The 121,896-nt window shown below is 46.8% G+C and overlaps 1 protein-coding gene across 3 annotated transcripts; it reads left to right on the top strand.

Moving 5' to 3' along the window:
• The first annotated feature begins 1,429 nt into the window (after window positions 1-1,429).
• On the top strand, window positions 1,430-109,867 carry LOC119399327 (4-pyridoxate dehydrogenase). Of its 3 annotated transcripts, XM_049417661.1 has the most exons (13): window positions 1,445-1,502; window positions 2,954-3,067; window positions 18,740-18,914; window positions 24,854-25,056; window positions 29,439-29,634; window positions 36,836-36,973; window positions 48,942-49,069; window positions 53,901-54,071; window positions 71,115-71,259; window positions 94,065-94,219; window positions 100,191-100,368; window positions 101,059-101,275; window positions 109,612-109,865. In XM_049417661.1, the coding sequence occupies exons 3-13, from the start codon at window positions 18,770-18,772 to the stop codon at window positions 109,817-109,819; spliced, it is 1,884 nt and encodes a 627-aa protein (XP_049273618.1). In that variant the 5' UTR covers window positions 1,445-1,502; window positions 2,954-3,067; window positions 18,740-18,769; the 3' UTR covers window positions 109,820-109,865. The 3 variants fall into 3 exon arrangements, with proteins under 3 accessions (XP_037522068.1, XP_049273618.1, XP_049273619.1); XM_037666140.2 differs by lacking the exon at window positions 2,954-3,067 and having other exon boundaries at window positions 1,430-1,502; window positions 18,736-18,914; XM_049417662.1 differs by lacking the exon at window positions 53,901-54,071 and having other exon boundaries at window positions 109,612-109,867.
• Window positions 109,868-121,896: the final 12,029 nt, after the last annotated feature.

Below are 121,896 nucleotides of genomic sequence, written 5' to 3'. Positions count from 1 at the left end.
TTCTCTCTATTTCTCGCTTGCTTCCTTTTTTTTCAGTTTTTGTGTGTGGTTTTGCCTGCACCCACTCCTCATCATGCACTTCGTGGATATGCTGTGATTCTGAAATTTTCCTCATTGGCATCATCATCAAGGTGCTAGAAGAACAAGAGGAAGAAGACTTCTCTTTGGCGCGAGCGGAGCTACGCCCACTCGTCATCATTCACTTCGTGGATATGCTGTGATTCTGAAATTTTCCTGATTGGCATCATCATACAGGCGCTCGAAGAACAAGAGGAAGAAGGCTTCTCTTTGGCGCGAGCGCGAGAACGAGCGCTCCCAGTACTAGCGTGTCACAACGAGGGAGGGACATGGCTCGACCCTAAGGAGCTTCGCCCCTAAAACCTGCATGAATGGCATGTTGTCCGAAGAGAGTGAACGCATGAAATATTGCGTGGCAGAATCGTAGAATCGCACCAGGCGTCAAAAAATGTGAATTGCGCAACGACTGCGTGGTTTAAAGGCTCGCTCATTACAAAACACAGACATAATTAAGCACCATATCATCATCAACTGCATCAAGGATGTGTACAACTGCCCAGGTAGAGTGTACTAGAAAATATTCTAGTACACTCCAGCCCAGGTGCGCGTGCTGCCTTATGGACGCGTAATGGTTACTTCGCCAACTCGCAAAAGGAAGAAGTATGGCGTATATTGGACACTCCGCAATAGACATTCTAGGATAGCTTGAAACGGTCGGTGTTACGCGCACACACGTTGCTTTCTTTGCGGCATGACTGAGGTGTCCACCAAGGAGTGAAGCGAGGCTAGCGATTGAGAAGGCGATGCGAACGGGGCCCGATTACGCTACTTTTGAAGGCGAAGCTCAAGTGTATAATCCAAGTTTTTTTGTTGCGGTGGCGCTGTCCGCTTTCTCAGTGTAAATATTGTATTAAGCATATCTTCTAACATCTCCCCGTAACAGTATCACTCCCGGTACGCTAGCACTTGTGTGACATTTTGATAAATCGTTTATAGGATGACTCTATTACTGTGATTGCATCGAGGACGACACTTATTCAAGTTGGCGTGTTGTGTCATACATGCGGCCTGCTGTTGAAGTATTTGCGCATGCATTTAAGTTTTACGAAATGAAAATAATGCCTGCGTTCACATATATCATTTTGCAATATTCTTCTTATGGATCACAGGACAAAGACAGTTGACAAAATTTAAATAAATACGCACCGTTCCATATAGGAAATGGAACAGGAAAAATTGCGGCAAAGCACGAAACGAACCACTGGGTTTAATATAAACAGAGGTCGCCAAGAGGAACATAAAAAGAAAGCTATTTAAAAACAAGAACTTGAAGATGTAGCCACGCTCTCGGAAGATGGAGTATGCTATTGTCGTATTGTTTTCGGGCTGCACGCGTATGACAAAATCGCTCAGTCGTTGCGTCGTCACTGGACGACGCTGACCCGCAGCACTGCGAATGCGCTAGAGAGATATCACGCGTGCTGGTACGTATTTCTTCTATGCATTTCTCTACCATTTGTGTGTTGGTTTAGTGTTCTAAAACTCACTGCGATGCTCTAAGTGAAATGCTGCCGTTTTACCTGCTAAACTTCGGCGTTGCTGCACATTGCACTAAAAGAAACGCATAGTTATAAAATATCACGAATGTAGAAGCTTCGACTGTCAGTCGTATCAGTAGAAGCAGGGCCGCTTGAGAACGAAGAGGATAAAAAATGACAATGACGTCATTGGCACAAGAAACGCCGACAAAGGCACGATGATGACAGCGGCGATAAGGCAACGAATGACTACAGCGACACGTTGCAAAACGTAATGATGGTAGCGTCACGGCCGGTACGTCGTTGGTGCAACATTTTTATGGCTTCCATCTGACACTCACTGATCACCGCGAGTCTCCTGGACATTCTTTTACGACCTTCTCCCAATAAACCTGGCAGTGGGCTAGCTGGAATGTCCTTGCGTGGAACTACGGAAAGCGTGGGCAGAGTTGAACCGGACACTAGCGCATTTTCTCCTGGACGGCTACAATTACAAATGTGGGAAAATACGTCCGAGTCAAGCAAGGCCCCACGAGAGCCGCTGCTGTAAGAGGATAGTGTATTCCAAGTAACGCTGTGACTTGGTCCTGTACTTCAGGCAGTAACGCTTAACGGTGAGCCATTAGTGCAACAACTGCAAAGAAGAGGATGAAGATGCGATCACTGACCAATTCAAGGTGCAAAAGACATAGAAGTTTCGGGACCCGTACGGCTTTCTTGATCACACTAACCTTCTTCGTCCTCGTCATGATACCTGACCAGACGAACTTTCGTCAAACTCTTCACTACAATTACAAAGAATCTTCACCCCACATTGGCCGCCCAACTACCTTTGCTGGCAAAATAGTACTGTTGAATACTTATCCATTGACTCACTGATTGCACCCACATTGGCCCAACTATCTGTGCTGGCAAAATAGTACTGTTGAATACTTATCCATGGACTCACTGATTGCACTGAACTGCCTTTGCTACCACCGCTGCCCAGTCGTTTTAATGGTGAGACACTCTTGCATCGAGGGTCATTAGAGCTAGTTTGTAAGTGTGTTTGTTATCGTTCATTATTCTTCCTTTGATACTGCTACTTACTCACGACAGGCAAATGACTAAGAATAGGATGGAAAATTGTGAATGTCAGTTGAAAACAAATATTGCCGCAACGAGTAAAGGAAGAGCAAACATGACCACGGTGCGATAATGAAAGACGACTTCTGTATTCAGAGCCCAGAAGGGGAAACGCGTCGGATTTTTCTTCTGAGGAACTGCGGTTTCATTTTACTTCGTCTTGTCTCCTAGAGAAACTGGCTAATGCCTCCTGATTGGCCACACAGTTTATTCTAAAGGTAAACGAGTGAATCTCGTGTTGCTCACCCATTTGTCCTCTATTGTCTTGCTAGCTTTTAGTTGTGACATTATAATCAACACTCAAGAAAACTAAGCAATATGGAAGGCGCCGTTAAGCGCCAAATGGCCATGGCTTCTGGGAGAATAAGCATTGATTGAGAAGGTAAGTGATCAGAAAATAGGTCCAGACTTCACAAACAATAGGTTGCACTCACTAAGAAATTTTTGGAGTGCAGATACTGCCAGGGTACTTCGATATTTCTCTATTGCAGGACCACGGTACCGATAAGGAAGCAGGAACCGACGCCGATGCGTCTCAAGTAGGGTGTGAGGTTAGGAGATGTGGTGTTTCGTTGAGTAGAAGATGCCACGACTAGAATCTCGGACTCCGTTGAAAATGATAAAAGCTTTTTTTTTTCCTTTCTTCATCCTGCATGTCGACCGTCGGACGCCTTAGAGAGCGTCAGATGAAATATGCATATGCGTACAATAGAATGTAAAGCGGAACGAGGAAAAAATGGTGCCAGCATTTCAGTTGCCGAAAGATACTTTTGACAATGCCCCAAAACATTAGCCAGAGGTGCTCGCCGAGAAAGTATAGTTGTAATGCAGGCGCTATTTTTGTCGGCCACGGAACTTTAGTTCGCGTTCGCCGTCGCTTTACATCGTTCGGGCTATTGTATGCGTCTGAAAATAAACCTTGCAGATACAATAGGCTCCAAAAAATACCACACCGAGTTACGAAATATTCAAGTTCCGTGTAGGCTTTTTTTCGTAAAACATGCACGAGCGTTGGGCACTGCGGACCAAAAGTGCGCAGTACGGCAGCGAATTTCACAATGTATTTGACTGACTTGTTGAATGAAGGGAGATTGCCTTGAAACTACATGAAGGCATGGGCTAAGCAAGTGGGTGGAGGTGGGGTCGAGGCTACACGCCAGTATATAAGCCGATAACCAATGCAGTGAGCAACTATCAATTAGTTTTGACCGGTTGGGCGTTTCCTTAGTGCAATAAACCTTTGCTTGACGAACTTTCTTGCATTACACCTTCATCAAAAGACAACCGCAGAGGCCAGTAAGCGAACCTATGACATCACGCTAATCGAACGCGCACTACAACTATACTGAACTATCTTGACGGACGGAAAGCGCAAGACTGCTGGTCGCAGGATGCACGCTAAGATATGCGCGCGGACAGAACGAAGTGGGCAGGACATTGCAAGTTGGAAAAGCACGCCCTAACGTAGCTAAGCTAGCGTTCGTTGCAATGCCCTTTCTTAGTGCGCATGGTGTTTTTCCGTGCCAATAATATTCAACTCAACCGCTTGTGCAATCGCATTCTGTAGCGCGACCAGCTTTTTATAACATATGTATACATAAAATGAATTAACAATAAACAAACCGTTGAACAGGGGATGCCACTGGAGCCAACATTTCGACAGGGCAACTTGTATTCGAAAAAAATTGGAGAGGGGCGAAGCATGTAGGGAAGGGTGTTTCAGCTCCACTAAAGTGAAACCTGTGGAGAGGCGAAGCATGCACTCCCAGGTGAAAATGATTCCCATTCCCAGCTGGGTTATGAAACCTGGAAATCTTTCCAGGCTGGAAAATTTCCCAGCTGGAAATGGGAAAACTTCCAGCCTGGAAAAATTTCCAGGTTCCATAACCCAGCTGGGAATGGAAATATTTCCAGTTGGGAATGGAAATATTTCCAGAAAATATTTCCAGCAGGAAATGGCAAAATTTCTAGTTGGAATCCTTCATTCCCAGCTGGAAATGGAAGAGTTTCCAGATTTGACCTCGCGGCTATCGCATGCGTCTTAGCATGGTTCCTACAGGACCTGTTCGTCCAGTGAACTGCACGCAGTCAAAGAACATGGTGGTGAAATTTAACAGCATTTATTTGAACGCTTGTAACAAGTGTTAAAACATATCTCGAGATGTAGAATGAGTTTGCTCATATCCTCGTACATCACCTGAAAAAAAAAATATACATAATGAGCAAACATCAAAACCACAATGACCCATAAAACGCAATTCTAGCAAAAGTATAGTTTTACCAAATCACATGAACAGCATCAATACAGCTTTAAAAAGCAGTACCACAATACAAAGTCAATGCAGTGCAAAGCAAAGGTGAGCAAGATCTGATGAGCACTGCGGTTCATACTGTAGGTGCTATGTAACGATTATTTATATCGACCTTAAACTACTCCGAATAGGCGTCCAATGAGTTCACTCGAACATATGTAATTACTCGCGTTTGTTGCATAGACGCATGCGCACCAGTAGGCACAAGCATTGCACGGCACAGTGCTACTGGAGACAAAGGCTGCTTACACAAACCGGCCTGTAGTGTACTTCGCGCATATGTAAACATTACACGCAGCCAGGTAACATGACATCGTGATAACGAAGCCCACAAACATTTGAGACAAACGTTCACTTATATTTGAAATATGTAAGTGCAACTTACCTCCAAATGGAACAGTTAGAGCTGAGAAAATCGCTGTCCCTTGATCGGCGCTGGTGTATCCAAGACATCGCACACAGTACAGCAATAAAAACCGCTCGAACATGCTGGTCATCACTCGTAACACTTTCCAGAGATAAACCTGACCACAAAGAACTATTCCATGTAACTGTCGCACAGATATTCATCAAGGAAACTCCCTAGAGTAGCGAACACCGAGCACACACACGCACAGATATCACCAATATCACCACGACTAGCCGCCATGTGCTGTACGAAACTGTGGCTGACTGCGGCGACATAATAATTTATGCGGTCTATCGGACCACTGTCTTTAATGGTGTTAACCTTAAAAAAAGAAACATAAATTTTGTACGCTGTATTTATATTACAGAGTAGGTTATTATTTAGCATTAACGTCATAAGTCACCGAGAAATGATACGAGAATAGAGCTACTGAGACGCCAACAAACATCGCGGCAGTGCGGCGTTTTTCATGGCCGCGGCGTCGGAGGGAGCAAGTTAGCAAAGTTCACTGCTATTCGATCGTGGCAAAAATAATTCCCCTTTTCACAAGGAAGTAACTACTATTGTTTAAACACTAGCTATTGGCGCAACGGCTCAATGATGAACTGAGCAAGCAAACATATTTGTAATGCCGTGTCGACCGGGCGCACGACTACTGAAAAGGTCAAATAAAAGTGCGTGTTACCCCAGCCATACATATTTTTCAATTTTTTTGCAACACAGCCGTACGGGGCGCGGAAGATCACGGTTGTAAAATGTATCCTATGTGCCATGTGATGAATATTCAATGTGGTTCTCAGACATGGATGTTTCAGGGGGACCCCTTGCAGTCAGAGGAAGAGGGGGTCGGTGGGTTATACGCAATATGCAGCGTGTGAAATAGGTGCCTTTTATTTCTACGTGGCAAAGAATGGTCAGGCAAAAGTGCCACGTCAATTCGATCTGAACGACTTGTCAATAAGTTCTCTGGCCTGGAGCCACATTCAACCTCTTTATCGCGATGTTTGTTTTTCAAATATGCAAGCCTGGAAAAAGCATGCTCGCATATGTCGTAGAAAACTGCAACAGAAACTTTACAGCCACCTCATGAAGGAGAAACATAAGTCAGCTCCGTCGCACTGCACAAATTTAATGCAGTGAAGCATACCAAAAACCAGAAGGGGCCGCTGTCACGGGACATAGTGGGCCTTCAAAAAACTCTCTCTTTTTTTGCAAGCTTAATTGGGTGTTGCAGACCCCGAAGAATGACCTCGCGGACCCCCATTTGAGAACCACTGTTCTAAGTCATGTCTAAATGCACGGTCTGCATTATACACTTAATCTGCTATCACTTAATTGTATGCAGATCAATCTTTGGGCAGCTGGGATTCCTTTTGTCAACTACACCACTTCCTCGCTCAAACAAGAAAATTTCATGCTGAGCAAATTATTTCCCAACTGAAGCTAGAAAAATTTCCAGCTGGAAATATAACTTCCCAACTGGAACTGGAAACGTCAAGCTGGAAATGGCTTTCCAGTCGGGAATGATTTCCATATCCATGCTGGAAATACCATTTCCAGCCTGGAATGGGTTTCATTCCCAGCTGGAAATTGTATTTCCAGCTGGGAATGGAAAATTTCCAGCCTGAAGAGCCATTTCCAGCTGAAAACCAGGCTGGAAACCAGATTTCCAGCTGGGAATTCACATCCCATTTTCACGTGGGCTGCGCGTCGGTGTTTCCCACAGCAAAATCACTGCTAATGGGCAATGAGAGATAGAAGAAAGATTAGACACAGAGACCCGCAGTCCGCTTTTGTTAACGTGCACGCTGCGAATCTTCATTGTTCAACTACACACAAGAGAAATCTCCCACCGGCACTACATTGCAGGTCAAGATTCAGTGCCTATATATACGGGGTGGCTGGTGAACGGTTGTGCAGAGTAGTCAGTTTTTTCAATAAAGAAACTCGCTAGCAGACGCTGCCTGCGTCGGCGTTGTCTCTCGCAGGCGAGGGCGCGTTCTCGTTCCTTGCGAGCTGGTAGTTCACGCTTGCGGCCTGAATGTCCATCGAGACGGAATGTACAACGAGACTGAATGTCCAATAGTGGACATTCAGTCTCGTTGGACATTTCGTCTCGTTGGACATTCCGTCTCGGTTGGACATTCAGTCTCATTGGACATACAGTCTCGTTGGACATTCCGTCTCGGTTGGACATTCAGTCTCGTTGGACATACAGTCTCGTTGGACATTCAGTCTCGGTTGGACATTCCGTCTCGTTGGACATTCCGTCCCGGTCACAAATTTCACTTTTCCGTTTTCGTTCCACACATCCCAATATTTGCTGTGAAAATTTTCCGAATGTGCCCTAACATTTGCGACGTGCGTGAAAATTCGTTTCGTCGTGATAGCACGTGGCGCTGAGACTGCGTATTACGCACGGCGCGTAATACTGCTCGATACCCAGTCTTGTACAAATGGCAGGGATATATATATATATATATATATATATATATATATATATATATATATATATATATATATATATATATATATATATATATATAGAGAGAGAGAGAGAGAGAGAGAGAGAGAGAGAGAGAGAGCGAGCGCAAAGACACGAGGGAATAAAATAAGGGCACACGACGCAAAAAAGAAGTATTTAAAAATAAGAAAAAAACATTTGAAGAACTCCCTTTTGCACCCGTTTGCTCGTGTTCATATAACTTGATGCCTTTTCAACAAATCGAGTTGAAAGTTTGCGCTTTTCATGCTTTTGTTATGTGCGTCCTCCCTAAAAATATGTACCTGTAACTTTAGTACAGTTTAACAATTATGCAAAACCAAATAGCCCGGTACCTCACCTTGTTGAGTAATCGATTAGCTTTCAGTTTTTTCTCCGTAATCCGTTAGTCTTTTAAAAAGTAATTGTAATCGCTGACGCTCTTTCACTGTAATGCGTACAAGTCTGTTCCCGACCCAGTTTTTTTTTTTTTGTTTTCACTTGAGCTTCACAGTACTAATATCGACGTCATTGGAAGAGTAATAGAAAAGCTCGTGTTCAGGCCGGTTCTGAAAAGTCCTCAAATGATTTTAAGCATCATAAAAACGGTTTTATTGTCGCCAACGATTACCTGTATGCTATGTGTTGTAATGAAAAATTATTCACGCGAAGCACTTTGCAAAACGCGAGAAAGATTGGCTACTTCGGCAATAAGCTCAGAAAAAATGAGCAGTTCGCAGCGGATGACCTGATCCTCTCTTGACTGGCCCAGTGCAGCGGAGCTGTAGGTCACCGCTCATTGCACGTCACTCTAATGTCGTGTGACGTCACTAAAACTTTCGTTACGCTTCCTACACAGTGACTTCGGGGTCAGTCGCGCTAGCGATGGGTCTCGATCGCGAGAATGAGCATTTATACAGACTTTGGAAGTGAATTAAAATATATTCTAAACGTTTGCTGCGTGCAATACTTCGTGCTGAGCGTCCTTGCTTACAGAGAAAGCCAACAGCAGGCTTTTATAGCCTCAAAATTTGGTGACACCACCTCTTTAACTGCATGGTCTTTCCTAGAGCGGCCTGCAGTTCTCTTGTAGCCGAAATGCCATGACATGTTTCCATCAATGTAGTCAAAACTAAAACTGATATCCCACACTCAGCATGCTTCATAATCATTTCGTGGTTCTGGCGCGTAAAACCCAAGAATTTAATTTTAAAGGAAAGTTTCCTCCCTAGCTGCTTCGACCCGCATTCTTTAAGAGGAAAGAATTGTTCTAGGGGCTCGTAGAAAGCCAACAATGAAGCCAAGGAAAGCATAGGTACGTTATTTGTTGATGTTTTTTAACTGTAGTGTAACGAATATGACCTAAATTGAAAGGACTTAAAGGCACGAAAAAGCACACTTTCTTTCGGTGGGATTCGAACCCACAACTTTCGCATTACTCGTCTGATGCTCTAACAATTAAGCTACGACGGAGGGCGCTCCCTCGTCCACTTTGTTGGGTATTTCCGTGAGCTTGATCCCTGGGAGTGTTAGCAAGCGCAAATCGTCGCCGTAATTATAAGGTTGCGGGTTCGGATCCCACCGATGAAAAGGGTGTTTTTTCGTCTACTTGGAATCCTTTGACTATGGGTTATAATTATTACATCGCAGTTAAAAAAAGCAACAAACAATGTCCCCAATGTTTTATTTGGCTTAATTGGCTGTTGGCTCGAACTATTCTTCTTTCGCACTTTCATAGCAAGGGCTTCGTCCTGCCTCGTGACGCTTTCTGGCAAAAATAGTGCTTCACACTCGCCGCCTTAGCTACGAGTGGCGCTGGTAACACTCTCAGGGATTAAACGCAGATAGATACCGTACAGAGTGGACGAGGGAGCGCCCCCTCTTGTAATCTTTTAAGTGGCTGTGATGTCCGATTTATGACAAAGATAAACAGGAACAGCAAAGTATGCAAACAAACAAAATAAAGCAATAAAGTAACATATTCAACATACATATGAAAACTATATATACAAAATAGAAATAAAACTAACAAAACTTGAAATTATGATAAATGCAGTAAAGCGAATACGGAAACAAAAATACGACGCCCGACGCCACAGACAGTCAATATTTGCAAAACGCAGAAAAAAAAAATCGACCTTCCGTTAGGCTATCTTAACCCAATGATCTAGCGGTCGTCCTGTGTGCTTCTTTCTCTGTCCTTGTTTTGTTCCGCTATATTATGTATTTAAGTGAAGACCAACTAGCCCAAATTTCAGCTTTAACTGTAACCCAATGAATCAGTTGTCTGAGAAATTTCAAACGAGGGCATGTTTTTCTCTTCTAAATTGGACATTCCGTCTCGTTGGACATTCAGTCTCGTTGGACATTCCGTCTCGGTTGTACATTCCGTCTCGTTGGACATTCCGTCTCGTTGGACATTCCGTCTCGGTTGTACATTCCGTCTCGTTGGACATTCAGTCTCGGTGGACATTCCGTCTCTTTTGGACATTCCGTCTCGTTGGACATTCAGTCTCGCCGGTCACGTGACCCATTGGACATTCAGTCTCGTTGTACATTCCGTCTCGTTGGACATTCAGGCTCTGAATCGTAGTTCACCGTTCATCGCAGGAAGAGCGTTTCCATGGCCAACGCGCGCCGTTCGCTCTCTCTCGCCACACGGCGAGCGCTGAGGCGGTGGCGCCCTCTCTTGCGCTCAAGCAAATGGACCGTCACGACAGGAGACGACGATGCACGCCGACACGTCGAGACCCTAAGGTGCTTCGCCCTTATAAAAGAAAGTGCCACGCAGAAGCTCCTTTTGGAATTGTCTCAGTGATGCGTAAGCGTTTCTTATTGTAGGCAGCGGCTGTCTTTGCAACACTGTTTCGGCATCGCGTCTTTCATCTTCTCGACAGCAATCGTGGCCCCGTGGCACGCGCAACCCGCGACCACCGAAACGCGTGTTTAACGTCGAAATTTCGCGAGGTTTATTATTTCCTGACGTGTAGAGTGCTCCCTGCCGGCTTTGCGTCTTGTCCTGCAATGGGCTTTTATTCCACTTCCACGAAAATTCAGCAAAGCCTTTACAGAAAATATTATCCTTCTACATTTGCTTTGCACCGCGGATAGAACGCTTTCATGTAGGACTCACATATCCATATTTTGCAAGCATGAGTGATGACCTAGTCAAGAACGAAGAAAAGAATGGGTGAAGGCATAGCGGTTAAAGGGGTACTAGCACCGTTTTTCGAAGGCTAGTTTACTCTGCCATACAAATCTCCTGTATACAGAGACGGCTCCGAGCAAGTGTGAAGCTCAGCTAATGCTGATAAGATATTTTATTTTGATATCAAAGTCAACTTTCCCATGGCGCACCTACCGACATCGACACTAGCTTGACGTCAGGCTACAGTACTAATTCTGGTGACTTCACGCAGTCTGGTTGGTTTTGATGACGTCAAGTAGCAAAACTTCCAAAATGGCCGCTCTTGCGTCGCCAGCGGAGCCACGGTGGAAACGTCAGGATATCTTGCGCGAGCACGTAACGAGAAGCTCATACCGTGTTGTGACGTCAGGGTGCAGTAGGAACCAAAACAAGCGTTTAAAAACGTTATGTAAATACTTTTTCAGGGCGCACGCATGCTTAGCAGTGCATTGTCTAGGCTCTTGAGGGCTTAGCCTTTCATTTGACGCAAAAAGAAAAACTACGAAACATTTTCGTGTCAGTACCCCTTTAAGACACTCGCCTGCGGAGCGTGGGGGCCCGGCTTCAAACCTGACCACCGGAGTGAACATCTTTTTTCATTTATTTCTTTATAGCGGTGACCCTCGGGGCTGAAGTAACAGACGGTCGAGTGGACACTTTTCTCGGGGAGTGGACATAGAAAGGCTTACGCTTTTATAACATGTGGCATATATGGAATCCACTTTTTCGAAGACGCTGCAATCTGATATGATATTCTGTCGCTGCTTTTGTCCCACCTCCTTGAATCAACGCACTGCGCTGGTGACGCTCTTGCACACGATATTCAAGCCTGCAGAACATATGTATAAAACAAAGTGAAACAAGCTTGCGACACTGCCGCCTTGTCGGCTGTGCATTGTCTTTCGTAGAGAATGCTTTTGTCCCACCACTAGCACGCAGTGAGCTCGCGGATGTTTTCGAGTTTCCCGAAGGCTGCACTCGATCCTATATGCTGTGAGTCATGTCTCGTTGCTTCCGTGGCTTGTGAGCGTAACATTATTTTATAGCACTCTTTCGTCGTTGTGTTTTGATTGTGTTGAGTTTAGAACGAGAAAAAAAAGATGAGCTAGCGAGTGGGGAATCAATAAAAGGAAAAATAAGGCGTACAGAGGCGACAGTCCTGACTACCCGATGAGTAGTACTGAGTACCTTTCAAGATACACGTTAACTGTCCTTTGGAGAGTTTTACCTCTCTTTTTTATGAGGCACGACTGTCCAAAAAGTTTACCGACGATTACGATACTGACTAATGCGAATACTGAGCCCAGCTATCTATCTATCTATCTATCTATCTATCTATCTATCTATCTATCTATCTATCTATCTATCTATCTATCTATCTATCCGCCTACGTCTGGGCGCACTCTTGGTCGCCCCCATAACTTGTCATATACCAAAATTGGCATACCAGGGGATCAGTGTATGACGAACACGATTCAGTGGTCAGGACAAGAATAACGCAAAACACCTGTCGCGTACGTCATGAAACCCTTTCTCTCAGTCACGTGTGGCACATACCCGTATACCAGAGTTCATGTTATGCGGGAATGTGCCACAGGTGATGCAAAGTCTCAACACAGTAACCGCGAACACACACATTGACACGCAAGGAGAGTGATAATAACAATAATTGTTGAGGTTTTATGTCCCAAGACTACGATATGATTATGAGAGACGCCGTAGCGAAGGGCTCCGGAAATTTTGACCATCGGGTATTCTTTAACGTGTACCGAGATCGCACAGTACATGGGCATCTAGCATTTCGCCTCTATCGTAATGCGACCACCGCGGCCGGGATCGAACCCGCGACCTTCGGGTCAGCAGCCGAGCACCGTAACCTCTACACCACCGCGGCGGACGCAAGGAAAGTGAGGAAGTTGAAAACAGAACACCCCTGGATGACGCTCAACTACCATCCACTCATCCACGTGGTCCGAAACGTGGATGACGTGGATTGCGCAAAAATCGGTGTCAATGCTTCCTACAATAACTCTGCCCAGAGGACCATGTCCCTCATGATTAGCGGTGGCTTCAACATTGATTTATCAAGACCCAACAACGCTTGGTGCTCATACTGCGTGAAAGACGGCTTGGATGTGGACAGGGCATCAAAATACCTCGCTGCCATGTCCACGACACGAGGCAACTTACATCATTTCATCGTAAGAGGCATCCAAGATTTCCACCAGCTGCACTATACCTCGCACTTCACTACACTCGCACTTCACTCCTCATAGCCACGATCACGAACGGATCCTCTTAACAAGTCCACTCCAACTGCTTGTGCTCACTGACCACGGTGATGATGACCTGGTTCAAGAACTGTCAAGAACCCCTTCTACACATACACACGGGTTCGTGAAACGTGCGTGCGTTCTCCATCATAACGTACAAGCATAACAACTGTAACTGTGACTGTAACGTACGTGCAGTACGCATGCGCGTACCACTCGGCTGTGTATAAATCTAGGGAAACTTTCCTGAATGAAGCTTAGTTGCGAGTAACGCCTGTCCTGTGCATCTGTGTTCCTTCTTTGTCCTGTTCGGATACGCGCTATCCAGTATTGAAGAATACAAGCACTACATAATCAGGTTGCCGCGTATGGTGTTGGTAACACCCATGTTGTTGTTGGCATCGTTACGCAACTGTAAACGACTGGTTGTATAATAAATATGCGACTCTTCAACATATGAGTGTGCGCATACCACTTCCACATTTATCTAGCGTCATTCCGTAACGTTTCGCTCAATGTGAAAAATTACGCCACAGTCACCATCTCGCGCATGCTTCGCATAACATCGATTCCCACGGTACGTGGGATCTGCTGAATTTTTTTCTCATTTTGTTTTTTCATGTCTATCGGTTAGTTTTTCATGTGTATCGGTTGCGCCACCTACGGCGACGGCGACGCCGCTTAACGCAGGAACGGGCGCCTAAGAGCTTTGCTCTAAAAAAAAAAAAAAAAAAAAATCGGCAGATCCCACGCAGTGTGGGAATCGATGTAATGCGAAGCAGCCAGCATAGAGCTACATACATCGTCTTGTTTGTAACTGAGGCTAATTAAGTCATTCATGTCGTGACATCTAGTTCGCTATATATCGCGAGATTGTCATACATGCATGCGTGTAAAAACTGGTATATGCCACGCTAATGAAACATCTATTCTGCTACATATATACAATGCGTTACCTGCTATTTATGTTCGTCACGTACTCTTGTCATGCTATACCAATTTCAGCATATATCCATTTAACAAAATGCCCGCGAGTGCACCATGAGCGTGGCGTCTAAATCATACCCTACATGACGCGCATTTTATGATTTTCGAGTTGCCACCTGTTATTTATGTTCGTCACACAGTCACGTTGCGCAATACCAATTTCGATGTATACCAAGCTAGCGAAACGGACGCCAGACACCATGATCGTGGCACGTAAGTCATGCTGTACATGGCATGCGTGTCATGATTTTCATATTAACTCCTGTTATTTATGTTCGTCACACAGTCACGGCGCAAGATACAAATTTTGGTGTATATCAATCTAGCGAAACGGCCGCCAGCGTACCATGAGCATGGCACGTAAGTCATGCTGTGCATGACATGCGTGTCATGATTTTCATGTTACCACCTGTTATTTGTGTTCGTCACACAGTCACGTCGCGCAATACCAATTTTGGTGTATATCCAGCTAGCGAAACGGCCGCCAGCGCACCATGAGCGTGGCACGTAAGTCATGCTGTACATGACATGTGTGTCATAATTGTCATGTTACCATCTGTTATTTGTGTTCGTCACATAGTCACGACCCGCTATACCAATGTTGGTGTATATCAAGCTAGCGAAACGGCCGCCAGCGCACCATGAGCGTGGCACGTAAGTCATGCTGTACATGACATGCGTGTCATGATTTTTATGTTACCATCTGTTATTTGTGTTCGTCACATAGTCACGACCCGCTATACCAATTTTGGTGTATATCCAGCCAGCGAAACGGCCGCCAGCGCACCATGAGCGTGGCACGTAAGTCATACTGTACATGGCATGTGTGTCATAATTGTCATGTTACCATCTGTTATTTGTGTTCGTCACATAGTCACGACCCGCTATACCAATTTTGGTGTATATCCAGCTAGCGAAACGGCCGCCAGCGCACCATCAGCGTGGCACGTAAGTCATGCTGTACATGACATGCGTGTCATGATTTTCATGTTACCATCTGTTATTTGTGTTCGTCACATAGTCACGACCCGCTATACCAATTTTGGAGTATATCCAGCTAGCGAAACGGCCACCAGCGCACAATGAGCGTGGCACGTAAGTCATGCTGTACATGACATGCGTGTCATGATTTTCATGTTAACTCGTGTTTTTATGTTCGTCACACAGTCACGTCGCGAGGCACCAATTTTGGTGTATATCAAGCTAGCGAAACGGCCGCCAGCGCACCATGAGCGTGGCACGTAAGTCATGCTGTACATGACATGTGTGTCATGACTGTCATGTTACCATCTGTTATTTGTGTTCGTCACACAGTCACGACCCGCTATACCAATTTTGGAGTATATCCAGCTAGCGAAACGGCCACCAGCGCACAATGAGCGTGGCACGTAAGTCATGCTGTGCATGACATGCGTGTCATGATTTTCACATTAACTCCCGTTATTCATGTTCGTCACACAATCACGTCACGCGATACCAATTTTGGTGTATATCAAGCTAGCGAAACGGCCGCCAGCGCACCATGAGCGTGGCACGTAAGTCATGCTGTACATGACATGTGTGTCATGACTGTCATGTTACCATCTGTTATTTGTGTTCATCACATAATCACGACCCGCTATACCAATTTTGGTGTATATCCAGCTAGCGAAACGGCCGCCAGCGCACCATAAGCGTGGCACGTAAGTCATGCTGTACATGACATGCGTGTCATGATTTTCATGTTAACTCGTGTTTTTATGTTCGTCACACAGTCACGTCGCGAGGCACCAATTTTGGTGTATATCAAGCTAGCGCAACGACCGCCAGCTCACCATGAGCGTGGCACGTAAGTCATGCTGTACATGACATGCGGTCATGATTTGCACGTTAGGACCTGTCACTTATGTTCGTCATACACTTTTGTCACGCCATACAAATTTCGGTATATATCAAACTAATGAAACGGCCGCAAGAGCACCAAAACAGTGGCATGTAAATCATGTCGTTCATGACATGGATATCATGATTGTCATGTTATGACCTCTCATTAATGTGCGTCATAAGGTCATGTTACGCCAAACCAATTTTGGTGTACATCCTATTAACGAAACGGCCAGGAGAGCACAAAGTCGTAGGCGGCTAGATAGATAGCTCAAAGTCGCAGAAGTTGGCTAAGAAATGCTTCGCATTTAAAAGATTTATTGTGTATCTTTGAAGGGACACGAATGTGAAACAATGAATCGGTTTAGATTGATAAACTGTACTCTGAAAGCGCTAATACCGTTAATTTCACCATCATAGGTTTATTAATAGAGGAGAAAATCAAGAACGGAACAGAAAAACCTTTAATTGAAAACAAGTTACCTTAAAGGGAGGAGCGCTAGTTGAGGGCCCCACTGGCCCTAGAGCCGCCCGTTCAACCTGGTCGATCAGCGCTTGCTGGTCGGCCAGGTCAGAGGTGGACGGTCGCGCCTCCCACTGCTCCAACGTGTGCGTTGGTGTCATTTCTGTATGTTTCAGGTGTGGGGGATGCTTTAAACAGCCAAGTTTCGCATTTAAATTTCGCGTCGAAATCCACGCGCGTGACGTCATAGATCTTAAAGATTATTTTTCGTATTTTGGTGACATCGGCTCAACGAAATTTTCCGAAACTTGGTATATTAAGTCTTTGGCATTCTCCGAGGGCAATGTACTTCATATTTACCTATTAGGAACTACGTAGGACCTAGTAGACGCCGTCGAAATCTGTGACGTCATGGCGTTTGGTGCAGGAACATCAATGTGGAGTCGCCACCCGCATTTTCTTGTTGCAGGTTTTCTCGCTTTCCACGCGTCTTATCGCGCCAAGCGTTGTGACATTGAATCGTGAAAGAGAAATTTACTGATGTGAAAAAACTCATTTTCCTCTTTAGTGTCCCTTCAAAGATAATTATGTGCAAGTTAGGACTCACCAGAAAGTGAGAAAGACAATCATTTTTTTTTCCTGAAGCGCACAATATTCACAGGTTGAAACCGACATTATTTTTTTTTAGTATAACGACTAACTGCTCGAGATAACCGCGTCATGTCGCTGAAAATGTAAACGCTGAAAAGAGCCAACGCTGAAGATAACATTGGCTCTGATGTATGTCTTCTGGTCAAAGAGTTACGACGGTATGGCACATAGTGTAGATGCTGGAAATGAAACTAGGTTCATTAATTAGCCATTAATTTCACGTTTAAATCCATATGTGTTGTAAAACGCGACTATGACGTAAAATAAGGCAGGCACAAATTTATCTGCGCAAGCATATGCGGATAAGTTTGTGCGGAACTTTTGTATCTACCTTGCTTTTTGGCCAAAGTGCGTTTCTTCAACCGATATTGTTCGCTCGTGTTGTATGGTTCTCTTGTGTCCGTGTGTCTGCATGCTTTACCCGCTTTCATGATGTCCTATGAGTATATAGCAGGATACATCGATGCGTCGAATGGCACTTTATTTATTAATCGCAACTTGCAAGCTACGGGAGCTTATTTTTGAAACGCAAGGTACCATAACTAGTGCAATGCATATTCCGATGCGACGGTTATAAGAACGTACGAATGCTGATGAAGTAGTCTTCCACAGCTGTCGTTGCTGTTTCGAGAAAACGTTATTGTGTGGAAACTTACTAATTTTTAAAAACAATACCATACGCGGAATTGTGCTTTTCTTAAATTCTCTGTGGTAGCACAGATCTTCCAAGAAATGAAGTTGATTGCTTGGTTCCTAGAGGAATGGCTTAATACACCACGGGGGATCGGCCATGAATCGTGCGGCAGTAGAATTTGTAAAAATAAAATAAAAAAGAAAATGCAAAAAAACATAATTTGTAGGCAAGCGAGAATATTAGTGTTTTTTTGTTTTCTTTATTGAATGTTAATTAAAAAAAAGAGTTCAATTACCGTTGACCAATCTCTAGCAAATTATAAGGGCAATACGCAAGAGCAATCCACCAGGGGATAGCACCAATTCGCTTGCGCGTCGCTTGCGTTCACGGAGTGCAACGTCACTGTAACTTTTTAAAATAATGCTACAACAAAATAACCCATCAACAAGTTTTTTAGTTTGTCCGCCGCGGTGATACAGTGCTTACGGTGCTCGGCTGCTCACCCGAAAGTGGCGTGTTCGATCCCGGTATCGGTGGTATTATTTCGATGGAGGCGAAATGCTCTGCTAGAGGACAATGTACTGTGCGATGCCAGTGCTCGTTAAACACCAGACGGTCAACGTTTCCGGAGCCCTTCGCTACGGCGAGCCTCATAATCATATCGTGGTTTTGGCACGCCACCGAAATTATTATTAACAAGATTTTTGGTTCACTGCTGCTTGTTAGCACGTGCATTATATTATTTTCTTTTTGATGTAGTCTCGTGATTACCGCGTGCATTATTCGGTTTCAGATAGCTCGGAGTGCAGCGCCCTCTGGTATTTGCCATGGCGTTCCCAATGCTCGCAGTAGCAACCTTCGCTGTAGTGGGGCTGTCGCTATGTCACGCATCTGCCGACACCAAAGGAGGGGCCTCGGGATGCAAGGAGAGGAACGGCACAGCTCTACTCAGCTGTTACGATTACGTAATAGGTAATCGTCTTTCCCTCACCCAGCTGTGTGCGCTTACAATACAAATTATGTGGCATATATTTAAGAGATATATAGCATTTTCAAGACTAATAACTTATATTTCTGGCTCCAGACAGCCTTGCTCAAACGTCAGTGAAGAGGAGCAATGTGGCTCGATTTGTAAAATGCCTAAACTGCTTTAACAAAAGACAAAAAAAAGAGGAATTACAGTACGCTATTATGCTGCCATTTTTCAAAAATAGAAATGGCATTTGTCTGCGAAGTAGAAATTATTTGGGCTGGGGTTAAGCCCCAATATAAAAGGGCAAGCCCAGGTTAGCGCTAGCCGAAAGAATTTGTCTTATTAGACAGCAATGTCTAATAACAGAATCTATTATTAGACAATAAAATAAAGCGTATAATCCGATTTGTAGATTCTTATACACTCTGTAAATTGTAAATAAAGTGTGTCACGTTACGACTATACTTGAAAATTGGCATAACACCGTTCTATGTATAATACCGTTTTCACTGAACAGAATAAGTGAACTTTATTGATGGTGGGGGCTTAAGGGTGAATTTTTCTTTTTATTGTGTCATTCCATATCAAGTGGGCTCGGTTATTTTTCGACCATCTTCAATCATGCTGAAAAAAATCGTGTTAGTATATACGCGGGCGAGTAGTAGTTATCGAGGTGTCATTTTCCGGGAAAAAGATCTCTGAGGCTCTTTAAGCTTTTCGCACGCAAGTCAAACTTTGTCGCGCAAAGTAATTTTCACAAAATTACTCCTTTGAACCTTTACTACGAAACAATTTTCTTCTGAACCTGAAAGCTGTGGTCTTCCATGACCATGATAGTATATTATTCATGTATCAGTTGTGATTAATTTTGGCCATGACGAAACGTCGAAAAGTGCTGCGGGTTTAACCAGGGTGTCTACCGACCGGGAAAACCGGGAAAACCGGGAATTCTCAGGGATTTTGGGTAGTCTGGAAATTCTCAGGGAAAACTCAAGGAAATTGTGCTCCCATCAGGGAAAATCCACAGTAACTTTATTGAAAGGCGACGAAAGTCGGGATAGCGCTTGCTCGATATTTTGTGAACGCATTTTTCAAATCAAACGGCCTCTGCGGCTGCGGGGAAGTGGCGCACCTCGATGCTGTCATCGCCTTCGGAGCGGTGAAGTGGGAGAGAATCCGGCTAATGCGTGGCGTGCGGGAACCGCGAACCACGACACATCGTATCGCGCAATGTTGTCAGGGTGTTCTGTGAGTACGCGGTGTAGTTCTGTCATCTTTCTCGCGCGTGCTGTGCGTTAGCGCCGGATATGGTGTTTTTGTTATCGCCGCGTGTCAAGTAACAAGCATGATTAGTTGCAGAAGCGGTAGCAGTAGATGTAACGAGCTTGAGTTATCTTGCAAGCGATCGCGATCGTGCAGGAAGCGGATGTCTTCGACAAGGCTCGTATCTGGCAAGCCATCCCGATCGGCGAGAAAAAAGACGCTTGTTGGCTGTTATCGGACAGCTCACTCGCTCGGATCCCGAGCTTCAAAGATGCTATTTAGGACTCCGTGAAGAATATAATAAGTTTCCAGGCGAGAGCTAGCGTAACTAACGGGCCCATTCACAGCAAGTGAAAGCTTTTTTCTTTCTTTTTTTCCCCGATGAGGGCACTGCTGAAACAAGTTTTAGGCGGTCGACTGAAATTTCGTGGATGTTTGCTAAAAAGCCGAATTACAAAACTTTTCATAGCCATGGCATAGCAGCGACCGAAATTCGCGACACCGGCACGGGTCCCACATGCTCGATTCGGCGCGCGATGTCGGAAAATAGTAACGTTTCCACCATAATCGGATGTGCCGTAATTCAGGCTGTTGCCGTGCTCTCATGCGATCTTAGCCCGCAACTATATTGCTTTTTTTTTGCGATAGCAATTATATAGACACTCCAACGCGACTTTTTTGCCTTCGCCATGATCTTCCTTATCAAGTCCAAATCGCGATTACATCACCCTGCGCGTCGTATGCTCCATGTGCGAGTGAAAGTGCGCGAGCGCTGCCCACGAACGAGGCTTAAGCAGAGATGAAACGAGCCGACCGTCTCATTCGCGCGATGGGCACATGGAGATAGGAGCCGGCGCGTTGGGAAGGTGGGGGGGGGGGAGGCTGCCTGAGTCCGTCAGGAAGTGCGTACTTTGTACCAGCGGGCGTGGTCGCGTGCGCCGCGGTATCTTTAGTGGGGACCAGCAGACGGCTCATAACTTTGTAGGTGTTGTGCTCTAATTCCAAAACTTCCGTTGAAGCCATAGCAGTGGCAGATCCCAGGGGTGGGGTATCGGCGATCGACCCCCCCCCCCCCCCTAAGCCAGCCCCCGCCCCCTCCCTTCAGTGCCTGTCGTCCACCTCCTTTGTCAGGCTGCTTGTCGAGTTTGCCCCCTTTGTCAGGTTGCTTTGCCTGCCACTGTCCAAAAGGAGTAAATAGAATCTTGTCCCTGCTCTCTGCCTCTCATTGCTCTACCCTTTCCTGCTTCCCTATGCACATTTCCAACGAAGGCTTCTTAGGCACCGCCATAATCCCCTCTGGGCTGTTGTAAATATGCGTGACCCACTAAAATGCACTGCTGAGCGTTGGCTTCAGCCTTTGTAACTCCCCCCCCCCCCCCCCCAATATGTACCTGAATCCGCCCCTGAGCCATAGATAGGGCACTTGTGTTAGTGCAGCAGCTGCGTTTCTTGAAGGAGCAAGCTGCTAGCCTATATTCATATAAAATTCATTTGTTGCTAACGGATTTACTATTTTGCTCTCGCGGTGAAGCTGTGACTCTTTTTTTCTAACGTGGTATGGTTTTCAATGTTGTGCGTTTGTGGAGAGCAAATGGTTCGGTTGGGCAACATGAGGCATTGCATTGCTGTGGGCAACGCGCGAGGATTTGACAACAACCCGCAGCAGCAGAACAAGCGCAATGCCACAGTGCATTAAACCCGCATTTGTTTCGTCTTTACATGTGACAATCTGGCAAGGCATCTAACTGCGATTGCTGCATCTCAGGCTCAACAAAATTGATTTTTATTGCGATAGCAATTATATTGACAGTCTCGGCTGGATTTTGCCGTCGCCGTCATGCACCCTATATGTATATATATATATATATATAAAAAAGCCCCAAAGAAAAATAATTCGGAAAAATGCTTCCGAAGCGCGGAATCGAACCAGGGACCTCTTGCTCCGCAGCGAGTGGCGCTAACTACTACGCCACGAAACGCAGATCCTCCACGTAGCTTACGGCGACCGTTATATACACACCCTTTACCGCTGGACGGGCTCAGAGACGGCCGGCGCTTATAAGCGTTTCTTCATTACCGGCGAGATGGCGCAAAGAGCGCGACGGGCGCATTTAAAAGTCGTCGGCGAACTCGCTCGCTTCTTCTTCTATTTGCGCAGGGAGAACCTTGCCGTTCCGCTGTCTGCTCGCGCGGTTTTCTCGTGGTGAGGGGAAGAGGGATGTTTCGAGCTTTCACCATGATGTCCGCGCTCATGTTACGGAGCGTACGAAAGTCATTCGAGCTCAAGGGACGCCGCTAAACGAACAAACAGAAGATGGGCGCGAACTGTCAAGTGTCACAGCTCGACACTTGAAGCACGCTATTTTGCGTCGCTGCTTCGGCCGCCTTTGCAACAGGAGCGCTGTTCAAACTGAGAGTATCCATTGGCGAGCCTCACTTCGTATAGCATTAGTTTCTTGCTATCGCATTCATTGCTTCACCCTTGCGGCGAAACTGTGACATTTTTTTTTCACGCAAAAAAATAAAAAAAAAAAGTTTTTTCATGTTGCCATATTAGTCTAGCATTCTTGTGGCATTTTCAGTTTAAAATTAATCATTCAGTAACTATGCCTTGCATGAAAGGTCGAATTTCACTTTAACGAAGTTTCGATAGTATAACGAAGTGAGTTGCCGTTTTTACCAACTTCGCTATATTGAGGTTTATCTGTTCTATGTACTATTCAAATGGGATTAAGTTGTTTTCATTTTCTAACATGCGTATTAGAGAGTGACATCACCGAGCGATATGGTCTCTACCCATCTTGACATAAAACAAAGTTCTGTTTCACTCAGGGAATTTTAGCAAAAACACTCAGGGAAAACCTGGAAAACTCAGTGAATTTAGAAATGTCAACTCGATAGACACCCTGTTAACGTTTTTTTAGAAAAAGCACAGGTCTTTTTTTGCGAGTAATATATTCACATTTCGGACTATATACGTCCATATAATACATAATAAATATACTCCTGCAACGAATGAAGAAGAAACGTTGTGATAAAATTTTGTCGAAGTTGGGAGAAATGGCATTTTGACACATATTGCTGCTCCATTTTCACAGTATAGATGTACAAATGAAAGTACGTCTTCTACATCGTTGCGTAGTATGCCTTGTTGGTATTATACAGAGAATTTTTCAAGCGAGTAATTGTTGTTTTAAGCAATAAAAAGAAATGGAAATGAACTACCACAAGGTTGTGCGAAGTTTCTCTTTGCTTCGCCTTTGCTGCATAGCACGTCAGCGCAGGATTCCAACGGGCGCCTTTTCGTAGCGACTAATGCAAGTCGTATACAACTGCTTGTCACTTATTTAAGCAATACCGCCGTATACAACTTCAATAGTACTAAAATGATGGCAAAGTATCTTCCCTCTTGGACCATCATGGGGCAGGTAATGTTCAACTGTTAATAGTCCAAAGGGGGCAGAATTATAATGTACCAAGCGGACGGCCTGCAATACAGTTCTATAACACCGTGTTTTCTGATAATTAGTCAGAATGCTTTTTTTTTTTTGCCAACTTTGTCAAATATTTTGTCACAACGTTTTTGCTTTATTCGTTCTCACAGTATCCTTATCATTTATTATATGAAGCTCTAAATCCCACAATGCGAATATATTACTCGCAAATAAATCTGTGCTTTTTCTAAAAAGCGTTAAACATGCTGCATTTTGGGATGTATTGTCATTGCCAAAATAACGAAAATAAAGACAAAAATGAATAAACTATCATAATCATGAAATAGCGGCGCCTTCAGATTAAGAAGCTGTTCCATGGTAATGACTCAAACTAGTAATTTTATATAAATTATTTAGCGTGACACATGTAGTTGTACTTCCGTGCGCAAAGTTCGAAGCGCCTTCTAGGCATCGGGAAATTTTGGCCCGAAAAATTACGCCTCAATAACTACCACTTACATTCATATAAACTACTATGATTTTCTTTTCAGCAAGATTCGAGGTGGTCGAAAAATCAACAGACCCACTTGATATGGAATGACGGTATTGTTACTCAGTTTTTGAACATTATTTTTCTACATTTATTATGTTTGTTGTTCATGGCAGGCCTGCATGAGTATTTATGAAAGACTGGAAAAATCAAAATTTCTCAAATGTCTACGGAGATAGCCCGCCATGATGCAGCTTAACTCCGCAAGTGTGCGCAGTCAATAAACTATTAAAAACGAAATGATTTCTGCCACGCTCGATGCCTGGCATTATATGTTAGCGACGGCAACCAAGGAGCACTTGTGCAGTTAAACATTTATTAATTAAATTGAATGAAAATTCTCAGGCTAGCGTTAAAATGACGCAGAATAAAAGAAATATACAAAATGAACAGACGTCACTATGGCTTAAAGGTGCCGCGACAGGCGAAATATGTTTCAGAAATTTCCGATTATGTTTATTTCTTTACAAGCTAGCAGATAAGTGCAGTTGCGACAAACAAATAAACACGTAAAAATCATCTTACACGGCTACAAATAATTCTAGGTTGGTGGCTTACACTGTTGCCGACATTTACGTTATGGTAGATTGTACTGCTGTGTCTCTGAATTTTTGCGTTGCCTTTTTGAATAAATAGCTGCCCGTCAGTCTAACTCACTGCGGTTCAATCACTGCTCCTCACGCATGCGCAGTGGGTGCTGGTTCAGCAGGAAGCGTGGTGGCCAATAGGCTCTCGGAGAGCGGTAACTACACCGTGTTGCTCCTTGAAGCGGGAGGCGAAGAGACGCCGGACCTCATGGTTCCTTTCACGGCACCCTTTGCGGCCAACAGCAACAACAGCTGGCAGTTCTTGACCGTGCCGCAAAAGTATTCCTGCCGTTCCTTTCCAGGACGCGTGAGTTACTTGCCGATATGTTTATTGTGCATGTTAGCTGGACGTAAGCTTGCCTTCCTGAGAAGGTCGTGAAACGTATTGATGATTTGCTTTTTGAAGTGGTCTGAAAGCACATATCAGGACTACCTATTCTACGTCTAAAAGTTACTGCAGCAGTGAAATATTGTGCCTGACACTATCTATACGTCGTAAAAACGACGATGACGACGACGACAACAACAACAATTTAATTGAGTAATAATTTCAATAGGTTCGATAGACTCCAACGCTTCCTGCGTTGCAATGGTTTGGCATTTCAATAAAAACAAGACAAACAACAGCAACGGTTGGAAACAACGGCATACCGTTGCAATTAATTCATCGTCTATATTAACACAGACGCGAATACGTCCTCAGTTATTCACGCTAACTGTGAAGAAGAGGGGAAGTAAATGTCTACTGTCCAAAGCTACGACCAACATTGATTGCTCGGTACATGCCAGCCTATACCAGAAAGCATGGTTTGGATTCGTACACGACACACGTTAAGGAATATTACACATCATACAAAACTCATCTGGCCACTATTCATCGCCAAAGAGAGAAACAGATGCGGTCGATATATTTCCCCTGATCCCTGATGAATATTTGAGCACTAGGTTGCAAAATCTCAAGTTTCAACAAGACAGACTATGTTGGTGAAGTTGGAGGCTTGAAGTGATGAGGCTTTGTTGAACGGGGATTGTGGCTGGAGCCAGCGTTTTGACAAGACTTTCCTGGTCACCGCCCTGACGAGGTGACTGTCCAAGCGTTGGCTACAGCCACGTTCCCCGTTTAGAAATTTCTCAACACAGTCGCAAAACGGATTGTTCCTCAGCTGCGTAAACGAACTGGACCTGCCAAGTTGAAGCCGTCTGACGGCGGATTGTGTATTTTATTTCGCTACATGTGTAGTAGCATTAGCAATTAACGTAATGTACAGTACTCACAGATTGAGACGCTAGAACGTAGGGCTGCGAAATGCATGCGTACTATCATTTACAGCGTCTACAGTTCCCGTCATATCGGCGTAAGTTTGACTCGAATACTCACATCAGAGCAAACATTTGATTTATTTATTTTTGATTCATTTACTTATTTCAGACACAGAGCGACCTTTAGCAGCCAGATTTGCGGCGACATGACGCGGTTATCACGGGCAACTGCTCATAGAAGTCGTTACATTAAAAAAAGGACGATTCGTGAGTCCTGTATTGGCCATGACTCACGAAGTGTTTTGCCGTGAATTGAAAATTGAGTTGCTATGCAGAATGTTGTCGCACAAACAAAACGGATGCCATAGCCAGCGCAGTGATTGTTTATTTAATTTCTATGGCGTCTTTTTCACTGTGATGATTTTTATAGTACTTCTACCATATCACAGCAGTGTGTATGTGACAGCTTGATCGTATTTACGTACATTGATTGTACTACAGCATTAGAAGCCGCGAAAACCTTACAGGTCCTGTGATTTAACATATTTATTATCATTGCTGTCAATTCTTTATGTTTATTCGGATATTTCCCCACTTAGACCGACGACGTTACAAAAGGGTGATTACACTGCTTATGAATATACGTCTTCCTTCACGCTGCACAACTTGCTCAAATGACAGTCTGTCCCACTGAGCGAGAGTAAAAAAATTAAGGGGGATGCTAAGGCGAAAGCCTAGTTGCGCCCATAGCGATGTGAAATGAAGCTCTAAGGCCACGCGGCGATGTATAGGCACCGTGCAATGAAGTTTTCGAAAAGCGAAAGCAGCGCAAGAACCCACGGAGCAGAAGCAGCCATATTAAGCCCAGTCCCGACTATACTCGCGGACAACTGTTCATGGCATTGAAGGAAAGGCTACGGGGGCGGAGCTACTGCACATGTACTGCTCCGCGTAGTAGTCTAGTTCGGCGCGCGTTTCGAATTTAGTGTGTACTTACCCCTAAAAGTAATGTTGTTCTAGGGGCGAAGCACCTTAGGGTCTAGGCTTGCCCGTTGTGTGGTGTCCGTGCTCACAGCACAGCACCGTGTAAAATCCCCTGAAAAGGTTTAACAATAGACTAATATCAGTCATAATTGCGATAGAACAATATAAAACACCTAGAAGCACAAACCCTTCATACAACTCGGCGATTTTAACGTAGACATTATGGACCTTAGGACTTAGCTTTGTCGTCGACGCTCACTGTCCGCTGTCATGGTTGTTAGAAAACCGTTGCTCTAGTCGAAACATATGTGTGTATGTGAATAAAAAAAGGTTCACAATAGACGAACGACAATCATAATTGTGACGAAGGAATATAAAACACCTACAAGCACAAACCCTTTATACTCGTCGGCGGCTTCAGCGTACACATTATGGACCTTAGGACAGAGCTGTGCTGTCGACTCTCTATGTCACTTAATTTACATTACATAGGGCAACGCTCGGGTAACAGCATATGTGAGACACAAAAAAAAGGTTGAACAGTACACTAATATCAATCATAATTGTGACAGAACAATATACAACTCCTACAAGCACGAACCCTTTATACTAGTCGGCGACTACAACGCAGACATTATGGACCTTAGGACCTAGCTTCGCCCACTCGTCATCATTCACTTCGTGGAGATGCGTTCCATTTTTTTAGAAACAAAAACTAAATTTACTTATACGAAAGGCCACGAAGCTTGCCCCTAGGACTGCCACCAAATGATTCAACGGACCGCTTGCTTCGCATGGGGGTTCACAACACATGGGAAGAACTCGCCGAAGCACACCTCATCAGCCCGGTCGAGAGACTCAAGCTCTCACCCACTGGCCGAGCAGTCCTCTCACGCACAGGATACGCAACCGTCCTAGAACCCGACGACGAATATAAGGGCAAGATATTGTCTCAGCTCCGAGAATGCCTGGAAGTTCAGCTGATCACCCGCAACATGCATCCTGAACATCACCGAGGAAGTCGGCTCGCCAGGGCAAACAACGTCAGGAACAACCACCGTAATGGCCCGCACGCGCGATACGTGGACGCTGCCAAGTATCCGGGACGTAGCGCCTTCGCGATTTGATTCACAGACCACAAGGAGACGGCACTGACGACGGCGACTATTCTGGCCAAACGCGCGGATACAGCCAAACAGGCCGCTATAGCACTCGCCATCCAAACGAGCGAGGATCCCGTAGTGGTCTTTACCGACTCGGCACGCAACTACCTGAAAGGAAGGATCTCCACAAGAGCGGTAAAAATACTGAAACTCATCGACACTCCTCCCCCCTACACCTGCATTGTCTGGGTTCCGGATCACGAGGGCCTCGAGGGGAATGACGCGGCACACGCCACGACCCGCGAATGCATCAACCGGACTTCCGCACACGAAACTCGAGGCACCTCCCACACAAGAACACCGGTAGAAGAAACCGTATCAGTACCTTTAACCTACCACGAATTGCTGCAACACTATCGACTTGAATGGAGGTTCTACCCTCCGCCTCATCCCAAATTTTCAAGAGACGAAGGCACGGACTATATACATACGACTTCAAAGCAACACATTTACGCACGCACGGCGTTCTATTGTATCACATAAAACCAACGTTATACGACTACATATACCCACACTGTAATGTGGGAGACACCCTAGCACACCTTCTGCTGCAATGCAAAGGCAGCAACCCAGCCTTACAAGCAGCAGCAACAGTTGCAAACCCAAACCTCCTTGGTGAAGCGTGGGAGGCTGCGATCTCCAAGCCGGACCTGGTAGACCAGCGCCAACTCGACGCGCGGATCCGGCAGGCGGTCCAGACCAGAGGGTTCCTGGAATGAGGGACCCTTCCACATTCACTTACTGGCCACCTAATAAACGTTTTTCTCTCTCTCTATTCTCACGCAGAAAACAGGGACGCCATTGTGGGACTACATTCTTCAGCAGTAGCACAAGCGTAGGTCGGCTCTTTCCTTCATTGCTAACAAAAGTTGTCCGCGAGTATAGAAGCGAACGCGACTGGCGCATGTACCCCGTCTAAAACGTGCATGCTTGGCAAAGCTATCGCCGCAGAACCGGTATGGAGAACACGTCTCACCCTTCTTCACGGCCTTACTGTACTGCTATTCGCGCAAACAACGCAAAGACGAAGTGAACGAAGTAGACGCGAAGCTGGCGTACTCAATTTTTTTACCACAATGAACCTCACACGAGCTTGAAACATAGGTGTATGTAAGGTTTTCTACTTAAAAATTTAGCATGTAAGTTAATCCTGGCCTGGTATTTCCTAATGTTGCTCACATGACCAGTTATTAAAACTTAGATATTGAGTACAAAGCCTTTAACCGCAATGTTTTTTTCGAGGCATTATGCAAATGAATTTCTTTCATACCTGTCGACGCAGAGGGCGACCATCAACCAGGGGAAAATACTGGGTGGCACCAGTTCCATCAACTCCATGTCATTCGTGCGTGGAAGCAAAAGAGACTTTAACCGATGGGAGAGACGTTTCGGAGCGACCGGATGGAACTACTCGAGCGTGTTGCCCCACTTCAAAGCCATCGAGACATTCAACGTGAGCGATGTGCCTGAACACGTCAGTGAGTCAAGTAGTCTTTTCAGGGGATACCACCAAAAGAATTAGAAAGAAGACTACCTAGGCGTTTCGGTTTAAGTGCTATCGCGGTGATAAGTTTACAAATAGCGGCCGCATCTCCAGCATCCGCGTTTATGGTGTCATGACTTTTCCCTTGGGTCCGTGTTTGCACGCCCTGCCTCTTTATCATAAATGCCTACCAAATAGCTCAACGGTACGGTACGGTACGAAGAACTTTATTAAAAGATCCGGAGAAGTGCCACCCCTTAGGGTGACACCGCGGGCCGCTCCCACGTGGGGACAGTTAGACCTAGCCTAACCGCCGCATCGCAGGCTCAACTCTCTCTTATTATAAGAGAAAAAAGAATTGTCACGCTGTAAATCTTCTTCCCAAAATATTTCAGTCAATCCTCACACCAGACATATATTTAACGAAGCGTGCGGCCCAATGGAAAGTACCCCTTATAAATGAAAAGCCTTGTGAGTGGCATTCAGCGCATTAAATACTGTAAAGATTGTACGCCAGAACCATACGTAAGAGGAAGTAGCAATCAACATATATGGTGGCCATGCTATCACTGATGGCCTCTTGCCTTTAAACTAACAAACGAATAGTTGTGAATCCGCGCTGACGGAAGCAGTTCGCAAAGCAAGCTTCTTGATAAGGGTTCTCAGAGTGCTTCGTTCCTTCGTAACTGCTGTTTGCCGCCTGTCTACCACTGTCACTAATATCATTTCCAACAAAGTCACAAATGGCTGGCACACTTACGAACACTTCTGGCGCAATTGCCTTTTATTTTAAATCCTGGGAGGTGGTGGTGGAGATGGACCGTAACTGGCAAGGTGTAAAACGTCTTTTGGCTCATGCTTCGAACGAATTTGCGTATAACCGTTAGATTCCATACTGCCCGCATCCAGGTTTTTCGCTCATGTGCAGGGTCGCTCACTTTTAGAATGACCTCATTAGCGTACAATTCCTTATAGCGGGAAAAGTTTTGAATTGTATGCTTTTATAGCAATATAATCTACGCAGATGAAGCATTACCTCAGCAGCCCTTGGTGAAATACAAAGATAGTGACAATGGCTCGTGCGGAATTCACGGCACCGAATTTATAATAGCTGTTGCAAAATCTTCCCACCGTAGAAGATAGTTTTTTCGTTTATGTCGCCAATGTTTTTTTCTAATGTATTCAATATTGTAGCAACAGAAAGGACAAAAGACGTGTGTATCAGGTAAAGGAGTATTTAAAGGAACACCGGGAAGCCCTTGGAAAGCATTGCAACAATTTCGTCTATGGTGTAAAACGACGTATATTTCGCCGTACACTGCTGTGATACTACTTATATTTTGGTATAGAATTACGGATTTGTGAACATTCTTGTTTAGTTCGTGAAGTTGTAATGTAAGCACCCCCCCCCCCTTTCTCTCAAGTGGAGAACCCTGAAGCCACCCTTGCCATCACAAAAGAAAAAAAATGAAAAGAAAAAGCTAATCTGCACGTGTGACGTGATTTATTGACGCGTCTTCAGGTAATGTCAGCAAGCGTCTAGAGTAGGGCGTCGGAGAGCGGCGGGCGTCAAGCAGCCAAAATCCGGGCAAGCGCGAGCTGGAGTCTCCTGCTACTGTTGACACTGCGGCTTGCTTGCTTGCTAGCTTGCTCGTGTGTTTCTTCGTCGTCCTCTCTTCACTACATTGGCCCCCGGGGAATAGCGGAGCCATCCTGGCGACTTAAGGCGTTGACAAGATGGCGGGGTCATAATATGGCTTGATGCGAGACACGTGGACGATTTCTCGGCCGCGACGGCGCAAGTCGTCAGATGGTGTCAGGGGCTCGACCTCGTAATTGACGGGAGAAGTCTGAGCAAGAATGCGGTAGGGGCCGTGGTATCGGGCTAGTAGCTTGGAGGAAAGTCCAGGAGTGTTCGGCGGTACCCAAAGCCAGACGAGAGCACCTTTCTTGAAAGCAGCAAGAGGTCCGTCGTCGTCGCGCCTAAGCTTCTGGCGACCTTGGTCTTCTGTCGTGAATGAACGGGCCAACTGTCGGCAATCTTCTGCGTAGATGGCAAAGTCGGAAATTGGGCTGTACTCACATGCGTCAGGTGTGTAAGGAAGCATGGTGTCCAGCATGCATGATGGCTCTCGTCCGTATAAAAGAAAGAACGGTGAGAATCCTGTGGTGGCTTGCGTAGCAGTGTTGTACGCGTATGTCACGAAAGGAAGAACGGTGTCCCAGTTGGTCTGGTCGGATGCGGTGTACATCGTCAGCATATCACCGAGAGTGCGATTAAATCTTTCGGTTAGGCCATTGGTTTGTGGATGATATGCGGTCGTCATGCGGTGAACGATATTGCACTGAACGAGCAATGCTTCAATAGCTTCGGAGAGGAAAACACGTCCTCTGTCGCTCAAAAGTTCGCGCGGGGCGCCGTGGCGCAAGACGAAGTTGCGTAGAATGAAAAACGCAACTTCTCTGGCTGTTGCTGTGGCCAAAGCTGCAGTCTCTGCGTAACGCGTGAGGTGGTCTACGCCGACAATAATCCATCTGTTCCCAGAAGTGGTCGAGGGCAGCGGGCCGTATAAATCAATACCAACGCGGTCAAAGGGACGCGCCGGGCACGGGAGAGGCTGAAGCGTACCGGCTGGTCGTTGGGGTGGAGCCTTTCGTCGCTGACAGGCGGTACAAGTGCGGATATACTTGCACACAAATGAATACAGTCCGCGCCAATAGTATCGCTGACGCAGGCGGTTGTAGGTCTTGAGAACGCCGGCGTGAGCGCTTTGCGGGTCGGTGTGAAAAGCAGCGCACATTTCCATGCGCATGTGGCGAGGTATCACAAGGAGCCACCTCCGACCATCAGACGCGTAATTCCGCCGATAGAGAAGACCATCTCGAATAGCGAAATGGGGCGCTTGGCGACGAAGAGTTCTTGAAGCGGGGTAAGCTGATGCATCAGCAAGAAAGTCGAGCATGTGGCAAACCCACGCATCCTTGCGTTGCTCCAACGACATGTCTGCGACGTCGATTGGCGACAAGGAAGCTGATGGAGAAGCGGTGTCGGACGCTAGCGGTGAGCGGGAGAGCGCATCAGCATCAGAGTGCTTGCGGCCCGATCGGTACACAACACGAATGTCATACTCTTGCAGCCGAAGCGCCCAACGACCGAGGCGTCCCGACGGATCTTTCAGTGACGAGAGCCAACATAGAGCATGGTGGTCCGTGACGACGTCGAAGGGGCGGCCATAGAGGTACGGGCGAAACTTAGCCAAAGCCCAAATTATGGCAAGGCATTCCTTCTCAGTAACCGAATAATTGCACTCCGCTTTCTTGAGAGTTCGACTCGCGTAAGCGACGACGTATTCTTCGTATCCCGGTTTCTTTTGAGCCAGTACTGCACCAAGGCCGACGCCGCTGGCGTCAGTATGGATTTCCGTTGGCGCATCAGGGTCAAAGTGCCGAAGTATTGGAGGCGATGTCAGTAAGCGCCGTAGCGTTTCGAAAGATGTGTCGCACTCTCTTGACCAAGCAGACAGGCCATTAGAAGTTGTCAAAAGATTGGTAAGAGGGGCGATGATGGAAGCAAAGTCGCGGACAAATCGGCGAAAATAGGAACACAGCCCAATGAAACTTCGAAGCGTCTTCATGCAAGTGGGCTTGGGGTATTCGGCAACGGCCCGGAGTTTCGCTGGGTCCGGAAGAACGCCTTCCTTGCAGACGACGTGACCCAGTATCGTCAACTGGCGCGCCGCAAAATGACACTTTTTGATGTTGAGTTGAAGAGCAGCTGAGGCGAGGCACGTCAAAATCTCACGTAGGCGCACAAGGTGAGTAGGGAAATCCCTAGAAAAGACTACGATGTCGTCGAGGTAGCAAAGGCAGGTGTTCCACTTGTAGCCGCGAAGGATGTTGTCCATCATTCGTTCGAAGGTAGCTGGGGCATTGCACAATCCGAACGGCATGACGTTAAACTCGTAGAGTCCATCAGGAGTGACGAAAGCAGTCTTCGCACGATCGGTGACATCCATCGGTACTTGCCAATAACCCGAGCGTAAATCTAAAGACGAGAAATATTCTGCCCCTTGTAAGCAATCGAGGGCGTCATCGATGCGTGGCAACGGGTACACATCCTTTCGAGTAATCTTATTGAGGCGGCGATAGTCAACGCAGAACCTTATTGATCCATCCTTCTTGCGCACAAGTACGACAGGAGAGGACCAGGGGCTCTGGGACGGCTGTATCACTGCGCGTTTAAGCATGTCGTCGACTTGTTCGTTGATGATTTGCCGTTCTGCCGCGGAAACTCGATAGGGTCGTTGGCGTAAGGGAGCATGTGAACCGGTGTCGATGTGGTGTGCGACGCTCGTCGTGCGGCCCAAGGTTGGCTGGACACAATCGAAGGACGAGCGGAAGTCTTGCAGAAGGGCGAGGAGTTGGCTGCGATGCGATGGCGGTAGATCGTCGGCGATTGAAGGGCGGAAATTATCTGGGGCTGAAGAGTTGGGAACAGGGGACGTCATGGCGTTCAGCTGAAGGTGGTGTTGGTCCTCAGAGAAGTCCAGTGAACGCAAGAGGTCGACGTCTTGTACGTGGCCCAAAGATTCCCCGCGAAGCAAGGTAACGGAGGACGTCAGCGAGTTGGCAACAAGCATTATCGTAGCGCCAGCATTAATCGATAGTACTGCAAAGGGCAGTCGTAAGCCGCGACGACGTAGAAATACGTCCGACGGGGCAAAAAGTGCTGTTCCGTCTGGTGCCGTCGTACAGGTCAGTGCTACAACGGTCCACGTGTTTGGGGGTATATCTGTGTCCTCAGCGACGACTAGTTTGTGGGGAGGGTCGGACGAAAGAGAGGTAAATTATTTACAGTGAAACACAAATTTACAGTTGCACTGGTCACGGCTGTCGTAACCTATATATATACAGTAAATAGAGCGCATCGCTTCACTAACCTGGTATTCAACGCAGTTGTAAACACAAACAGTTCCACGAAAAGTAATCAGATTGTGTGTTTCTCTTTTGCGTTACCAGTAGCGTATTTTATTTTTATCCTATATAATTGGCATAAGACTCAGATGCAATGCATGTAACATGTAATGGCAGGCCATGTCCTGGTGTTGTTGAGTGCTTTTAATAGTGCAGTTGAGGCAAACATGGAATTTTATTACAAAGAAGACTTGATGTTCTAATGGACAGCGTATACATAAGGACACCGAGTCTACCTAGTTATACGCAAGACATTTTCAGCGTTCTTCGTCATCAGTTCTAGTGAGATACATGGGCGTCCATGTGCTGCCTGCACAATGATGAAACTTACAACATATATTATATGCAGGTTGTAATTTACATATTGGAATTTCTTCCATATTTTAATTGGACCTCACCATTTACTTGTATCAACTTTCCTATTTATAGTTCAGTTTTTCCGTGTTTTTCTAATATGTGCCTTATGACAACATATGCTGTCTGTCCGTTTACAGTCACTAGCACCAGCTATATAGAGTCTTTAACAATTTAAAGGTTATCCTTTATGAAAGATTCACACATTTGTTTCTTTTATTTTTCATCCTTGCTCCAGCTCAGAAACAAACAAATTATACATGCGCAGGTAACTACGTTTTACGATTTTTAAAAGCGCCGGAAATATCGCGCAAATAACGATTACTTGATGAAACACGTTAATAAATGGTGAATAATCAACTAGAGGCTAAACTTGTTAATGATTAATTATTAACCGATTAGAAACAGTATCAACAATCTCTATGCTCTTTCGTATTTTTAGACCTCCGAGTTCTTGTTTGCACTCTAGAAGCAAGAAAGTGAGCTTCCTTGGAGGGGAAAATAGGTTAATAAATTTATTTGTTTCTTACAATGACCCTAAAACCATCCTACGTATCTGTATTTATTCGCTTGTTTGATTACACTCAGGGCCAGAGGCATTAACCCCGGAGGGTAGTGGAACATTCAGAAAAAACTCATGGTACAAGCTTTGTCCTGCTGATGCAATGTTAGCTGAAAGGATAAGAAGTATAAGTACAACCCGGAACACAAAGAAAAATAAATCAATTCGACAAAAAAACTACATTACATGTTAGTACACTCGTATTTAAAACGTTATGAGAGTGGAAATGAAGAAGAATAGACGTGATTGATTCTCGAAGGTTGTTTCAGTCCTGTGGGGTGCAGGGAACAAATGACTGTGTATGAATTAAGCATGATATTATTCCCACCTTTTGAGAATGATCTAAACGAGATGAAATATATAATAACGGAAGAATGAGGTCGTTGTGCAATATTACCTTATTGCACTACATGGCTAAAGTTTACACTACTTGTTGAAAAACGAAGCTATTTCGTGTAATATCATCGCGCAGAAAGCTGTACAGCGAAGCTATCTTTGCGGACCCTATGTCGGTGTCGTCGTCGCTCCCCATCCATGACGCTCGTTAAAACTCACGAGATCGACCACGGTGTTGAGGTGTGACTGAAGGGGGGAGAAAATGAAGAATTAAATATAAACAAAATAAATTTCCTTGCTGAGGCAGGGTGTGAATCCGGGTCCTCACGGTGCTAAGGCAGGTGTCATGACCACTGGACCATACACCCACGCTTGCCCAACATGAATTTATGAGACGCTTACGAATGCGAGAGGGGAGCGGCCGCGTGGGCCACGCGCCCCTCCCCTTTCTCAGCGGATCATGCGCTCGTTTGCATTCTAGCTCCGACGTTGCCACGTTCGTTGAACGGCCGTGCTGAGCCCGAGACGCCGAGCGCTAGCGACGAGACGATGGCGACGACGCTGCCGGTCGTTTCGCCGGTGCGAACACGAGTTTACGCGGACAGATACTTATCACGAGTCAACTAGGGGGTGCATACAATGCTTAGAGAAAACTGTGCCGAAACTTACGAGGAAAATGTAATGCCTGACGAAAGGGGCGACAGCTTCGTCGTCCAACGGTTTTCACGCCGTGGAACTGGGTGAATTTTAAAACTGTGAGCGGAAAGTACACTTTTTAAGTTAGTCGAAACAGTCTCATCAAGCTGGGACTTTGCTTCCCCTCCCTCATTCCGACTCCTCCCCCCACCCTATTTCATTTGCGCCCACTGTATTTTCACCTCCGTCTTTTAGACAGCATGAACTAAAGAATCCGCAGTCGACGACTCCGTTTCATGAGGCGCTTGCACGCAAAATTGTTAACTCTGCGCAGAGTCATACTACCACGGAACGAGAGGGGAGACGCCGATCAATTACCCCCGCTACAGAACGCCGCTCAGCTATCACTTCCTCAACGCCTGCAGCGAGTTACACTACCAGTACGTTGACTACAACGGCGACAGGTATACAGGTAAGACTTGCGAAATTTCTCGCCACAAACAGATTTTTTCATTAAAAAAATCCCGGTAAACTCGAAATATAACTGTTAAAAATCATTCCGAATCCCCGCAATGGTGTGAAAAAGACACTGTATACAAGTCCCGTCTTTCGACATGTTCCCAGATAGTCACAGCAACCTCCAGCTGACACCTTGTTTCGTAACGCGTTTAAGACTTCGCGAATGTTGTAGCAGTGGCGTTTTCTTTGTCGCGGCTATTAAGTGTCTTGATCGCGAAAGTATGCGTTCGTGGTTTTTGGTTACGGCATCTTTGTATCTTGTGCTATAGGTTCTGTAGAATATTTGAGTTGAAGTGCTCGAGCTCTTGCCTGTCTTCTTTACTTGCGAAAGCCTGGGTATGCGCTGCAGAGTGCTGGTGCCACTGAGACTGATGCTCGTACGTGTGTTGAGAGTCAATTTGTCGTTCAACCCAACACCACCTGCCGTTACTTCCACATCGTAGCCAAGCTTAAGTAGCAAGCATCTCCTGCCAGGAGTCAATTTGAGACTGTCAATATCGCTCGCTTTGGGTGCATCTGCCAACTACTCCCACGTGCTGTGAAGGCCGAGATGGAGCAATCGTGCTGCATGCCTCGAATTGCCAATTCAATCATTATAGCTTTACTAATCAGTACGTTTAGTTTCTCACATCTCTGCATTTTTTCAGGGTCAGTTAAAGTGTCCTACGCGATCCGCTTGTGATGAGCGTCTGTACGACACGCAGTGTTTGTTGTTTTTTTTTTTTTTGAGGCAGTGTCGTTGGTTAGCAACTCTTTTAATGAGGTGTGTCACATGGAACGTTTAGTAAGTGCTGCGACTTCTGAACCGTCTTTATGTATGGTAAGGCAGGGGATTGAAAACGACTGTCCTCGTGGTATGTTGAGTTTGTTGGGCATTTCTGCGCGTGTAATCCTGGGAGTGTGAGCAAGCACCACTCGTAGCCATGGCGCTGAGTGCAGCGAAGCTGTCATAGCTGGCACTAAGACGGCCGTTAACAAAAAAAAAAAAAAAACCTGCTGCGCCGTTGCCATAGCAACCGGCACAGCTGCGCGCAACCTGTGCTAAAAATAGCCAAGCAGCCGCCACAGTTTCTTACACCGTGGCTCAGGGACAGCGATTTCTACACATTCATAGTGGCAAGCTTTGCGCGTATTCCGCATCCGCCCGTCGCCGTCTCTTGGCTGCCGCTTCTTCGACCAAGCACGCTGGATCCAATCACCGCCGGCTTTGTGATTCCCGTGCTGCAGCACGACGAGCTGAGGACCAACCAGCTTCGCCGTCCCAAGCTTTGCGCAACTTAGTGGAAACTTTCCGCATTTTAAATGCGAAGCATTTCTTAGCGAACTTCTGCGACTTTGAGCGTATCTATCTATCTATCTATCTATCTATCTATCTATCTATCTATCTATCTATCTATCTATCTATCTATCTATCTATCTATCTATCTATCTATCTATCTATCTATCTATCTATCTATCTATCTATCTATCTATCTATCTATCTAGCCGCCTACGACTTTGTGCTCTCCTGGTCGCTTGGTTAATCGAATGTACACCAAAATTGGTATGGTGTAACATGACTGTATGACGAACATAAATGATAAGTCATAACATGAAAATCATGACACGCACGTCATGTACAGCATGACTTACGTGCCACGCTCATGGTGCGCTGGCGGCCGTCTCGCTAGCTTGATCTACCCCGAAATTGGTATTGAGTGACGTGACTGTGTGACGAACATAAATAGCACACGAGTTAACATGAAAATCATGACACGCATGTCATGTACAGCATGACTTACGTGCCACGCTCATGGCGCGCTGGCGGCCGTTTCGCTAGCTTTATATACACCAAAATTGGTGTCTTGCGACGTGACTGTGTGAGGAACATAGATAACACACGAGTTAACACGAAAATCATGACACACATGTCATGTACAGCATGACTTACGTGCCACGCTCATGGCGCGCCGGCGGCCGTTTCGCTAGCTTGATATACACCAAAATTGGTATCTTGCGACGTGACTGTGTAACGAACCTAAATAACACGAATTAACATGAAAATCATGACATGCATGTCACGTACAGCATGACTTACGTGCCACGCTCATGGGGCGCTGGCGGCCGTTTCGCTAGCTTGATATACACCAAAATTGGTATTGCACGACGTGACTGTGTGAGGAACATATATAACACACGAGTTAACATGAAAATCACGACACGCATGTCATGTACAGCATGACTTACGTGCCACGCTCATGGCGCGCTGGCGGCCGTTTCGCTAGCTTGATATACACCAAAATTGGTATCTTGCGACGTGACTGTGCAACGAACATAAATAACGCGAGTTAACATGAAAATCATGACACGCATGTCATGTACAGCATGACTTACGTGCCACGCTCATGGTGCGCTGGCGGCCGTTCGCTAGCTTGATCCCCGCAGTTGGTATTTCGCGACGTTACTGTGTGACGAACATAAATAATAGGAGTTAACATGAAAACGATGACACGCATTTTCCTCAAAGACATACAAGACGATGTATGCAGCTCTTTGCTGGCTGCTTCGCATTACATCGATTCCCACAATGAGTGGGATCTGCCGTCTTTTTTTTTTTTTTTTGCCAGCTAGTGTCACGTTGCGCGTGATAGATTTAGGAGCTCGCAACTGACCAAGAAACCCTTGCGTGCTACGTACACGTATTAAGTCTGGTGAGGCGAGACCTCCACTATGACAGAGTGAAAGAAGGAGCATGGATCGAGGGGCTCGTTTATTTGTTAGACACAAACTAACGAAGGTAAGGAATGCATATAGGGAATTATATGTAGTTTTTAACTTAGCTTTGAACTGTACTGTAGTAATATGTCAAAAATGGAATAAAGTAAAATGGACGAAAAACAACGTACCGTCGGTGTGGACCGAACCCACAACCACTGGTTAACACTGCCAGGTGTACACGCACAAAATACCCAACAAAGTGGGCGGGAAAAAGACAGCCACCGTAGCTCAGTCGGTTGAGTATTGGACGCGTAATTAGAAAGTTTTGGGTTCGGTCCCTATTGACGGAAATTAATTTTTGTGCTCAATATAATTCATTGACAGTTATGTAACACATGCTAAATTTTAGTTTGAAAACTACAAATAGCAGCTCATTGGCTTCCTGGGCTTTATTGTCGGTTGTCTTCATCAGGTTCGTAATAATTAGGATGATATTGTCACGCTGCATGAGTTCGCTGGAGCCTAGAAGAAGAGGAGGCAGAAGGGCGCACGAGCAGCGACCAGTTGTGGGGCTGACCGTCCAGTCTCCTCAGGGCAAACAAACAAACAAACAAGACCGTCCTGTCCCTTGCGCTGCACTAAGCATATCTCACTAGTCTCACCCTGTAAATAAATCCATACCATCGTTACAGTTTTGGTGGACGTGCTGGGTACGTAACACTGGACGACCGAGCTCTACCGCCCCCTCGACGCAGTAAACGGTTGGCGGGTCTACCACCGGGAGACGTTGCCATGAATGACGCGGACAGACGTGATGATGGCCACGAAAGAATCGCACAAGAGACTGCTCGTTCAAGACAGGTGGGCTGCACTCCTTATCGGGAGCCGCGCACATTCTCGGGAAGAGAAGATGAGGACGTCGACGACTGGTTGCGGCACTATAAGAGGGTGAGCCGTCTTAATGAGTGGAGCGCCTCTGCACAACTCTCGCATGTTGTCCTGTACCTTGCCGGAACTGCACTTTTGTGGTTTGACAACAATGAGGATGTGCTGACAACTTGGGAGACCTTCGTCGACGAGATAAAGAAGTGCTTCGGTGATTCGCTCTCCAAAAAGAAAAAGGCCGAGCAGACACTTTCACGGCGAGCACAGCTACCTGGAGAGACGTGCACGACCTACATAGAAGAGACCCTGAAGCTATGTGGTATTGTGAATCCAAACATGTCGGACGAGGACAATGTGGGACATTTGCTCAAGGGAATTGCCGAAGATGTTTATAATTTTCTTATCTCTAAGGAAGATGTCACGACGCCATCCGACTTGCGGCGTCACTGTCGTGCCTTTGAAGCTCTCAAAACACGGCGGGTACTTCCGAAGTTCGGCCGACTGGACAACGTCACGAATGTAGCAAGTGTAGACATCTCTTCCCCTGACGACCTCGCCGCTATGATACGGCGTGTTGTCAGAGACGAACTGGCTCACTTTCAAGGTGGAGATGTCAACCGCGTGTGTCACCAGTGTGCATTGGATGAGCGCTATCCGGAAGTACCGGTCTCCTGGTCACGACCTGCATACACCAACCGCGATGACGTCCATATGGAGGGCACCATGACACAGCCTCAAGTGACGACTTTTACGCGTCGACAGGACGTGCCGCCTCGTCGAGTGTCTTCCGAGTACGTAATGCCCAGGAGACCTGTGTCCTACAACAATGAGAACCACCGCAACCCACCTGTCTGCTTCAATTGCGGTGTTCAGGGACACATCTCGAGGTACTGCAGACGTCGTCCGCAACGCACTGCAAGAGATCGTGCGTATCCGCTTCGCATGCAAGACGCCGCACCCTGGCAACCATCTGCCCCAGCTACCCCTTTTCGTCTGCCACCGCGGGAATACATGCCCAGGAATTCGTCTCCGGTGTCTGACCGCAGCCTGACTCCGCCACCAACCCGGACGCGTCGATCGCCATCACCGCGCCGCCCGCCTACACCACCCCAGCTGGGAAACTAGCTGGTGCGACCGATGGAGGTGAGGTCGCAGGACGGTCATCTTCGCAAATTCCTCCGCCTGTCGTCATGTCAAAGAACAAAGTGTGTGTTTGTATTGAGGGTGTTAGTACTGTTGCCTTAGTAGATACTGGTGCTTCCGTGTCTGTGATGTCCCTTTCTTTCAAGAATCGCCTAGGACAGAAAGTGATGTTTGCCTGGGACGGGAAGTCCACATTTCGTGGAGTTGGCGGCGAACTGTTGCGACCTGTTGGAGTCTGTTCAGTTTTGGTTACCGTGGGTGAACAGGCGTTTCGAACTGAATTCACCGTACTAGCATGCGCTACTCATGACGTAATTCTTGGCATCGACTTTTTGCGAGACTGTGGAGTGACATTAGACTGCAGAGCTGGTGAAATATCCCTGAGAACTGATATCCTACCGCATGATTGTGACGAAATGCCATCTGATCGAGTTGAGGTATTTTCCGTGTCCAGTGATGTGCTTTTACCTGCGCAAACAGCAAAATTTGTTCCGGTTACTTTATCTCGCCCACGTGAAGGTTTGTCCTGTGGACTGATTGAGCCGGACTATTCTAACACGCTAAAGAAGAGTCTTATAGTCCCTCGTTCACTTGTCCAACTCGTAGACGGTTCTACTCACGTGTGGACGGTGAACGTGTCCTCCGAGTCCGTTATTTTACCTGCTGGGTTGAAGCTAGCGTACTTTGAAGAAGATACCGCTGTGAGTATTCGTGCAGTTGCTGTCAGTACCGACGAAACTTCGCCACTCTCTGGCCACTCGTCATAGTTCAACGCCATGATCAACAAGTCGCTCCCCTCGACCGACCGACGCGCGCTCCACGAGCTTCTTGTGCGCTATGCTTCCGTCTTTGACTTTGCACAACCTGAGCGTCTGCCTTCACCACCGCAGTCCCGCGTGCACCACTGCATCAATACTGGGGCCGCGGCCCCCATTCGACTGAAGCCGTACCGCGTCTCTCCCACCGAGAGGAAGGTGATCGACGACCAAGTTAAGGACATGCTACAGAAAGGTGCCATACAAGAGTCCTCTAGTCCTTGGGCAGCTCCCGTTATACTGGTCAAGAAAAAAGATGATTCGTGGCGATTCTGCGTCGACTATAGACGCCTAAACGCAGTAACGAAAAAGGATGTCTATCCGCTTCCACGAATAGACGATGCCATAGACTGCCTACATTCCGCTTCGTATTCTTCATCTGTCGACTTGCGCTCAGGCTACTGGCAAATACCTATGAACCCACAAGACAAAGAGAAGACCGCTTTTATTACGCCGGATGGCCTCTTTGAGTTTAATGTAATGCCCTTTGGCTTGTGTAATGCTCCGGCAACCTTCGAGCGATTCATGGACACGATCCTTCGCGGCCTCCGATGGGAAATATGCATGTGCTACCTTGACGACGTGGTCATTTACGGTAAGACATTCCACGAGCACAACCAACGCCTTGAAGTTGTTCTCGACTGCATCCGCCGTGCGGGACTGATTCTTAACTCGAAAAAGTGTCACTTTGGTGAGCGTCGAACGCTTGTCCTTGGTTTTCTTGTCGACAAGGAAGGTATCCGTCCCGACCCTCAGAAGCTTGCCGCCGTCCGTGAATTCGAGCAACCGAAGACAGTGAAAGACCTCCGCAGCTTCCTTGGACTGTGCTCGTATTTCCGCCGTTTCATTAAGGACTTTGCACGTCTAGCTCATCCACTCACGTCTCTGCTTCACAAGGACACACCCTTCGCATGGACTGCTGAGTGCGAATCTGCGTTCAGTGAGCTAAAGTTTTTACTTACCTCTGCTCCAATTTTACGCCATTTTGATCCGGAGGCACCAACTGAGTTTCACACCGATGCTAGTGGTGTGGGCATTGGAGCGGTACTTGTACAGATACACAGTGGACGCCAACAAGTTATCGCCTATGCAAGCCGTACACTCACAAAGGCGGAACGTAATTATACCGTCACCGAAATAGAATGCCTCGCGGTAGTGTTCGCCATTCAGAAGTTTCGACCATACTTGTACGGCCGTCCCTTCAGGATAGTTACCGACCACCATTCACTTTGCTGGTTGGTTGGACTACGCGACCCCACCAGCCGGTTAGCTCGCTGGTCATTACGGCTGCAAGAATACGACTTTTCCGTCACATACAAGACCGGTCGCTGTCACACCGATGCTGACTGTTTATCTAGACTTCCGTCAGCAAGTACCCGAGATGGGGAGGATGACTTGGACGAATATCTTCTCGGAATATCCACACAGTTTCCCGATGCCGCCGCCTTCAAGCGTGAACAGGAGCAAGACCCTTCCGTAAGGACTCTTCTTGATGCCGCTCGGTCAGCAGCATGGAGTTCACCTTTCACCATATCCGCAGGCTTATTGTACAAGAAGAACTATTCCGCTGAAGGGGCTCCACTCCTTCTCGTCGTGCCCCAGAATCTTAGACCCGAGATCCTTCGTGCCATGCACGATGACATCACATCAGGTCACCTAGGCTTTGCTCGGACGCTGCACCGTGTGCGTCAGCGTTTCTTCTGGCCCAAGCTCTGGAAGACAACAAAACAGTACGTTGCCAGCTGTGCTATTTGTCAACGCCACAAACAACCAACAACACCTCCGGTGGGTGCCTTGCAGCGAATTAAGCCACCAACCCTTCCCTTTGAAAAGATCGGCGTTGACTTGCTTGGCCCCTTCCCTAAGTCATCTGCTGGGTGTCGCTGGATTATAGTGTGTGTGGACTACCTGACGCGATATACTGAGACGGCAGCGCTCACTTCCGCTACAGCAGCTGACGTCTCATTCTTCCTGCTCCACTCTGTCATTCTTCGTCACGGTGCTCCGCGTATTGTGATTAGTGACCGAGGACGACAGTTTACAGCGGATGTTGTTGAAGAACTACTACGCCTTTGTGGGTCTGACTACCGGCACTCGTCCCCCTACCACCCTCAAACAAACGGCCTGACTGAGCGCACTAATCGCACCTTGACCAACATGCTTGCCATGTATGTGCCCAATGACCACAAGAATTGGGACTCTGTTTGGCCATTTGTTACGTACGCATACAACACGGCGAAGCACGAAGTCACCGGGTATGCGCCTTTCTTCTTGCTGTACGCTCGCCATCCCCAAAGCTTTATCGACACGATACTTCCCTGGTCTCCACACGAAGACTTCTCAGTAGCCCGGACTTTATGCCGCGCTGAAGAAGCTCGTCGACTGGCTCGCCTCAGGACTATTTCGTCACAAGACCGAGCCAAAACTCGCTATGACGCTCGACACACGCCTGTCACATTTGCTCCTGGAGACTTTGTTTTGCTTTGGACGCCTGTGCGGAAAAAAGGATTATGCACGAAGTTTTTGTGCAGGTATACCGGTCCATACGTCATATTGAGACGTTTGAGTGACGTCACGTTCGTCATCGCCAAAGTGTCTTCTGACAACCGGCGGTCACGTATAACCCAAGCAGTACATGTTGCCCGCCTGAAGCATTACCGCCATCGGGCTACGTAACTCGCTCGGAGAGCTTCGTCTGCACCCGGGGAAATTGTCACGCTGCATGAGTTCGCTGGAGCCTAGAAGAAGAGGAGGCAGAAGGGCGCACGAGCAGCGATCAGTTGTGGGGCTGACCAGGGTTGCCACTGACTTTCGAGTAAATGTCGCCAAACGACGAGCAGAAAGTCGCCAAAAGTCGCCATTTTTTTACGAATTTCGCCAAAAAAGTCGCCATTCCAGATATGTGCGGCATATCCTAGTAATAAGAATTTCCACTGATGTATAGACACGTAGAATACAGTGCCATTCAAAGCCCTGAAAGTATATTGACATTTCTCAATGCCAGGCGCATCGCCCCTTCACCATGGGAGTGCTTGGTGCACCTGGTTCTCCGACTAGCCGCAAGATGTGCGCGGAGGCGCAAGTATGAAATGATAAAACGCTCATGATATCCTTCCATCCCTGTCCGCTCGTTTCAAAGGTAAAAGTGTGGTAAACCTTAGGCGAAAGCCGCGAAGGTGTTTGTAAACAGCTTTACATTCCCTCATATGAAAAAAAGAATTAACAGGTTTATTGAAAGTAGCAAGACAGAATTCTTACAGGTATCGTTCATTAGTGATTCTTATGCCTTTCAGTGTGAACTAATATGATACCGGACGCCACTGTCCCTTTCATAGATAATCACTTATATCTACCCGCGTCAATCCACTGCGTTATAATTGAACAGGTAGACATTGTATAATGTTATATAGCAATTGTTTTCATTGCACACGTCCACCGAGAACAGTAGAAAATGCCTGAATAAATAATTTTTTATTGCACGAACACCAGCGTATCCGCCCATCTTCGCTCTACGAGGTCGATTAGGGGATACTGCAGCAGTGAATAAGTCGCCAAACTATTCAGAACAGTTGGAGCTTTGGCGGAACAAATGGCCGGAACACACGACCAACCCGCCATCTAGCCCCTTCAGAAGCGAAACTTTAGCGAAGCTCTGAAGCATCTAGATGAATCTAGATGAATTGAGTTAGAAGCATCTAGATGAATTGAGGAGATACACACGAGTTACAGGATGGACATACAGAACGGCGCGTAATGTGCACCTCAAAAGCGAGAAAAATACAGAGAATAGTGCCGCTCATTCGTTGGGAAGGCGCTGAGCTTAGGATGCATAACTCAGTAGAGACCTAAGCTGAAAATCGCCAAAAATTCGCCATGTCGCCATTCAGAATTTTAGGTCGCCACGGGCCTCTAAAATTCGCCAATTTGGCGAAAAGTAGCCACCATTGGCAACCCTGGGGCTGACCGTCCTGTCCCTTGCGCTGCACTAAGCATATCTCACTAGTCTCACCCTGTAAATAAATCCATACCATCGTTACAATATGTTTGCGGTGCATTCGTACTGCCCCAGGGCACATGTATCAGAGCAACTACGCTTGTACGCCCCTCATTGCCGGCTGGCGCAAATTATTCCGTGACTATCATAGGATGCCGGCGCAACCACAGACAACCGGGAAAGCATTTCTTCACTCGCGCCCTGTTCAAGACGTAGGGTCGCGCAGCTTCAGGTAGTGGGGTGGTTTTAACTTCTGGGCGGCATTGGTATTATGCATTCACAACGAGCTACGCTGCCAACGTTCCACCGCCCGCCAAAACACCCCGCACGCATATACTGTCACGAGGTTTCAAACGGCCTCTTCGACCCATGCTTCCTGTCTGATCAGATCAAATATTTGTTTAGAAAGAAGGTGGCTTGGCGACTCTAGCTGCTGCCCCAAAGTGGCCCGCCTGCGGTTACTTTGACCCCGATGATACAGCATGTTTTCCGCACGTAGATGTCTGGATCCGGAAACTATTAGCAAACGCAGCTAGCCAATAGAAAATACTACTTACGAGTGCAGACCTTTGTCAATTCGGCCCCTGGAGCCCTTCTTGTAGTTTCTGTCGCACACCCACTCCCTCATGTGACGGCGCCGCTATCCTACACCGGCTGCCCTCCCCGCCCACTCAGCTACGCGGCTATGGTGCCACAAACTTATTGGCCAAAAGCTTCCTTCTCAGCGCTCCTGCGTCCGGCCTCCGATGCCTGGGTCGTCACCGCAGTTCTTTCGTCACAGAGACGTGGCGCAATACGGTAACCGGCATATCTTCTTTAGCAAGGTGTGAGAGCGGGCTAGTTGGTATTCCATATTACTAAAACTTTAGCGCAAAACGAGCACGGCGGACAAAGAAACACCTGTCTCGTCGTTTCTTTGTCCGCCGTGCTCGTTTTGCGCTAAAGTTTTAGTAATATCTTCTTTGCCTGTCGTATTGCTTGCCGTCTTGCGCGCTTCTGTCGCCGCCGTATCCCACGTCATGAAACCTCCGGAACGCCTAGCTACGCGCCGCAACACGCCGTGTTACCACATCTAGGCTATCACATCTCCCCATTCACCGAAGCGCTTCGACTCCCATCGCTGCGCAGACACTCTTTGTTGTATGCGTCGTTGACATAGGCGTGCGCACAGGGGGGAGAGGGGGGCGGACGCACCCCTAGACCTGTGCACAAAGGATAAAAAAGACCTGTGCATAAAGGAAAACACAGGATATAGCGAAAAGAAGTCGACGGGACAAGCTGGCACTTACAACTGAAGAGAAAGCCGCGCTTGATTGCGCATGTGTGAGCAACCAAGCTTCGCCTAAAACGACAAATAATCGAAAAATTAGCTAGCAATAATCGCGTTCAGAAAGATCGTTTCTTTGTCAGATAAATGCACTGACGTGTCACTGACACAGTCATTACTCCGTTTCTCATGTAAGAAGCCTCTAAAATTTCCCTTTCGTTCTTCGTCCCACCCCTGCACAAAATACTAGTGCTTTCAAAAGCAGGAGTGCCTCCGCACTGGCTTGCAGCGGCTCGGCAGGTGAGCACCGTTACTCATGGAAGGGAGGCCCTGTGCTTCCTGAGGCGATCGTTAGTACAACGGCCAGTTTGGCCGATGTATGCTTTGCCGCACGATAAAGGGATGTGATAGATCACACGTGTGGCGCAAGGCACAAACTTCGAAGCATGGTTTGTGCCACATGTAACCCTTCGCTGCGCATGCCGTTTGATGCGGCTGCATAGGCCGCTTAACTTTCGCGGGGCCGAGAACACCAGGCGCATGCCATGTTTATTGGCCACTTTCTTGACATTGTGTGATAGCTTGTTCAAGGAGGTGATCAAGAACGTGGCCAATAAATCTATGCACAGTGTACTAGGAACCAAGACTTCACGAATGTGCTATCCAGCAAGCTGAGGTGTCGAACCTTTACGCCGCAGCATTGAGGTCAGGCAATACTCGTGAGACTTCAGGAGGAGAGAAAGACACGACAACTTCCAGGCAGCTATTCTCGATGTGTGCATCTAAAGATGTCGATACATTTCCACAGAGTGCGTTCAGTTACTCGAAAAAGCGGCGAGCAGTGACATCACATCGCTTTTGACCACGTCGCGACGCACCGAACACACCAGAACGTTCCAAGTGTAGCAAAAATCTGGACGAAATGTGTAGAAAGAAGAACTTGTCAAGTCTGAACTTGCATATGAAAGTGTCCCAGATGTTTGCGAAAGATGCAGGGAAGGCGTACCGACCTCAACAGGTGCATTGGACGGGCCGACGCACTCGGTTTGACTTCAGGGCCATCAGTGTTTTGAATTGCATGCAGAAAAGTATGCCAGATTTTTTTTCTTCTCACCTGCAGGTTATTCGAGGGTGCAGAGCAACACTGCCGCTGGAGTGAGAATGAGCGCAAACAAGTGCTTCCTGAAGAGCGTGAGGAACATACGTCAAGGTCACCTACACGTGTCTACGAAAAGCACTGCCGCTAAGGTATGAACAGCGTATACCTCCCGTCACTTCATTGTTATATTCATTACAAACGTATGTGACGCAAGCACCGGGAAACCTAACGCGCTGTCTTCGCTGGCTGACCAGTAAGATTTTAAATTTAGTAAAGCCTTTCGCCCACATGAAAGCAAAAAATTGTATTCTATTGCAGCCCCTCGAGGAAATTGAAGCACAGCAGTAAGCTGCTGGCCAATAAGATTAACAAGCCATGACCAAACAATTACTGCTATACTTCAAAGGAAAAGTTACATTGTGCATTGAACCGGTTCTGCAGAAACGTCGAGTCCAGCAGAGTAGCTTAAGAAGATCAGGGCCACACAGAGGTTTTGGTAACAAAATATGACGATGGACGCAACATTTAGAGAGGAAGTCAGCAGTGTGCGGAGAAGATGGGAGTAAACGATGCTCTTGCTGAATATTAACATCATGCATTGCGTTCCGCATTAAACGTGGGGCAGATAACAAATGTGTTAGTGTTACTAGTACCGTTCCAACTACGCATGCGCCAGCATTATGCGGTTCTGAAGCTGCGCGTGACCGTAGTACTTTAGAATGTATGCAAGTGACGTTGAAGGAAAACCTGTTTTCATAAACGGCACCGAGTGATCAAGCACGATATGGATCGAAAGTCGCTACACTCGGGGATCCCATTAACGGAGCGGTAAGCTTTCGTCCGCGCGGGGCGTCTGCTTGGCCCTAGCGTAGGCGGCGTTGAACAAAGCGCAGGCACTCTTCAGCTACCATTCGCTGGAATGGCTTGGTGGGTCGGTTTTCTTACCAAAAAAACTTGGTTGATCCCTCCGTCATAGGAATCGGAATAACACGAAAGTAAAGCGTGCCCTTACAGAAGTAACTGAATGTTTACTGTAAATTGATATAAGAGAGTTTGCACAATGTATATTGATGTCTAGCAGCTATAGCACCGTTTACGTGGATCTATCCACTTTGATGATTGGTGGTACATCTCCATCCCGACGACTAACGTCCACGTTAAATGATTAAACAAACCCTTGTGGTAGCTGTAGTAGTTAACGGTGAAATCGTAGTCAGAGAACGAGGTGTGATAGCCAGAAGAGCGTCGCATATTGGACGCAGAACTTGGTCGCGATTTCGCGGCATGTTAAAATGTGATTGAACACCACGGCCGGACTAAAGGGAAACGCAAAGCGCGTTCTGCCACCCCGGTAGCCCGCCCGCGATTTTTCTCGGGGCGAGCGCGTGAGTGAGGAACGCGGAGTTACAGCCAGGTGAGGCAGGCGCGCGTCGCAGAGCTATTTTAGATGCGAAGCATCTTATAGCGGAGTTCAAACAGGTGGTGGTGTGCGGCGTGACCACCCTTACTGCGCATGTGCATACCCTCTCCACACACCTCCTCTCCACATCCCCTCTTCCTTTCCCCCTCTCCAATTTCCCTGTCCCCTTTCCCCCTCTCCACTTCCCCTCTCCCCTCTCCGCTCTCTTCCTATGAAACGCGGGCTAGACATGCCGAAATTATCTCCTGCGCAACGCCGCGATGAGCGCCAGCGCATGCGCGTCCCCTCCCCCTCCCTCTTCTCTCCAACGCTGCCCCCCTCTCGCGCGCCTGTCTACCGCGTTCCCCGCTCGCCCTGTGAGAAATGACGGCCAGGCTAGAGGGAAGACAAGACGCGCGTAGCGTTCCTCGTCGTGTTCCACGACGCGAGGTCGGTAGCATGCCCAACGTACGCCAACGGAACGCGATCGTGCAAGTGCTCCGGCTTCGCATCGCCTCATGGTCCCCTTTAGTGAGAAATGGCGTAATGTTCTTTGGTTTGGATTAGTGTCATGCTATTAGCGAGGCCGACGCTTTTACGACGCTTGGGCTAAGTCGCCACCTCGCGGTGTGTTAAGGCATTGACAAAATTGAACTTCTATTGAAAACGCGCCGAATGGGACGGACGTGTAACGCGTTGCAGATGCTAATCGCGGAGGCCACAGTAATGACGAATTACTTTAGCGCTCTCACAGGGCAACACCACCCCGCCGACCGGGAGAGTGGTCGATAAAAAAGGCGCGTCTGTAAAGCCTCAGAGTCTGTGACCGTGGCGCAGTGGACAGCGTGCCCGGCATCTGTTGTTGCAGGCCGAGTGGTCGTGGGTTCGATGCCCGTTGACGGAGCTTTTTTTCTTTACCATCTGATTGTGTAAATTTTTTCGACGTCATTTTCGAGACGGAAATACGTCACTGAAGTCTTGGTAGACCCCGGCATAAAACATTTTCTTGTTAAAACACCCAGAGGGGGGATCCGAACATGGGAACATTGTTCAGTAGTTGAACGCCTAACTCACCCAGTAGCAATCGCTTGCAGAGAGTAAGCGTTCATAGCGACGACTGCGATTGCAGTAACAAGACCATAGTTACTATGGTTGCGCCCCGTCCTGTGCTGTGGAACCAGAGAGAACTGTATCGTTTACGCCATCTTATAGACCTCGTGAACGTTGAATTCAAATGAATGAGTGGAATTCCTCGAGGAAGTAAGAAAACCCCTTGCCGTGTCTCTCATGTTGATTTCAAGTTATAATGTGTGATCTTGGTTGGCTAACCAAAAAACCTGACGCATGTAAAGGTGGTGCCGTGGTAGTGCGCTGTTCGAAGAAAAAATGCTTTTTTTTTTTCGCTTTTCTACTTGCACAGCAGATGATGCTCCCTCCGTGCACGTTACCCTCAGCCACGGAGCAAGAAGTTTTGAGGAGGCGAATGTGCGCTCGCTCGGGCGTCCTAATAAAGTCACGGAATCGGGCACAGCGCTCACGCGCCCTCTGTCGTGAGGGACCGCTCTCACCACGCTCTCCTAATTGTAACAGGCCGAAAGCGTCATCTGTCGTGCTTCTGCGTAAACCGCATTCCGCAGTGAAGCTATCGCGCCGCCCTTGCGCACTGCCGCGGCCTAGAGATTCTCCTCCTCAAATACTTCTTTCTCCGTGCCCTCAGCACGTTCCCATATACAACAAATATTTGTATCTTTTTAGATGAAATGCGTTCTTGCATATGCGGTTAAGCTGCTATTTCACCTGTTGATTGTTAGTGGGCGATCTGTCCTATCGCCTTCATTTCTTAAAAATCGTTCGCGCTAAAACAAAAGGCTTTCATTGTCTGAAGTTTCAGTATACCACAGTCGCTCACGCAATACAGACAACACAATGACTAACGTAAGGTCGCCGTTTGGGCTACCTCGTACGGTTCCATCTAGGATTGAAGGAGCGTGCACGAAAGAAAAATCTTTATCCTGTCATTGATGAGGCCCGGAAGCGGTGAGGGTTGGGAGACTAACTCCTATACTCGGGGACAACTTTCTCTGGCAATGAAGGGAAAGATACAGCGCCACAATGCACGTATCCTACCGCTAATAAATGTAGTCCCACAATTGCGTCCGTATTTTCTGCGTGAGATATATAAAATACTCCTTCATTTTCTACATGTAGCTTTTTGAGACGGCAGCGCACACAAGCGAGATATTTGTATTTCTTTTACTTTAGGGTCATTCCATGCCAAATCATCCAGCGTTTTTCCGACCATCACAAATATTGCTGAAAAAATTTCCACATTTTTCTTGAAGTTCAAAACTCGTTCTGCTCGTTTATTTCTGTTGCCAAAAATTTTCCCTCGTATTTGTGAGAGTTTGTAGTTTTGCGCCGACTGAGCTAAAGGGCATCAAACAACATTTTTTTTCAAAGGACGCTTATGGGATGCACTCGATAAAATGGTATTTCCGGCAAGCTAATGAAGTGATGTAACTGTAAAAATAATGACTTATTTATGTGTATCGATTCATCGAGATTTTCGCACGAGCAAAATTGAATAAAGTTGCAAAGTTTGGTCTTTTTTTCCAGGAACAAGGCAAACTCAAAGGGTAGAAATGAGTTATATACTGGTGGCCTGTTTGACATACTACAAAAGAAAAATAATTTAGTCGCTGAAGGTATAGCAGGTCGTCTGAAAAAACTTGCGAATTTCACTTTCTTTTAGAAAAGCTCTGTATTCAGCATCAAAAAACTTGCCTTGGTGGTCGAACTAAAAATATGCACGACACCTCATTTGAAACCTCTATGCATAGCCTGACAATAGGCAAAGTTACAAAAGGGTATTATTTTTTTAACTTGAGAAATATTTTGTTGAAATTTTGTATCTCCACCAGCTTTTCGCCGACGTAACTCAAGCGGCATGAAGCACTCACAACGGCAATCTTCAGCCCATGCCCATTGACCTGGGATGCAGACGTCAAACATGGTGCTGTCTATAAAGCAACCCCATTTCCTTTTCCATCGCTTTATGTAAGACGTGTCAGGGTTCGAACAGCGAAAGTCCTTCAGGATAAAACAAAAAGCAAGAACGCCTGTCATGTTGCTGCTCTTCGCAACAACACTGTAAAACATCACCAGAACACTGTAACAAACTTTTTGCGTGATGAATATTTGTGCCTTCCACCGCGTGTAACGATCCACTTTAGGGCTAATAATTATAATGAATGAATGAGGTATTTTACGGTATACAAGACTGAGTACTAGCAGCCCGTACGTCGCATATAAAAACATAACGAGAAAGTGGTATAAAATTTGCATTGTTTGTAAAAGCAAATGAAAAGTATGCTTTATGCAAATGAACCAGAAAACGGATAATAAAGCTTTTGAACACCTGTGAGGATTGCCGACAACGTACGAAAGTGATGTATGGATGCGAGCTCTTTAGAATATATGTTGTGTTTCTGAACATGCTGAGTAACTAAAAGCACGCGTTGATGTAAATCAAAGTTCAGCTTCCAGGCTGTTGAAGATGCTTACTCTCTGCATCTTTCCAGATTATATTTGACAAAACGAAACGAGCGATCGGTGTGTGGTTCATCAAGGACGGTAATTGGACGTACGTGTCTGCTGGCCGAGAGGTGATCTTATCTGCGGGCGCCATAAACACACCCAAGCTGCTCATGCTCTCCGGAATTGGGCCTGCCGAAGAACTGGAGAAGCACAGGGTGAGTGTCCTATTCAGTATACCTCGCTTTTCTAAACCTGCGTGGATAAGGGCTAAAAGCTACGCGACGCTCTTTCTATTGCCGAGGACGCCTATATTGCTTTGAAACTTTTGCCGCCGAAACAGAAAATAAAAATAAACAAACACAAACGACAGAAATACAAAACGGAGATAACAAAATTTAAGAAATAAAAAAGTCGCATTTCGCAGCAAGGGCAAAGCAATCAGGGCGATAGCAACAAATTGGAAGGTTTTGCAAGGTAAGGTTAGCCGCTGACTCCTCAGGATCCGATCGCACGTAACTCCAAATAACGCTGGCGTGAGGGAATATTGCCGCTCCAGGGAGGCGAAGCGGTTTTTCTGCTCTCTGTCACTTCAACGCGAAGTAAGCGGTGCGAGTACAGCAAGTACAAGGGTAGGAGCCATGTACTGATGTCTGCCGAGATATCGCGCGCGACCACGCCCTTTTCATCAAAGTTCGCAGTTACTGCCCGAGCGATGCAGCACCCCACCGGCACCCCTTCATGCTCCTTCACCCGACAGAGACGGCAGGCGCGTTTCATCTCTGCTTGAGCCGCGCCCGTCTGTAGCCTTCGCAAGCTTTCGCTCGCGCATAGAACGAACATACGACGCGCGGGGAGACGTTATCGACTTGGACTTTATATGGAACATGACGTACACGGTGACGGCGAAAATTTGCCTCGAGTGTTTATATAACCGCTATTGCAATAAAATAAATAAAAATAAAGCACTGTATGTAAGTGCACTTCACCCCGCCGGAGCAGAAAATAAAAGGAAATGAAAGTAATAACAATAAGAATGACGAAAATAAAAAATAACACAAGACAGAAGAATATTCAAGAACTAAAATAATGCGTGGTCTGTAACTTTACGTACATACATGCCTCTCTCAAATTCTTTGTCAAGGTGCTTTTTTTTAGACAATACAGATTTTTTATAAAAATGTTATGGCAGTGAGGCCCCTGTCGTCTTCGCACACGAACTCTACGTCGAGGTGGAAAAATTTTGCCGCACCTAAAGTTACATTCAAATAAGTAATTAACAAATATTCCCTAATTATTTTTTAAAATATTAGCTCGATGGCCGTTACTTATTGGGAGACTTGTAGGGCGTGACAATTTATGACATGGGAATGGGAAAAATGGGAATGACATGGGAAAAATGGGAATGCCATGCATTGTCACGCCCTACAACTCTTCCATGTAAGCAACGGTCCGCAAGCTAATAGTTAAAAAGTTAATAGGTGGTATTCACCCCCGAGCAACCCTGCGCTCCCACACCATACCCGCGCGGCATGCCGGGAAGCCACTCCTTCTGTTCTGTGCCACCATGTCTATGGCCGCATCCCCTGTGTGTGCCTCTGCGTGATATTAAGTTCAGTCGTTTTTTGCGCCCGCCATTCGATATCAAGGTTAATTGAGCCGTATTTGTGTGCAGCAATCGCACAAAATCGAAGGATACGACACACGTGAGAACGCAAGACCGGTTAAATTTTATTCGTTGGCGAACTTTATTCGCGGACAATGTAGCCGTACTCTGGAGGTTTCGGCGAAGCGTTGTGACCAAAGGTTCAGCCGCCTTCGCCGGGCTCAAAGGCTGTGTTGTGTGGTAAGCGCCTGAGAGTGGTCTACCTGCAAATGGAATATCAGTTAAGTTCAGATTTTGACAGCTGTGTATCAAAAAGAAGGAAAGTCATTTAATCAGACGCGAACGAAACACGAAAAAAAAAAATCGCATTGACACAGTAAATGCATTCAGTTTCTGCCGCATTGCACTATATCGCGAAGACGTCTGCGAAAAGCACGACACAGTAAAGTACTCAACGTTGGACTGTCCATATTTACACATGAGCGGTACATTGCGAGCTAAAATGAGACGCGCACGCTCTTGTTGTTCTGGCTAAAGTGGACTTTTGGCTGCGAGTTTTTGTACACTTGCATCAAAGCATATGTGATTTGTAGCATTGGTCTCGTGAAATAATTTAACGCCCTAAAGACGACTTTTCATTGCGATCGATCAAAGCTGTGGGTGAGCCAATCACGTCGAAATTTCAGTCTCGTTCGCACTCGACTGCACTCGAAAGTACACCCCCGTGTAACGGTGCTTTTGCATGCATTACTTCGTAAGCGCCGTTAACCCCGCTGCTTCAATCAAGTTCGTAGAGAATCGCACTAACATCAAATTGTTTGGTAAACACACCTTTCGCGCTTGCAGCTGAAATATAAGTTCAACGCTAAAGATTGTCTTACCTTTGTGCGCACAACGACGCAGTCGCCGTAACTATTCAGCGAGGGCTCCTGGACAAATCCACTCTTCCGTACATTTCTTGGCTTTCAGTTGCTCATGCGTCACAAAACTGGTCGCGTGCACTAAGTACTCCTTTATGTCTTCAGTACGAACGCGATGAGGTTTCCTTGCTCGTCAGAATGAGTGGGTCAACGCCACCGCTGAGTGCCACTTTGTCCGTGTATCGCTGTTTCACATCGGCGTCCAATTTCACAGCTTACACGCTAAAACGAGCCGAGCGCTCATCGTCCATAGCTGCAGCAGCTTCACAACCGATAAATGTAACATTTTTAGAGCCAAATAAATTAAAACTAGAGGCAGTTGCAGGAAATACAGCTTGTGGGCAGTGGACGGTAAATGCACCGTTCGGGACCGACGGCCTCCAAAATGGTGACCACGCGGTTGCCGGCACAGCCGGCGCACTTTCAGCTATCGCTTCTGCCAACATGACGTCAAGTGAATACAACCTATTACCAAATTCTTGTTAATTATTCATTTGAATGCTGCTTTAGGAGTGGCAAAGCTTTTCCGCCTCGGCGCAGAGTTCGTTTGTGCATGCTATCTGTCTCGTTGCCCTGGTCTGGCAGCGCGCATACTGTCTCTCGCTCTCTTTCTCTTTCCTCATGCCCTCGCTCTGTGCATTCGCTGTGCCAAGTCGTTCGTACGCTGCGCTGATCGGTAGCGCGCATGATCTCTCTTGCTACTTGCGGCGCTCGTGCAAGAAAGGCTTCCTCTCACGTATGCTTCACGCGCGAGCTAACCTAACGCTGCATGGGCTGTGGTACGGTATTTAAGCGTACGCACAAAGTAAGAATGTTGTATTTTACAGGCTGCTCAAGTGGAGCTTTTAGGAGCTGGCTAGCCAGGTTCTTAAGCTGGGGCGAAGTCCCGCGCCGTAACCGTAACCATAGTTCCAGAGGCGACCGCTACAGGCGCAGCACGCGCGAAAGAGAAGTCTTCTTCCTCTTGTTCTTGGAGCACCTTGATGATGATATTAACGCAGGCAAAACGACATATAGCATAGCCAACTCTAGCATGCGGCGCTCGCTCCACTCCGGCGCGTGCTCTAGTTTGATAGGAGACCGCTAGAGGGCCACAACTGCGCGCTTCCTCTCTCTTTCGGTAGTCGTCAGTCAGTGCGCTTCGATATAATAACATGAACGAAGAAGACAGGGCGGCGGAGCGGAGGGCTCGGAAGGCAGCAGCAGCGCGGGCTCGCCGCCAAGACCCTGCGGTGGGAGCTCGCGAGGCCGCAAGGAGACGTCAGCGTCGTGCGGACCCCGAGATACAAGCCCGCGAAGCCGAAGCAGCGCGGAAGCTGCGGCAAGAGAACCTCGAAGAGGTACGGACGCGGGATGCAGCGGCCAAGCGCCGAAAGCGGTCGCTACCTGAAGTTGGCGGCGCTTACGCGCGCTTCAAGCGCGATTTCCTCGGCCACACGTTCGGCACACTTGCAAGGTCTGCGACCGCTTGTGGTTCGACAACAACCTGACCACAGTCGATACTACAACAACGTGTCACGTCTTTATATGACAGTAGATGAATTCTACGGAGCATTCACGGTTTACCCGATCATTTCCGGGCCAGCTCCAGAATTATCGTTCACTTCGTGGATATGGCGTGATTTTTTAGGTCAGCATACCTTGCATGACGTGCCTCCCCATGTCTTCCTAGATATTTTGGGTGCGGGGTATTTTAAATCTATAATCAATGGAGATTACAAATATACGTGCGTGTATTCCGGAATACAATAGGAGATTTTCCTCATTCAGTCTGGCCACACTGATTTTTTTGCCGTCCGCCATTAGTAGGGCGTCATTTCAGGCAGTTGCATGGGCAGTGTCGGAGAGCCCACACTACAGCGTCTCGCTTACTGTTTTGGTGGTGATGTCGTGGTCCAAAAGTCTCGCAGTTATTCCGGAGACTCTTACGGAAGAAAAAGTGGAAGCCTACAGCGCCTCAAAAAGGTTAGCGAAGCACAACGATGAACGAAGTCACAAGTTTGCTGTGGAAAGCTACGTCCAAACCACGTCGATCGAAACGTCTTCGTACACAGGGCTATCCCGAAAGCACTCAACGGAAAACTTTCGGCTCACGCGCTTCTCCAGCTGGCTACGCTCTTGTGCTGCAATGTCGAGCGCTCGCTCTGCTTTGTACAACGAACTTTTAGTGAGCTCCACTTCTTCGGCTTTTTTCTTTACTTCCGACTCTAACGCACGGACACGCGCCGTCATTACGTCGAGTTGTTCGGTGAGGTCGGAAATCTTTAGCGAGCACGCACAACCACACACCACGCCATCGATGCTGCTCGTCACCGATGTAGGAGAGCAGATGTCTACGTCGCTCACATCCGCGGTAGTCGATCGCCCGCCTTCGGAAGGCACTGTAGCGCTGACGAGGTTAAGTGGTTCTCGATTTCTTGGCTTTTTTCTTGGTGGAGGCCTCGGAGCACTAAACGCGAAGATGCTGGGCACGGCGTCTTGCTTCAAGAAACGACGGTTTCCGGCGACGTTTGGCAAGTAGTTTGCTTCAGTAAAATGCCTTGAACAAACTTTTGTGAACTTCGTCACGGTGAAGAAAGGGCCTTCGTCACGCTTAATAGCTATAATCCACCTTTTCCTCCAGTCCGTATCCTTCGGAAAAGAAAAAAAACGAGACCTGCAAGAAAAGGTAGGCATCAGCCGCGCACCGATTGTAAACAAAGCCGCGGGCAAGCGTGCTTCTGCTTACCTTCAACCCATCCTCGTCTTCGAAATCCTCTTTGCGTGCACTGCGGTACACAGCAATGGGCTGGCATTGCGCTGATCCCGTTCTATCGGAAACGTCAACTATTTCGCACGCGAGCGTTCAATCTGAAGCGCGCGCGCTTGTGCTCTGACTGCTCTGACGGCGCGCGACCTACTAATGGCGGCTGAGAAATGCTTCTCGTTGCTGCCGACAGGTGGCGCTGAATTAGGAAGATGGATGGATGCTATGAGCGTCCCCTTTATAACGGGGCGGTGACATGTCTGCCACCAGGCTCGAAGGATAAAAAAAAGAAAAAAGAAAAAAAAAACTTCCTTGTTTCATGTTGTCCTAATGCCTTATCTACATTGATTAAATCTATGTTATTATAACAAAAAATATAAATTCGCAGTCCATCTCTCTGCCTCTTAAGGCAGAATACCCTTTTTTCCCCCAATTATTTATTTTTGTACTTTATCTCTACTTTTCTGCCACCAATACTCTAACCGTCTCTTACTTATTTCTATCGCGGGCGTGTTCAGCTTTCCATTGTTGTCCCTAAAACCCAAGGCTTCATGTAGACTCGTGCCCACACGTATAGCTGGGTGAATATCGCCACATTCAATCAGTACATGTTCCATCGTTTCCTTAGTTCCCCCGCAGCATGTACATTGTTCTTCTTCGTTACTGAATCTCGCTTTATAACTACGCGTTCTCAGGCAGCCCGACCTTGCTTCAAACAGTAAAGCGCTTCCCCTTGAATTATCATAAAACCTTTCCCTCCTTATTTCGTTTTTTCCTTTTCGGTAGTTACTCAGAGCCGGCTTCTTTTCCATCGCTGTCATCCAATAAGTCTTCTCCGCCTCTCTGACCTTCCGTTTAATGCTCCTTGTTGCCATATCGCCCGCACTGCCAGCCGTATATTTACTGGTGAGCCTCCTAGTTCTTTTTCTCCACTGCGTGTCAACGCTTTTTCTATACAAATACCTGAAAACCTTTTCTGCCCATCTACTCTTCTTCATTTTCCTCAGCCTCTCTTCGAATCTCATTTTGCTCTGCGCTTCCCTCACTTCAAAGCCTGTCCATCCCATATCACCCTTCACCGCCTCATTTGTCGTCTTCCCGTGAGCGCCCAAGGCGAGGCGGCCCACCGTCCTTTGATTTACATCCATTCCTGATTGCACCTCTGGCTTCATGCACACCACTGAGTTCCCAAATGTAAGCCCCGGAACCATCACACCCTTCCACAGCCCTCGAAGCACCTCGTACCTATTGTATCCCCATAAAGCTCTGTGCTTCATAATTGCAGCATTCCTCTTTCCCTTCGCTACCGATGCTTTCTCTTGTACCTCCATATATCTATCCCCCTCATTTACCCATACTCCGAGGTACTTGTACTCGCTTACCCTCGGTATTTTTTGGCCCTGTATTAAGACCGTATGGTCTCCGTGATCATTGAATATCATCAATCCACATTTTGTTGCACTAAATCCTAGCCCTAGAGCCTCACACTCCCTTCCGCATATATCTGCCAGTCGCTGTATATCATCTTGACTGTCCGCAAATAAGACAATATCATCAGCATAAAATAGACCTGGAAGCTTCTGCTCAACCATCGCTCCGACCTGTTTGTGTGACAAATTAAATCCAATGTTGCTACCTTCTAGCGCTTTTTCCATCCTCGCCATGTACAGCATGAATAACAGCGGGGACAAAGGGCATCCCTGTCTCAGCCCCTTGCTAATTTCAACGCTGTCCTTGCTACTTATTCCTTCCCATTCTATACAAACTGTATTTTCTCGGTATATTTCTCTCAAAAGCTGTACACAGTCGTCACCTATGCCCACTTCCTTCAATATATCCCACAAAATTTCCTGATTAACGTTGTCATACGCCCCGGTGATATCTAGATAAGCTACGTATAAGGGCCTGTTTTCTATTTTGGATATTTCTATACACTGGGTAAGAACAAACAGATTATCGTCTAACCGCCTGTCGATTCGAAATCCATTCTGAAGTTCTCCCAAAATATCATTTTGTTCTACCCACGCTTCTATTTTTAATTTTACTGCCTGCATCGCCAACCTGTATAGCACCGATGTAATTGTTAGGGGTCTATACGAGCGAATGTTATCTTTTTCTCCCTTGCCTTTATAGATTAAGTTCATTCTACTTTTTCGCCAACTGTCTGGTATTTCCCTCTCCTGTAAGCACTTTTCTACGGCTTTCAGCAGTGCTTCTTTAGTGTTATGTCCTAGTTCGTTAATGAGGCTGACGGGAACCCCATCTAAGCCCGGCGTAGTGCGCTTAGGAATTTTTCCTTCGGCCTTCTTCCAATTGAAATTCTCTAGTACTACATCTTCGTCGGTTGCTCTCCTTTGCGTACTTTTACTCACCGGGGGAATCCCCTGGGGGACCTTTTTAAACGAATCGGCTGTTATCTTTCGAATGTAACCTAGCGCTTCATATCCTTCGAATTTATTTCCTCCTTCATCTACCATATGTTGTTGCATTGTGACAGACTTCCTACCCAGCGCTTTTAGGTGGCTCCAAAATATCCTAGGCGCGGCCTTCTTTTCGCGAATCTCTGTCATCCAGCGTTCACTTTCACCTTTAATTTTTGCCTCGACTAATTTCTGCACAATGGATTTTTGCTCTAAATATATTTCCCATATTTGGTTAACTTCGTCCTGTGGCCGCTTCTCCTTTTTTGCCTGTCTGTGCTCCCGTGATGCCTGACGTCGCATCTCGATCGCTTCCCGGATTTCTTTGTTCCACCAACTTTTTGGCTTTTTCTTTCCTTTCCAACAAATAGTTTTCTTCTCTATTTCCATTTCTTTCGTGATTACATGTAGCAGCTCACTATACTTCCAGTCTTTGCCTGGTAGTTCGTCTACTTTTTCCTCGACTCTTGCGGCTATATTTGTTATTTGTTTGTCATTTAGATACGAGCTGCCAAACTTTGATTCTATGTTCTTATTTTCAGTTTTATATCCCATTTGTAATATTATGCGTTTATGATCACTACCCAAGCTGTTAATGCCTTCTTCGTCTATTCTCATGTCTCTAAGTTTGTCATATATTCCTTCTGTCATGAGACAGTAATCAATGCTCGATTGCCTGTTTCCGACTTCCCACGTGATCTGCCCCTCACACTTAGGCCCCACGTTAACTATCTCAAGACTATGTTGCTCGCAGAGATCTAGCAATAACTTGCCATTGGTGTCTGAATATCCGTCAAGGTCATGAATGTGAGCGTTCATGTCCCCTAGAAGGATTATTTCGGCATCATGACCAAATTCTTTAATATCGGTGCTTATGCATTTCACTATCTCCATATTCTTTTCCCTGCAGTTATTCCCCGTCCACAAGTAAGCTACACCTAGCCACGTTTTCTTTCCACCTACTGTGCCCGAAACCCATATGTGCTCTGAACACGTTTGTTTCACTCTCTCCCATTTTGTTCTGCTATGAATTAGCATTCCAACCCCCCCACCTCTCCTTTCTGATGTGATCCTGTTACATCCTTCCCAAACATAATTTTCAATATGTGGTGGCTCTTCCAAGTCTCTAAGGTTGTTTCTGTAACCGCATAAACACCTATCTGTTCCTTGTTTAACTGTCCCTCAATCTCTAACCATTTTGCCTTTTTTCTGCCACCCTGCATGTTAATGTAACTAATTGCAACACGCGCCTTCTCCCTTCTTTTACCTTTTCTCTGTTTTTTCGCTATACTACCTGTCAAAGAGTCCCCCTGGTTGTTTTCCTCATTACAAGCTACCTGGGCACCGAAGGGCCCGCGTGCCCCCCAAAAAAGCTACTGCGCGTCCTGCAAGACGCCACCCCACCTCATGGCCAAGCCTCCTATCGAAGTGTATTCCGTCTCTTCGAAAAGCACCCCACCTGTGCACCTCTCTGTTTATTTCCACTACCTCGATGCCTTTCTCTCGACTAATTCGCCATATCTCTTTGTTTGCGACGACAACCGCTCTTTGCAAGCTGATATTTCGCACTGGTACTTCCGGTATTGTGCATACCACTATCTGCACCTGAGGGGAAATGGCGCGCATGTCATCGACCCCTTTCGCCAATGTGGTCGCTAGTTCGGCTGATTCTTTACTCAAGACGTCGTTTAGACCTCCCGCGATTATCACGAGGTTACGTCCATTAGACTTAGTTGCGAGTTCTGCGCTAGCTTGTCTCATCACTGATCCCAGCCTATGTCCCGGGAACTTCCCTATTAAAACTCGTTTGTCGCCTCTCACCCTTTCCTCGATTGCTTCTGCGCATGTAGCTAAATTCGAGTCCCCGGCGATTATCACGTGATCCGACTTTTCTGCTGGACTCTCCCGCACCTGGCCACTGCCCTGGTTACTAGCGCGTGCTACTGCTGTTGTTTTGTCCCCTCCTGTTCCCAAGACTACTTCGCGGAAAGTGGGTCCTGTGACCCTTGCACCTGTCTTTTCCAAACCTGTTTCCCCCTTCGCGCCTACCACTGTCGGGGTCGATGCCCCATTGTTGCCGCTGTCGCTTGCTACCTTTGCTGGCATGGCTACCTTTGCTAATCCCTCCTCGGCTGACTTAAGCCTTTCCGCCATAGTCATCGTTTTTTCCCGCTCTGTCGCTACCGCTTTCTCCAGCTCGGAGATTCTCACCATGAGCTCATTCTGGGCGGCCATCATTATTTCCATTTTCGCCTCTAACTCGCATTGCTTACACTTGGCGTCAGCTGTCTCTGTCGTCTCATCCTCACAAACCTCTATTTTCCGCCCCATTCCGCATCCTGAACACTTTACGGTCTTTTTGACCATGGCTATAGATCGTTCACACGGTGGATTAGATACACTTAAAGCCAAATGATATCACAAAACTCCGCAAGTACGTTACACGTCTAAGCACCTGTGCACCTTTCAGCCACGTGGTGGCCGAACAAACAAATATTTAAAAAAAAAAAAACTCCCGAGGCGACTGTCACACCACTTTGTACCAACAGTACAAAGTTGTAAGCTCTATTAAGCTGCAATCTAGTGGATTAACTAAAAAAACAAGCTCGAATCATGCAAAAAAAAAAAACACTTATCTGACGCTGTCATTCCGGAGCCCACGAAAAACACGTCCGTCCTCAAAATCTCCTAATTCAGCGCCACCTGTCTAATCCTAAAAGCGATCGAGATGCGACGTCAGGCATCACGGGGAAAAAAATCCGGCAGATCCCACGCACTGTGGGAATCGATGTAATGCGAAGCAGCCAGCAAAGAGCTGCATACATCGCTATGTTTATTTTTGAGCCAAATGAAATCATTCATGCCATGGCATCTAGTTCACCATATATCGCATGTTTGCCATGCACGCGTGTATGCACAATGTGGTATATACCATGCCAATGAAGCGTATATTCTGGTATATACACTGCATGACCGGTCATTTATGTTCACCACGCACTCCTGTCATGCCATACCAATTTTCAGTTATCTAAACGGCCGGAAGCGCACCATAACAATGTCATGTAAATCATACTGTACATGACATGCATAACATAATCGCATGTTAGGACCTGTCATTTATCTTCGTCATACAGCCACATCGCACAATACCAATTTTGGTGCTTATCAAACGAGCGAAACGGCAGCGAGTCAACCATGAGCGTGGCATGTAAATCATGCCATACATGACATTCATGTCATGGTTTTCATGTTACCACCTGTCATTTATGTTCGTCATACATTCGCGTCACGCAATACCAATTTTGGTGTGTATCAAGCTAGCGAAACGGCCGCGATCGGACAATGAGCGTGGTATGAAAATCATGCCGTAAATGATATGCATATCATAATTTTCAAGTTACCACCTGTCATATATGTTTGCCATGCAGTCACGTTGCGCAATACCAATTTTGGTGTATATCAAGCGAGCGAAACGGCCGCAAGCGCATCATGAGCGTGGCATGTCAATCATGTCGCACATGACTTGCCTGTCACGATTTTCACGTTACCAGCTCATGTTCGTCATACAGGCGCGTCGCGCAATACCACTTTTGGCGTATATCAAGCTAGTGAAACGTCCGCGAATGCACCATGAGCGTGGCATGCAAAGCATGACATGCATGTCATGGTTTTCATGTTACTAACTGTTATTCATTTTAACGCGGTAGCGTTAGAGAGCTCGTGTCGCAGAAATTCCGCTGTCGGCGTCGGCACCGTTGGTTGTGAGCGAAAAATTATCCGTGAGCGAAAAATCGAGAAAGTAGCAAATAAAATAAACCATAAAATCTTCGGTCCCAATGAGGATCGAACCCGGGCCGTTCGCGTGGCAAGCAGGTGTCTTACCACAAAGCCACGATGTTGCTTGCAGCTGCTTCGGACAAAAACACAACATAAATGTCATGTAGTGAAAGGAGTCTCGACGCATTTTGTTCGGCAGGTGTCACGACGAAAACGAGCCCATACGGTAGGCGCATTCGCGAGGCCATCAAACTACGTCGAAAAACGCCGGGATAGTGCAGCCATCGCCGCTAAATACACACACGAACTTTCAAACAGCTCTAAAAATGGACAACTATGTCCATCTAGAGGAAAACATATCAAGCCAACGCAGCAAACGCTAGATAATGTGCTGCCATCTGTGAGGCATTGTGAGAAATATATCTCGCCTTTTCATGGCTTTTGAGAGGGCCGGCGCGCGGCGTATATCTTGGAGGCCATGCGACTCTTGCTTTAGATCGAAAGCCTGTAAAATTCGCGCGTGTGCGTGCGTGTGTGTGTGTAACAATACACATTAATAAGTATGCACTTAGTGGTTGAAGTGCGCACTAGGGGCCGGATTTCGCTATCGCGTTCAACTCTTAAAGGCGAAGCTTAAGGGTCCCCCAATTTTTGTTGATACAGTCACATCGCGCAATACCAATTTTGGTGCATATCAATCTAGCGAAACGGCTGCGAGCGCATCATGAGAGTGCCATGTAAATCATATCGTACATGACACGCCATGTCATGATTTTCATGCTAACACCTCTAATTTACGTTCGTCCTACAGTCGCGTCGTGCAATACCAATTTTGGTGTATATCAAGCCCACGAAACGGCCGCAAATGCACCATGAGCGTGGCATGTAAATCATGACATACATGGCATGCATGTCACGGTGTTCATGTTACCACCTGTTATTCATGTTCTTCATACAGTCACATCGCGCAATACCAATTTTGGTGTATATCAACCTAGCGAAACGGCCGCGAGTGCGTCATGAGCGCGGCATGTAAATTATTTCGTGCATGGCACGCGTGTCATGATTTTCATGTTACCACCTCTAATTTACGTTCGTCACACAGTCGCGTCGTGCAATACCAATTTTGGTGTATATCAAGCCAGCGAAACGGCCGCGAATGCACCATGAGCGTGGCATGTATATCATGACATACATGACATGCATGTCATGCTTTTCATATTACCACCTGGTATTCATGTTCTTCATACAGTCACATCGCACAATACCAATTTTCGCGTATATCAACCTAGCGAAACGGCCGCGAGTGCGTCATGAGCGTGGCATGTAAACCATGACGTGCATGACACGCGTGTCATGATTTTCATGTTACCACGTGTCAGTTATGTTCGTCATGTCGCAATGTCTCGTCATACCAGTTTTCGTATATATCCATTCATTTAAACGGCCGCGAGCGCCCCGAGACCATGTCATATAAATCATGCCGCACATGACATGCGTGTCATGATTTGCACGTTAGGACCTGTCATTATGTTCGCCATGAACTCTTGTCACGTCATACCAGTTTTGGTATATATGAAATTAACGGAATGGCCGCAAGAGCCCCAAGGCCGTGGAATGTAAATCATGCTGTTCATGACATGCATATCATGATTGTCATGTTATGACCGGTCATTTATGTACGTAATACGGTCATGTTATTCCATACCAATTTTGGTATACATCTGATTAACGAAACGGCCAGGAGAGCAGAAAGTCGTAGGCGGCTAGATAGATAGATAGATAGATAGATAGATAGATAGATAGATAGATAGATAGATAGATAGATAGATAGATAGATAGATAGATAGATAGATAGATAGATAGATAGATAGATAGATAGATAGATAGATAGATAGATAGATAGATACGCTCAAACTCGCAGAAGTTCGCTAAGAAATGCTTCGCATTTAAAAGGCAAAATGGTTAAAGATTGAGGGACAGTTAAACAAGGAACAGATAGGTGTTTATGCGGTTACAGAAACACACCTTAGAGACTTGGAAGAGCCACCACATATTGAAAATTATGTTTGGGAAGGATGTAACAGGATCACATCAGAAAGGAGAGGTGGAGGGGGGGGTTGGAATGCTAATTCATCGCAGAACAAAATGGGAGAGAGTGAAACAAACGTGTTCAGAGCACAAAAAGCGTGGCTAGGTGTAGCTTACTTGTGGACAGGGAACAACTGCAGAGAAAAGAACAGGGAGATAGTGAAATGCATAAGCACCGATATTAAAGAATTTGGTCATGATGCCGAAATAATCCTTCTAGGGGACATGAACGCTCACATTCATGACCTTGACGGATATTCAGACACCAATGGCAAGTTATTGCTAGATCTCTGCGAGCAACATAGTCTTGAGATAGTTAACGTGGGGCCTAAGTGTGAGGGGCAGATCACGTGGGAAGTCGGAAACAGGCAATCGAGCATTGATTACTGTCTCATGATAGAGGGAATATATGACAAAATTAGAGAGATGAGAATAGACGAAGAAGGCATTAACAGCTTGGGTAGTGATCATAAACGCATAATATTACAAATGGGATATAAAACTGGAAATAAGAACATAGAATCAAAGTTTGGCAGCTCGTATCTAAATGACAAACAAATAACAAATATAGCCGCAAGAGTCGAGGAAAAAGTAGACGAACTACCAGGCAAAGACTGGAAGTATAGTGAGCTGCTACATGTAATCACGAAAGAAATGGAAATAGAGAAGAAAACTATTTGTTGGAAAGGAAAGAAAAAGCCAAAAAGTTGGTGGAACAAAGAAATCCGGGAAGCGATCGAGATGCGACGTCAGGCATCACGGGAGCACAGACAGGCAAAAAAGAAGAAGCGGCCACAGGACGAAGTCAACCAAATATGGGAAATACATTTAGAGCAAAAATCCATTGTGCAGAAATTAGTCGAGGCAAAAATTGAAGGTGAAAGTGAACGCTGGATGACAGAGATTCGCGAAAAGAAGAAGGCCGCGCCTAGGATATTTTGGAGCCACCTAAAAGCGCTGGGTAAGAAGTCTGTCACAATGCAACAACATATGGTAGATGAAGGAGGAAATAAATTGGAAGGATAAGAAGCGCTAGGTTACATTCGAAAGATAACAGCCGATTCGTTTAAAAAGGTCCCCCAGGGGATTCCCCCGGTGAGTAAAAGTACGCAAAGGAGTGCAACCAACGAAGATGTAGTACTAGAGAGTTTCAATTGGAAGAAGGCCGAAGGAAAAATTCCTAAGCGCACTACTCCGGGCTTAGATGGGGTTCCCGTCAGCCTCATTGACGAACTCGGACATAAAATAAATGAAGCACTGCTGAAAGCCGTAGAAAAGTGCTTACGAGGAGAGGGAAATACCAGACAGTTGGCGAAAAAGTAGAATGAACTTAATCTATAAAGGCAAGGGAGAAAAGGATAACATTCGCACGTATAGACCGCTAACAATTACATCGGTGCTATACAGGTTGGCGATGCAGGCAGTAAAATTAAAAATAGAAGCGTGGGTAGAACAAAATGATATTTTGGGAGAACTTCAGAATGGATTTCGAATCGACAGGCGGTTAGACGATAATCTGTTTGTTCTTACCCAGTGTATAGAAATATCTAAAATAGAAAACAGGCCCTTATACGTAGCTTATCTAGATATCACCGGGGCCTATGACAACGTTAATCAGGAAATTTTGTGGGATATATTGAAGGAAGTGGGCATAGGTGACGACTGTGTACAGCTTTTGAGGGAAATATACCGAGAAAATACAGTTTGTATAGAATGGGAAGGAATAAGTAGCAAGGACAGCGTTGAAATTAGCAAGGGGCTGAGACAGGGATGCCCTTTGTCCCCGCTTTTATTCATGCTGTACATGGCGAGGATGGAAAAAGCGCTAGAAGGTAGCAACATTGGATTCAATTTGTCACACAAACAGGTCGGAGCGATGGTTCAGCAGAAGCTTCCAGGTCAATTTTATGCTGATGATATTGTCTTATTTGCGGACAGTCAAGATGATATACAGCGACTGGCAGATATATGCGGAAGGGAGTGTGAGGCTCTAGGACTAGGATTTAGTGCAACAAAATGTGGATTGATGGTATTCAATGATCACGGAGACCACACGGTCTTAATACAGGGCCAAAAAATACCGAGGGTAAGCGAGTACAAGTACCTCGGAGTATGGGTAAATGAGGGGGATAGATATATGGAGGTACAAGAGAAAGCATCGGTAGCAAAGGGAAAGAGGAATGCTGCAATTATGAAGCACAGAGCTTTATGGGGATACAATAGGTACGAGGTGCTTCGAGGGCTGTGGAAGGGTGTGATGGTTCCGGGGCTTACATTTGGGAACTCAGTGGTGTGCATGAAGTCAGAGGTGCAATCGGGAATGGATGTAAATCAAAGGACGGTGGGCCGCCTCGCGTTGGGCGCTCACGGGAAGACGACAAATGAGGCGGTAAAGGGTGATATGGGATGGACAGGCTTTGAAGTGAGGGAAGCGCAGAGCAAAATGAGATTCGAAGAGAGGCTGAGGAAAATGAAGAAGAGTAGATGGGCAGAGAAGGTTTTCAGGTATTTGTATAGAAGAAGCGTTGACACGCAGTGGAGAAAAAGAACTAGGAGGCTCACCAGTAAATATACGGCTGGCAGTGCGGGCGATATGGCAACAAGGAGCATTAAGCGGAAGGTCAGAGAGGCGGAGAGGACTTATTGGATGACAGCGATGGAAAAGAAGCCTGCTCTGAGTAACTACCGAAAAGGAAAAAACGAAGTAAGGAGGGAAAGGTTTTATGATAATTCAAGGGGAAGCGCTTTGCTGTTTGAAGCGAGGTCGGGCTGCCTTAGAACGCGTAGTTATAAAGCGAGATTCAGTAACGAAGAAGAACAATGTACATGCTGCGGGGGAACTAAGGAAACGCTCGGAACATGTACTGATTGAATGTGGCGATGTTCACCCAGGTATACATGTGGGCACGAGTCTACATGAAGCCTTGGGTTTTAGGGACAACAATGGAAAGCTGAACACGTCCGCGATAGAAATAAGTAAGAGACGGTTAGAGTATTGGTGGCAGAAAAGTAGAGATAAAGTACAAAAATAAATAATTGGGGGAAAAAAAAAGGTCATTCTGCCTTAAGAGGCAGAGAGATGGACCGTGAATTTATATTTTTTGGTATAATAACATAGATTTAATCAATAGTAGATAAGGCATTAGGACAACATGAAACAAGGAAGTTTTTTTTGTTTTTGTTTCTTCTTCGAGCCTGGTGGCAGACATGTCACCGCCCCGTTATAAAGGGGACGCTCATAGCATCCATCCATCCATCCACAATGTTCGTGCTGCCGCTCATGATCATCGGATCATACGTCAAGTGAAGGCGGCGCCACTGTTCTGCTCAGTGCAAACGAAGGCATATCTGCACGTTTTAAGCTTCCATAAAAGATTACCATAAAACGTGTGCTGCATTTCAACGCTGATATAGAACAGACTAACAGCGTACACCAGTAAAAGGTCATGTGATCGTCTACAAGTGCACCTTTACTTTTTGCCGCAAGAGGCGCCAAAAGTAATTTTGAGTGAAAAAATAAAAATATAAATCCGCGTTGAACGAGAGAAACAAGGTTTGTTTTAGACAATACAATAGACAATTTTTCCATTAGTGGGGTTATCTCAATTCCTATTAGCCGTTGTCTGTCCCTTTAAGTATCATGGACCGTCAAAAAAAAAAAAAAAACTATCGCTTACATCTACATTGGGGCCCATTTTCAGATCCCACAACTGGCCAATCTACCGGTAGGACGGGGCCTCCAGGACCACGTGGTCTTTTTGGGCCTTGTGGTCAGCACGGATAAAGATTACATTGGATTGAGTGACCTGCAGAGGAGCCATGAATTATACAAGCATAATCAAACAGGTAAATACGACGCAGAACCTCCCCCCCTCCCCCTGTGTTGTGCTGAAGCACGATTTGCCCGTCTGCGGTCATGGTTCATGTTTTAATGCTGTGTTTGCATGTGGCTTACACTGTAAAACGTAAGCTGCACATTTATAAAGTCTATAAAAATATGATACTACACCAAATTTTCATAGTAATAGTAACACCGCATGTTTCACGTAACTGGAACCAAACATTTAAAAAAAAATGCTTAACCGAAACTGAACGAAACCAACGGCGTATGGTTTGCCGTGATGTGGCGCTCGTTCAGGTATACTTTACATGATGCTTAGTTAATTAAGAACAGTTGTGCACAACTTTTAATATTCCCGTTATGGCTAAGTCCGTCTCCTTACGTTGTAGAGGGCGTTCCAAAACGATCGATGCAATTTTTTGTGGCAACGTATACGTGCTGCGTGGTCATTTTTTTCGGCGTTTAAAGAAAGCCCGCGAGAACTGAAATAAAACCACGTGGCTGCGCTCATCCAGTACCGTATTGCAGCGCTCTCAACCATGCTTCGAGCGAAAGAACCGTGCGCGCGGACCGTCAACCTATCGCTTATCAGGGACGAAGGTCCGCTTATCAGTATCGCACGTCAATGGGCGAGCGTGTCTGGGCTGAGTAGTCAATTGCGTCCGCTATTTTTTTTTTTTTTTTTGGTTAGGTCACCCCTGTTCAGGCACACAAGGGGGACTCCGGTTCGCTCCAGAAAGTGGTTGCATAAGGAATTATGATGGTTCGTTTGCTTTTTCGTGCGTGTGTGTGTGTGTTTTGGTGTGTGATCGTGTGTGTGAGCGAGTTTTATCCGTATTTCCCGTGCTTGTCTACGGTTCTTTGGTAGGGCGCGTGTGTGACAGCCAGCCTTTTAAGTGAAATGCACTTATAGAACGGCGAAAGGCGAACGGCGTCTATCCGTGGTCACGCAGTTCCAAGCGATACAGCCGCCGAGCTTCGCCGCTAGGCCGAGAGAGGGCGCCACTGTCCAATAATCGAAAAGTTTCCGAGGATTTCGCCGCGGAGGGCGTTCTCACGCAGCAGTCAGAGGAGCCAATAATTATTCAAGCGATATGGCAACAAAGAGCGTTAAGCGAAAAGTCATTTACTGGACGGCAGCTGTAGAGAAAAAAACCGGCTCTGAGTAACTACCGAAAGGGCAAAAACGATATGAGGAGCGAGGCATTTCACGATAATTCAAGGGGAAGCGCTTTACTGTTTGAAGCGAGATCGGGTTGCCTTAGAACGCGTAGTTATAAAGAGAGATTCAGTAAAGAACAATGCACGGGCTGCGGGGAAGATAAGGAAACGGCGGAGCATGTTCTGATTGAATGTGGAGATATCCACCCAGGTGTACGTTTGGGCACGAGCCTACATGAAGCCTTTGGTTTTAGAGACAACAATGGAGAGCTGAACACACCCGTGATTGAAATAAGTAAAAGACGGTTAAAGTATTGGTGGCAGAAATTTATAGAGAAAGAACAAAAATAAACAGTGTTAAAAACAATACCAGTTTTGGTGTATATCATGCTAGCGAAACGGCCGCGAATGCATCATGAGCGTGGCATGTAAATCATGTCGTACATGACTTGCATGTCATGATTTTCATGTTACCACCTCTCATTTACGTTCTTCATACAGTCGCGTCGTGCAATACCAGTTTTGGTGTATATCAAGCTAGCGAAACGGCCGCGAATGCACCATGATCGTGACATGTAAATCATGACATACATGACATGCATGTCATGATTTTCATGTTACCACCTGTTATTCATGTTCTTCATACAGTCACATCGCGCAATACCAATTTTGGTGCATATCAATCTAGCGAAACGGCCACGATTGCGCCACGAGCATGGCATGTAAATCATGTCGTACATGTCATGCATGCCATGATTTTCATGTTACCACCTCTCATTTACCTTCGTCATACAGTCGCGTCGTTCAATACCAATTTTGGTGCATATCAATCTAGCGAAACGGCCACGATTGCGCCACGAGCATGGCATGTAAATCATGTCGTACATGTCATGCATGTCACGATTTTCATGTTATCACCTCTCATTTACCTTCGTCATACAGTCGCGTCGTTCAATACCAATTTTGGTGTATATCAAGCAAGCGAAACGGCCACGATTGCGCCACGAGCATGGCATGTAAATCATGTCGTACATGTCATGCATGTCATGATTTTCATGTCACCACCTCTCATTTACGTCTGTCATAGAGTCGCGTCGCGCAATACCAATTTTGGTGTATATCAAGTTAGCGAAGCGGTCGCGAATGCATCATGAGCGTTGCATGTAAATCATGACATACATGACATGCATGTCATGGTTTTTATGTTATGCTCAACCTTAGTTTTATGTTACGAACTGTTATTCATGTTCTTCATACAGTCACATCGCGCAATACCAGTTTTGGTGTATATCAATTTAGTGAAACGGACGCGAGTGCGCCATGAGCGTGGCATGTAAATTATGTCGTAGATAACATGCATGTCATGATTTGCATCTTACCACATGTCAGTTATGTTCGTCATGCAGAAATGTCTCGTCATACCAGTTTTCGTGTATATCCATTCATTTAAACGGCCGCGAGCGCGCCGAGACCATGTCATGCGTGTCATGATTTGCACGTTAGGACCTGTCATTATGTTCGTCGTGAGCTCTTGTCACGCCACACCAATTTTGGTATATATGAAATTAACGGAACTGCCGCAAGAGCCCCAAGGCCGTGAAAAGTAAATCATGCTGTTCATGACATGCATGTCATGATTTTCATGTTATGACCTGTCATTTATGTTCCTAATACGGTCATGTTATGCCACACCAATTTTGGTATACATCCGATTAAGGAAACGGCCAGGAGAGCACAAAGTCGTAGGCGGCTAGATAGATAGATAGATATCAAAGTCGCAGAAGTTCGCTAAGAAATGCTTCGCATTCAATAAGGACATTCTGCTGTAAAGGGTAGTGAACTGGGATGTGAACTTACGTTTTTTTTTTCTGTGGTAAGATATATTAAATCGAAGTAGAGACATTAGGCCAACCTAAAAAAAAGGAAAATGTTTTTTTATTTGTCGTGTCTGGTAGCACACTTGTCACCGCCCCGTTTGACGCACATAGCATCCATCCATCCATCCATCCATCCATCCGTCCATCCATCCATCCATCCATCCATCCACTTATCCATCCATTCATCCATCTAACCTTAGCTTCCTGAACGGCTGTGGGGAAGCTAAGGAAAGGACGGAGCATGTTCTGATTGAATGTGGAGATACCCACCCATGTGTACGTTTGGGCACGAGCCACGAGCATACATGAAGCCTTGCATTTTAGGGAAAACAAAGGAAAGTTGAACACGTCCACGATAGAAATAAGTAAGAAGCGGTCAGAGTATTGGTGGCAGGAAAGTACAAAGGACAAAAATAAATCGTGGAGAAAATAAGGTCATTCTGCGGTAAGGGGCAGAGAGCTGGGCTGCGAATTTATGATTTGTTTCGCTATGGTAAGATCGATTTAATCGAAGTAGACAAGACATTAGGCCAACTTAAAAAAAAAGTATTTTTTTTTTCTTTTTGTCGAGCCTTGTGGCGCACATGTCACCGCCCCGTTATAAAGGGGAAGCTCATAGCATCCATCCATCTAATAGGAAGGCGCCGGTTGGCGGAAGGTCTTTCCGCGATGGACGCCGTTGAGGAGACTTTCCGAGAACGACAGCGCGCGCTCGCCCGAGAACGGCAGTGCCGACGAAGAGCGGATTCCTCCGTCAGGGATAAGTGAGCAGAGGAAGAAGGGCTACGTCGATTGCTTTAGGAAAACAGGACACAGCAGCCAAACGGCAACAACGTAAGGAATATCCTAAGGTAACAGCCAGAGGAACACAAGCGAAACGCCGGTATCGAGCCTATCACGAGGTGCGGGCGCGAAATAAATGCTGCGAATAGAGAAACACAGGGACAGGGCGTGCATTGCACTTCACCAGCATCCACTTAGAGGGGAGCTCTCCGCAATTTTTCTTGCTGTGCCATGCAGCGAAACTCTTGCGTATCGCTCTGCGACTCAAATGCCAGAAGATGCGCGACTGCGAAATATCACGAGTTCCCCTGCGGCCTACAGCGTTGAGAAGCGTCGCTGAAGAGTATCTGTCGCCAAGGGCTGTCGGGAAATCGAAGCAAGTGGGAGTCAAGCGACAGGTCTCTGGCATCTAAGTTGTGACGTAAACGTTTCTCAAGGAAGATTCTTCGTTTATAAGTAAACATTTCCTTGTTTTTAACAAACCCACAATAAATGTGTTAAGCTTCTGGTCGAATTATTTCAAACTTTTGTCGCCGGCCTTCGCACTTATACAGTTTCAACAACTTCACGTACACATTTTCTTCTCAATTCATGACTTAAGAAGGGGTACATCTTCATCCAGGCATGTAGCCATAACTTTTTCTATTGGCAGGGGAAGGGGGGAGTAGCAAGGGTATTTTTGGGAGAAACATGCCTATCAGGAACACCGGCAGAAGGGTGGAGATTTAAAGGAAAAGTTGGAGAAACGGCGCCCGGACCCTTCGGGCCCTTTCCTCAGATACGTGCCTGCGTCACTAGCTTCTTCATTTAGAAAAAAAAAAGTAAATATAGCGACGACAATTCTTAATAATAAGGAGCTCTCTAGGAGGAGGAGGTGAAACCTTATTTGACCAAGGGATTTGGGCACGTACGTCCCATGGTCCCCGCGACCCCACTGCGCTATGCGTTCGTGAGTTCATGCAGTTATATGACGTGGGCGGCCCGGTCAGTGGCGATCTTCTGCTTGGCTGGGTCCGTCGAGCGCTGCAGGGTCTCCCGTTCCTCCCATGTGGTCAGTGGCTCCGGGCCCTGCGGGGGAGGGTCCGCCGGGCATTCCATGTGAATGTGGGTAAGGGTAGCGTGGGGGTGAGTGCATTGAGCAAAGGACGGGGCGTACGCTTCCGGGTAAATGCGGGAAAGCAAATAGGGGGGGGGGGGGGGGTGTGCGGGTCTGAAGGCGGCGCCATAATATTTGGTGAAAATTTTCCAGGGATCGGTGGGGTGGGGGGTATAGCTGGCGTTCGGCGCGATATGACTGGGTCATCTCGTTGAACGAATGCATGAGTTCCCTGGAAGAGCCCGACTCCGATTCCGCCGCCGCCCGGTTGATGAGACCTCGGGCGTGGTCATTGGCGGCTTCGTTGCCGGGATTCCCAGAGTGCGCCGGCACCTAGATCAGCTCCACGTGGCGGGCCGGGTTTTTGGTGGACGAGCTGAGAATTCTGAAAGCGGTCTCGTGTACTCATCCTCGCGCGAAATTTAGGATCGCGGTTTTCGAGTCTGAAAGGACGTACCGGGCATCAGTGTGTGGAGGGCAAGCGCGATCGCCGCTTCTTCCGAGGATTCCGGGGTGAATTCAGGAGGAAGGTGGAGAGTTGCAATGGGTTGGGGTGTGTGTGTGATCAACGACTGCAACTGCCGCGTCATCTCCCGTGCAAGCTGCATCCACACATACAGCATCCTCTTCAGAACCGTAGTACTTGTGCAGAGCTTTTGCACGGGCCTTGCGGCGGGCCGAGTGGTAGGTAACGTGGGTGTTTCTTGGGAGAGGTTTTACTATGAGCTTGTATGGGTCGGGTGATTGGTAGAAGTGTGGGGTCGTCTGCTGGTATGTGAAGACTATAGTTCACATGACTGCGGGCGAGATGTTTCATTACTTCGGAAACTGGGTAGAGCACTGCACGGGCCGTGATTTTCGGCCCGGGCCCGGCCCGGGCCCGGAACTCGCTCAAGTTTACCCGCCCGAGCCCGGCCCGGTGATTCAATGCGCGGCCCGGGCCCGGGCCCGGTCCGAACCCGAGAAAAAATTTCGTCTACCCGGCCCGGCCCGGCCCGACGGCAGATCAGGCCCGACCGAGGCCCGATCCAATAATATTGGTGGTGTTGCCAGAACATAGAACCTACAGCAAAGTGTTTAGCAAATATCTACGCTTTGATGGCGAAGGTTTCGCTAACAAAATATACCATCAAAATATACCATCAAAAATACCATCAAAATATACTTTAACCTACGGTAAGAAGGGGCTCACGTTGGAAGCAGTTGAGTGGACATACAGGGTACAATGAATGTTTGCTCGGCAATGGTATACTATAACTGTTTTTTTTTTGTTTTTTTTTTTGCAATGCAATAGGGATCATCAATAGGGATCAGTTTTGCAAATGCAATAGGGATCATCAAGAACGTTTTGTAGCAGATATTTCAGCGAGGAAAGTTATTTGTAGTATGAGTTCAGTTTCGATAGGAAGTGAATAAAAAAACAGAGGAGACAGAGAACAGAACGCCCTCTTCAATTTGTTTTCATTGCGCTCTTTAATGAAACTTAAAACATGCTCCAACGATAAATGCAATCGTGCACCCGGCTTCTGGGTATATAACACTTGTCTTCAGGATTGTTGTCATGAGTAAAGGGGCACGGGGCGCGCGCCGGACAGCGCAAAGCGTCGATGGTGTGCGGGGAATGGAAAAATACCCGATGGTGTGCACCCCCGCCACGTCGACGCAAGCCATTGGCCGGAGGAAGGCGCGTGCCACGCGACCCGAACTGAGGTGCGGAACCCCAGAGGATCAAGCAGTCATTGTTCGGTGGGGTCGTCGAGGAGCAAGGTGTGGCAAGCCAGCGTCGCACCCGCGACGAGAGCAGTAGGGCCTCGTTCTGGGGGCAGCGGCACGAGAGGCTCGGGAGGGTAGCCGTCGACCTTGGCGTCACCCAAGTGAGGCTCCCCGAGCTTGCAGCAGCCTCATTCAGCAATTCGCAGGGCACCCACGGCACTACCACAGCTCGACGAGACGGCAACCCGCCGACAATCACCGGAGAGCCACGTCGGCAGTTTGACCCAGTCAGGCCCCGGAAAGTCGCAAGTTCCAGCGATCGCCGCAGAGGGCGAAAAAATCGACCGCGGCGAGTTCCAGCTTCAAAGACAGGGAGTGGATCTACTAACCTCTGCGTTAGGATAACATGGCGACGTTACAGTGGCTAGAATACTAGAAGTGTGATCACCGCCAAGCGGCTGCAATGGGAGCTAGTGACGCCGCCTTGCGATGTTTCCGCTAGGTGGCGCGCGCTGTCGTATACACGTCAGGCTCTCAGGCTGCGCACGTTGTCCAATGCTGGAACTCGCCGGTTAGACGTGATTCTTTCGCCTGTTTACGCTGTTCTTTCGTGCTACATTTGCTGGTCGGACAGCCTTGTCGTGTTTATGTTATGTCTTTTGCGGAGTGTGTGCCATGAGCAGACGTCAAAGCCACTGTTTTGTGCCCAGATGCTCAACTGGGTACAAATCGTGCAAGCAGAAGCTTTCATTGTTTGGAGTCCCGAAGACGACCATTTGTTCCAGCAGTGGCAGCGTAATATACCAAGAGCAGGCGAGCCTTTGGAAAAGAATGCTGCCGTTCCAATCCCCGAGATCCAATCGAAAAGCTATTCGGGATGATTCGTCAGTTATCCGGGTGCAATGATCATCCCACATCAGGGGCGTAGCCAAGGGGGGGGGGGGTTCAAACCCCCCCGAAATTTTTCAGTTTTGCTTGCGTATATATACACGCACACATACAAACGCACGCACGAACATAAAGTATGGTTGAACCCCCCCCCCCCCCCGAAAAAAAATTCTGGCTACGCCCCTGTCCCGCATCGACCCAGTTCCTTACTGCCGTGAATTCCCTTAGCTTTTGCAATTTGGTAAAAGCACCAGACACGTGCAACTGTGCAGGTGACACACTTACGTCATTAGTTGGAACTGATCAAGTGGCCATCCATGTTGACAATTTACTGGACACTGGAAACCTGGACGAAGATTCAAGTGTACTACAGGCATCGACTCTCCTCTCTGACCATGTGTATCCTGTGCAAGTCAGTGGCGGAAGACTGGTGTACTATTTGGCCGGCTATGTGGCACGGAGGAAACTTATGCAACGAAATGCCAGGACTGTTTTGAGCAGGTGCTCAAATCCCTCGAGAACGCAGATATAAGGATCTTGCGTCATTCACAGCATTCTGTGATGTTGGAGGGCTTTTGTACCTGTCACCTGAACTATTTTCATTTGTGGAGGCACTGGAGGACACATTCACATCGTGGTTCAGTTATAATAAGCTCTAAAGGGACCAGGGGCGTAGCCAAAAATTTTTTTCGGGGGGGGGGGGGTTCAACCATACTTTATGTATGTTTGTGCGTGCGTTTGTATGTGTGCGTGCCTATATACGCAAGCAAAACTGAAAAATTTCGGGGGGGGGGCGGGTTGAACCTCCCCCCCCCCTGGCTAAGCCCCTTCTTAACTCAATGCAGACCGTCCGTATAGTGCCCGACGCACACAAGCAAGATCTGACGAGCAACATAATCAAGTTTTTTGTTCTCACACGGCTTCACTTCTTCACGAAATCTCTAAACAAACAGAGAAGTTCTGCAAGAGAAAGATCAAAGCACTTCAAGTTTCGAAGGGCGATGTTATGTGCATCACCCTGTAATGTGCTAGCTTTCTTCCCTACTTTGATTCGCCCAACTTTAAATAAAATGTGTAAGAAGAGTAAAATGCTCTCCGATTTCTGTGCAGTTGTTAATTGAAAAATATTTCCACTGTGAATACGCAAGAATACTTAAGTTCTTGAAAACTAACTCATGCAAAAAAAGAAAATTGATATCAATGTCATAGTAGCATTTTTTTTTCGTGCTTCTTGAGGTTGCTTATAACCTTGTTTCTTGTGAAATGGCAATCCCCCCAAAATGTTAATCAGTTACATTTCTCAGCATCAAGGAACGATCGCAAGCAGTGGCAAGCTTAGCTGGCCGCGATGTTTGCGAATGTAAAGCTTCACTTATGATACTGTGCGTACGGTCATACCATACGGTGATAATGTTTGATAATATCTGCCGCAAATTTCATTTCTTTATGAGGCACTTACGCCCTGCATTATAGTAGAGACACTAATAAAAATTTACGCCGCAGACAAAACCATATGAGCCACAAATCAGCCTTGACATGGCAGCTTCGCTGCAGCGAGCCGAGCGAGCGACGTGTAAGCTACAACCAGCGCCACCTAGACAGCGCCGGTCGAGGCATCGGTGGAGAGCGTCAGCGCAGGCGGCGCGGTCTTCACACTTCCCTATTCTAGCCACTGTAGCGACGTTGTGGTGGCCGCCATTCGCGCTATTTGACTTTTTATGTAGGGGCGCCCTCGTCGGACCCAAACTTCAAATTAAAATATTCTTGAAATAAGGAAGTTTAGTTGTTTGCTTACTGTTACACTTCAATAAACAAATTGCTGTTTATACGAAGTGGCCTTGCCTTGCCAGTTACCACGTCATCAATCTTTCGTAATAGTTTTTGCTCCAACAGACTCGTAGTTGTCAGCAGCCTATCGGCATCATTATCTTCATTTCAAAATATACGGCGGCCGAGGCAACGTAACGGCAGGTAACGGTTCACGGTGCATTCGGATGGGTCTCGCGCTCTTTCGTTTCGCTGTAAAAGTTTCCAGTCACTGCCGGCCGAGACACTCGCTTTCGTTCTATTTGTTTTGACTCGTTGAAATGCTTTCGCGAAACGCATTCAGCAGACTTCGGGAGAACGAAGGGACCGTTGAAGCGTTCACCGGATGAACACTCGTTTCAAGCCCGAGAATATACGAACCGGTGAGTATAAAAACCCACTGCTTCAGCTTTTTACCAATGACCGTGTGGGTGTCACACGGAGGCGACGCACTGCAATATTAAAATTTTCAACGTGTCAAACTCTGTCGATGAGAAAACGTGCGATCCTTGCGGCGTGGCTTCAAGTGGGAGCAAGTTGCTGAGTTTATCGTTCGGCTCACATTAACCAGGCCGCTGCAATAAAGAAAGGCAACTGCATCACCAACGTCTCGCATGTATCTTCGTAACTAGCCCGCATATCAGTGCAAAAAAGATACGAGTTATATTTTGCCGCAGTCGCATTTGAGAAGCCAGGTTTAGAGGTCTCATTTCTCCTGTTGTCAGTTTAGGTTATTTTTAGTGCAACGAAAGCTTCAGATAATTGTGAGTGCACATTCACTTTATTGTGGTGAAGAAACCGGCACTATAATCAGAAATATTTTTGTTTTTTTTTCTGCCATAGCCTCCTGGTCTGACAAGGAAACAGCTGTGTGCAATGAGCAAGACACCTGTTACATGACACGCCTGTAAAGAAGCTAGCCCGAGTGTAACAACATGCATTATAAGGTACGTTTACATATATGTATAACAAACTGCTGTTTTTGTTCACTATGTTTATACGTTTATTTTTCCAAAGTTTAATATTCACTGATAATGCTTATCAATATCTGGTGATGTCATTGTTTTTCCAGGATTGCCGGGCAACGACAGGATGACTACCCCCGAATGTCCACTCTGCAAGTGCGGCGAAACATGTGAATGTCTGCTACAACAGGTCATCTTGAACCTCACGCTTGCAATGCTGTATTTGTGAATGGTTTACCAGGCATTTCATGGAGGTGTGCCTACAATCGTCCACAAGTATTAGCGGTCTACTGTGTCATGCAATCTACACCGCAATAGCGTTGAAATCGAGCACTAGCTCCGTGCATTAGTTACGTTACCTGGCACTGCTGAGCTCAACGACGCAGGTTTTATACCCAGCCACGGTGGTCACATTTCATTGGGGGCGCAATGCAAAGACACTCGTGTGCTTAGATCTGCGTCTGAAGTTCAGGGAAAGACGGAAGCTTGAAGAGACGAAAAATTTGTTAACAAGAGGTGTCGCTGGAGCAAATGTTTCGACAAGCAGTCTTGTCTTCTGCAAGGCTACAACTGCGTTTGTTAAACTCCAGTCAGTTAGAATCAATCTAGAGTTGCCCACTACTGTATCACTCATAATCATATCATGGTGTGTAAATTATAAATTTAAGGGTAAATATATAGAAGTCTGTCTGGCTGGGCAAGATTATAAGAATAAAAACACTCTCCAGCCACATTTAATCATTAGTCTTCTTAATTAAAAAAAACTAAGAGACCAAACGGGTCTCGAAACGTAGGGTCAGTTTTTTTTTAATTATAAATCGCATTACAAACGAACATCACGGCAGTGAGGGGAATTAACAGTCTTTCCAACATCTAATAATATGTAGGGTTTAACGTCCCAAAATGACGATACGCCGTAGTGGAGGGCTCCGCAAATTTCGACCAACTGGGGTTCTTTTGACGTGCACCTAAACCTAAGTACACGGGCCTCAAACATTTTCGCCTCCATTGAAAATACAGCTGCCGCGCAACGTAAATGCAACATTTAGTTGTGCCTTATGAGACAGTTTACACACTATGCTCAAAACTGTTTTGCCTTAATTAACTGTGTTTAGATCATAGAAGTTTACAAAAAGATACGACAAAGCTTTACAAGGCTGTGCTCAATTACATTAGCCTTTGCACATATGTTCAATGGGCCCCTTCAAATTATTTACAGCTAATAAACAAATTATAAGTGTGACGAGCACTTCTTCCAGCACAGCTTCACCAAGCACGTTTACGTTGTCGTGATGAGTGAGATTGTGTTCAGTGAGTATGGTAGTGTTTTCTTTTTTACATAGCAGAGAAACGTGCCAAATTTGTTTGAACACACCTACTTCTGCTGTTTGATTAAATTAACATGTCACAGTTGTAGCACTTACCACTATGAAGTGAAAGTCTGTAAACTACTGTCACGAAAAAAAACCTAGGAAATCGAAGAGGTAATTTAAAACATACACGAACTTGGACTTATCCACAGCCACACTACAAGATTTTACGTATTTTCACGGGGTCGTGACGTCGACGAAAGCAGCAGTCGGTGTGTCCAAGATTAAACTTCTTATTGGGCCGAACTTGTGGCCGGGAAACGAAAAGTCAAACTACAGCAATACACACTGCACACTGATAGCGGCGAACAGGCGTCGGCCGTCGATAAACTGATCTGTGGCAAGGCGTGTCGGCATTTATACCTGCGGCATCGAACATTCCAGCATTATCACTGGTCGCTGCGTTAGTTCGACAATAAACTGAGCTGTTTGCAATTGCACGTTCCAGCCTAACAGAAGATCCTAAAATAATCTGGAATGTTCCCAGACATTCTGGCACGGTTGTGCAATGCAGTAACTACACGTACAATTGGCCAATAACATAAACATAGAAAGAAAGGAGCGCATGTGACAGTATTTCAAGCCGGAGCTTCTAAAAGTAGCAGGGAGAATACATACTTGTGCTCCCAAGCCCAAATATATTGAAAAAGTAAATAACACAGTAACAAGTATGCAATATATATATGACCTTTATTTATCCAGCATTGGCACAGGTTCACATCGTGCCCCACAGTTTGATTTCGTGAGTGTTTGCTTGCAACAGAGTGCTCAAGTTCTATCGACATGTCTATGTGATACAGAGATTGTGCTTGCGGCTGAGCAGTTGTTTAGTGTTCTGTGCGAACACCAACGAAGATGTACACTCCATGCCTAAAGCTTACTTTCTTAGAATTGTGCTTCTAGAATCTGTAAGCACTCGCCTTATATCTCTGTTTCTTTAGCATATTCATCTACGCTGCATACTCAGCAGTCCGATTACTACTAGCGCCACGAAATTCTAGCTGTAGAAACTGTGTAACTGAACTATATCGAGGAACAAAACGAGCCTGAAATATTTTCTTCCACCTATTACCTGAATACGTACTACCTATGGTATGGCTTCACGGCCGAGAAATTCGTGCCTGCCCTGTAGACACAACGCGATATTCCTTATTTGTAACGCATTCAAGGTGACATCGCAGAGCGAGAAAGATTCAGAACTGTACGCATCCGCGATTGTTTACGTAAAAGATTAATCAAAACTACATTGCTCTCACTGCGCCAACTATCTGTCGGCGTAGCGCACGTTTCGTTTCCGACTCCACACCATGCACTCAAAGATCAACACAACCTGGCAAGCGCCGCATAACTAAAGGAAGGATAAGACCTTTGTCCTAAAGCTATGCTGTTAAAACTCGGACGCCGCTACACAACGAGAGCAACGTTCTTTCAGCGATCTCGGTGTTCAGTTATGCACATATTTGTTAGCTTTCAGACTGATTACACACGTACGGGTTGAAAGCTTTCGACGTGTATGAGTGACTTGTTTTGCTTGGACCTGACTGTATACATTGCTTGTACCAGCTCGGGCACTCACAATAAACGATGCAAACCTCACTTGATTGACGTTGTTTTTGCCAGTCGAGGCCAGTTTGGTCACCTGGCGATAAATATTACACACGCGAGCAGCGATTTCGCAACGACAAAGAACAAAATACCATAGGGAGGAGCAAAAAGCGCAGTAGCGCGACCAGGGCGAACCAACCGCACAAACGCGTTTGTCTAATGATGATGATAGTATTTGCAGCGCCATCTCGCCTCGCTCTATTGCAGTTCAGTACGCCGCCGCTACCCTTATTTCCGTACTACAGTCAAAGGTACAGTTTCCGTTCTCTAAAGTGGTAGATATTCTCTGACCCAGTGGCACCAAGAGGATAGGCCGAGGGTTAGGCCTAACCGGACGAGACGACGTTCTCGAAGGAAGACCGATGGGTCAGCGACGAGGACGACTAGCGAGGCGGCAGCTTCGACGACGGCGACTCCCAGACGTCGAGGAGTAGCATCGACGGGACTCAGCGTCGACTTTGGCGCGGAAGCAAGGCGACGGACTCACGCGAAGTAAGAACGTTCCATTTGCATTGCTAGACCAAGACGCGATAGTTGCCAGACTTTCGGGCCACTCAGGCCGAGCCTAGTTAGAAGTGGTTGTTGTATTCAGTTGTACCGCTGGGCGTTTTTGAATATGTTACTTCTAATTAATTTTTGGTGTTAACTTCTTGTTTGCCGTGTTGTGTGATAAAGATTTGTTTGCAGTGACGCCACGGTCTCCGGCGTCGCTCTCTCTCCCAACTCCATCACACATTGCAAGCGCTCCCGAGATACGTGACAATTGTAGCACCTTGCCACAGCAAGATACAGGAAGAAAGCCAGGTTTATTACTTTGTTGTAAATACACTAACCTAGATAAAAGTTATAACGAACCGCGTGCCCCACGTGTACTTTCAGAAATACGTATAGGCAGCCTAAAGGACGAAAATAAAGGTATTTGTGGTAGAATTCTTTTCATATATATCACAGCACTGCTACTATATACAGTCCATAAGTCTTTTGTGGCTTATTTTAAAGTTTATTTCTTCACGTGTTATTGGGCGAAAAATCAAATTATCTAGAAATTCCGGCTTTAAGCACGCCATCCACCGTTGTATCACATATCCTGCCACGCTAAAATTTCTCGCACTGCATGCGCTTGCCAAAGGGGCGCACATCTACCCTGCGAATTTAGGACGTCTTTGTGGACCTCTACCTTGCAAATTTAGGACGTCTTTGGGGACCTCTGCAGAATGAACGTAGCTGTGCAGCTGATCCCTTCATTTCTAGCGTTCCCGAACGTCGTGGCATTATTCAGTACCACCTATAAAGTTCCTCTTTGGGGGCTTCTCCTGGCAGTCTTCAGCAGTGTATGTTATGCACGGCTTGCACCGCGCTCTTTTACAGCGAAAGCTGTTATGAGATCATTTCACCGGCCGTTTTTGGCGCCGTAGTTGTCCGCCGCCGCCGCCGGTGTCCGTAACCAGTATCGCTCGAAATAAGAAAAAAAAAACGAAATAAGAAAAAAATTCCAGTATGGAACGAGGTTCGAACCTGGCCCTCTGAGTGGGAGCCCAGTATTCAACCTCTGAGCCATTCCGGTGCTTCAAACTGCTTTGCAAAAAGGTCCCATACAGGCTTCATGTCGGGAAGGAACCACATTAGCATATGCAATATAGCGTGGTAGAAGAGTAAAATAAGCCCCAAGCGTCGCACAACGCGAATTCTGTAACCAGGCGTCACACAATGCGAATTGCGCAACGAGTAGGTTGTTGAATGCTTGCAACCCATTACAAAGGGATCTGCCATAATTCTTCGTCGTCATCAGGCACAGCATCAACAAAGTGCGCATAATGCCTTACATGCGTTAAGCAGGTACCACGGCTCTCCGTAAAATGACGAAAAATGGCACAGTGCCTGCTGCCCTACTTCTCAAAAATTACGATTATTTATGGCGTAGTGGGTTCCTCGCAAGTGCACTTGTATTGGTTGCCAAGGAAGCCCATAAGCGCGCGATCCATTTCCTCGGGGTCTCAGTAAAATTACAATGATTTATAGCGTAGTGGGTTCCTCGCAAGTGCACTTGTATTGGTTGCCAAGGAAGCCCATAAGCGCATGATCCATTTCCTCGGGGTCTCAGTAAAGTTCTTCGCCCCCCCCCCCCCCCCGTCTCTCTCCCACGTCAACGTATGTTATACAGCATGACGGGAGAGGGAAATAGCGACCGGGCGTCACCCAATGCAAATTACATAACTGGTGCGCCGTTTAAAACTTCCAACCAATTACAAATGGCTGAGCCATAATTATTCATCGTCATCAGTCGTCGCGTCAACAAAGTGCACATAATTCCTTACAGACGTGTAGCTGGTGCCTCGCTTCTCCGCAGAATGACGAATAATGGGCTGTAGGTGCTTCCCAACTTCACAAATATTGTGATTTATGGCGTAGTGGGTACCTTTCTAGTGTACTTGTATTGTAGCCCAAGAGAGCTTACAACGGGCTCTAGAAACGCCGCTCTTCCAGCTTTCGCTGTGACTGTGCTGCGGTTTCAGCGCAGGCCTGGCGTTTTTTTTTCACAGGAGACAAATAAAGCGCTTGACAGCTTCCAGATGCTACTCTAAACAACATTGAAAAATGTTATGGGGGAATGGTTGAATTCGTTACCGTATTGTATGTAATTATTATTTGATTTGATTTTTATTAAGGCACTTCAGGAGTACTCTAACCACTGCATATGACGTTCATCTAAGGTCTTTTATTGTTCTAGGCGGGAAGGAAATAAATATATCATGTACGTATAGATTACATCACAGGTGCGCGTTTAGCGCAAGGTTTTTTGCTCTTGCGTTTCGATGGTACGTTAAAAATAAGTAAAAAAACTAATTAATAACGATATGAGAGACGACTTCATTGCATTGCACACTGCGCAATTTCACGTATCATTTATTACGGATTTCTGATTTTCATCAGCACGTGTTTTTTTTAACCGTTTACCATTCATCGTAATCTGTGAAGCGAAATTATCAAACCCGATAAGGCTATCCGGCGACCAATCAATCCCGTCCCAAACCCACAACGAAAGAAGCAAAGTCCTTGTGTATATTCGTCGGGAGCTTACCTACATCATTCAAACTGTATCGCCTTATGACGGCGACCAATACGTTTGCCTGACTGTGAAGCAGAAAACCCTAACCTTTACTATAGTAAGCGTCTACTTATCTCTCTTAGCCCGTTTTGATCGGAAAAGACTGGGTGGCATGCTTGCGGGAATCCAGGGTCCATGGATGATTACAGGAAACTTCAACGCCCCTCACCCTATCTGTGGAAGTTCAAAAGTCAATGCAACGGACTAGAGACTGGCTTTATTTGTGTCGGATCACGAACTGTCTCTACTTAATGATGGGAGCCCTACATTTCTATGAGCATCAACGTACATACATCAAGCTCCTTGGGACTGGACGTTTGTGTCACGTCGCTTCGCCACAAGTGTTAAGTGATTTAAAGAAGTGTAGATAGCTGGGCTAGTTGGTATGGATCCATGGAAGTAAGCAGCGCGAAAAGCAAGACGACGCACCCAGGGAGGAATGACAAGAACAAGCGCTGACAAGAACAAGAACAAGTGATTTTTAGACATCGAGACACATGATAGTTACCACATCCACAGTTGCCTTATAATCAAAGGCTCGGCCACGGATAGCCCGTCGGAAATAATCCGGAGGATCGATTTGTCAGTATTCACAACCAGCACTGAAAACACTTGTCGAAAAGGCCTATCCTCTGGCATTGAGGAAGCTGTTAAGGAAGCAGCGCACAGTGCGACGCGCACGCTGACATGCTCTTCAGGGCCCTCGGCAAACCGACGTGGAGTTGGAGCGACTCCGTGCGATTCGTCGGCATGCGGAGCGAAGATATCGACGCACAAAATCTATTTAATGCCTAAGGTTAGCTAGGCGTATGCAAAAGAAGATCCAGCGTCGTATGGACAAACTCGAGTTTCAGTGAGCGAAGTCTTGCGAGTATCTACAAGTTCTTATGAATTCTTGCGAGTATCTAGACCCTCCAAAACCGCTTTCTCAAATATGGCGAACCGTGCCAGGCCTACGCATTTTCCCCGAACAACGTTTTCCGTTTAAAGCCTTGACACTTATACAACGTTGAAGAGACATCGAGTTAGCGGAAGATTTTTGTTGGAAGATTGCGGGGCCATCAACTTGCATAGGAGCCTTTACTGATGACAATATGCCACATTCACTTGACTCGCACATGGACCTGCCTTTTTCCATGGAAGAGCTGGACACGGCTATTGCTTTATGTAATCAGTCGTCGTCGCCTGGGCCGGATGGCACATCATACCGCCGATTATGCAACTTTGGTTATCGGGCACGAAACGCTTTGCTAGACGTGTTCAATGAATCCTGGAGAGATTGAGCAGTCCCCAAAGAATGGAAAACGAGCCGTTTGGTGCCACTTCTCTGACCTGGAATATCACCTCTAGAGCCGACGTCATACCGCCCAATAGCACCGGCTAGTTGAGTGGGGAAGCTGATGGAGTGAATGATCCTTGCCAGACTCGAGTGGTTCCTGGAACGCTACAGAGTATATCGAGACGCCATGGACGGTTTTCGACGCCGTCGTAGCTTCGTTGACAATGTCATTGATCTGGTGACTTACGTACAACACCATAAAATGAGGAGGCGGCTAACTGTCGCACTGTGTCTGGATGTCAAAAGTGCATACGACAATGTTTTCTACGAAGCCGTACTTGACACCCGCGAGTCGGTTGGTCTGGGTGGCCGAGTACACCGCTGGATCACTTGCTACCTGCATATGAGATCATAATTTGTGCATACTGATGATGGGCCGACTTGTGGGCATTACAGACACCGTGGTGTTCCTCAAGGTGGTGTCTTGAGCCCCACAATATTCAGTCTTGTTTTGATTGGTCTCGTGGAACGCATACCAGATTCCGTTCAGATATCTGTCTATGCAGATGATATTTGTGTCTGGGCGTCAGGCGTAACACATCCTCATGTACGCGCGAGGCTATAGAAAGCCGCGAATTCAGTATCGGCGTACCTTAGAAAACAAGGCCTCGAGATCTCGAGTCGCGTTCAAACGTAAGGCAATGACGTCGTATCCCATCGCCATCAATGGACAAAATGCCTGCTGCGCCAGGACGCACAAGTTCTTGGCGGTCACTACTGGAGTTCCCATGTGGCCGCTATAAAGAAGCACCTAACGGCCATCGCGCAACTAATCAAATTCCTCGGAGGAAAGACGTGGGGCACGTCAGTGCATGACAGTTATACAGGATGCTCTTTCTGGGGTACATGCGGTACAACTTGCCGGTATTGACAAACACTTGCAAAAGCAATATACGCACAATCGTAAACGCCCCAGGGCCAGGCCCTCGGAGTAGAGTTTGTATTGGATTGCCACGCTGCACATCAACAGCGGAGACCATCGCAATTGCCAAAGATCATCCGGCAACACTTCACATTACTCGGGAGGTGCTTAGAGCTCATATTAGGCATCTTGCTCGCGCCCCTGCCCACCACCTCGCCTCGCTTCCGGAAGACCGGCCCAGCGCCTCCTTTTGTAAAATAATATCGACTTACCGAGAGTACCTCCCGACAGACTACACCTCACATAAAAAACAGCGCTAAAAAACGGCGGACAAGAGAAAGAAGGACACAGACGGCGGCCTTATGTGAAATATGTCGTACCAACTCGCCCAAGCAACCACTTTAGACTACACCTCCTGCAAAAATCCCGAGACCCCCTTGGTGTTCGGAACTACCGAAACTACGACTGACAGTACCAAGCAGGGGCGTAGCCAGAAATTTTTTTCGGGGGGGGGGGGGGGCGGGTTCAACCATACTTTATGTATGTTCGTGCGTGCGTTTGTATATGTGCGTGCAAATACACGCAAGCAAAACTGAAAATTTTCGGGGGGGGGGGGTTTGAACCCCCCCTTGGCTACGCCCCTGGTACCAAGGATTCGTAAGAAGGCAGAGCTCTCGTCGCCAGCTTTGAAGCAGGCCCCGCCACGGTGGTCTTGTGGTTATGGCGCTAGACTGCTGACCCCAAGGTCGTGAGATCGAATCCCGGCCGCGGCGGCTGCATTTTCGATGGAGGCGAAAATGTTTGAGGTCTGTGTACTTAGATTTAGGTGCACGTTAAAGAACCCCAGGTGGTCGAAATTTCCAGAGCCCTCCACTACTGCGTCTCTAATAATCATACCGTGGTTTTGGGACGTTAAACCTCAGATATTCTTAGCTTTGAAGCAGCTATCTTTACTCATGCTGCACGAAGAATACAAAGACCATGTCAGACTTTACACGGATGGCTCGAAGACTGTTGGAGGAGCTGCGATCTTACCAGCAAAAGCCGAAAACATCCAGTTTTGAACGTCTCACAGGACATCATCGACTGCCGCGGTGCGTCACTAAATTGGAGTATTTTTACTAATTGGATACCAGCTCTGCAATGTCTTCGAACTGCTATACGTCGCGGGCCTCAAGATCAATTGGTGCTGGAAATAAGACAATTGTACCATCAACTTGTAGACAAAGGGCATGATGTAATTTTTCAGTGGTTACCAGGCCGCCACAGCTTCACTGGTAACGAGCATGCCGACGATGCCACTAAGAATGCTCACAAAAATGGCGTGATGGAATCAATTCAACTGTCAAGAAGTGACGCAGCAGTAAAGATTAATGCGTTCGCTCATGATGTCGCAAGATCTATATATGTGGGACACACCTGGCTTACTCCACACCCGCCTTCACCGCTTGGACCCGTGCCGGCGACTCAATATTCCACCTGGGCTACCCCGATCCGAAACGACCGTTCTCTGTCGCATGTGGCTTGGGGTGTCCTTTACGAATGTCTTTGCTTGTCGCATCAGAATGGCAGACAGTGCTTCATGTGAGCATTGCGGAAGTGACGAAACCATCGAACACATCCTATGTCATTGTCCTCAGTACAATTCCCAGAGACAATTCCCCTCAACAGTGTTTTCGCGCCCCCACGACCAGTCGCTTTCTGAGCAATCAATTTTGGAATGCCGGAAAGATCGAGCTTCACGACAGAAAAGAACGAAGGCGCTGTTGAAGCTTTCACGAGCGACCCGCCTCGTTGAACGATCACGACACTCCCGTGCGTGCGTGTGTGTTCTACTTACCTCCCTCCCGCTCTCATTCTTGTCTCCTTACTTTTCTGTCTCCCCTTGCCTCTTCCCCAGTGCAGGGTAGCAAACCGGTTGTTTCATCATCATCATCATCAGCCTGTCTACGCCCACTGCAGGGCAAAGGCCTCTCCCATGTTCCGCCAATCAACCCGGTCCTGTGCTTTCTGCTGCCACGTAATGCCTGCAAACTTCTTAATCTCATCTACCCACCTAATTTTCTGTCTCCCCCTCACGCGTTTGCCATCTCTTGGAATCCAGTCAGTTACCCTTAATGACCACCGGTTATCTTGCCGACGTGCTACGTGCCCGGCCCATATCCATTTCTTCTTGTTGATTTCAACTATGATGTCATTAACCCCCGTTTGTTCCCTGACCCACTCTGCTCTCTTCCTGTCTCTTAAGGTTACACCTATCATTTTCCTTTCCATCGCTCGCTGCGTCGTCCTCAATTTAAGTTGAACCCTCTTTGTAAGTCTCCAGGTTTCTGCTCCGTAGGTAAGTACCGGTAAGATGCAGCTGTTATATACCTTCCTCTTGAGGGATAGTGGTAGATTACCATTCATGATTTGATAATGCTTGCCGAATGAGCCCCAACCCATCCTTATTCTTCTAGTTATTTCACTCTCATGGTTCGGCTCCGCGGTTACTACCTGTCCTAAGTAGACGTACTCCTTTACAACTTCCAGTGTCTCGCCACCTATCGCAAAGCGCTGTTCTCTACCAAGATTGTTCCACATTACTTTAGTTTTATGCATATTAATTTTCAGACCTACTCTTCTACTTTCCGTATCCAGTTCAGTAATCATGAGCTGCAATTCGTCTCCCGCGTTACTCATCAATGCAATGTCATCAGCCAATCGTAGGTTACTGAGATACTCTCCATTAACTCTTATCCCTAGCTCTTCCCAATCTAGGGCCCTGAAAACCTCCTGTAAACACGCGGTGAATAACATTGGAGAGATCGTGTCTCCCTGCCGTACGCCCTTCTTTATTGGGATTCTGTCGCTTTCTTTATGAAGGACTATAGTGGCTGTGGATCCGCTGTAGATTTCTTCCATTATGTTTACATAGGCTTCGTCGATGCCTTGATTCCGCAGTGCCTGCATGACTGCTGATGTCTCCACCGAATCAAATGCCTTCTCGTAATCTATGAAGGCTATGTATAGGGGTTGGTTGTATTCCGCGCATTTCTCTATCACCTGATTGATAGTATGAATATGGTCTATTGTTGAGAATCCTGTACGAAATCCTGCCTGGTCCCTTGGTTGATTGAACTCTAATGTCGTTACCGGTTGTTTATTTTCCGGTTAACATCACTGCCTTTCCGCATTACATTTTTTCTCTCTCTCTATGCACTCGTATTTATGTCTGTCGAAACATCGGTGGCTCCGGGATAACTTGTTCTCATACAAATGTTCGCTTAAATAGACACAGTTCGCACCAATAAAACCCGTGTTATGGTGAACCGTATGACGAGGCATGTAGTAAAGAAGACTTCATTTCAGAAATGTTCTCGTAAAGCCATAAATGCGAAGTTTTTATTGATAGAGTTTTGTGAATAATAGTATCCAAGGTCTTTGAAATATCGAGAAAGATGCCGAGGATAATCGAATTTCCTTCAAAGCCATCACAATCTTCAATTCCCTTCAGTGTTCAATCTAAAATTCCCTGATAATCTTCAATTCCCTTCAGTGTTCAATCTTAAATTCCCTTACAATCTTCACTTCCCTTCAGTGTTCATTCGTTAAATTCCCTCACAATCTAAACGTGATACAGAGGGGTAACTGACACAGCTATCTGTGTTCTTTATAAAAACTTCTTCAGCAATCTCCCTAGTTTTCGTGTCATGAGTAGAATACAAAACAGAGGTGCGCGAAAACACTTGCACGCAATGCACTGTTGCACGCTGACTAGTGGAAACTCAGTGCAGACTTTAGTGCATTGCTCGCAGGCACAAATTCAGGCAGCGCCCAGTCTGCCTGAGATATGCCCTGTTACAAGACAATAGAATACAATAAACCGCATCCCGTCGACACTTAGTAAAGCGAATGACATGACTTGCACCACAACCCTTTTTCGCGGGGTCTATCTTCATTCTGCATTTTTTTGCCAATCTTCGAACATATCTGCTGCAATTTATTGCTGGCGAAAAAAAAACAACAACGTCAACATTAATTTTTTTGCGCATTTTTTTATCCTATGTGAGCACACATGCACATAAGGAAAGATCGCAAATCTTCGCCGGTTTTTTTTGCAGCCGAAGTTTTCATAATGAATCTATACCAACTAGCCCGCCTATTTACCCTTCTATGAAACGTCCAATATGACCCAAGCACCTCAGTTTCTCCTATCCACATCTTTCCGCTCAACAACGCAATTTTTACACTACGCAGGACTCTTTACACTACCGGGCGCCCTCGAAGCATTGATCTTCACGGACAGTGGTGTCGACAAGTACAAACGCAAGGTTCACCGAGACATTGAGGTGCAGCTCATTGCCTTATTTCCCGACGCCAACATCAGACGGTCACCGTACGTTTCTGAACAAGTAAGCAACTCCACCTTTTGACCCATTGGCGGTCAACGCTGGTAGAGATGTATCCAACATCAACAACAAAAAAAGGAAGTGAAGTCCACTTAAGCATAGTTAAAAGCAATGCGAACCTGATGGAATCACTTGATCACTGCAATAGTTTTGCGTTGTCTACGCTATGCATCCAGTGATACTGATATTTTTCGTATAAGCCCGTCCTAAAAACGCAGCATTTACTTTACTTTAGTTTTAATTTTTATCCATTATACATAGAATGTCAAAGAGACCATGCTGCTCACCGACTAGCACCGTCAGGTTGTACTGCATGCTCGGGCACGATACGATACGAAGAGGAAAGGCAGGGAAAGACATGGGACTAAGCTAAGGACGTCTTCTAAAAAGATTCACCGCAGCGCAACACTATATACTTCATACACTGATGCCGCAATAGTGATGCGCAATAGAGGAAGTTATCGCAAGAACTACTGATTATGGTTTTGTTAGCGAAGCTCTCCTGTGTTCAATGCCTGACTAAGTACTTTCTAAACACCAATTAGATTTGATTCTCCATTCGGCACCAGTCACCGGGTGCTCATAGGCCCCACCTATGGGCTGCAGGAGAGTGTGCAGGAGAACTCTCGACCCCATCTCTTCCGGTCCCTAAATGTTAGGCAGCTCCAATTACCGGTGTTATGTCGTGTACAAGTAGTATGCTTCCGGAATCCAGCGTGTGCAAATTATAGGGGGAATGCGCTTTTTTTGGAGAGCAAGCGAAGTGCTTTGCCCAAAAAGGGAGGCCTTAGTTTAGGAAGTTTAGGGTTCCTAGCCATGCCCCCGAAGCCAGTCCACCAGTTCCATCTCCTGTTTCTGGCCAGGGAAGAGCAGCTGGATCTCCCGCTGCTCTTTGTCTAGGCCGTGGGCGCTGACTGCTCTCTTTTCCTTTGCGCCCGCATAGGGCAGGGTGTTGAGTACACTACAGAGAGTGCAAAAGTAGGAAAATTGAGCAAGTCATTGCGTTGCAGGTTGGCGTACACGTGAACATCCGACATATTTGATTCCACTATGAACGATTGGATTGTGTGCCTTGCGAGTCATAATGCACAATTTGGCTTCCACCATCGCTCAAAGAAAATTGAAATGTTATGCATCTGGTGTTGCAGCAAGCGAGCGTAAACCGGAAATTACTCTGCCCGAGTATATCACTAAGCCTGACTATATCACAAAAGTTAACATGCGTGTGTCACCGAGCCTCCGTCAGCACAGTGTGTCAAAGAAAAGCGAATCGGATAAAAAAGCAACGGGAAACACGCACCACAGAAGTGGCGTCAGAAGCGGTAAATTTGCTTTGCAATTACTGCACGCCTTTCAAGGAGTACTCACGTGTGAAATGCTTCTCATCTGTGCGTTACGAAGGATTCTAGACGCGTTATATTGGAGGCATAAAAATAAGAAAGATATACATGTCACGACACGAGACACAGAGCGAGCAAACGGATCGTCTATAAAAATAGGTAACCTAGCGTTAGCGTATAAAGCAGAGTTAACTCTAACGCCATAGAGTACAGCGTAAGCTATTCGTGAGCTAAGACCTTAGAACAAACAGGGTTGACGCTGTCTTGTAGAATGTCCGATAGTGGTCTCGGATTGTGTATATATAGCCTGCGGAAGATTCTCTGAAAATCTCAATATCGGGGCACATGGCAGCACTTCGTGCTCAAGAGCGGCAGTTTTCTTATTACCTTGACTTCGTGGGCAGATTCGGATCCAGCGAAATTTTACCTTGAACCCCCTGCAGATACCGTGGCTTGCCGCAATAATCAAACGGTGTAGAGTGATTGCAAACACCCTGTTCCAGGCCTGCACGGTACACTCAGCGAAGTCTCACAGCGTAAGCTGGAGGAGCGGTCTTCGAAGAAAACATTCTAACTCTCTTAGAGCGCCTACTACATATGCAGAGCACAGGGCGCTGTGTTTCAAATTTATAAAAATACTCTCAGGTGTGCTTCGTGCTTCTAAACGTACGTTGCGAAGTACCCTCCCACGCATCTGTAAGGCGAAATGCGTGCCTACGTGGTTGGACATTTTTTAGATGCGAAATATCTTATGGCGGAGTTCAATCCGGTGGTGGTGGTGGTGCTCTGCGGCGTGATCACCCTTACTGCGCATGCGCATACCCTCTCCACTCCCCCTCTCCCATCCTCCACTCCCCCTCTCCACACCCCTTTCCCATCCCCCTCTCCACTTATCCTCTCCCTTTCCCTCTCTCCACTCTTCCTCTGAAACGCGGGCTAGACATGCCGAAATTCTCTCCTGCGCAACGCCGCGATGACCACGAGCGCACGCCCGTTCCCTCCCCTTCTCTCTCCTCTCCTACGCTGCCCCCCTCTCGCACGCCTGCCGACCGCGTTCCCCGCTCGCCCTGTGAGAATTAACGGCCAGGCTAGAGGGAAGACAAGGCGCGCGTAGCGTTTCTCTTCGCGTTCCACGACGCGAGGTCGGTAGCATGCCCAAAGAACGCCAACGCAACGAGATCGTGCAAGTGCTCCGGCTTCGCATCGCCTCATGGTCCCCTTCAGCGGGAAGTGGTGTAATTTTTTTTCGATGCTGTGACTTACGATGATGACGATGAGTTGCGGCTGAGTGCTTCGTGATATGTGGGCAGCTTTAAACCACCGACTCGTTGCGCCATTCACATGCTGTGACGCCTTGTTGCGATTCTACACTTCTACCATGCGATATCTGCACAGCTGCTAACGTGACTACTCACCCGACATGACGCCTCTGTAGGGAGTTTTTCCCATAGAGTTAATATACTGACTAGGGGTGTGCGAATATTCGAAAGTTTCGAATATTCGTCGAATATTACAATCGAAATATTCGTAGTCGATTCGAAAATCGTGTATTCGAATAGTTTCGAATATTCGATAACTTCGAATATTCGAAAAATTCGAATATGCGATTCGATTATCATGCATAAAATAACTCGTCTTCCACATTTCTGCTGCGTTCGTATAGCTAAAAACGTTGCCGAGAGGAGCAATAAATATCGTAAGTACACGGAAGCACGATATCTGCCTGCGACGAACGCCCCAATAAGTATGATTTATTGCTGGTGGATCTCCGACGTGCAGCGCTGTTGGCGATCATGTAACCGTACATTTTCAATATTATGTGGCCGTAACGTGCCGCACTACCACTCGTTCACTATGCGGGACCACTTCTGAAGAAAGACAGTGACCCATTTGACTGGTGGCGGACTGTAGGCACCTTCAGATACCCCAGTCTGGCAAAACTTTGCCCCATGTACCTCCCTATACCAGCCACTTCTTTTCCAAGCGAGCGTGCCTTTTCAGTGGCAGGGGGGGGGGGGGGGTGGCGTGTCTCTGTTAGAAGGGAGCGCCTGCTGCCTGATCATGTGGAGCAACTCATATTTCTTCATGATAACATCTATTCATTACTTTCATTGTGCCGTGATATTTGCTTGTGTTGTGATGTGCATTGTGCTAGCCTGGACATTGTGTTCTCGAGATAGCAGTGTATGTTGTGTGGCCATTTAGGCTGTTAACGTTTTTTTTTTTTTCATATAGCTACATGTAAATAAAATATTGTTACTGTGGAGGCATTTTACCTTTGATATTCGATATTCGATTCGATATTCGAAGGTGGATATTCGTATTCGATTCGTATTCGAAAAATTTGATATTCGCACACCCCTAATACTGACTCTAGAGGAAAAGCTCCCCATAGGGCCCATGCATTGAAACCTATAACCGCATGGGTTCCGCCATGATGGAACAAAACGATCGGTGCCAACGTTGCCAGACCCTGAGACGCTCGCTATATTTGACGGTAGTAATCAGTTTTAATCTACCAACCTAAGCCAGCTACGCGCTGTTCAGAGAACATAAGCTGTGTTTTGATGCGTGAAGCCGTGTGTTAGTGTACGGTTGTCTGTGCAGCTGGTCCGGTTGATAACAGTTAAAATTTCCACCTGTTTGTGCATGGTTTTTACTAGGCACTCCCTACCAAAGTTTCTCCGTTCGCTGGCACAAAGGTCGACAGATTCGCAGCTCGAAGCAAAGTCCGTAGGCCGTGGTCGCGCGCTGATTCGACTTGCAATGGCGAGACACCTGTATCCACGTTCTTTTTCAGCTCATTGCTGCCGTACTTCAGTGCAGAGAGCCGTAAAGCAGAAAAATGTCGATTGCAGCATGCAGCGGCGAACGTGAGTGAGACATCTTCCGAAAGCTTCAATCGAAACTAAAGTTACACGGCCCACGAAGCTTTATCGCCGTTAAAAAGTACCAAAAAAGTCGGTTGCGACTAGTTCGTACATAACTTTCAGGGCTTGTCTCATCTCTTCTTTGCCGTCCGTCCTGGTTTGCACTGAAGTTTCCAGCTCGAAAGAAAAAAGGGCTGTCACATGAAGTCGAGTGGTATGCGGCGACAGAAAACGCACACAACGGGACACTTTGACAACTACGAGATACACGTCGCGAACGAAGTTTCAGGGGCTTTAATACGACGCGCAAACCGGCGCAATCGGCCGCAAGCACGCACTCGCGTACTCGCGAGTGCTGATATGGTGGTGCCATCTAGTTAAGCAGCCTGCAAACGCTCCTTTCCGAGAGCAGTAAATTTCATAAATAGCCGTCGTATTCTTTCGTAGAAGTATTCAAAATAAACACAAAACAATATCCGCAAGTTTTTAATTGTGCAGATGCTTCTTTAGGATTGATATGTGATGGCAAGAATGACAACGTTCCAAGATGTCAGCGTTCTTGTGGTTATAGGTCTCGCGGCCCAGCTTTTCCTCTAGAGTCAGTATATTAACTCTATGGTTTTTCCGAAGCAGTCTGAAGCACTGATATGGCTCAGTGGTAGAATACTTCACTACCGCGGTGAATGCCTTGCTCGAACCGTTTTTTTTTTTCTCGTTACGCGCGAGAGCCTCGACAGTCATCGGAGGCTGAAAAGATCGCTACCAAAATCGCCAATCGTAGTGAGCTCATAACTGTTTACGCTGTAGTATGCTCGAGAGGGAGCTATAGAGATCATACAGCGAACGATGGAAGGAAATTGCCATAAGTTGAAGACAGAGAAATATAGGGTTGTAGAAACACTTGCATGGTATCTTATGCACTCGGCTAAGACAACCCGAAGGCGAAAGCCATCTTCTTCTTTTTCTTCACACTCGATGCGCTAATCCCCCTTCCCAGCCAGGGGCGTAGCCAGAAATTTTTTTCGGGGGGGGGGGGGGGGGGTTCAACCATACTTTATGTATGTTCGTGCGTGCGTTTGTATGTGTGCGTGCCTATATACGCAAGCAAAATTGAAAAATTTCGGGGGGGGGGGTTTGAACCCCCCCCAACCCCCCCCTTGGCTATGCCCCTGTTCCCAGCCCCCTTTCCGAAAGCTTTCTGTACGTGATGTGGCTTTGCAGTGTCTCCAGGATCGGCACACCCTTGACCAAGCGACGATGACAAGGGATGGCGTCATTTCACGTCACGTTATGTCACGTCATAGTGACATCATGATGACGTCACGAATTTTGGATTTATGTGACGCCATGGTGACGTCATATGGTGACGTCATCACGCAATGATGATTTTCTTCATCCCTCGTGCTGACGCCGTCGCTAAATTTTGGCGCTTTATGAGGCATCTAAGGCTTTCCCCTTAATAAACAGCTCACGGGAGTAAGCTGGTATTCTAGCCGACATTGACGGAAAGAAACGGAATCGGTAGGCCGAGAAAAGGGAAGCGCCGTCGATGGTACTGAATTAGGCAGTGCGGTGAAATTGTTGTGTTGATGTAACAGAGTGTCAACTAAAGCGCGGCAAGGATAATCGTTGCATATGAGGGATGCTTTCATCCGCAGTGTACATAGAAAAAAAAAATGATCCGGTATTACATATGCGTCGTCGCACGTGCTCGGAAAGTTCTTAAGATGCTTTCAATAAAAAATGGAATATATATTTTTCCAGACATACAAAGAGTACTACGAGCCTATGCTACGGAAGACTGGCTTCATGTGCGGGGTAGTGATGGTCCAGCCGAATTCGCGAGGCAGAGTGAGGCTTAGATCTGCCAATCCAGACGACCCACCTCTCATTAATCCCAGGATGCTATCGAAAGATGAAGACGAGGATCGGTTGGTGTATGGTACGTGCCGTTAGCAGCTATCAAGCGAGGCTTTCTTTTTTCGGGGATTGACGATTGTAGTGCTTTGCTTACCGGATATCTATACGCGGGGTGTCTTCTGCAGCAGTGCCCGAGTTTAATGTAATAATGCTGGCTGCCGTGGCTGGGAGCCTTTTGCATTTCGTCTAATTACATAACTACTTAACTTTACTTAAACAGCTTGTCCTAGGTATATAAATGTTTAACATTATTACAGAACTTCAAATATTCTAATTGGAGCAATATTGTCAATGAAGTAATTGTGAGCCGTCCTAAATATATCCTTTCTGTTGGTGTTTGCGTGGTGCCCAAACGTCATTATCAAGCCTGAAATAAGGACCACGTTGAATGGAAAATGCGCCGGCCGCTAATCTGGCGCCACATTTCCGCGTATCGCTTTCATAGCCTAGCTAAAGGCCAACTCTGAGAGAAGTTAGGTCGTGAATGATCGTTCATTAATAGGGGATTAAATACATGTAATCGGTTATGTCCGAGTCTGATGTCCTTATACATTGGACAGGTCGTGTTGAGTGGCAGCTAGGACAGTTTACGCACTGTTTTATCAACTTGAAGATTTCTGTAGAGAACAAAATTGCAGAATATTGCGGGTTGAACAATTAGACGATTGTTGATGCTCGCTTCTCTGTTGCCTCTCTTTATAATTGCTTCCAGGTGTGCAAAAATTGAAAAAGCTATTCGATACACCCGCTATGAAAAGGATTGGCGCCCAACTTTGGAATGGTTCGTTTCCGGCTTGCAAGAAACACCGCATCTGGAGTCGTAAATACATAAAGTGTTTCGTCAGGAACGCTGCATTCCCGGCTCAGCACGTGTGCTGCACATGCGCCATGGGAAACCGCGAGAGAGCGGTTGTCGACGAGAGACTCAGGTAGGCTGACTTCCTCCATACTGTGTTCTGTCCTTCTTTGGAGCCTCCTACAGGTGCTTTCTGTATCATATCTCGCGTAGCGTGTGCCTCGTGTCAAACCAGCCCCCTCAAGATATGGTTGTGCGGCGAGGGTTCGCACCCTTTCTCGTTCTACTCGGCATATAAAGGTCGCCCAATAAAGATATGGGTTCTTCTTCACATCACACTCCCGTGTCACGTCTCGCTCGATCACCAAACGGATACACTTTCGTTTGACGATAATACGTCTTATGTGTTATCGGACTGTAATAACCGACGTGGACGCCGCAGCAGCTTTTTGCAAGAATGCTTTATTGCACAACGATACGCATATATGTAGGTACGGCAGGTTGCTTTATCAATTCACTTGGTGGTGCTGGTTCTAACACCAGACATGCGCAGTACACACTGGTTCACTCAGTTCATGCTGTTGTCACATCCCTCGCCCCCTAGCAGTCAATGCCGTAGCGGAGCACAGGTCGTCGTGCACGAGTAGAGCGGCGGCATACTTGCTTGGTATCAGGTATAGTCGGTGTCGGCCCATTATCTGCTGGTATAGTAGCTTCTCGCACAGGCGATCTGGTCACCGTGGCTGGCGTCGCCGGAAACTGGAAGAGGGTCAGCGGTGTCTGGTGGAGCAGACTTCCATGCCCTGCGCACATGGTCACGACGACGTCTGTGTATCGCGCCGCTCGTAGTTTGCACTTCGTACATGACGTGGCCTAAGGACCTCAGTACGTACGCGGCTAGCCACTTCGGCCCACGACAGAAGTCCCGCATGTACACAGGATCACCACGCTTGAACGTCGACTTTGGCTGCCTCGTACAGCTCGCGCCTTCGACGTCTGGCTGCATGCTTGACAAGGCAGAACGGAAGCTCCTTCCTAGCATGAGTTCTGCTGGCGTTCTCCCGGTTTCCGTGTGTGGAGTGGAGTGCTGCTTGAATAAAAAACGTGAGACTTTACACGCCACTGTGCCCTGGCTTTGCTTTCGAACGCACACTTTAGCTCGCGAACCATGCGATCGGCCCTTCCGTTGCTTGCTGGATGGTATGGCGCTGTATATATGTAGCGGACACCGTTCCGCTTCAAGAAAGATTGCATTGCTTGGCTTGGCTTGAAAACGCCGTCCCATTATCCGAAACCACCAACTCCGGTAATCCGTACGAAGCAAACATCCTGCGCAGTTTATCGATCACCACTGATGAGTGAAGCGATGGCACGATTTCTATCTCAGCCAAGTTTGATAGTGAGTCCACGACAACAAGAAAGAAAACACCTTGTACTGGCCCGGCAAAATCTAAATGGATTCTACTCCATGGACGTTCGGGCTTCGTCCAGAAGTGGACAGGTGTCTCGAGTTCGCTTTCCCTGTTTGTTTGGAATGGTTGGCAATGACGAACAAAATCTTCGATCTGAGCATCGATCTTCGGCCACCACACAAATGATCTTGCCAGAGATTTCATGGCCGTAATGCCAGGATGATTTGCATGTAAAATGCAGAGAACATTTTTTCTGAGTTCGTCTGGCAGCATCACCCTGTTGCCCCACAAGAGGCAGTCACGGTGCAGTAACAACTCTTTGCGCCTCACCTGATAGGCGGCATTCTCTGGGGGCGCACCTTGTTCTGGTCAGCCGGCCCTGACCCCTTTCTTCACCCTGGACAGACAAGGATCGCGCAGAGTGGCTTATGCGACGTCTTCTGCACTCACAGGCGGGTACTCGACTGCTTCCAGCATGAGGACGTCTCCTGGCGGCTCGATGTCTGGCCGGTCTCTGGGTATTGGCAGCCTGCTAAGACAGTCAGCATTTCCGTGATCTTGCGCCTTTCTATACTCCAATTTGTATTCATAAGCAGATAACATCAAAGACCAGCGCAACATACGCGGTGACAGAACTACCAGGATCTGCTCATCTCGTTGAAAGATGCCTAGGAGTGGCTTGTGATCGGTAAAAATGCTGAATGGTCGACCGCAGAGGTACCGGTGAAAATGACGCACGCCATACACAATGGCGATTGCTTCGCAGTCAATCTGGGTGTAGTTACGAAGTTACGAACACTCACTGTGTTAGTGAGTGTTCTTGACGCGTAAGCAACAGGTTGCTCTAGCGCTTCACCACCTCTGTGAGCCAACACAGCTCCTACGCCCACCGGGGCTGCATCGCAAGACAGAATTAATGGTGCATCAGGATTGTAGTGCACTTGAAGTGACTGTGACGTCAGCAGCTTCTTTAGTCCTTCGAAAGCTCGCTGTTGCTCTTCACCCCACTTCCACGTACTGTCACTGTCTAGTAGGCGGTATAGCACTTCAGCAAATTCAGAACGGCCTTTTAGGAAGCGATTGTAAAAATTCACCATACCTAGAAAGGCTTGAAGCTCCTTTTTGTTCTGTGGTGTAGGTGCTTGGTGTATGGCCTCGACTTTGCTTTTCGACGGGTAGGTGCCCCTTCCATCTATCCGCGGTGTCCCAAATACTGCAGGCTCTTTGAAAAACTGGCACCTAGCTGGCACCTTGAACACGCAGCTGGGTCTTCGCGACTCGGTTGAAAACCTCATTCAGGACCTTGTGATGTTTCTCAGCAGTTTCGCTTGCCACCAGAATGTCGTCGAGGTAGGGCACCACCTGCGGTAAACCTGCAAGCAATGTATCCATTGTTCTTTGAAATAATCCGGGTGCCACGGACACGCCGAGCGGCAAACGTCGCACTTTGTAGAGGCCCTTTACTGTGTTGATAGTGAGCACATCTGCTGAAGAATCATCCACCGCCAGTTGCTGGTACGCCTGCGTCGAGTCAATTTTTGAAAAATTACGGCCTTTCCCTAGCCTTGCGAATAGTTCCTTGCCCGTAGGTGAAGGGTAAACGTTGTTTCTTACCGCTTGGTTGACTGTGCTTCGGTAGTCACCGCATATTCTCAGCGAACAGTCCTTTTTCGCACAATCACCACAGGAGTGGCCCATTCCGCATACTGGGTTGGCTCTAGAACACCCTGACGTTCTAGTTTATCCAGCTCGGCGATGACATCATCCTTAAGAGCGAAAGGAATGCTGCGGCATCTAAGAAACTTTGGCTGGGCGTCATGCTTCAGTTCATGTGTACTGGCGGTAAGGCTGCGCAGGGAAAGGTTTCGCCGAAAACTTCCGGAAATTTTTCGATAACCGCTTCTGCACTGTGACCGATGCTGTGAATTCCAGTAATGCTGACGTTCAAAGCCTTGAACCAGTCACGCCCCAGAAGTGTGCTACCTTCGTTCCTTACAACCAGAAGTGGCAACTTGCAGTCCTTCACTGGCAGTGTAGCTTTTCCGGTGACGTCTAGTCCTTCCTTGGTCCACGTTACGAGCTGTGCGTCTGCTTCCTCAAGCTTAATGCTTGTTGCCACCTTCAGTTTTCTGAACGACTTTTCGCCCATGATCTAGATGCTCCGGAATCCACTTCCATCGGTACCGTTTCTCCACGAATCTTACGGTAACCATAAACTTGGGACAACTGCTGGTTACTTGGCTAATACTTCGCAAGTCATCATACTCAGTTTGCGCTGAACTTGCGGTACTTTCCAGCTGATGGTTCACCTGCCCACTTTTGTTATTACGACACACCTTGGCTATGTGACCTTTGCTGCCACAGTTAAAGCATACTGCGCTTTTAAACTTGCAGCGATAAGCAGCATGGTTGCCCGAGCACCGGAAACACCGTTGTTCCGACTGCGTGCCTGACGCCTTTTCCTTTTGCCCCTTCTTCAGACGTTGCGTGCCTATCTTGGCCGTGACATCTGGGCTTTCCTGACGCTGACTTCCGATAGCTCTTTGATGTTTTGCAGCAGATTCGGCTGTGACTGCCAGGTCATAGGCTGTCGCAAAGGTCAGGTTCTTCTCGGCCAACAGGCGCTGCTGCACTATGCTGTCGGAAATCCCAAAAACTAACCGGTCCCTGAGCCTAATGTCAAGCGTAAGTTGCTTGTCTCTGAATCCACAGTTCTCCGCAAGCTTGCGTAAAGCAGTAACATAGTCAGCGACTTTCTTGCCGTCATGCTGATCTCGTTTGGAGAACACGTACCTGGCATACAGCTCGGAGGGCTTCGGATTGATGTGATTCTTCACTGCCTCTACGATGGACTGATAGTCGGCGTTCGGTGGTCTAAGAGGCTTTACGAGGGTGGCTATCAGAGAGTAGGTCTCTTCCCCGCAGGAACTCAGTAACGCTGCCCTCTTGTCGGCGTCTTCTCCCATGTAACACAAAAGAAGCTATTTCCCGTCTAAAAGACGTCTTGAACAGCTATCAAAAAGGGCTAATAGACGTCTTGGTCAAGACATTCCCGTAGCCGTAGACGTCTATCCGACGTCTGATAGCTGTGTTAATGTCCCGCTAGTTGACGTCTTTAGAAGACGTTTTGAAAAGACCAAGATAAGACGTTTTATAGACGTTCTTGTTTTTTCGCCGTTTTCGAAATTTTGGACTTTCGAAATATAAAATAAACTAATATAACTGTCTTTGCAGATGTTTGGTCGGCAGCCTGACGGCTACCATAGGAAGATAGAGATTGAAGGGACCGAAAGAGCTTCCGCGAGAGCACTTTCCTGTTTTTCTCACACTTCCTATGTCAGTCGTCGAGCAAGCGACCAAACAATCAAGCAAGATCACTAACATACGTACATACCTGTTCACCCGCACATGTCCCCACTGTTGCATATATAAGTTTTCGACGCTGAGTTTACTCGCGTTTATTGCGGACCGAATCAAGTTGTTGCGGTCGCTCATATATGCCGCGTGAATTATTGGCTACTTCAGCACACCATACATATCCAATTTTCATGTAAAAGACATCGGTTTATAATAAATTTGAACACGTACGCAGGGGATCAACACGTATACTGTACTACATAAATGATGTTTAGCGGATGGCGCGCAAATAAATAATCGCGCTTCTCAGCAACAATAAATTATCCCATGATGTTGTCAAATCGGCTTTATTAATGAATAAAGCACAACCAAATGTGGCACAAAACACGCCGGAAGGTGACCGCACAAGGTGAAGCTGAGTGGCACGGCAGCGACGTCAATAAAATTCTGCATGAATGCACTCCAAGTCTCGTCAAAGAAACTGCACTGGCTTCCGCATTAGCTGGCGTGGTCTCAGGCCCAATATCTTGCACAAACAGCAGTGAAGAAAAGCTGCATACAGAGAAAGCAAGTAAGCTACGTAGGATTTACAACAAATAACAGATCATCAAGTCACTCTAAAGAAACATTTCCAATTACAGATATGATAAAATGCTGTCATGTATTAAGAAACGACAATCAATCATAACCGCACCTACAGGCGAGGCGCCTACGGTAGAAGCTTTGCACTTTGTCAGCGACAGGCCGGCGTAGTTGTAAGCATGCTTGCCTAAACTATGTCGGCCTGTCACTAGCGTGCGTGAGTGGAACCACGAGCTGTAACGCGCAAAACATAATTACTCAAAATAGGGCGAGTCAGTCTGGCTTACGATTCGCACCGGCGCGTATACTATAGTTTCGCGTTCGACCACGCGGTTCAACCTAGCAAAGAACTGCTCACAGTTTAATCACAATGCTAAAACCTTTCAGTAAAAACGACGAAAGGTCAGATGCACTTACCGAAAAAAGCACTCTATCCGAACGTGCACACGTTCTTAGCTGTTTGTCTGGCTGCAACGAAGGTGGTGAGCAGAACAATCGCTTCTTGAAACGAACGTACCGACGAACGTACCGTCGCAAAAAGCACAGTAAAGCTTGTTTCACCAAACTGATGGAAAATATGCGACAGACAGTATGATCACCGTTACTTGATGCCAAACAGCCCGTAATCCGTTCATCCGTTCACAAACAAAAGCTGACAACGCTACACAAAACGCTAATCACCGCCGGCCGTCGCCTAGCTCTGCTGCCGATCGAGCCGCCGCAGCCGCCGTGAACTGGCGGCTGGCGCGAACTAGTGGAGGAAGAGGGGAAAGGGGGAGGAAGGAACAAGTATTCTGAAACAAGCCTCACCCTTCGCTTGACCGAGCTGAGCACAGCGTCACTATTCAACAGAAAAGACACAACGGTTCTCACAAAATAATCCCGCCTATTGCTCAATATTTAGTGAACATTCCTGCCAATAGGTGTATCTGCCATCGTTCGCTGTTGCGCGAGCGTTGCGCGGCGTTAGCCGCCTTGGCTTGAAAAGAATATACTTACTAAACTGCTGATAGAAACGCGCCTTGCGGAGCGAAACCAATTATTTTCAGGGCTTTGTTTTCTGCGTCTCTTCTTTCACTAAAGCGACAGTCACCGCTCTTCAGACATGCCGTTTTGGCGTCTTCGCGCTCGTGGACAAAACATTTGAAGAACCATTTATATAGTCGTTGCGCGCGCACTTTCCCCCAGAATGTCTAAAAATGTCTCAAAGTAGACGTTGTGGACTTCTTTGGCAGAATACGCTCTGGCTATATCGTAGCTGTTGAAAACGGTAATGAACAGTACGCAGGCATATTTGAGAGGCAAGTGCTTTATTTTGCAAAAATGTCTATTCTTGATCTTCTCGTAAACCAAGACGTCTATAGTCGTCCGTAGCCGTTTCGAGACGTCTTTTAGAGGTTTTGTGTTACATGGGCTGTGAGCTTGTTAGCTGCGCAGCATAACTCGATACGCTCAACGTAGTCTTCCCATGAAGAGTTGCTCTTCAGGTGACACTCACCGATGCGAACGCCGATGGCCATCCTGCCGAAGCCGCCCCTCCCGCATGGGTACAACCGTTCTTCGTCGCCAATGTAATAACCGACGGGGACGCCGCAGCAGCTTTTGCTAGAATGCTTTATTACACAACGATACGAGTATATGTAGGTACGGTAGGTTGCTTTATCGATTCACTTGGTGGTGCTGGTTCTAACACCAGACATGCGCAGTACACACTGGTTCACTCAGTTCATGCTATTATCATACGGACTAACGTCGAATTGGGTGGCATGCGAGTGCGAAGAATTTCGCGTTATGAATATAGTCAAAGAGAATAAATCACTTCAGTTTTTGAGGTCCTCAATAGAGGAACAGGAACTGAGCTTTGATATGCACGGGACGAGTTCGAAACTGTCCCTGTTAGTACTTGTTCAACACACATTGTTCAACGCACAACAACAACGAAAACAAAGACCATGACGACGATGGCGACGAACGCCCTTTTCATTTGAATATATGTTACAAAAGTATCTGCCATCACTAATTTTCGGTCGTGACTTCAAGACCAAGCAATGGTTTGAGTAACTTTGACGGAAGCAACTTCGGTGAGGGTGATGTAAGGGTTCTAAAATAATCTATTCCCTCCTGTTTTAAGCTTTGCAGCAGTGTAGCATTGCTGTGCACTGAAATACAGTTGACGCATTGCGGTCATGTTACTGTAGAAAGTTTACGCAAAGAGGCCTAGTACGTACGTAATCCGGCAATCATGCACGCGCGTGAGCGTGTGCATGACTGTGTTTGCTTGCCGGCGTCCGTGTTCCGTCTATCCGTATGACGACGGGATCCTTCTTAAATAAAAGACGGAAGTAGTTATTTTCTTGGTGACTTTTTTGCATCATTCGAAATAGGGCAGGGAAGAGAGTGCGCTGAGAAACATGATAATAGCTAGATACAATGCACGGCGGACTCTGGTCAAAACGAGCAACATCGGACATTATATGGAACACTTAACGCATGAGGGACCAAGACATACTTTACCAACGTGGCGAGGGGGAGCAGGCGAAATAAACTTGATGTTTGGGCATGTTCGACAAAATGAAAAGGAAGGCAAGGTCCAGTCAAGTTTAGATCAGTAAGAGAGGATTGCACTACTGCACGGTGCTTATTAATAAAGAGATACATGCACTCATCAACGTAAGATATGCGTCACAAGGACGATACAATAGGTGCATCGAAAATTCGTGACGTCAGACTTGTGCCAACGCTAAGGTTCTGGAAGTACGGACTCCGCTTTTACGCTGACCTTCGGCCTTTTCATAACGGAATAGATGGAAACAACGCGTATTTAAATATGCTGGCTGAAGCGATTTAGTGCTGCTACGTAGTGGCTCTTTACACTTATCAATGACGCCTTTAGAATACTTATTCAAAGTCAACTTTGAACTTCTTACGCACTCACATTGTAAGGGAGAAGAGTTATCTTTTATCCTGCAATTTATCGACACACAGCAGTATTTACTTGTCTTGGCTCTATGTCAAGGTTCTATGTAATGAAACTTTTCGGGGTAGTGTCATGCTAGTGCCCTGTCATGTCGTAAGCTGTTCGGGATAAAATTAAACTTGTTTTTCCTGTTTGGTGCAGGGTTTATAAGGTGAAGAATCTGCGAGTCATCGATGCTTCGGTAATGCCTAAAATCACCTCGGGTGGCACCAACGCACCGGTAATGATGATCGCCGACAAAGGAGCCAAAATGATACTGGAGGACGCCATTGCCGAAGAGAAGAAGGCACACGGGCAGAAAGTACCTCAGACTGGGAAAATAGCAGTTCAAGGCGGACAGCCTCTTTAACGTGCCTCGTTTGTCTCCATTCACTTTGTGCCTCCATTCATTCTGAATTGCTCTCGTACCATCAACGCTTAATGCAACTACTGTATATCTTTCACAACTCTTGTAAGAGAAGATTGCGCTGCATTACTGTGGAATAATGCAGACGCAGTTTCACAGTGAAGCTGCATATGTCTAGGGAATTCCGCGTGGTAGTGTGCCAAAGAAACAAAGAAATTGGGCAAGACCCACTGCTCACCACTCTAAAACAGGAAAAGTAGATAGGATAAAGGATAAATTCGAGTAACGTGAAAGTTTATATATATATATATATATATATATATATATATATATATATATATATGTATATATATGTGTATATATATATTGTGACGAGGTTTATTGGTCGTTCAAGGATGTAACGGTTGTCAGCGGCAAGGCAGCGAGAAGAACCGTCCAGAGGCACAGCGGCGATAGGAGCCATCCTGGCGGCCTAAGAAGTTTCAGGCAGAGGCTCATGGTACGGCTTGAGGCGGGAAACATGGACGATGTCACGTCCACGCCGGCGCATGCCATCCGATCGAGAAACTGGCTCGATAAGAAAATTAACTGGATAGGTTTTCTCCAAGACGGTGTAAGGCCCCTCGTAACGTGGAACGAGCTTCGAGGAGAGTCCCGTAGTTTGGTATGGGACAGATAGCCATACGAGAGACCCTGGGGCATAGCTAGGGCCTGGAAGTGAGGTGCTGCGGTTTTCTTTGGCGTTGCTGCTCTTGCGAGGTAAACGTGCGGCCGAGCTGGCGGCACTCTTCGGCTTGTCGAGCAACTTCGGAGACAGGTGGACACTCGGAAGCATCGGGACGGTAGGGAAGTAGAGTGTCGATAGCATGTGAAGGCTCGCGTACGTAAAGAAGAAAGGCGAAAATCCGGTAGTTTGTATCGCGGTGTTGTATGCGAATGTTACATAGGGGAGAACACGGTCCCAGTTGCTATGGTCAGAGGCGACGTACATCTCAGAGTTTCCTACAATACTTACTAGAGGGAACTCTGGCGCCAGTGTCTATGGGAGCTGCAACGCATGACGCTTCAGCCAGCATGGGAATGATGGGTAGTACACAAATTTGTCTAAACTTCGTAATTTCGGCTCCGTATGGCTCCGCGTCGGCTGCATCCTCTTTGTCGAAAAACGAAGTTCAGCAAAAGTAAGCAGTTTCACTTCGCCACTTTACCTTCTTTAGGCTCAGCAATTCAAATCTGGTCACGAAGTTCACAACGATCCATTCTTTTATCCGGAAGGAAACCAAAACATGACAATAAACAAAGCCACAAGTACGTTTGAAGCCGCAAGCACGAAGACTAGGCAAATTTGTGTACTACACATGATTCCCATGGTAGCTGAACGATCGCAGCGCCAGAGTCCCCTCTAGTTAATTTTAGAAAACTCTATGGTACATCTAGAGCATATCACCCAGCATGCGGTTAAACAGTTCCGTGAGCCGGTTAGTCTGCGGGTGGTATGCTGTGGTTGTCCGATGAATGACGTGGCATTCCGAGAGCAGAGCTTCGACGACCTCGGAGAGAAAAGTGCGGCCTCTGTCACTAAGAAGCTCTCGAAGGGCGCCATGTCGAAGGATAAAGTGAAGTAAAATGAAAGAGGCGACATACCGAGTTGTAGCGCTCGGCAAAGCGGCAGTTTCGGCGTAGCGTGTCAGGTGGTCGGCAGCCACTATAATCCACCGATTTCCATATGGGGTCATCGGAAGGGGGCCGTAGAGGTCAACGGCTCAAATCAAATGGCTTGGCAGGGCATGGAAGCGGCTGCAATGCGCCAGTCGCATGTAACGGTGTCGATTTGCGTTGTTGGCAGTCAGGACAGCACTGCACAAGTTTCCGCACGAAATTGTACATGCGTCGCCAGTAACAGCGATGGCGAAGGTGTTCGTATGTCTTGAACACCCCGGCGTGGCCACATTGCGGATCATCGTGAAGAGAGGCCCATACTTGCGATAGCAAGCTGCGTGGAATGACCAGTAGCCACCGGCGGCCATCGGCAGCGTAGTTGCGGCGATGAAGCAGTTGATCGCGGATGGTGAAATGGAAAGCTTGACGTCGGAGGGATCGAGATACAGGAAGGGTGGATGTGCCAGATAGATAATCAAGAAGAGATGCGATCCACGGGTCACGACGTTGTTCGGTGGCAACTGAGTCGAGATCGAGAGATGACAAGGGGTGGACGCAAGTTGTTGCGCACGCTGGATCTGGAGGTAAAGGTGAGCGGGAGAGGCCGTCAGCGTCAGAGTGCTTGCGTACGCAGCGGTATACGACGCGAATATCGTACTGGATGCGGAGTGCCCATCGCGCTAGGCGGCCAGACGGGTCCTTCAACGTGGCGAGCCAGCAAAGCGCGGGGTGATCGGTGATTAGACCGAACGGGCGGCCGTATAAGTACGGCCGGAACTTTCCAAGCGCCCACATCAAAGCCAAACACTCCGCAAGGCGTTGCTTCGGGCTAGTTGGTAATCCATAATTACAAGTTTTATAGCGCGGAACTTCTACACAAGGGATAGAGAAACACTACAGGCACAAGCGCTAACTTCCAACTAACGTTTAATATCTGCGCTCGGAAATATATACAGTGAAAGAAAATAAAAGAAGAAACATCAGCACCCGCTCGTCTGATCAAAAGCACACGTGTTCGTTACATTGCATTTTTACCAGCTGCCATCGAGAAAAAGTATTTCTCTTTGGGATAAGAGAAGGGAAGGGTTGTTGTGGCGTAATGAAATTCAACGAAATGCAACGGCTTTCAACAGCGAAAGCCATCGAATTCGGTTGAATTTCATTACTTCGTAATTATTACTAGAGGCCGCTTTTTCGAAATCTCAATGTTGGGATGGGTTTCTAGTCATGTCTCTAACCATCTTAAGATGCCTAGCGCTACAGAAAAAGTCATTCACTCATTTTGGACGTCTCAGGAGAATATGGCAGTTGCGTTCTTCCATGTTTCTGTTTAGGTTTCGCCATTCAATTTGGTTGAATTTCATTACTTCGTAATTATTACTAGATGGCACTTTTTCGAAATCTCAAAGTTGGGTTGGGTTTCTGGCATGAAGAACTTCAATTCTCCCATTTGACACAACCACCTAACTCCACTAATTAAATTTAATGGCTAACCTCCCTGTCTTTCCTCTTGTTTTCTTCTAATTAATTTAACTTTTTAAATTACAGTCCCAAATAATTTCTTTAACCGTCTTAAAAACTCTGCCACTACAGAAAAACCAATTCTGAAGGCAGCAATCAAATATCGCATTTTCCTGATTTTTTTAGAAGGTTGGACACATTTTTAGAAACACCCTGTATATGTATAGGGACTGTGTGGAAGCTGCGCGTTCTGCCATGTTAGTCAAAGTAGCAAAATTCCTTATATTGGACTTCAGCCTTCAGTGTTTCGCAACCAACTATTCGGCGATGACGTTCATAAAAATGTAAAATGCTGGGTTGGTTTTTCTGCGCGCGTGTTTCGAGCGAATTTGGGCGCTTGATGAATGTATGTATATATAAACGTTCTCATATATGCTCCCGTCGCTGTGCCAAGCTTGCTCGCTTCTCACTGTACAGAACACGGTGGGTTATATCGTTCAGCGAAAATGTCTGTTTAATGACAGAAAAACGAAAAGGTCTAAAGAAACAACCAAGTTTATTCAACGACTCGTGTCAATTCTGCAGCATCGTGCGCACAGATAAATTAAGCAACTTTGTTGAATACAGAAGATAGGATGGCTTCCCTGCATTATAGGAGAGACAATGAAAAGTTCAATGTTTTATCCGAATGGATGCTGTCCAGCCGACGTCGACCGCTGCTGAGAGCGTGTTCGTAGCTGTAAGATGTTGAAGACGTTTCTCAGGAGGCGCAACGCTCTCATTCATCGATTTCCTGAAAAATTATTTGCAGAAGCATTAATAATTCCGGCAGAACTGAATTCGTGCACTTGCAGTTACGTCACAAGGCGTCTGTTAGAAATGCCGCATGCGTAAAAATTAGACGAAAACTGCTCTTTCACAGAGCCTGTCATAGTGCAATGGAACAGTTCAGAATGTGTTATATGAAGTTCAAAAAACCCGTCCTCGAGTTTAACGTTTCACGCTTTCACAGCGACACGCTAGCGGGCCCACTCATTCATCAATAAAGCTTGCTCTTCATTTGGGAGATCCAAAAGCTAAATGATTCCTAGCATCGCTACAAACGAGCGAAATCACCGTCGCTGACTGCCTGTATTAGCTGTGCTAAGCCTTCAGCTGGACATACTACTTTAACAACCAATCTTCCCAAATGACTTGTTTACCTTGCAATGGAAGATATTGTGCGGAGTTTAAGTGAATTTTCTTTTAAAAAGTCGCGAAAATTTCTGATAAACAACGTTTATTTGGGCAGCAGTGAAAACAAAACTATTTTTGAACAGCTGTACTTGCTACAGTTAATGCTGAGCCTTCACCGAGGTTACCATGTTTCGATGGCCCAACCATCATGCTTGTAATTCTATAGCAGGCGGGACAGCACTCGCGACCCTGAATAGCGCGAGCTCATCAATCATGCGTGTTTTGTTCGCGCAGAACGTGAGTGTTAAACAAGCGGTGACCGTTGCGTATCAACTGCACACAGGTAAAATCACGCGGAGTGATGGCAGCCTTGTTTACACTCACCTCTCAGGAGATGTCCCAGTCGGCGCGTAGCATTTCGATAGCGTAGCACTTTATTCCAGTAGCTGATCACGTTTACCACAACGCGAAGATGATTCAGTGCACCACAAGTGAGAGCAATCGCAACCACGAAACGAGTACACATCCACAACACACCGCAAAACCGCCGAGTGCTAGCTTGCCGCGCATACAACGAGAACACCACGCCACGCATTGATACAGCTTGGGCGCGAGCACATTTTTTAAAAACGATAGTCTTTCTTGCGCAAAAATTTCGGTCTGTCTTTCTGTTTGTCTGTCTGTCTGTCACCCGATTCAGCCACCCGGCCAAAGTTGAACCACTAGCCCAAGGCCCAGCCATCTTGAACTGGTGGCTAGGTTCATACTTGTGTACATTGTCGATCAAAAAGCAAACATTACGCATATCTGAGGCGCAACATTACTAGGTAAGTGTGAGGGGGTGTGTTCCTTTACCATAAAATACATAGATACGTAATTCTAGAGACCCTACTTTTTTAAGCTGCGCTGAAAATGCGGCTGCGCTGAAAATGCGACGCTCTGCATAGAGTTACTGTATATGCTACCTATAGGTAGCAGAATTGCGCATCTGTCTTCCAAACGCCGCTAGCAACCATGCATTGCGGAGAAGCTGCCGCTTGGGACAATTCTCGTATTTCTTTACGCCACCGCTGGAGCGAATTAGATTGGCACAAGACATCGATAGTTAATTTAATCACCGCCCTTCGACACGCCAAACATGTCGATCGGCGCCGCGGTGGGCATGTCGCCTGGAAAAACGAAGAGCGGCTTCGGCGCGTAGGTGTGGTTGCTTGCAAGACCTATGTGCAACTCTGCTAGCTAAAGGTAGCATATACAGTAACTCTAGCTGGATGGATGGATGGATGCTATGAGCGTCCCCTTTATAACGAGGCGGTGACATGTCTGCCACCATGCTCGAAGAAAAAAGAAAAACTTCATTGTTTCATGCTGGCCTAATACCTAGTCTACATTGATTAAATCTATCTTATTATACCAAAAATATTTATAAATTCACGGTCTATCTCTCTGCCTCTTAAGGCAGAATGACCTTATCCCCCCCCCCATTATTTATTTTTGTACTTTATCTCTACTCTTCTGCTACCAATACTCTAACCGTCTCTTACTTATTTCTATCGCGGACGTGTTCAGCTTTCCATTGTTGTCCCTAAAACCCAAGGCTTCCTGTAGACTCGTGCCCACAAGTATACCTGGGTGAATATCGCCACATTCAATCAGTACATGTTCCATCGTTTCCTTAGTTCCCCCGCAGCATGTACAGTGTTCGTCTTCGTTACTGAATCTCGCTTTATAACTTCGCGTTCTAAGGCAGCCCGACCTTGCTTCAAACAGTAAAGCGCTTCCCCTTGAATTATCATAAAACCTTTCCCTCCTTATTTCATTTTTTCCCTTTCGGTAGTTACTCAGAGCCGGCTTCTTTTCCATCGCTGTCATCCAATAAGTCCTCTCCGCCTCCCTGACCTTCCGCTTAATGCTCCCTGTTGCCATATCGCCCACACTGCTAGCCGTATATTTACTGGTGAGCCTCCTAGTTCTCTTTCTCCACTGCGTGTCAACGCTTTTTCTATACAAATACCTGAAAACCTTCTCTGCCCATCTACTCTTCTTCATTTTCCTTAGCCTCTCTTCGAATCTCATTTTGCTCTGAGCTTCCCTCACTTCAAAGCCTGTCCATCCCATATCACCCTTTACAGCCTCAATTGTCGTCTTCCCGTGAGCGCCCAACGCGAGGCGGCCCACCGTCCTTTGATTTACATCCAATCCTGATTGTACCTCTGACTTCATGCAAACCACTGAGTTCCCAAATGTAAGCCCCGGTACCATCACACCCTTCCACAGCCCTCGAAGCACCTCGTACCTATTGTATCCCCATAAAGCTCTGTGCTTCATAATTGCAGCATTCCTCTTTCCCTTTGCTACCGCTGCTTTCTCTTGTACCTCCATATATCTATCCCCCTCATTTACCCATACTCCGAGGTACTTGTACTCGCTTACCCTCGGTATTTTTTGGCCCTGTATGAAGACCGCATGGTCTTCGTGATTATTGAATACCATCAATACCACGGCGACGAACGCCCTCTGCCGCGGAGGAAGGAAAGCTCCGTGCCCTCTGGGCAAGCTCGTGTTTCCCGACGTATTGCCAGATGGCGTCCATATCTCACGAAGCAACTCCTCTATCGTCTTTCGACGGCATTTGCAGTGAAGCACGCAGATACGCGGCCATTTTTTTTGTGCGGGAGCTTTTTCACATTTGTTTATAATAACAAATATATATAAAAAGTTTTATATAAAAGATATTACTTCATTTCTGGCGCAGTTGCCGTAGTTGACAAGACTATTTACAATTAAATAAACTGTTAACAGTTGTTTTCTTTAGCGGACTTTTTGAATACGCGCATGCTGACCATTCGTTCGAAGCCGCCACTGCGCCGGAAAGTTCCATGGGAGTAAACGTTGCTCCCTGTGGTCTAACAGCTCCTCCCTCACTTTGCACACGGCACCCTCGTCTCGCAGTTAATCCCTCCGGAGACTAACTATCTGTTGCGGGGACGAAATGCAGCACTAAGTCCCATTTCGCACCTTTGCGGCTTAGAGTGTATGATTACGAGAGACTCCGTAATGGTGGGCTCCGGAAATTTCGACTCTGGCATTTTTCCTCCATCGAAATGCGGCCGCCACGACATTCGGGTTGCAGTCGAACAACCACTAGACCACCGCGGTGGGTAACCCCTAATAACTATGACAATTAAATTCAGTGCCTATGGAAAATAGAGTGAAACGGCTGCTTGGGACGCTCAACAGAAAAACGGAGCACATGGAATGACAATGTTCCTCGAGTACCCTTGCAAACATAGTCAATATGGATCCTAACAACTTACGTTATTATAATGAAAACTCAATTTCGCTATTTTACGTAGTAGTAAGCGGAATTTTTGTTACTGTATACTCCAGGCGCGCCCGGATTATTACATGTTTGTTCTCAACATCGCATTGGCGTAACAGTAAATACAATAATAGCGTTTCAGTGCACTCGACAAGCTACATGACCAGCCTCTGTCAGAGGAAAGAATGCTACGCCATCGTCCAGACTTAACGTCGCAGAAGAAGGCCGTACAAGCGCTACTGGGCTTCCTGCGATCTACTGGCCTCTCTGAACGACTCTGAGCAGCGCCTCCTCTATTTTTCAGTGCCTGGGCGAACGCTCTCCTCGGGCCGTCGAGCGCGCGCTCCGCGTGCCTTCGCCGCTGCCGTGCCGCGTGGTGGCGCTGTGCATATAGACTAGGTAGCATATACAGTAACTCTAAGACTACGCGAAGCTGGCGCTGAACGGCCGCGCGTATCACGAAGCTCGCGAATTCGTGTATGCATGCGAGTGTCATTTTGGTGGCTTTTGGGTTTACAGGGGGCAGGCGCTTTGTCAGGCTTTTACGCCTTTTCGCCGGTCCCCTAGGCAAATTGTACCTTTTTGTTACTTTTGCCTGAAATAAACTTCTACTTCTTCTACTTCTAGTTTAATTGCATTTGTGCTTCTTGCAGTCTTTCGCAGCTACAGGGGGATGGAAAGAAACGCGAACATAGCGGCGCGCTGTTTTCATCGCGCTCTAACCGTGGTGGCAATGAAAAGATGCTAGATGGTCTTTTATTGTGCCATGGATGACGTCGTCTTCTCGTCAATCATCGAGGCTATAACCACTTTAAAATAGATGCGAAACAGCAAAGAATGCAGATGCCGCATGTTCGCGTGTCTTTCCGTCCCCGCTGTAAGTATTCCGTAGGCAGACTGTCAGGCCGTGCTGCCAGTTCGATACTTGCACTCGAGTTTGATACTATTCGCGTTTTATTTTCTATTTCAGTCTATTGCAACCGCCCCAATGCCTTACTATGTCATACTGTTGTGTTCCACTCTGCAAATGGAACTGAAAGAAATCACGATTGCCTTTTTTTTATTTCCCTTTACTGGTAAAGAAAAAAAAATCTCACAGGGTCCCTTATGCATTCATTTAAGACGACTGAAAGGCGAAAGCCATCTTCTTCTTTTTCTTCCAGTCAATGTATTGAACATTCCCTGACTCCCTCCGAGATATTTCTGCGCCTAACGTGGTTTTCTTACAGCCTCAAGGATCGGAGGCAGTGCAAGCTTTCTGCACATCAGCGGAGGCATGCACTGCCTCCGTGATCGGCCCATTTTGACCAAGCGAAGATGTGATACGACGACGTCACGTTTTATGATCATAAAACGATCATAAAATGATCATAAAACGATCATAAAACGGTCACAGATCATAAAACTTTATGATCTGTGACGTCATATGATGACGTCATCACGCAATTATTTTTGCATCACTCGTGCTGACGCCGCCGACGGTCAATTTTCGCGTTTGATGAGGCATCTAAGGATTTCGCCTTAATACACTGTTCGGCTGTCGTTCCATGAAATTCCAGCTGCCGTTGGTGTTCGGTAGAGCTGGCTTGCAGTAATTAGGCGGTATAATTGGTCTCCTAATACATCTTCAAACTACACTAGAATATGCAGCCATCGTTTACGACGCGAAGATTTCATAGATTATAAGAAGCAGCGGCTTACGAAGGATGCAGTAGCGTCACTCTTTGCAGACTACCCTTCACGTTTGCAGGCCAAGGTAACAACTGAATCAAGCATGGCAAGTATCCCTAAACGGGACCGTGTTGCGTCCGAACAGTCAACGAATGCGTGTAGTACTAGTAGCAACGCTGCCTCGCGATCGCCGCCATGTGCATACAGCGCTGACATTAGGTCCCGAAGCTGAAGAATCGGAGCCCCATGGACACTACATGCGCTACCGGCGAAACAACCGATAATCATTATGTACATTGTCACTGGAAGCAGCTTAGTGACATTTCATGCTATTTAGTGCATGAACTCATGGTTTGCGTATAGTGTGCTACACCAGCGCCTCCTCTACTTTTAAGTGCCTGGGCGAACGCTCTCCTCGGGCCGTCGCGCCCGCGCTCCGCGTCCGCTCACCGCTGCCGCGTGGTGGCGCTGTGCAAGTAGACTGAGGTGGGCTGGCTCCTGTCAAGAGGGTTCTGCTAGAGGACGGACGTGTTTTTCGTGGGCTCCGGAATGACAGCGTCAGATAAGTTCTTTTTTTTTGCATGATTCGAGCTTGTTTTTTTAGTTATATGAGTACGTAAGCCACTAGATTGAAGCTTTGAAGCATAATAGGGCTTACAATTTTGTACTGTTTCCTGTGTGACAGTCGCCTGGGTTTTTTTTTTTTTTTTTCGTTCGGTCACCACGTGTCTGAAAGGCACACATGTGCTTTGAAGTATAGCATACTTGCGGAGTTTTGTGATACCATTTGACTTTAAGTGTATCTAATCCGCTGTGTGAACGATCTAGCCATGGTCAACAAGACCGTAAAAGTGTACAGGGTGCGGAATGGGATGGAAAATAGCGGTTTGTACGGATGAGAAGACAGAGGGAGCTGACGCCAAGTGTAAGCAATGCGAGTTAGAGGCGAAAATGGAAATAATGATGGCTGCCCAGAATAAGCTCATGGTAAGAATCGCCGAGCTGGAGATTGCGTTGGCGACAGAGCGGGAGAAAACGATGGCTATGGGGGAAAGGCTTAAGTCAGCCGAGGAGGGGTTAGCAAAGGTAGTCATAGGTGAACAAAGAAGCAAGCGACAGCAGGAACAGCGGGGCATCGACCCCCACAGTGGTAGACTCGAAGGGGGAAACAGGTTTGGAAAAGACAGGTGCAAGGGTCACAGGACCCAGCTTCCGCGAAGTAGTTTTGGGAAGGGGAGGGGACAAAGCAGCAGTGGCACGCGCTAGTAACCGAGGCAGTGGCCAGGTGCGGGACGGTCCAGCAGAAGAGTCGGAGCACGTGATAATCGCCGGGGACTCGAATTTAGTTAGATGCGAAGAAGCAGTCAAGGAAAGGGTGAGAGGCGACAAACGAGTTATAATAGGGAAGTTCCCGGGACATAGGCTGGGATCAGTGATGAGACGAGCTAGCGCAAAACTCGCAACTAAGGCTAATGGACGCGGGAGGTCCCGCGTGATAATCGCGGGAGGTCTAAACGACGTCTTGAATGAAGAATCAGCCGAACCCAGTAAACCATGAATGTCCATTAGATATCCATAGAATGCTAGTCTCGGGATATTCAGTACATCTTCTGGATATCTACATTTCTCCACATGACATTTCACGGATGTACTATAGATAATCTGAAATGCACCCGGATCACGCTCTCAGTACGTTGTATGGATATTAAGGCTGGATGTTCCGTACATTTAAAAGATGTTTTTCGAATAGGCAGCGCACAAAAAGGGCAACAAATACGCACACATAAGACTCAAACACAAGCGCTGTGAGCGCTTGTGTTTGCGTCTTGTGTGTGCGTATTTGTTGCCCTTTTGTGCGCTGCCTATTCGAAAATCATGGCTCACCAACTAGCCCATCAGTACATATTAAAAGATGTTCATTCCTTAAACACGCATCCGCATGACGTCTAGCGGCTTGTGAGGTGCACTAATTATGGCTCTCAAAAACGAACGCTCGACAGACTGTAGGCCACAATACTTTTCGCTCACTTGAGTGCTAGTTATATGTACTGTTGTAAACCTGAAAGTAACTGTTGCGAATCACTATTATGTAAATTTTAGTATTTATGATTTTGGAAGTAGGTGCAGGTGTCTCGGCATAAAAGAGCAGTTGTATTGTACTGCCTTCTATGGAGAGCACGCTGCATACCTCACATTGTTCCTTTTAGGTATATAGCACATAACACATCTGATAACACATCAAATGTGCAATACTCTTGCCAGGCTATTGCAATGTTTTGTTACACACATGAGTACAATGCATGCCCTGAAAGATTCTGCACATACAATCATAAGAGTGTTTCAATACTGGCGAAATGACAAGAGAATGAAGTGAGTCAAAAGCAACAAGGCAGTATCACATAAGTTTATAAGCAAAGCAATGCTGTAAACCATAAGAGTACTCTCAACGTGTAAGAACACAGGCTAAATGTCTAGAGAACGCAGATACACTAAAAAGAAATGAGGCAGTATGATAAAAGTGAACTGTGCACCAGCTGAAGACTGAACCGAAACTGTCTGCCAGCAGTCCCAGCATAAGTCCATAAAAAACAGAAACTGTCCACCAGCAGTCCCAACATAAGTCCAGAAAAAACACACTGTCTGCCAGCAGTCCCAACATAAGTCCAGACAGCTCCTTGGCCAATTAGTGTGTCTTGGGTCACAGGGGGGCTACTTGATATGCTCAGTCCGATCGCTGTGTGCCTGGATTCAAGTAGAAAGGAAGGTAAAAAAAATAAAGCCGGTACAGTAA

Source organism: Rhipicephalus sanguineus, chromosome 7 (genome assembly GCF_013339695.2).
Source record: "Rhipicephalus sanguineus isolate Rsan-2018 chromosome 7, BIME_Rsan_1.4, whole genome shotgun sequence".
NCBI lineage: Eukaryota > Metazoa > Arthropoda > Arachnida > Ixodida > Ixodidae > Rhipicephalus > Rhipicephalus sanguineus.
This window is presented reverse-complemented; position numbering and strand designations above follow the sequence as displayed.

Bases quoted from the DNA above. Each gene is read 5' to 3' on its own strand.
- LOC119399327 (XM_037666140.2), top strand. From the start codon at position 18,770: ATGGCGTTCCCAATGCTCGCAGTAGCAACCTTCGCTGTAGTGGGGCTG. The intron at 49,070-53,900 runs GTATGAACAGCG...GCATCTTTCCAG, and splicing joins CGAAAAGCACTGCCGCTAAG to ATTATATTTGACAAAACGAA. The intron at 100,369-101,058 runs GTACGTGCCGTT...AATTGCTTCCAG, and splicing joins CGAGGATCGGTTGGTGTATG to GTGTGCAAAAATTGAAAAAG.